We start from the raw sequence: 142,489 nt of genomic DNA on the forward strand, positions 1-142,489 counted from the left end.
ACAATACAGAGGAGGAAGACCAGACATAGAACACACACACACACACACACACACACACACACACACACACACACACACACACACACGATAATTACACAGTTCCAAAGTGAGGTAAGTGTTATGAATGGAAATCTCAGGAGGAGCAGTGAATAGTGCCTTGAGGGTGACTATTTAGAGGACATGGTCAGGAAAGACCCCTCAGAAGGAACTGTTTTAGCTGACACTTAAAAGATGAGAAGAGCTACCATCCTGGGGAAACCATCCCAGGCAGGGCGCACAGGGTACTGGGAGGTCCTGTGGTGGGAAAGAGCCCAGTGAGCTTGAGGAACAGAGAGGAGGCCAGGGGGCATGGGCAGAGGAGGGCACAGGAGCCCAGGAGGTAGGCAGGGGCTGGACAATGCAGAGCTGATGGGGCACACTCAGGACTTTGGATTGAACTCTAAGAGCAATGGGAAACAGAGGTTTCTAAGCAGAGAGGATACCAGACTAGATCTGTGTTCTCACAAGATCACTGTAGAAATGGTCACATAGCAGACCTTTGGGTCTTCAGGCCAGCCTCCTGAGTCTTCTTTCTGGGGTGAACTTGTCTTCTGAAGCTTGGAGAGGGAAGCTGGGGCAGCTGGGGAGAAGAGGGAGGGGAGGGAGTGGACTAGACCTCCCCACTTGCCACATACTCCAAGCCCCACTTTGGGGAGACCGAGCTCACAGCCAAGTGCAGATGGAATATCTTTCTTTTCCTTGCTTCCCAGCTGCAAATGTGGGTCAAATCCGATGGCCAGCAGTGGGGCGGGGCTGACCCTGGTTCACCGGAGCTGGTTAGACATGGACAGCTGTGCCCCTCTGCTCCTTCCTTCCCACTCCCCCTCCCCTGGGAAAAGAAGAGAACCCCAACATTCTATGGAGACTGTGGAAAGGCCTTCACAACAGGAAGCCTCTGGCTGACCTAGGGGCTGGAAGGGACACAGGCTGGGAGGAAGATGGCGGGAACTGAGAAGGCGGAGGTTCAGAAAAAGGGAGAGGGAAGGCCCCTGACAGGAAGCTGGGCTGGGGTGAGAAGGGGCTGAGAGCAGGAGGGTTCAGCATCCGGGAGGAAACAATACAACCACTTTTCTATATTTTTCTTGAATGTATGCCCATCTTCTTTCTAAAACAATTTGGGGAAAACATCGCTTATCGGGACTTCCCTGGTGGCGCAGCGGTTAAGAATCCGCCTGCCAATGCAGGGGACATGGGTTCGAGCCCTGGTCTGGGAAGATCCCACATGCCGTGGAGCAACTAAGCCCGTGCGCCACAACTACTGAGCCTGCACTCTAGAGCCCGCGAGCCACAACTACTGAAGCCTGCGCGTCTAGAGCCCGTGCTCTGCAACAAGAGAAGCCACCGCAATGAGAAGCCCGTGCGCACCAATAAAGACCCAATGCAGCCAAAAATAAATTAATTAATTTAAAATTTTTTAAAAAATTAAAACAACAATAACAAAACATCACTTATCACCCACCCCCAGACCAGTGCCATTAGCAAACTACTGGGGAAGGACCCCTCCCTGGGGACTGAGTCTGCCAGTGGAGAATCAGGCGAGGTAGTTGGAGGGAGAATTAGAACACTGTTTACATGCAATAAAATCTGAGATTTTTGTGGGCTAAATGTGTGTGAGGGCAGAGAGATTTATTTTAAATGGTTTTGGTGACACCTCTTTTTGGCCTGACGGGTGGGTGAGGCATGTAAGTTACCTGGTGGAAGTGCACTTGAATGGGGGAAAAGTGAGAACAGCAGGAAGGGACTTGGAAGACCTCTTCCTGTTCCTTCCCACCTGGCAGGCAGTAGGCATCTCACCTGACACCCAAGCATGGGACTCATTCTGAATCGCCCTGAGCACAGGCTGGGAGAGAGGCAAGAAGGCAGAGATTCGACCTCCGTGGGTAAATTTAAATGCTTTTATTAACAATCTTCTTACATTACAAGGATAATATGACAAAAGGAAAGTTTCTGCGTACATATTATGATAAACCAACATAGCTCTATTTGTATCCAGTGTTCTAGGTCCCGTCACACAGGTACTATAAAGCGTAGTCTGCAAAGTAATAACATCAAGAGTTGTTTTTTTTAAGAAAGAAAGTATTAACATATTAATATGTATGTGATAATAGACTCCTAGGTATTCCCCCCACCCCCACTGTGTTTTTCCTTTGTGATTGAAATGAAATGGTTCAGCAGCGTGGGGGGGTGGAGAGAAGGAGAGAGACGGGGCTGAAAAAGACGGAATCAGACTGCTGGCTCTTCCGGAGAGACTAAAGTGAAGACTGAGGGTGCCCCGAGGGCAGCCTGGCCCTTGTCTTTTTGTGAGCAGTATTGTAACCGGCTGTCCTCCTCTGGAGGGAGGGCCCGGCGCCCTTGATGCCCCATGGTATGCTCTCTCTCTGAGGTACAGTGCATTGTGGGATTGCTACCTGGGGATGCCCATCCCCTGGCCACGGGTCTGGTCCACCGCAGAGGGAGGAAGGCTCGGGCCGGGCCTGGTCTCTCTTGAGCCAGGCACTGGAGGGTGTTTGGAGGCCCGGTTGGCAGCTAGCTGTGGCTCAAGGAGACCCAGGTGGACGTGGAGGGGAGAAGAGGTGGGCACTGTCAGAACAGACCCTCCCCGGACTGTAGGTATGGGGATGTCTGCTGGGGACTGAGGTACGTTGGTAAGATGGGAGGGAAGAGTAGGACAGAGGTCAGGGGAGGCTCGGAGATGGGAGATAAGCGCCTATGAAGGCCGAAAGGCAGAGGCTGGTCTAGAGAACAGAGGATGCCACTGCCCTCCGTCTCCCATCATCTGTAGCCCCATCAGCCCCTACCTCCCTACCTCCCGGGGAAACGATCGAGAGAAACCTGGAAGTGAAACGGGTTTCTGATTCTGTCAGGGCTGCACAAGCCCTTCGTCATGCTGCCAGTGGCACCAGTGCCCCCTCAGGCCCCCAGACATCCCTGCCATCTAGGGGTGGGAGCAGGGACAAACTGAGGGAGGCGCCCTCCCCGGAGGAAGTGAATGAGCTTGGGGCATCCGGCTTAGCCTCTGCCTCGAGTCACAGAATCAGAACAGTGTACGTGAACTAAACCTGCCTGTTACGGTGTCGGTGGGGTGAGGGGTCGCTGGGCCTCCGTGCAAGAGAGGGAAGAGCGTTGACCTGAGTACAGCCAGCAGCAGCTGTGCAAAGTGGGCTGGGCCAAAGCCCTCCTTCTGAACTTGAGTTGCTACTGAATTTATGAGTGTGCGGATATGTCTCTCTCACCCTTCCCCGTTAGCTGATGCCCCCTGCCCTGGCCAGAAAGCCTCTGGATGGTGGGCAGCGCTGGCTGGCCATGCTGCCCTGGCAGACAGCGATGGAGTAGGTGAGGGAGGCCAGGACGGCTGTAGTTCAGAGGTTTGGCCTCTAGGGGCAGCAAAAAGCATCTAAAGGGGGAGCGGGTGGCATCTTTCCTGGACCTCTCTTGGTCCAATTTGCACCTTTCCTATGGCCACAAATGCTGCTTATTCCTGTGAGGGGGAGGGTATTTGGGGAAACTGTGCAGTGGTCCCTCCACCAGGGGTCAGAGACCACATCCTACTGCCAAGCAGCAGTGACCACCCAAGCGTAGGCTTGTGGGGGGCAGGGACTAAGGGGGCACTCCACGGGGAGCTCAGGGGCTGAGTATCTCCTTCCAACCTCAGACCAAGCCTGCGGGAAAGAAGAGAAAGTGCACGGAGAGGGTCAGGGCCCGGCTCCCCTCCTCTTCAACACTCCGGGTCTCGGAGGCCCCGTTCCCAGCAAACCCTGCCTGCTCAGCTTCCCCGGCCCCCCCGCAAAGGCTCTGCCTCCTCCCTCTTCTCAAGCGACAGGCTTTCCCGCTGCTCTCCCAGCTCTCTATAGACTCTATTTTTATATCTATTTAAACATAGAAATGTATAAATATATAGGATATTATTCATAGATATATAGACGGGATTTAATCTCTTACTCTGTGTGTATACGTACTGCATATGTCCATATATACAATATATATGCTGTAGCATTTGTATCATACACTGCACATACCCCTGCTTCCATGCGCTCTCCTAGGGAGACTGGATTGCATAGGTATTTCCAGGGCGATACCACTTGAAGGGATGGGGGGATGGGGAGAGCCAGACCGAAGAGGAGGGCCGTACCATTTTCCTCCCAAAAGGGCACTTTTCCTCCCTCTGGCTAACACACAAAGATCACCTCAAAGTCTTCTTAAAATATCACAGCTCCATCCACTCACCTAAAGCACCATGTCCACAGATAGTAGAGAGAGGCCTTCCTCCGAGCAGGAGGAAGGGCCCTGTGTATCTCTGGACATAATCTTCCCTCCTCGAAGTTGGAGGAGGGAGCCAGCCTAGAACCCATGACCCACGTTCCCCAGGAGGCCGGCATCTGCAATGGGACTGTCCCAAGCTCACCTGCCCTCTGAACATGCCTTTCTTGTCTAAGGAAGAGGCACTCCCCACCTTGGCTGTCCCAGGCTGGCCTGGCTGGGCCTGCTGCTTGAACGGGCGAGGGGATCCAGAACCTTCTACCCAAACTGGGTGTAGGGACCAAGACAGAACACAAATTCGACTTGGAAATCCACCCAGACCGGAAACCACAACCAGCTCTAGATACAGAATTCCTGTTCCTAGGGGGGTGGGAGAACAAACAAAGCGGGGAGGAATCTAGAAGTTCTCTTTCAACCCCCAAGCCACTTCCTGGGCCCCATGAGGCTCCAGGTGAACGGCTAAAACGATGCCCGCCCCACAGCCCAAGCTGGGCCACGTCTGATCCATTTCAGTCTCTCCACGATCATTTTCAGCACTCTACATGCTTTCGCCTGTTTTCTCCTTCTTGATAACACTTCTAAACAACTGGAAAATATTTAAACATCATCTTAAATAATTACAAGCTCCTTTCTCCAAATCAAAGCGTCAACATAAGCAAGTCAAGGAGAGGGGCCTCAGCAAGACAGCTCAGCATGGAAACGGGTAGCAGGGGCGGGCTGGAGACCTCCAGCTGCCCTAGATTCAGGGCCCAGCACCGAACGCGACCAGCCAGGGATCCAGGACGTCGAGCCTGGTCTCATCCTCCCGTGAGGATGAGGAAATGAGGGTCTGCCCAGCACCACAGGATGCTGCCCGCAGCCATGGAAGGAAAAAAAAAAAAAAAAAAAAAAAAAGCTGGTGTCGTGGATGCCCGGATTCTCACATTCAACCAGGCAGGCGAAACTCGGAAATTGGGACATGGCAAGAGTTACAGACAGGGCTGGGCTGTCCTCGGGTCTCACAGATAGGTACAAAATGGCAATGGGTCTTTTTTTTCCTCCACTGAGGAAAAGCAGACCATTTTAATCACAAGGGCTTCTGGCTCCCGAGCTCTGCGATGTCTCTTTGGCACAATTGGCCACGAACCTGATCTCACTTCCCGCCCCCTCCATGAACCGAAGAAAGTCACTGATCAGCCAACCCAATGAGGACAAGTTTCAATTCTAGAGACACAGACCTTTCATTCTAAGCCAATGGTCGTCACTCCTAAGCCAGGGGCTGAGTTTAAGGGCTCTGTCTCGTCCGAAGGGACGAGGATGCAAGGACCGCCTAGCCGCAGCTTTTTGTACTTATCAAAGGGAGGTTAGACTGCCCAAGCGTGCGGTTCCCTGGGCCAAACCCCGAGGGTCCCCACAGTCCAAGAGTCCTTCTCAAGGACGCAGAAGAGTGGAAACGCCAGGGATGGAAATCATGGGTAATTGCATGCAGCATTCACAGGATAGAAACACTGGAGCCTCCAAGGGGTAAAGACTCTGTGTCAATTGCAGTGGTGTGTCACCCAAATCGCTCCCTGTCCCAAGGCAAAGTGGCCTGCAGAGTGTCATGGGCAACTGGAGTTTTAGGGAGGCCTTCCCCAACTTCAGGACCTGCCAGAGAGCTCATCCCCTCTGGGGTCTGGAGTCTAGCTGGGCAGGTGATGGCGAGCAGCCTCGCGCTGCCAGCAGCTGCTCAGGCTTCTGGCCCAGAGGCAGGCGGCCAGCTCCTGCCCCTCTAAAAGGACAAGGTAGACACTGGCATTGGCCCAAAGGATTTTTTCCCCTCTGGATAAAAATTTGAGCTGATTTTGGCCACGGCCTCCTGAGAGGAAACAGTCGCAGCCCTGCTGCGGTACTCAGGCAGCCATGGGCGATTCTCTCCTCCTGGTTTCCAAATGAGTGGTCTAGGGGAGGACTCCCTATCTCCCGACATAGTGGGTGGGGAGGTGCAGAGGGGGGCAGGAGGAGGCGTAAGGCAACTGTTGGCTAGAAGAAAGGATCCTGACTACTGTTTCTGACCCCTACGGAGGCCCACCTTGCCAGCCATCTCTGCCCTCAACGCATCTCAGTCTGTGCGATGTTCAAAGGAAGCTCCCACAGACACGGTGGTTTGGGTGTGTGGTGGAGAGGAAGTTGGGGAGGGAAAGGTGGACCCTTGTGCTTTGCACTTGACCACAGTTACTGACTCTGATGGGAGGAGGCAGATGGGGAGAGAAGACATCGGCCTAAAGTGGAGAAGCGGATGAAGCTGGGAACTTCAAAGCACAAGGAAGGGCTCTGGGTCTTTCCTTGCAAGTTCCTGCTAACTCTCTCCTTGTTCAGAGGAGGGTGGGAAAGTACGTGCGACTGGGGAGGGGGGTGAGGGGTGAATGTCACCAGGCAGGGGTGCATTGATTTGTTGAAGAAGGCAGCATATGAGGCCTGGCAGTGGGACAGTCGGAGAAAACCAGTTGGTTTTTTGTTTTTTTAACATGCTACATCACTGTTGAAAACAAACAAAAAAGTTTCAAAAATAATATATAATATATATAATATATTTATATAATGAAAAGCTATCGACTAGCAGCAATGACTCTAAAGTTATCTTAGCACCAAGACCATGGGGTGGGGGGGAAGGGATCTGGAGGGGGTGAAGGTCTGGCAGGACAAGGAAGGAGGGGGTGACATGTTCAGTGTTGATGACAGTTCCACTCCGGTTCTCAACGGTGGCATGAGCCCTCGGAGACAAGATAAACCAAGAAGGAAGGAAGCCACCACAGTTTCCTAATGTCTGAGCCGAGCAGGTGGGGGACGCTGGAGCCATGCCTGTGGCCAGATCACACCGTCCTTTGCCCACCCTCTGCCAACTGAGAGGGATGGCTCCCGACAGACCACAGACAATGCAGCTCTTCCTCTCTCCCCCCAGTATAACCTGCACCCACGATGCAGGATCTCTGCATATCAGATATGCATACATCAGATGTGGAAACATGGACAGAAGTTTTTAACAGCTCACGCACATTTTTTAAAAAACTCCCTTGCGAGGTATACTGGTAATTAAATGAACAAAAGAGCATTGATCAAGACTCCTCTAGATTAAACCACTACTTGCCTCAGGGAGTAGGCGAGTGGCTATTTCTAAAGCTTATATCTCGGGGTGTGTGTGTGTGTGTGTGTGTGCGTGTGCGTGTGCGTGTGCGTGTGTGTGTGTAGGCTGATGCCTTGAGAGTCCTGTCTTACCTCTTGTGTATTCCTTTCTTTTAGGACGTCTCTACCCTGTTCAAAAAAGGAAGCGTTCGCCGGCATAGATGCATTACCTACTTTCCCACTACCTTCCTGCCAGGCTGCAGGGCTCGTCATCAGCCTTACTGCAAAAGGACCCAATCTCTAGAGACTCTCATCGGAGTTACGCATAACCCAGGGCACAACTTGCATTGACATCTCCTGCCACCGAACTCTAGCAGGCATTTCTTGATTATTAAAGGGAAAATAAAATACCCCCAAACACATGATATGATTATAAAGACAGAGTATAAATAATTCATGTAAATTGATTACATACTTTTCATTTTACTTGTTTTTAGCCAAAAATTGCTGCCCTACTGGGGTATAGACTTTTTGGCTCTTCATTCCCCCCATATTCCCTGGATCTGAATGGAATTATATTATGTTATCCCACACCAGGTCAAACAGGAAGGCAAGGTGCTCACGCCCCACCCCCACCCCGTCCCCGGGATTTCAAGCTCGGTGTAAGGCGATTTTGCCTTCAGTATAACAGGGAAAATGTTTAGGATCCAGGGGTCTGGAAGGAGGGATTCAACAGACAAGGGACAGGACAAGCGACACGGGTAGGGAGTGGTGGGTGTCACAGTCTGACCGACGCTTTTGTTTCGAGACAGTGAAGGAACGCTGGTCAGGAAATGAATGAAAATCTCTCAAGCTGAAGTTGGGTGGGAGAGGGAAAAGTCAAATACCCCGATCCAGATACACAGCCCACCCTCTCCCAAATGAGAGATCGGATTCAGCTGGACCAGCCGGTCAATGAAGAGGCCAAGAAACCCCCCTCATGAAACCAAACAAGAAAAAAAAAAAGGCAAGAACATACACCCAAACCCAAACCCCTCAACCCCCGAACGAGAACAGAAACAGAATGAGCTACCTAAGGTGATGACAGACCCGTCATTTTAGCTTATGCGGTTGGTTGACTGTGAGGTGGGAGCACGTGTGGCCCCAGCACATGCTTCTGTGAGTGAAAATGAGTTTCCACGTGTGTTGCAGCTGCCAAATTTTGTAGACGAGAGTCAGTTTCTGACATTATTCCTTTCCCAGTAGCTTCTGGTGGACGTGTCACCTTGGTTTTTAACATTTTTTCAGTGTGGGTTTATATATATATATATATATGTATATATATATATATAATATAATATATATTTATATAATGTATCAAAGCTTATGAGTATAGGTTAAAAAAATATTCAACAGCTTAGTGAACTCTGCGATCCGGCTCCCTAAATATCCGGGTAAAACTCTGACCCGTGGTCCACGGTCTGAAGCACTGGCTTCTGTTCCAGCGCAGACATCCTGCTGAGGACCTCGGCCGACAGTGTGTAACTGTTGCCAGACTTCTCCTCGAACCAGCTGTCCAGGGCTCGCTTGGCATCAAAGTTGGCGATCGGGGGGCCGTTGACAGCGATGGTCAACAGGTCGCTGAGCTGCTCCAGGGTCAGGCGGGAGCGGTGGTTTTTGCGGACTCGCTGCAGGGCGTTTCGGCCTTTCTCGCAGCAAGCGGTGGAGGTGGGGAGGACTTTGATGACCTGGATGATCTTGTTCAAGAGTGGAAACCTCTGCTTGTATTTGCAGATGTGGCCGATCAGGTCCTTGAAGCCGTTTTTGGTGTAGTAATCAGCCTTGAGTTCCCGCCACTCCATCAGCAGACTCCCCCGGGGGTCCAGCCCTTCCCTGCAGACATCCCGGGAAAAGGTGGGGATGGCCTCCAGGTGATCAAAGATCTGCACCATGTCCTCCTTGCCGTAGCTCATGAGCTCCTCGCTGTTCCTGGGCCAGGCGGCCAGGTCAAACACCTGGCAGGCCTTCACGAAGATCCGGCTGCGGGAATCGAACCGCTGAGCCAGGATCACTTGGGTCTTCTGGCAGATCTTCTCCCGGATGGACTGGAACTTGGCTTCGGCCACCCTGAGGTTCTTCACGGAGATCCCGTTGAAGCTCTCCCGGAAGTTCTCCTCGAACTCCTGCAGGTACTCCCCCGGAGAGTCGGCCAGCCGGCTGATCTCCTGGATGGCCTCCTCGAGCTTGTCGTCCACCTGGGACACCAGGAGGTACTCGCCCTGGAAGACGTAGGCCAGGCGCGACAGCACGGCGATCACGTCCAGGAGGAAGTAGACGAGCTTGATGGACTGGTAGTCCATGAGGAACTGCAGCAGGGCCAGCGCGATGGCCGAGGCGTCTGCCCTCTGGGTCTGGCTGCTGACATCCTTGAGGTGGGCCACCACCTCCAGGTAGTCCTTGATGAGGGCATTGAGGACGTTCTGCTCTCCGATGATCCACCTCACAGCCCGGATGTCCCCCAGGAACTCCGTCTCCTCGCAGAGGGTGGACGCCGTGGACCGCAGCTCGCACAGGAGGCGTGGCGAGTAACGGTAGAAGCTCAGCAGCTGCTTCAGGTTGTTCTCCAGCTCCTCCAGGCAGGGGAGCTCCTTCCCACTGATGGCATCCAGGATCTCCAGGTGGGGCCGGTGTACCATGAAGGGCAGGCACAGCAGCCAGGGCAGCGTCTTGCGTATCGTCATGAACATGCTGGCCCGCAGGCTGGCCGTGACGTTGGCCCCGTCTATGCCCAAGCCCACGGTGGGCTTCTCATCCTGCAGCCGAATGCCCAAGGCGGAGAAGGCCCGGTCAAGCGCCTGCAGATAGCTCTCTGTGCTGGAGAACCCCAGCTCCTGCAGGGACAGGAACTCCGTGGCCGGGGGCCCGTCGCTGCTGGTGTATTGGACGTAGACCGCCACCGTGTCAGCCAGCAGGTCGTCGCTCTGTCCGTCCAGGATGATGCTGAGGCAGGGGGACTGGCGGATGCGCTCCACCAGGTCTTCGCGCAGCGCCCGGGCGATGTGGTGGATGAGGATCTGACAGTCTCCCTCGTTCATGTACTGGTCCACCACCTTGAGCTCGCACTTCCGCAGCAGCTCGGCCAGGGGCCGGAAGTCCAGGTAGGGCCTGCCCTCCAGGGCCAGGTGGTAGGCGGTGTTGAAGAGCAGGGTCATGTTGCGACACATCTCCTCCGTCTTCTCGGGGTGCATGCGGAGCTTGTAGAGCTGCAGACACTTCTTGTGCAGGTTGCTCTGGCTGTGCAGCTTGATGGTGTGAATCTTGAACTGCTTGGAGCCGATGATGAAGGCCGAGGTGCGGGAGGACTGCACCGTGTACTGGCGGCAGACGTGACACCACATCTCGTTGAGGGTCGGGGAGTACCGCAGGAACCAGAATTTCTTCAGCCACTCCTGCTTGAAGCGCCGGATTCGGCGCCCGGTGGCCGACGACATCTTGGAGGGCTCATCGGTGGCCGTCATCATATCGTTGGAGACGGATTCGTCTGCCGAATCGACCTCCTGGTCGTCGTCCTCCATGATGGCAGGGCCGGAGACCATGCTCTCTGAGGCTGGAAGACAAATGGGAAAGAAACAGTTACACCTGCTGGAAAGAACACGGACATTTCCAAAATGAAGGAGATAGGGCCCAAAAGGTAGGTGTCGCATTCTGTGAAACAGGAGCCGATCCCTATGACAGACTGAATCCCAACCTGGAATTCATTTAGAAGCACTCCTGTCGTCCATGCATGTCTCACCCTCTCTGTGCATTAGCCCCGGGGGCCACCGCGCTCCAGGCTGCCTGCCCTCACCTTCCACGAGTAGGTGGTCAAGGAACTTAAATGTTCTGTATCAGCCGAACAGCACAACTAGGAGGGCAGAGCTGCTGGCGCAACAGAGCACGTCAGAGGTTCCATAGTGGTACACAGCAAGGACAGGACGTGGGACGCGTCCCACCACCAAGGCGGTCAGGGGAAGGCGCGCTGCCCTCAAATGAAGGGAGCTCGGGCCCCAAGTGATTTCGGGATCAGAATGCAGTGTAGTTAAGATGCGTGCTTTGAACATCTGAAACACCTCATTCTGAGATAGGGGGTGCGGTTAAAATAGGAAGTGCTAGGTAACTCTCTAACTCAGCTGCAGGTGCGTACTGAGAAAACCTCCTTGTGGTTGAGCATCCCTAAAAGATGCAGGCAGCCAACAGAAAGCAGCGAAGGCAACTAAATGCCCTGTATCGCCGTCGGTAAGGCCGGGGGCTCTCCCCCACGGGACGGCCTGCCTGAGACTGGGAGAGAGGAAGATTGGGTTTGGAAGTTGGGCTTTGGGGTAAGACACTGGAGAAAGGCAAGGGGTCAAGAACACAGCACACACCCCTCCTGCAGCAGAACTTCCTTTATTGACGAGGAGGATACAAGGGCAAGACCCAAAGCCCCACCCGAGCTGTAAGGCGGCCCGTCGGAGGCACCCGAGGGCGTGCACTGCGGCCGGCACCCATCTCCGAGCTCCACGCCCCAGGTCTCCCCAAAGGTGGCTCCCCTGGGGAGCGCCAGGCCCCCCTCCACACTGCCCACCACGTGCTCTTCCCTCTGACAACAGTCTCATCCACACCAACTTACCTGCGGGGTCTGAGAATTCGGGGAGCTCCAGTACCTGTGCTGGCAAGGTGGGGGGCTCAGGAAGCGTGCCAGACTTAAGCATGTCTAGTTCGGCCTGGAGTTCCCGGACCTTCTTCTTTAGGCGAATACAGTTAGGGCAAAAGGAGGTGGTGGGCAGCTCGTGAGGGTCGGATGCAAGGGAGGCCTCGGCGGGACTGTCGGCCTTGAACGACGAAGGCTCCTCCTCTTCATCCTCCAGTGGGCCTGCCTCCTTGGAAACCCCTTGGGGGATCTTCCAGTCTCCTTCTCCCTGGGTCCGGGTGACATTTTGCACGCCATGTGACACAGTCATTGCACACTGACTGTAGGCGTCGTTCTGGTACTTGGGGACCTTCCTGATGACCAGCGAGGTGCTCAGTGCCAGCTGGTGGGCTTCTACCTTTGCAGATTCCAGTGAGGCCTCCAACACATCCTTGAAAATGAGGTCGATTTTCTTCTTCTTGGCCTGGGGGTGCACGTCCCCCTCATCAAAGCCACGCTTGTAGGGACTTTTGCCCTGTCTCAACACAGGGAGCTGCAGGGGACCCCTCAGGTCTTCTGGGTTATCCAGAGCCTGCTCAGACTTCTCCCTCTGCAACTTCTTCTCTCCTAGGAAGGAAAACCAGGGTGTGAGGAAGTGGGGAAAAGCCCCAAAGAGGAGAAACCAACAGAAAACGAAGCGCTCCTCTCAGGAAGTCGCTTGACACATCCCTCTGGGTCTGGCCTAATGGAGCAGATGTGGCAAAAAGGGAGGTGGGTTACTCAATGGACCGCGGAGTCTAGAGTCAAAGGACCCGAAAAAGTGGGAAGAACTCTTTTTAAAGAGACTGTTTCCATGGAGCTTTATGTGTAGAAGCTCTATGTTTATAAGTTGAGCAAACGCTATAGGGGCAGGGAGTTGAAAGTTAAGGAACTGGCCATCCTGTCGTCCTAGAAGATGGTATCCCACGTGATTAGCCAGGTGGGTGGTACCATAGCTCAGCTAAGTGCATGTGGAGTCCCCACCCCTCCAGGCTGCTCCTCCAGTCCCAGCAATCGGAAGATGGCTGCTTTGACTTGGTAAAAGGTACACACGAAACACTGAGGCCCACTCCTCCCTCCTCCCTGACTCCTGGGAGACAGCCCTGTTAGGGCAAAGTCTGCCTTATAGCAACCGTCCTTTCTAATTCTCCCAGGAACCGGAAGCCTTGGATTATGTGAGGAAGCACGGCCTGAACCTCTGTGGCTCTCACGGATGACCGAGGCAGGAAGAAAAGGGAAGTCGGGCATACCAACAGCGGCTGTGAGCTCCAAGATGGCAGCCCCCCAGCACGATAGAGCACGACACGCCCACGCGGACCCAACACACGCTCAAACTACAGTAGCTGTGTGTCCTTACCTGACAATTCTAAGGACATTTCCTTTTCTATTTCTATCATGTAAATGACGTCAAAGACCTTGGTGAACACCCCAGCAAATGTTAGCCTGATTTTTCAAAATGGCCAACACAGTTGCATAAATTGCTATAGATGTATAGATGCTGCCTGGGGCGACAGATGCTAAGAGGGACCCTCAGAAGGTCCTGACAGCCGTCTATGGAGCTAGAACTCTCAAAGGCTTCCTAGATCAGGGGCGGGGCCCTGGGAGATGTGACTCTGACCAACGTCTTGACCTGAATATATGTTGTCATTAGGCTTCTGAGAGCTGCGTTTGCTCAAGGCCTCCGAGTGAAGGCCAAGGGCTCTCCATGTGCAATCCAGATGTCCCGTGCTGTGACCAAGCCTTGGCATCCCACAGCTGGCATAGGGTGATGGACCCTGGCCCGTGTATGACTCCAGGTTTCCCACAGGTCACAGCACAGAAGGGAGCAGCCTATTCAGGATGGTCCTTTTCTGTCCTCACACGAACACCTAAGGAACGACCTTATCTCCTGAAGGCTCCAAGGCTCTTGAGCTCAGGCAGCTCCCCGCAGCCTTGTTTCTATAACATCTGAGGGTGGAGGTGAAGAGAACTTTTCAAAGATGCAACTCGTTCGCCTTACAGATCAGACACTTGCCCATCAGAATCTCTGAAAGTGAAAGGCCACCCTTTCACTCTCTCATGGACCAATCAGGCAGCAAGTAGCTGAGGATCTCAGGAGGTCCAGGATACGCATCACCGGGGATTCCTCATGCATCTGTACTCAAGGACAAGGTTATTCAAATTTCCTAGGATGAGCAGGCGATTTCTTTGGGCTCAAGGCTCCCGGAAAAATCTATGGGTCAAAAAAAATCTTTAAGCATTATGAAGTTGATTCTAAAGCCTCCATAAAACATGAGGGAAACACCACAAAGAAAATCAATGACCCAAAGTAGACAAAAAACGTAAATTCTTTGAATACATGTATTAGATGCATCCTATCCTTAAAAGATAACCACAGAGGAATAATTTATACTCTTCAGGAAGCAGTTCTGGGCTCCAACCAATGTCTCTACTTAATAAGAGCTCATAAGTCATGCTCTGGACTTCACCAAGGCTCCAGCCTCCAATTCCAAAGAAGCCTCCTCCCACGTAAGACCTTGAGTGGTTGAGCGTGGGGAGCGCCCCCTACAGAGCAGAACTGGCACACAGATCTAAGCCACCACTAACCGTGTCAGAGCCTGCCGAAGCTACAGGCTACAGGGACACACGTCTAAAGGCCACCGAGCTCCACGGCTGCTTCCCAAGGGCTTTACGGCCAAGTCCACCCTCTGCTCTGGCCCTGCCCCATGGGTGGCTTCCAGTTTCCTTCGTGTTTCCTACTTCTCAGCCTGGCCAGGAATAGACACTCCTTCCTCCTGTATCTTCACACATCTTGGTTTATCTCATTTCAAGTCTGTCTGCCACGCTCCTTTGAACCACCCCTGAAAGCTGATGCCCTTCTCTGAGCGCTCCCCTTGGGTCTCAGGGCTCTCTGAGGATGAAGCAGCTTGAGGTGCTCTGGAGTAGACACGGGGAAGAAAGGACATTACAAATCCAGAAGAATTCAAGAAGATCATGGCCAAGGGATGGAAGCCATGTCCTCGGATATGACTTCTCTTGGTTTTCTCTTCTTCTGGTGATATGCTTCTTTTGGAGATTTCTTGGTGGTCTTCATTCACTTCTTCTTTTATCCATTCAACCAAGATTTACGGAGGATGTACTACGCATCAGACACTTTTTTACGTGGCATCTCCAGAAGTCAAGTGGAAACCACGGCAATCATGTCACAGACACATGCCTTCCCAAGTATAATCGGCATGTACGTGCCTAACACCCAGCTCCAAAGAAAACAAGAGATGAGGGTATCTATTGGGTCTCCTTTCACTGCTCATCCAATCACCAGATACCTTTTACCAAGTCAGGCAGCAGTTGTGCACTCAATGTCCACAATTCGCTTTGCTCTGTTTTGGTTTTGAAGACAGCTTACTTCCAATGGGTCACTCTTACCCCCTTTTCATCTCTTCCCCTCATGCTCTAAATGAAGCTTTACTTCCAATAAGTAGATTGGTCAGAAACATGATATGGTGGGGCTTGGGTATAGGCTTGGTTCCCGGGACCAGATGGACTCTGGGTCTTTGGATATGTGGTTTTAGTGTAAGGAAGGTCCTGCTGGAAAAAGGACCTTGGGCTCACCCGTTTGCCCTGGCATGGCTGAGGATGGAGTAAAGAGGTAAGAAAGGCCTAGGAGCTGGGGAGTATTTTAAACCACTTTCAAATGACTCAGTTAAATGGAGCCTGGATGGATACCCACCCACCAGGCCACCACCCACCTCCCTCCAATCTTCTTCTCCTAACAGAGATTGTTCTTTCACGGCATATCATTAGGACTGCCAGGAATGAGACCAGGAGGAAGCAGGGAAGAAACTAGTTTTGTCTGGGAGGCCTTCTAACACTGTAGGTTAGAGCTTAGACCCTGGACTCAGACAGATGTGGGTTGGGAACCTAGCTCTGCCCCTGCTCGCCATGGGATTCTGGGGGAGTCACTGTATTTATCTGATGCTCGGTTTCTACATTTGTAAGGTGGGGACAATAACCCACATGCTATCATTAGTATTAAAGTTCACAGCTGAGGGCTTACGATGGTCAAGACAGACGTTCTAATGTGTTACGTAGATGACCATCTAACTCTCACTGGGCACTTATCGGGCAGGTGCTACTAGAGCGATTACACGGGACACCATAGAAAACCTGCTTAGCACGTACTAAGTACTTAGCAAATGTCACCTATTATTGAGCCAGTGGCAGTTCACAACATCCTTCCATCAATTTGAGTCGGGGAAACAGAATCAATTTTGATTAAACTTATATGCTTGGCATTGGAGAATTGTCTCTCTCCCTGATCCTCTGAAACGTTTATTAAAGGGCTTCTGACCATGTCTGAGGGAGGGGACACACCGGGTGGCCACGAGCGGTGCAAGAGCGGCTGCTCCTACCTAGCCCATCAGTTCCCCTGAGTCCCTCTGGGTCTCCCCATTGCTGGTGTACTGTATTTCCCATCGGTTTTCCTAGGAAGCTCCTAGAGAAGCATTTCTGGCCTCCCCTGGGGCTTGGCAGTGGGCGTGGCCCTCCCTTGGGTGTGGGCACTCACCTCTGGCCAGGTTGCGGTGGATGGTCTCTTGGGACATGCTGTGCAGGCGCTTCATGTAGTCTTCGCTGTACCAGACCCGCAGCCGCTCCCCGGGCCGGATGTCCCGGCACGCCCGAAAGTAGATGCACTCGCTGTGCTGGAACGCCAGCAGGTTCTGCTCCCTCTCCTCCCGGGAGATGACCACGTACCTGGGGGCGAGGGGGACAGGTAAGAACGCGCGGGCCACTCTTCGGCGAGTGCCTGCCGGTACCAGGCGCGGTGCCGGGCAGGTGCCAGCGGCTAGCCGCCTATGAGCGTGCGGGTATCTGCAAAAGTCTACAGAGCGGCTTCCCTGCCGAGGAAAGGCACTCCAGCTGGAGCCAGTCCCTTGTCTCACTGTTCTGTGGACTTCAAGCAAGCCTTTGAACCTCTAAGAATCTCTGTTTTCTGGGACTGGAAATGACACCTGCCCTTCCTACCTCCTAGGTTCTGGTAAATACGAGGTTCAATACCAGATATACAGGTGATTGGAAAACCGTTCTTCCCTAACTTTTAACCGCAGGCATCCCCAGATACCCGCAGGCCTCTGATGGTGGTAAGGGCGAGATCCTTGAACTGTCCTCAGAATGTCACAAAGCCTATGTGAAAAGGGTGCCCACGAGATCAATTAACAAATGCTGAAGACCAAAATCTTTACAAATAGAGGGTCCAGTGGGGACAGGGGAGGTAGGGAAAGGCAAGGAGATGTGAGCAACCACAGGTTAATCCAGGTCATTTGAAGGTAAGGAAACTGAGGCTCAGAGAGGCTAAGTGACTTGCCTAAGGTCACACAGCTAATAAATGGGAGATTGAGCATTGAGGTCCATGTTTTTCTCACTAGAACTCACAGCTCCTATGTGGGCATGTAAAGCACCAACTCAGCAATGCCCAGATAACCTTTAAAGTTCTGTCAGACCCTCAGAATCTATGGACCTCACCCATCCTCCCTGAAATGACATTTCCCATATCCAACCTGCCACCTCACTCGCCTCCAAAAGGTGAGATGATGCAATATCTGTAGAGAGGTGGAGATGTACAGATCAAACAGGCAAGAGGAAATTATTTGGAGTTTTAGGGTTCTGTGGTATCCAAGTGCCTAGGAAATTTGTAGTCAAAAACAAACTTCTTTTCCTTATGCTATGATTTGTCTCAAAAGCCAGGGAAGAAATCAAAGTCTGTGCGACTGGCACAGCCCAAAGAACTGTACTTGGAGCAGTCCAAGGGAAACAATAATTCACAGAAATAAATCCAAATGGATAATGAACAAATGAAAGGATTCAGCATCACTAATAAGAAAAGAGGCACAAAGCAGCGCATTGTCTTGTTGGCACAGAGAACTTTTTTACATTGCAAGCTCTGTATTGGTAAAGGTGGCAAGACTAGGGTCTCCCATACTAAGGGTGGAGCATAAGCTGGCACGACACTTTGGGAAACGACTTGGCAACAGGGACTCGAACAAGTATTTGTTCATTCACGTTCACAGCAGCATTATTCACAATAGTCAAAGGTGGAAGCAACCCAAGTGTCAACTGATGGATGAATGGATAAATAAGATGTGGTAATATACACCCAATGGGATATTAGTCAGCCATAAATAGGAAGGAAACTCTGACCCACGCTACAACATGAATGATCCTTGACGACACATACCAAGTGAAATAAGCCAGTCATAAAACAACAAATACTACAGGATCCCACTTATATGAGTAGTCAAATTCACAGAGACAGAAAGTAGGATGGTGGTTGCCAGGGGATGGGGGAGGGGGGAATAGGGAGCTAGCGTTGAATGGGAACAGAGCTTCAGTTGGGGAAGATGGAAAGGGTTATGGGGAGGGATAATGGTCATGGTTGCCCAACAGTGTGAATGTACTGAATACCACTGAACTTTACACTTAAAAATGGTTAAAATGGTAAATTTTATTTCATTTGGGTTTTTCCACAATATTTGTAGAATTTAAAAAAGAACACCAGAACGTTAAGGTGTGGAACAAGAATGCAAAATGCATACCGCCACGCTGACTGTTCCACTGTTTATAATGCAGCAAAAGCTAGAACATCTAAACTTCTGATACTAGAGAAACAACTGAATAAACCATGGTATATTTGTACAAAGGAATGTTACTCATCTACAGAAAAATGTTTTCAAAGAATCTTTCATGACATGGAAAAATGGTCCTGATATAAGGCAGAGTGGGAACAACAGGACTCAAAGCTATTTATATTATGGTTCTAATCATGCTTTACAAACAAGCCTGGGTAAACTGCTTGAAGGAAACACACCACTGTTTTAACAGTGATTATCCATTATACGTGGTTCTACTTCTTTGTAATTTTCTGTACTTTCCAAGTCTTCCTCATAAGCAATTATTACTGTTACTCCCTCTCCCTCACCCCCTAAAAAAGGAAAAGACATACACCAACGCCAATTGCAGTACAGGGTGGCAGTGGTGACGGTGGTGGTGGCCAGCAGCATTGGGAATCTACATTTGTGGTACCCCAGGCATAGTGCCCCTCACATACAATCTCAACTCTCCAACGGCGGAAGTCTGCCTTTTCTTCATACGTGAGATTTCTTCTGAATGTGCAAACTATTTTCTAGTCCCCAGTTCAGCAAGAGTCTGGGAATTGACCTAGTGGTGAGCACAGCATGGAACTGAGTTAGATCCAAACTTTGCTATTCCCAGACACAGAAGGCAAACCATCACTCATGTTTTTTCTAACAAGAATCACTTAAATCATAGAGCACAAGGAAAGAAGAATACAGTCTTTTCTTTTTTCAGTCTCTAAACAGCTGTCAGGCTCTAAAAGCTAGAATTGTTTTCTCTGGCACTCAACTTAAAGAGAGAAAAGGTAGATGAGAAACACGTAACTATCAGGGATGTATTCCAAAGAGCAACTTGGTGAGGACGTCAGAAGGCTTAGAAAGATTCAAGTCAATCTCCCCTTCCAACTTCTGGTGTTTTCCTACCCAGCAAGAATCAATATTTAGGAATAGAGGTCCTCCTGTAGAGCACAGGGAACTATATTCAATATCCTGTGATAAACGGTAATGGAAAAGAATATGAAAAAGAATGTATATCTGTATAACTGAATCACTTTTGCTGTACAGCAGAAATGAACACAACACTATAAATCAACTAGACTTCAATAAAATTTTTAGAAATATTTAGGAAGAGAGCTCCAAATCTTTGTATGGATCACGAAGTATCTTCAAAGATCAAAACTGGTTCAGCATCCAGTTGTACTGGGTTGTTCTGCAAGTTGGCATTTGCAATAAGCTATATATGGGAACTCTCAGTGAATCGTAACAATCTGCTCTCCCTGAGAAGATGTTTACGCTACATCATTTTTGAGGTAAAGCTAAATGGAGCCAGCTACGTCCCAACCCCAATTACTTCTAGTCAGGCCTCCCCATTGTAAGTATTTTGCAGTAACACCCAATGGCTTGATCCACTCCAAGAATCCTGTTCCCACACAACAGTCCCTGTATGAGGAGGCCTGCCTGTCCCATTACACGGCTGCGGGTGAACAAGAGCCCTTCCCGGAACAGAAGGCTTCCAGGGAGTGAAAAATCTTTCTATTTGAAGTAGTTTCCAGGTCACTACTTCATTGGAGGGAAGGCACAGAGTATGTCAGAAGGGGGATGGAAGATGCATAGCACAGGCTGATCTGTAAATACTGGTGCTTATTTGATAGCTTTTCGAATCAGACCCTTTGAAGCAATCGAGGGGGTGGGCGGGGAGTGGCGGTGGAGGGGCGGCTCTGGACTGAAACTTTCACGATGATAATGGATTGTTTTTATTCCAAACTCTTTGCTGACTTTGGGTATTGGCTAGATAAGCACGAAGACAACACTTTTCAGACCTCATCCACTGTGTCTTATCCAGTGCACCATATTTTCTAGCTGGGCCAGGAAATGGCTATCAGTTCCAACTCAAGAGAGGAAAATAACCCAAGGGGCGTCCGTTTTGTTGGAAGGGATAGACAAAGGCCGGGCTCAGACACCCTCACTCAGTGGCTATGCCTCCGATGGAAAGGAAGCTGCCCCAGTCACTGAGGCAGAGATGAGGAAAGACTGACCAAGAAGAGGCTGGGCTCTGTATTTTCACATGCATTGAGGTCTCTGGGCTGGGAAGGTCTTTGGGTCATGCATCCACCCACTAGATGGTCACCCGGACTCTAACAGAACACCACGCAGCCAGTCCTTGGCATGGCTGGAGGCCTCAGACTCTTAGTGGCGGATGTCCCCATCTTAAGCTGAAATTGGCTGCCCATGCATTTCCATCCACCAGCTCCAGTTTCACCTTCCTGTTTGACGTGCTAGCCCCACTGAAGCCAAGAAAAAGAAACTGAAATCTTTTCCATCTGAAGTTGACAAGTCTCTTCATCTCTCTGTCCCCTTTGCTTTCAACTTGGCCCCTTTCCCTCCCCAGGACCAGAGGGAGAGGCCAGCCAGTCACTGCTTAGTACCCTGACCTTGGTGGGAAAGACCCTAGGCCCGGCTTCACAGAACCTCTGTATCTCCTGGAGATCGGAAAATCTTGATTTCCTTGACCATGCTTTTTGGTCAAGAATGGCAGAGGATGACCTGGATTCCGAGGTCTGGTTAAAGCAGCCTGGAATCTTCCAGAAAGCGGATGGATCCCTGGTCAGGACATGGGTATTTCCTGCCTGGGAGAACCTCTCCCTGTGACTGGAAGCAAGCCAGGGCAATGCACGGATCAGGGGGTCCCTTTCCTGCTGAGGAGACTCTCAAGGGGAGCCAGAGGAAGCCATTTCAATTACTTTGAGAAGCCTCAACTCTAGGTGGGCAGGGCCTTACCTGTGACAGTCAGATACCCAGATCAGTGGGGAGGTGACCAAAAAAAAAGTGAGTGCCTCAGGGTGGTCCCTGAAGTACCCTGGCAAGTGGACAGCCCCTGACCCTTCTGCAGTCTCCTGCCAGAAATGGTGGGGTTTTTCCCCAGGACCCCTGACATACCTTTAGGGAAAAAAAGGTAGAATTCATTGAGCGACATCTCACTTTCGATTTGCAGAGAAATTAAATATAGTGAAACGGTTTCATACGTGGATGCTTTGTCCACCTCGGCCCATCAGTTCCTTTCCTTTCCTTTCCTCTAAGGGTGCTGAACACAGGGCAGCTGAGAGCTGATGAGATCTGGGAAGCACCAGGGGCGCTTGAGTCTCCCTCAGCAACACACTTCTCCTCGGTCATCTAACCCCTGCTTCGGGGGCCTCGAGGTTTCCGCAGGAAGCGAAGAAAGAGAATATACACCAAAGAAAGATCCTGGAGACCGGGTGTGTTCCAAGTGTGAGATCAATTTCTTTTTATTGCCATCTTAACAAAAATACTTGGGAAGGCAATCTTTGATTCCAGCATCGGAGGGCAAGGCAATGCCAGGCAATAGTCAAGCCATCGGGCTGTCGGACAGGGGGAGCAGGAACCCCCAGAGAACCACAGGCTGGGAGAAGGAGCCCAGGACACAGGGACGTTGCAGTTGCCCTCCATTCTCCCGCCACGGGGCTAAGCTTGGGCTGGGGTGAGAAGCAGGACTCCAGGAATGGCGGCAGCAGGCCCTGGGCATAGCAGTCCTCCCAGCCCCCACCCAACTCTGGCTCTAGGGGGCAGGTGTGGCAGGATGGAGGGTTGGGATATGAGTCAGCCTCAGGCCAGGGAGCAAAGAGGACACACAGCTGAGCTGCACCCACGTCAGAGCTGAGCTTGCATCCGCCACTCCCCGCCTCCCGCCCTAACTCTAAGAACCGGGCTCTCTCCCCACACTCCAAACCCAAACACGAAGCTTCGAGATGTGTGTAGCTAATGCATACGCAGCCCAAGCAAGCAGAGGCAAGGCATGCTGGGACCTGGAACGGGACAGGAGCCCTGCTGGGCTTGGGAGGGGCCAGAAGAGGGGTCGCCTTCTGGATCCCGAGACCTAGGCCCTACTTCTCCCCAGCCACTGGCTGCCAGCCTTCGTGCCGGGGCGGGGTGGGGTGGACTCGCGCCCTGAACGCTGCTGTGGCCTCCCACTGAAACCCCGAAGAGCTGGGCAGGGGCAGGAGCAACCCCCCTCCCAAGTCCCACATCTGGTCTCTGACAGGGGAGCTGGAAAAGTCCACAGACCTGGCTTCCAGTCCTGGCCCCGCGACCGACTACTGTTTCATGTGTATGAAATGCAGATGACGATGGTAATAAAGTTGATCACAGTACCCGACGTGGCTGCCTCGCGCACTGTCCTGAGGACCCACTGAGATCACACGTCTGCGAGCGCAGGGAGAGACATACAGGGCTCTAAGAATGCCAGGCAGTCTCCCCTTCCTCCGACGCCACCCCCTCTTCTCCCGGCCCCACAAAAGGCAAGCACGGCAGCTGAGCACACGAGCGAGGGCAAGCGGAAGGCCAAGGCTGAGGCGCCACCCGCCGGGGCTCAGAGCCCTGGGGGAGGGGAGGACAGAGCCCTCCTGGAAGGGCTGAGCTCTGCTTGCCCATTCTCAGGCCTCACCCTCCTCGAAAGCAGCAGCCTCAGGGCCGGGGAGGCTGATGCGGCAGCCCTGAGGACGGAGAGCGGGATTCCATTCGGATGCCCCCCACTCTCGCTCCCCCTTTCCCTGCAAGGCCTGCTGCTGTGGGGTGCAGACCAGGAGGAGGCCGACCCTCAGGCCAAGCAAGCATCAGGCAGGCAGCTTCTCCTGCATCTTGAGCACCTGGCAAAGATGAGGGAGTAGGGCTGAGCCCAGGGCAGCCAACCTGTACGCAGTGAGGAGATGACAGTCCCCCCAACACCCTACAAGGGTCTTCGATCCTGGACACAAGAGACTGGCCCCTGTCTCAGGGCCAGACACCCCTCCTCCATCTCTCTTCCTCCCAGCGCAGACTGGCCGGCTTACAAACTGTGCTTCCTCTTCCGAGACCTGGTAGTCCGTGCGTGGGCCGGCGCTGGGGGCGCCTCTGGGGGCTCCGCTGGGGGAGCCTCGGCCCGGGGGGTGGAGCCTGCGGGCGCTGCCCCGTCAGGCCCCCGCTGAGATGCCTGGACCCCATCCCGGATCTCTGTCAGCGTCTGGCACATCTGGCTGACACGGCTGGTCAGCTCGGCCATGGCCTGGCCGATGGCCCGCATGCCACTTGCCATGTCCCGGTGCACGGTCACCAGCTCCTGGCAGAACTGCCGAAACACCTCAGTCTGCTGGGTGTGGGTGTGGAACAGCTGCCAGTCTAGGCCTGTGCTGGGTGGGCCGGTGTGTGGCCGAGGGGCCCTGCAGGTGGCCTGGGCCTGAGGCGAGGGCCGGGGCAGGGCCTCGGGCTTGCGGCCCACTGTCTCGGACTGGTCAGAGGAGGAAGAAGAGAGGAGCAGGGCGGGCCTGGCCAGGCAGGCCTCTTCCTCTGGCGACGGCTGCAGGGGCCCCCGGAGGGGCTGCCTCGAGGGCCCGGGCGTCTCCTCATCTTCATCATCTTGGGGGACAAAAAAACAAAGAAGGGCAATTGATTACAACTGCGAGAAAGAAGGCAGCCCTGGGCTCGGACGCACCCCCCAAAGTTACCTAGCCTCCCCCCACCCTGCTACCCCTCAGCCTCGTCCGGCACCTGCCCCCCCCCCCCAACCCGTAGAGAAGCACCTGCTCCCTAGATCCCTGAGGTGCTTGGGCCAGGCACGCCTGGGGAGACAGGTGAGCATGAACAGTGCCCAGGTCCCCAGGTCCCCTTCCTTGTACAGGAACAGCAACTTTCTAGTGGGACCCCAGCCCCAGGGATGGCACGTCGACCCAAGGGCTCACTTCCTCTCTCTGCGGCTCAGTTTCTGCAAAGCAAAGGTAACAACTGCTCTGCCTACCTCCCCGACCACTTGCCCACCTAGCAGGGTTGTTAAGACTACACAGGAGGACAGACAGAAAGGCACTCTGCGAAGCTCGAAGAGCGACACCTGCCAAAAGGTACTGTGATGCTCTTGGCCGCCCTGAGTTCCCGCCTCCATGCGGCCATTGCTGAGCTGCTTGGGGCCACCTTGTGGGCCTGCTGGAATCTGCAGCTTTAGGTCATAGAGGGGGAAGCTGACAGGCTGGAGAAGGAAGGGAAGGGATGGCTCTGGGACAGACAAGCCCAGATGATGCAGAGCAGATCTACCTGGGCGACCAGCCCTGCCGTCCTCTCAGCGCCCCAAGGCAGGCTACCCGAGCAGACACACCCCTTCTACCTGGAGCACCTGACGGCACACAGGGACCATCAGACAGACTGCTACAGGGAGGGGCCCAGCCCTGCACACGCGGGTCTCGGCGGCTCTCTCGTGAGCTGGTTCCCACAGCAAGAGCGAAAAGTATACAGGCTGACCCTCCTGACAGGCACACCTCCCTGCCTGTACCTGGGGGGCTGAATTCAGAACCACCCCAGGGGAGGTGACAGGAAGACAGACAGATTCCCGTTGCCCTGAGCCGCACGCCTCCGAAGGGTCCCGGCATCTCACTTGGGCCAGCACAGCAAGAGAGCCTAGTGCCTCATGACCCCCACTTGGCAGACACCCATTCTGGAAGGGCGGGGTTGAAAGAAGTGGGACGGGCTGCCGTGATGCTGCTCCCTCCCTTTCAGGGCCTCATTCTACCCAGCCCCTAGCCAAGTGCCGTAGCAGCTGGGAAAAGGAGGCCTGGACCAGCCTGCGGTGGAGGGGTCCTGGGCCCCCTACCCAGTTCAGGTCACATTTGGTAACCTCATTACCTGTGGTCTCGGGGAGACGGAAGGATGAGCAAGACAGAATTTAAGGAACAGACTCCACCAGATGCTAGCCTTCTCCCTTTTCTCATAATTAGGTAGCATCATCCTGAAACTCCCGGATACACTGATTCAGCGGGAGCTGGCAGACCCAGGGTCAAGTCCTCATTCTGAATCAGGCTCTGAGACCACCTCTGTGTCTGGAGCTTAACTACCTCATCTGGACAACATGGAAGCGGGACCGGATGGTCTCCTCCTTCTCTCCTAGCTCCCAATATCTGACTCCGAACGGCCACCTGTCAGGAGCCCCGGCCAGACAGGAAATTAGCAAGCTCCCTGCGGCAAGGGGCCTGGGGAGGGGAGGCTGGGTCTTTGTGAACCACCTTCCCGAGGGCTGGTGTTCCTGGAGCCCTGCTGCCCGACTGGTCTCTCACAAGCCAGACAGCCTCCAGCTGGGACCGCGGGCTGCGAGTGGGGGGCAGGTCTGTGCAGAAGCACAGCTGAAGGGGTGCAGCCCCAGCAGGGAAGGGCCTCGAGTGCTCCCCCTTCTGGTGAGCCCCGATAAGCACTACAGCCCCAAAGGACGCCCCGTGTAGGCCAGGAGATTCCACACCCCCCAACCCTTGGCATCCAAGTTCATCCTGAGACACAGGAAGCAGAGGGGAAAGAGGGAGACGCGTGCTGGGGAGCAGAGGGGTGGAGGGGGCCATGCAGAGGGGACCCAGAGCACAGAGAGGGGGTCCTAGTAAGAGCCCTGGGGCGGGGGTTTGTGGGGGGGGTTGGTGGGAAGAAAGAGGCAGAGTGCAGAGAGGAGAGAAGGCAGAGTGGCACCGCGGAGGGGAGTGTGGAAATAACACAGAAATAAAGACACTCGGAATACACAGACAGAAAGGACTGAGCTTTCGGGGCCTGGGACTTGGCTGGCTTCCTCTCGCGCCCCTCCCCCTCGCCTGCTACACGGGGCTTCCCTGGCTCCTCTCTGTTCCTGGAACGTGCCAAGCGCCTTCCTGATGCAGGGCCTCGGGGCCTCGTACATGCTGTTCTGCCTGCGAGGCCCTCCCCTCCCCTGCGCTGCGCCCCACGGCCCACGCGTACCGGCAGGCTTAACTCTTCCTCACCCTTGGTCTCAGTTCAACTGTCATTCCCGGGAGCCTTCCCCAGCCTCGGTGGATGGCCAGTCCACCGCTCCTGCGCTCAGACGGGCCGCTACATAATCTGCAGGGTCGAATGCAACACGAAAATGCGGGCGCCTCGTTCAGAAACTAGTCTGAGTTTCAGGAAGGCAACCGAGGAGCAGTCAGCCCAGCTCCGGCCTTGAGAGCGACGGGCCGCACACCCAAGTAGTCAGCCCTGCTCTCAGTACCTCCTGTATTTGTCCTTCATGCCTTCTTTCAAATTTCCTTGCGCAATTATTTAATTAAAGTGTGTTTATTCTCACGAGTTTAAGGAACGTCCCAAGAGCAGGGGCAGGGTAGGTTTGTTGTTTTTTTTTTGCGGTACGCGGGCCTCTCACTGCTGTGGCCTCTCCCGTTGCGGAGCACAGGCTCCAGACACGCAGGCCCAGCGGCCATGGCTCACGGGCCCAGCCGCTCTGCGGCATGTGGGATCTTCCCGGACCGGGGCACGAACCCGTGTCCCCTGCATCGGCAGGCGGACTCTCAACCACTGCGCCACCAGGGAAGCCCTAGGGTAGGTTTTATGCCCATCTCTGTCTTCCCAGCTCCCAGCGCAACTCCCGGCACGGTGTTCAGGAAATATTCTCGAATGAGTGAAGGGAAAGAGGTAGAGAGGACAGAAGTGGGGGAGGGAGGGAAGGACGGAAAGACTGGGCGAGGCAGAGGGACAGGAGAAAGAAGGCGGGTGCAGGGGACTCCGCCAGGAGTGGGTGGGGAACAGGCAGGGGCAGCCCGGGGAGGGGAGGCGGGCGGTACTCACAGCTGGTCGAAGGGCTGTCGGTACCATCCAGTTCCACCCTGGGGAAGCCGCGCCCGGACCGGGCTGTGAGCAGCGCTGACTCGATGGCCCTCTCGTGGGCAGTGAGCACGATGGCGGGGGCCCGGCCCCCGGCCCCTGGGCCCGACAGGGACTTCTGCATGAAGGCCAGCTTGTCCTTGGTCCTCCGTTTCATGTCATCCCATCTGTGCTTAATGTCCTTGACGGAGCGGGGGACCTGGCTGACGGAGGTGATTTTCCGAGCTATGCCTTCCCAAATCTTGTCCCTGTCGGCATGGGACAGCCGCATGGTCTCCCTCCCAAAGAGAACCGCTTCGTGGTGGGTCACCTCCGTGACCAGAATGTCCAGCTCCTCCTTGGAGAACTTGGGCTTCCTCTTACGCTCAGCCAGGGGCACCACGTTCCTTGGGTTGAATATCCCACAAAGCACAATTGGGTAAATGACCGTCAACGCGGAAGGCCTCCTCCTTCCTAATTGCCGGCCCCCAGCCGGGGAGCCAGGAGGCACCTGGGCGCCCTCGCCCGCTCACCACCACCACACCCTCTTCCTAGCGACAGGCCCCTTCCACTGCTCCTTGGAGGGCAGGAGGAGACGCGGCGTACTCGATGGGAGTGCTGGACGGAGCCGGACGCCTTCAGTTTCAGGCCCTGCCTCGCCTCTGACTAGCTGTGAGAGCCATGGCCGCTCAGCAGCCTCTCCTGGTCCCACTCACTCCATCCGGAACCCGAGTAACAACTGCACCAACCTAGGGGCTTGTTACTAAGGAGGCAAAAGCACAGCGATGTGAAAGAGCTTTAAAGCCCTGAACGGGAATAAAGGATCCTTATTGGGGTTAGGGTGAGGCCACTGCCTCTACAAAGCGATCTTTACCTAGCGCCATAGACCCCGGTGGCTTGGAGGAAGACCTTTACGCAGTGAGACTATTTACAGTGGGCTTCCATGGGGTGTGGCCTCGCTGGTGATGCCCATGATTAGGGCGTGGCCACAGAAAGCCTGTTCTGTCCTGCGGCTCTTCCCCTTCCCAGGCTCCCCAGCCCCCACCTCTGGGTGTGTACAGGCTCCCCTCCCACTGGAGCGCTGGCTGGCAGCAGCTCCTCTGGGGGCGGGCTGCTGTGCTTTTGGGCAGCTCATGGGTAGAATGTGAGGACCCCATGAGCACCCATCGGGAGACAGGTTCCACTTTGATGGAGACCAGGAATGACCTCGGCTTCCATCTGCACAGAGCAGCCAGGGGCCCCGGGCATGGGCACAGCACAGCCCTGACCCCTCTGGCCTGGCACCTACGTTGGCTCTGCAGCTCCGTATCTCCACAGTGTGGTTCTGTCCACTCTTTAACTCATGCCCAAGGTCCCAAAGGTCCATCCAAGAGAAGAACCTAGGCTATGGAGGGAGCCTGGTTCACTCCTCTGGCAGGTGCCGAAGCCACAGCAAGACGCAAGGGCACAGAGATCCTTCAGCCTTCACCTCCCCCCCAGCATATCACAGCCCAGGAGGCAGGAGAAGGAGTCCGAGACTCTGTCACCTGGCCAAGACAGTGGCAGGGCCCGGGGCTGGGGCCTGGGCCTTGCACTCAGACAGACTTTGGATGAGAGGCTGAGTCTCCTGTGCAAACCCCATTTCCCCCAGTACCACCTCCAAGACCTGCCAGGAAGGGCTTCCTAATCTCACCATGTGGGATCAGGAAATTCTTTGTTGGTGGGGGAGGGGGCATCCTGGACAATGCAGGATCTTCATCAGCATCCTTGGCTTCTGCTCGACAGAAACCAGAAGCATCTACCTGCAGAGGTGTGACAACCAAAAATGTCTCAAGGCGCTGCCAATGCCTCCCGGGGACAAGAGAGCCTGTGGCTGTTGGCCACTGATTTCATGAAGGCAGAGCACCCACGCTCATCACGCGGGCGCCCGTTCTCTGCCTGGCCTACCGCTTCGGGTTTGAGGAGGTTAACCAACTCCATTCGATCATCTGCGAGAGCCTACGCTGTGACAGTGCTAGTGAAAGTGTCTGAAAGCTAGGAGGAGCTGTACAAATGGAAGCCTTACCTGAAGGGGAAAGGAGGGTTCCCAGGATGAACTGGCTTCCCCCTCACTCCAACTACCACCAGAAGGCCATCTCCCTGGCAACAAACCATACACCCAAACCCAACCTACTCCTTGAATCTCCAATGAGACGAGGGCCCACCATCTGCGACAACCCTGGCGCCACCCTGGATCAGAATGGGTCTTAGAGCAGGAACAGGATAGACCCCAGGCCAGCAAGATAGCAGTAGCTGAAGCCACCCCACACAAGGCCCAGGAAGCCATGCTGTGCCTGGTCCCTTGTGTACAAGCAGAAGCAACACCGGCCTAGACGCTCAGAGATGTTCTGCTACTGACTGACTGCATGATCTTGAGTAAGACCCTGCCCTGCTCTGGGCCTCAGTGTAGCACTGTAGCATGGAGATCAGAACAGAGCAGTGGTTCTCAACACCAGCGGCGCATCGTAATCACTCTGGAGAGCTTTAAAAATGACCAATGTCCTGGGCTCAGCCCCAGCCTGATTAAGTCAGAATCGCTGGGTGCTAGATGTCCACTCAGTTCGTACAGATGATGAAACCCCTTCTTTGCGGTTACCGTAAAGCCCTGTCCCGGCCAAAGCTTCAGTGCAGAAAGGTCTGACCCAGACTTCACTCAAACACACTCTCCTTTGCTTGCCTAGAGCCACACCGGAGCTACAGGCCAGGGGTCTGGGCCATGCAGCCCATCTGACGACCTGCCCGACACCTGGCCCCCACTTCCCACTTCTGAGTCTTTGCTCACAATGTCCTCAAATGAAAGCCCAGCCCCTTTGAAGGCCCAGCTCAAAGGCCCTCCCCACCCCTGCTTTCATCTGAGCCCTCCCAGCGCATTGTCCATGCCTCCATCAAACAGCCTTATTAGAAAAAGCAATTTCCACGGCGGAAGGTGTGAGTCCTGGGAGGGCCAGGGGGGCAGGGCTGGGCCCACCCATCTAGGGCGCCCAGTACAGGCTCTGACTCGCCACAGGTGCTCAGGAATGGGTGGTGAGTTGCATGTGCTAAGCTGACCTGCACCCGGCGGTCGCGGAGAAGAAGAGAGCAGAGGTGCCCGTCCACCTTCTTGGAGCCACTTTCAGGGCATGGCTGACCTGATGCTGTGAAAGGGGGCTGGGGAGGGGGTGCCTGTCCCCACAGCACAAGGCTGGGGCCCGCCTGTCCCTCGGTGCCTCTGCTTCTGCACCTGTTAAATGACGATGAGGACAGTGGCCCCGACAAATAAGAGGGTGAATCCTTAAGTGCCCCGGACAGTGCAAACTGCAGGCCACACACCAGCGGGCCTCAGGTGGGAGCCCATGTGGGCAGTGGGGCGCCGGGGAAGGGGGCTGGAGAGCTTACCACGGCCTCCCCACCTCAAACCCATTTCTCCTCATTTGCTTGGCACGTCTCAGGGTTTAAATCCAGCAATCTCCCTCTTAGCGAGGCCCTAACTGCCCTCCCTCCAAGCACAATCTCCTCAACCTCCCAGCCCCCAGCCCCCAGCCCCACGGGGCACAGAACTGCACAAACACCGACAGTGGGCCTGATCCACGGCACGGTTCTGCCCCTGGGTCCAGCCCTCTGAGGCCTCCCTTCCCTCCCAACCCAGCTCCTAACCCCCGTCACAGCTCCTGAATCCCAGAGAGAGGCCACCAAGGAGACGATGAGGCAAGCCCGGCCTCCCACACTGCTGGCTGACCCCACCAGGCAGGGCCCCCCAGCACACCACACAGGCCAGCAGCACAGAACCCAGAGGAGTGCCCTCGGTCCCGAGCTCAGCTCGGCCGCCTCTGGGTGACCCTGGACCCGTCCCCTGCTCTCTCTGGCTGGCCGTGAAGGATCCTTCTGGCGCAAACCTCTGTCCCAAGCAATGGACAAAACCAGTCTAGCAATCGAAAACTGAGCTAGAGACTGTGCCCTTTTCTCTGGGGGGCTTTTAAACAATGGCTGAGGGCTGCACTGGGATGATTCCTGCACCCCTCCAGCCGGACTCTGCCTGTGAGAGGTGTCACAGTCCTGTGGCAAGGACACGCCTCCCCCCCCCCCCCCGCCCCCGACTTGGGAATGCTGTCAGGAGCCTGGGGCCTAGGGCTTCCAGAAACACTGACAAGGGTGTCCCAGTAAATGACTGGTCTGGCCACAGGCCTCCTCCAGAGCCCCCTGAGGGAAGCCTGTGGGAGCTGGAGGGTTGGTCCCCCAGAGCTAGACACGTCCCTGCAAAGAGCAGTCCCGGGGCCTTCAGGGACCTCTAGCACTGGAGACCCTAAAGGCCCAACATGCTCCCTTGGCAGAGTTCGGGCAAGGCTCCCGGGAAATCAGCAGACAGCAGGACTCACCTCATCCAGTTGGCTTTAGTCTCATCTGACCCATCAATGGACTTGTAGCGGTTGTTCTTGTCCACAATCTGGAAGACAGAGAGAGAGTCTAGAATGGGCATCCTCGAGGGTGCTCTCGTGTCTCTGGACTCCTCTCCAGACCAGGGCCCAAGGACACCACACAGAACCTTCCCGAGCTCTCCCACTGCTGCAGGACTGACCCCTGAGCTGGGGCAGGAATCCCATCTCCCTCCTCTATCTTGATGGAATACCCAGCAACATGGCCAACAAGCGGCATTTCCAATAGCATCACGTTGCACCGCCAGCTAAATTCAGTCCTTCCCCTCTCTCTATGGTTTCTGTGGGAGACAGAGGCTGGCACTGAGTGACTGGGCATATGTGATTTCAGAGGGCTTCTCCTCTCCCCAGTCTCCAAATGTTCAAGAGCCTCAGGGTTTGCAATGGGCCCCTTCATCTTCTATAAAATTGTCTTTATTTCATCATCACTTTCGAATCAGAGTTCAGCTGGATATGGAATTCTAGACAGATGAACTTTATTTTCTTCCAACAAATAAAGACTGCCAAAAAGGCTGCCATAGGCGCTTAAGCAACCTACTGTCAGTCTAGTGTTGTTCTTTCACGCATAATCTGTCTATAGTAAATTTTAAGACTTCCCCTGTATTCTTGATTTTCTGCAGTTTCACTATGTGGTTTTGAAATGGAGATTTACTTTTTAAAATTCTCCTCATTACTGGTCAAGCACATTACTTGATAAGGACTTATTTCAATTCTGGGAAATTCTGAGCTATTGTGCTTTTGAGTACAGCTTCTCAGTCATTTTCTCCAGTCTCTTCCAGCAGAATTTCTATTAAACAGATATGGTAGGAGCCCAATCTATTCTCCATGTCTTACAACTACCCTTTCATAATTTTCCCTCTTTATCTTTCTGGGTGATGCTCTCAGAAAATTTCTCAGAACTCTCTTCCAATTCACTCATTCTCTCTTTGACTTTGTCTGGTCCAGAGTTTATCTGTCTGCTGAGGTTTTTCCTTTCTTTCTGGCCTTCCTTTTTATTTTATTTTTTCCTTCCATTTTAAATGACTACTTTTAATGCAGTGAATATTTTTCATTCCCAGGATTTTCGATCGGTTCTTTTTCATACCCATTTTTTCTTATTCTGCCTCTTTTTTGTTTCATAATGTTGTGTTCCTTCTTCTTCTAACAGCTTTATTGAAGTATAATTAACATATAATATACCATTTGATAAATTTTGACAAATGTATATATCACAATCAAGATAACAAACATATCCATCACCCCTAAGAACTTCTTCAGGGCCCCTGTAATCCCTCCCTCCTGCTTCTCTCCACATCTCCCTTTCCCAGTCCACAGGCAAATAGTAAGCTACTTTCTGTCACCATAAATTACTTTGCAGTTTTCAAGACTTTACACAAGTAGAATCAAATGGAAGGCATGTCTGCCTTCCTTCACTCAGCACAATTATTTTGAGATTTGTTCCTACTGATGTGTGTATCAGAGTTTATTTCTCTGTATTGGTGAGTAGTATTCCACTGTTTTGATGTGCCACTATTTTTTTTTTTTTAATCTCCTTATTGATGGACATTTGGGTTGTATCTAGTTTTGGGCCATTACAAATAAAGCTGCTAAGAGACATCACTAATAAATCTTTGTATAGACACATATGCTTTAATTGCTCTTGGGCAAATAATTAGTAGTGGAATTGCTGGGACACATGGTAAGAATAGGTCTAACTTTTAAGAAACTGCTAAACTGTTTTCCAAAGTGGTTGCACCATTTTACATGCCCACCAGCTGTGTGCGGGATTTCCAGTTGACTCACATCCTTGCCAATACTTGGTATGAACAGGCTTTTTCATTTTAGCCATTTTGATAGGTATGAAGCAGTATCTCATTGTGGTTTTAATGTGCATTTCTCTGATGACTAATGATACTGAATATCTTTTTGTGCACTCATTTGTCAGCTGCATTGTCTTCTCTGGTGAAGGGTCTGTTCAAATCTTTGGCCCATTTTTTAAATAGTGGGGCTTTTTCTTATTGTTGAGTTTTGGGAGTTTTTAAAAAATATATTTTGGATACAAGTCCTTTATCAGGCATATGTCTTACAAATATTTTCTCCTAGTCTATGGCTTGTTTATTCACTCTTTTGGTGGTGTCCTTCTAAGAGCAGAGGCTTTAAATTCAAACAAACAAATAAAAACTCACTGTCTTTTTCTTCCTAATGGATGTTATCCTTACTTTATTTCTTTGAAGATCCTAAGGCTGTGAGTGTTAATTATCTGTTATCCCTTTCATCCACAGTAACAGAACCCCTGGATTATAACCGAATACCTGGCTACCTGTAATAACAGAATACATTTCTTGGCTTCTCCTCTGGCTAAGTTCTGGCCAATAGAATGTAGGTGGAAGTGTCATGTGTCATCTTCCTGAAAACTTCTTTAAAATACAGCTGATAGGGCTTCCCTGGTGGCGCAGTGGTTGAGAGTCTGCCTGCCAATGCAGGGGACACGGGTTCGAGCCCTGGTCTGGGAAGATCCCGCATGCTGCGGAGCGACTAGCCCCGTGAGCCACAATTACCGAGCCTGCGCGTCTGGAGCCTGTGCTCCGCAACAAGAGAGGCCGCGATAGTGAGAGGCCCGCGCACCGCGATGAGGAGTGGCCCCCACCTGCCGCAACTAGAGAAAGCCCTGGCACAGAAACGAAGAGCCAACACAGCCATAAATAAATAAATAAATAAATAAAATTTTTTTTAAAAAGGCAAAATTCCTTAAAAAAAAAAATACAGCTGATATATGCGCTTCTACTATCCTGCTGCCTGGAATGCAGATGTAATGGCTGGAGCTCTAGCTATCAACTTGGACTATGAGGCTATAATCCAAGCATTGAGACAGTGATTAGCTGGATCAAGCTTGGTTCCTGAGGACTTAATACAGGCTCAGAAGGTATTCATAGAAGAAAACTTAATTCCTGTTTTGCTTGAGCCACTGTTATTTTGAATCTCAGTGACTCACAGTCAAACCTACTCCTGATTCAGATCCTAGTTATTTTAAACTCATTTTCAGAATGTGCTACTATTTTTATTTTAATTAGAGTGAATTCATTTGTCATTGTTTTTGAAGGCTGTCTTTGTAACATTAGTGTTCTTCATTAGTTCTGGAGGTTTGGTCCAGAGGCTCATCTTGAGTAGGAGTTTGTCTGCCTACCTCTTGCTTTTTCTCATTTGAAGCAGTCAACCTGGCTCCCCTCTCCACCTCACCTGGGGCACTTCTATTTCATAGTACCCTACAGGAGCTAAAACTGATTGCACTAGACTAGAGCCCTACGGGCCTTTGTTTTCAGTTCTGTGATCACTTCATGTTTCTCTCCTTCTCTCTCTCTCTCATTTTTTTTCTTTTTCTTCTCTTTTTTTTTTGGCTGGGGCTCAAAGTGTGAACCCTCAGTCCATCTGAATTGCAAGCCCTCGTGCCCCCTCCACACACATCTTCTTTACCTATACTCTTTCTCTGGACATTCGCATCCATTTCCACACTCTCAATCTGTTCATTACTCACAGATTTTCATCTCAAGCCCCAGGTGTGAACATCTGATTTCCCATGTGACACGCCCCCTTGGATATCTCACTGGCTGCTCAAACTCACCTCAGGCTCCACCCCCAAGCCTGTTCCTCTCATTTTCCCCATCACAGTATTTGAAACCACCATCCACTCAGGTTTCAGAAAGAAAGTCATCCCTACCAAACCCCAGTGAATTGTAACACTTTAAATGAATGAACTGTACAGTATGTGAATTATATCTCCATAGAGCTGCTAAAAAAAAAGAAGGAAAGTCATCCTTCATGCCTCCCTCTTTTTTAAATTTTATTGAAGTATAGTTGATTTACAATGTTGTGTTAGTTTCTGCTGTACAGCAAAGTGATTCGGTTATACATACATATATTCTTTTTCATATTCTTTTCCATTATGGTTTATCACAGGAGACTGAATATAGTTCCCTGTAATATACAGTAGGACCTTGTTGTTTATCCATCCTACATATAATAGTCTGCCTCTGCTAATCCCAAACTCCCAGTCCTTCCCTCCCCCATCTCCCCTCCCCCTTGGCAACCACAAGTCTGTTCTCTACAGCTGTGAGTCTGTTTTTGTTTTGTAGGTATGTTCGTTTGTGTCGTTTTTTTAGATTCCACATATAAGTGATACCATATGGTATTTGTCTTTCTCTTTCTGACTTACTTTAGTATCATAATCTCCATCCATTTTGCTGCAAATAGCATTATTTCATTCTTTTTCATGGCTGAGTAATGTTCCACTGTGCACATGCACCACATCTTCTCTCTCCATTCATCTGTCGATGAACATTTATGCTGCTTCCATGTCTTGGCTATTGCAAACAGTGCTGCAGTGAACATAGGGGTCATGCCCCTCTCTCTTGATCCCCACATATCTAATCCCTCAGCAAGTCCTCCAAACCAAATTTCAAAACTGCTCCTGTCTCCACTGCTTCCTGCCATCATCAGCTCTCCTCCAGACAACTACAAGAGGTCCCTACTAACCTCCCTGATGCCATTCTTAACTCTCCACTGATTCTCCTCAAAGCAGCCGGAGGAATCTATTAATGTAAATTAGATCATGTCACCCACCAGCTCAAGAAGGCATACACTGTACTTACAATAAAATTCATACTTAGGTTCACTGCCTTGAAGGCTTGTACGACCTGGTCCCTGCCTACCTCCCAACTTCTCTCAGGCCTCTCTCTCCCCCTTTACTTTTCTGCAGCCACAATGCTGTAAGAGTGAGACTTCACGCTGCCTGCCACCTCTTTTCCCCACTCTTAAAAAAAATGATATTCATGAAATATCTCAAGCATTCAGAAATTATAAAGAGTAATGTAACTGACCACCTTGTACCCATCAGTGAGAGCCAAAAAAAATGACCACCAGCATTTCTGTCCCGGACCTCTGTCTCCTCTTGCTTCAGGAAGATACATAGATGCTGTTGAAGACCATCTCTGCCTCCAATTCATTCTCTTTCCCACCCTCCCTCCGTCCTGAAGCTGGAAGGGAACCTTCTCAATTTTACTATACAAGGATTTCTTCTAAAAACAACGTACAGAACCATTTTGCATGTTTGTACAGTTTACAGAAATGGCACCCAAGTGAAGGTATTATCACTTTGGCAACGTTTTCTAAGTTTCGCACGGCTGGTCCCTTCCTATCTTTTGGGTCTCGGCTTCTGTCACTTCCTCAGAAGAAGGTTTTCTTGACCTGAGCCTCAGGTAGGTTCTCCCCTTCCACACCCTGACCTCCACATGCCTCTCTCAGTATTATCTCTATAACACTGTCCTGTTGCTTCCTTTTAGAGACCCAATTGCAGGGTTTGTCTGCTTGCCAGTGTGGTAACTGACTGCCTTCTCTTTAGACCATAAGCTGGTGACGGCCAAGTGCATGGCTATCTGCTCATGACAGTGGCCTGGCCCCGGTTCCTACCACGGGGCACGGCACACGGTAGAATACTGGTTGAATGAATGAAGGATTGGATGAAGAGCCAAAGTATATACTGTTAATACTTGAGTATAAAGGAAACGAGTGGCGTGCTGGAGCTGGCTCGTACTGGCTAACGAGAGCTGACTGCGAAATTTTCCAGAATCTCATGAACCAGTTATGAAACACAGCCAGCATTAAAAATTAAATTACATAAACTTACAATTCAATACATTCTATTTTTACGAAGGTAATATATACCCAAAGCTTCCTAATGATTTTACTATATTTTACGATATCAGTGTTCTCGAGGGTACTGGCATCTACCGTATCCGCATGGTAGAGATACTATAGAATAACTGTCACGATATATCTCTTCCCAGCTACTCATTTCATGCCTTCATGTTGGCAGCTTGAAACCAGCCATGCTGGGAGCCTTGACATCAAGAAAACTGGCACATGTATCCTGCAGTACAACCATCAGCAGGCAGCAGGTTGCTAAATATTTGCTAGCACATCACACCATATGTTTGTATGTGCTTAGACAGTCTGCGAGATGCGTTTCAAACTCTCACCTCTGGTTACCTCTAGAGGGGAGGGCAGAGGGAAGGAGGATGAAGCTTTTGCTCTGTTTGTCTAGCTACAAGACTATACTGTCTCCGTGGCTTAAAACTCTCAGACAAAAAAGAGAAAACATGCAGCTCAGGCTTCCCCTCCCCTGGCAATCTCCCCAGATGACACCCCAGTCTACAGGGACCTTCCCCTGGAATCTCAGGGAACCCTGTACTTTATCATAATACTAACCACCCTTCATTATCATTTTCAGATTGCTCCTTTCTCTCTGCGGGGAAAAGAGAAGCATCTGTAGGTCCCGCAGCCAGTAGCAAGAGCACCTAGTGGGTAGTGAGAGTCGCGGAGCCCGAGGAATCGGCTAGAGCCTCAGCGTCACCACCGACGAGCTGAGTGGTCTTAGGCAAGTGACTTCCCTGGTCAGGCTTCAGTTTCCTCCCCTGTAAAAAGGGGTAAAAACCGACCTTGCGGCACTGCCATAATGACTGATTTGGAGGCGCTCCATAAGAGGTCGCTGTTAGCACCGTGATCGTAATGGTGATTATTAAAGGGACCAAATGTTCGTTCTGATTAATTCTGGGTGGTAGGGGTCAACAGTAGTTGTAATCAGACTTTTTGCAGCTTCAGCTGGGCCGAGAGGCCTGAGTGGGAGCCGTGAGGGACACAGGAGCTGCCTGAGGTCTCTGTTGCTGGCTTCAGATCCCCCTAAGATCTCCAGGTTTGCTGAGGGATGTTTCTTGGTTTATCGTCCCTGTCAGTCAGGATTTTCTCCAATCGAGCATTCATTCATTCAGCAAATATCACCAAGGGAGCAGCTACAGTGACAGGCTCTGGGGATAAAATGGTGATCTGGGAAGACAATGTCTTTGCTCTCACAAAACTCACAGTCCAGGGGATGCAGAAGAGAGGCCACTGTGCTGTCCCGTGGTCAGCAGTGTGGTGGGGAATTCTGTGGAACACGGGAGCGCAGAGCTGGAGCCCTGTACCTGGTGGTCAGTGGAGGACTTCTCGGAGGGCGTGGAACCTAAGCTGCCGTCTTGGAGAAGAAGAGGGCGAGGGGGTTCTAGGTGGAGGAGGCAGGGGCGCGCAGGATCACGGAGGGTATTCAGAGCACATCGCATGTTACTGATTAGCCCTGCCGTCCGAGTAGACAGCGGGCTGTGGGCCTCAAGTCCTGCGACTGAGATGGTCCACGAAGGCCCGGTCAGGGCCAGATGCTCGGGACCAAGCCCAAGAACACTGGTTTCCCAGCATCCTCCTTTGCCTCATCCTTCAAGGTCGATTCCTTGGCCTTCTGAACCCAGCACTTCCTGGACCAGCCCAGACTCTGAACACTGTGATGTGAGAAGGACTTTGATAACCTGGGCCTGACCAGAGAAGGACGACCTGCATGGTAAGAGGGTCCCTTAGACTGGAGAAGAAGAGGCTAGAGAAAGCAGAGCCGTCATCAAATGTGGGAAGGACCACAATGTGGGGGAGGGCAGGCAAAACCAGGACCACTTAGAGGACACAGGCCTGAACTCGGCGTGAGGAATATGCATGCAGAACGGTCCTAAGATACACGTTCTAACATGCAAAACCGTCCTGCAATGGAACAAGAAGCCTTGTGAGGTGGTGAGTTTCTTGTTACTGGAAGTATTTCAGCAGCAGCAGGATGACTCGTTGTCAGGGAAGCGGAAGAAAGAATTTCCCCACTGAGTGGAAGTCTGTCCTAAATGACGTATAAAATTCTGTCTAAGAATTTTATGATGCTATGTGGACAGATCCTCAGAAAATAATATAAAAAAACATAAGGTTTGGCTCCCTGGGTCAAGCATGGGTCCATGTGGACTAGAACACTATTTCTGACCATGGTAATAATTAACAGAGACATCAATAATAAAACGTCACCCGCTGCCATTGATGGAGCGATTTTACTGTGCCAAGTACTCTGATCTCATGAATTCTCACAACTCTATGGAGGTAGCTACAACTATTATCTCCATTTTACAGACTAGGAAACTGAGGTTCAGACCCAGTAGGCAACTTGCCTGAGGCCACAAAGGAAATGTGTGGGGCAGCTAGAGTTTAGGCTCTGCAGGTACAGCCCTTGCTCTTAAGCGCTCTGCAGAGTGATGGATGTCACCCCAGGCTCCCCCGAATGACCTCATCAGAATCAACCAGGATCGTGTCCTGGGGCCCTCTCCGGTGGACTTCCAGCTTTGCTGCTGGTTTGAGCAAATCATTATCTTTCGCATACTGATGCGAAGGTCGGCATTTTAACAGGGAGGAACATTCTGCTTTGCGGCAGAACGTCTGCCACAATCGAGGATTCACTGTTGGACTCCTCTCAATAACCAGGTGCTGGCAAGACTGGATTTTTAAAAACCTGATTTGCCTGCCACTTTCCAGGAACCCAACGAATCCATAAAACGTTCTGATTTTCAGCTCTGCAACTCCTCTTAGAGCAAAGCGGTTACAAAAACGATTTGTGAAGCCACTGACAGTTGCCAAAGCTCTTTCACATGTCTCAGATGCTCCTCCCAGAAGCCCAGGAGGCAGGCGGCATCACCTCAGTCCCTGGCCACTTCCCAGGCTGGCTAGCTGAAACGTAGAGAGATAAAGAGGCCGGCCTGAACTTGAACTTGAACGCTGGCTCCTGCTATGCCCAGAAACACGGAATGAATTAAATTGAAAGGGGGCCTCTGAGATTATTCAGGGCCTGGGTTCCTAACTTGGTGTCTATGGATGGACTTTGGCCAGGAGAATGGGGGGCAGTCCCTTAAAATGTGCATAGCATTTTATGAATATACATGAGTATAACCCCCTAGGTATACGAGTATATGAGTATAACCCCCTAGGTATATGAGTACATGAGCATATGCGTATAAACCCTTAGGTATATGGGTATATGAGCATATGCGTATAACCCCCTAGGTGACTCAAGAAGGCTCAAGAACCATGATCTAACCCAGCCCCACACCTCCCGCACCACCATTTAACCGATGATGGAATTAGTACAGTCAGCGCTAGGTATCTGCGGGTTCCACACCCACGGAGTCAACCAACCAAGGATCAAAACTATTTTTAAAACTTTTTTCCAGAAGTTCCAAAAAGCAAAATTTAAATTTGCCACACACCAGAAACTATTTACATAGCATTTACAATAATTTACATAGCATTTACATTGTATTAGGTATTATAAGTATTCTAGAGATGATTTAAAATACACAGGAGGATATGTGTAGGTCATATGCAAACACTGCACCATTTTAGAGAAGGGACTTGCGCACCCATGGATTTGGGTATCCATGGAGGCCCCTGGAACCAATCCCCGCCGATTCTGAGGAACAACTGTACGTACTTCCTTTCATTATTCTATTTATCAAATTTCAAAAAGGCCCTGGAGACCTGGTAAATGAGGCATGTTTACATACAATCCCAAATTCCACATCCAGGTTTTGCAACTGTAATTTCAGTCATCCCCCCCAGCCGGTCCTGAAACCCACGTGAAGCTGACTGGAGATAATACAGCTGCAGCGTGCCCATCACCGACTACACACCAGGCACGCGACAAGCATGAATAATAGCAACTCATGGGGTACGTTCCATTAGATTGTGCATCCCCATCTGATGGATAAGAGAACTAGAGCTCAGAGTAAACGGTGACCAGCCCCAAAACACGCTTCTTTCAAGTGGGAGGAATGCGAGTCCAGAGCCCCGTCACCAATGCAGACAGCTCTTCCTTTCCCAAGTCCCTCTGCTCTGTCTGGAAAAGGCACCCACAGAAACGACCACCCTCTACCCTGAACACACTCAGCCTCACTCTCCTTGGTAATAAATCTGGCTGTTGGTGAAACTGATGAGATGAGCCCTTGGACCAGGACTTGAGGAGCGGGGTCAGGAAACTGGCCTGAATCCTGTCTCTTCATTATGCCTGACATGAGGGTCTTGGGGCAAGGGTGGGGGAGATAGCCAGGAGAATGTGCCCATCTGGGAGGCAGCAAAAATGCAAATAAGAATGGGCATGCTGTCAGACAGAAATTAGCGAGCAACAAACTTTATACATCATGCTACAGACCTGAAAGGTCTTCCTGGTTAACAAGGCAGAGGGAGGTGGTGACAGAGGCAGAGGGAGGTGGTGACAGGACAGGTGTGAAACTCACCCCGTGGGGTTATTCAGAACACAACCTGCACACCCATCATGGGCAACTCTCCCTAATAACCAGTGCAATGGACAAGAGACAGAAAAAAGCAGAGAAAAACCCAAAGGCCCACAAGGAGATATCGCTTCACACCTACTAGGATGGTTAGAATCAAAAAGGCAGGTATCAGTAAATGTTGGAAATCAGAAGAGAGAAATCAGAGCCCTCATATACTGTCGGCGGGAATGTAAAACGGTCCAGTCACTCCGGAAACAGTCTGGCAGCTCCTCAAACAATTAAACATAGAGTTACCATATGACCCAACAGTTCCATTCTGAAGCACAGACACAAGAGATGGGAAAACATATGTCTACACAGAAACCTGTACACAAGTGTTTACAGTAGCATTATTCATAATAGCCAAAAGGTGGAGACAACCTAACTGTCCGTGCAAGAATGCACAGATAAACAAAACGTGGTATATCCACACAGTAGAATATTATTCGGCCATAAAAAGGAACGATACCTGTTACAACGCGGACACACACCTTGAAAACATTAAGCCACGTGAAAGAAGCTGGTCACAGAAGACCACACAGTGTATGATTGATTCTGTTCACATGAAAAGTCCAGAATAGGGAAATTGATAGAAACAAAGAGTAGAGTAGTGGATGCCTAGGGCTGGAAGGGAAAGAAGGGAAGAGGCGGGTAACAGCTAAAGGATGGAGTTACTTCCTGAGGTGATGAAAATGTACTGAAACTGACTGTGGTGATGCTGCACATATCTGGGAATACACTGAAGACCATTGAACGATACTTTAAATGGGTGAATCGTGTGGTACATGACTTCCATCTCAATAAAGCAGTTTAAAATACCTGCCAAACCTTCAGCAGCCATCAGACAAGGAAAAGGAAACGACCTTACGTCACTGGCTTGAAAAGCCTTCCCCAGAGAAAAGGGTGTGTCCGTGGCAGTGGGAAGACCGACAGACGTCACGTGGGCATCTAGACAGTCACATTCGGGGTTGGAGATTAGGAGCTCAAGCTTTGGTTCGGAGACCTGCTTCCACACTGCATGGCCTCAGACAAGTAACCTGGCCCTTTAAGCCCCAGTTTCCCAATCTGTAAAAGGGGGATGATAACACCTATCCCATAGAACGGTTGTGAGGATACAAGAATTAAGCCACACAAATCCTTCAGTGCCCAACGAACAACAGCAATTGTTGTTGCTATTATTATGATGCTTGCCCACCAACCCTAACTAGCATTTGCCGAGGACCCACCGGGGTTTAAGTGGTGCTGAATTTGGCTCTGAGGGTATAAATCAGACAAGACTTCTCCTGGAGGAATTTTCAAACACCAGGAAACCCCCAAACCCCTATTGTTAAAGCCAGAAAGTTCACTAGAGATGAGTGTTTCTCAAAGTCAGGTCTTTGGATATGTTCTCAAGATCCAAAAGTTCTAAGAATGTTTAATTCAATGTTTTCCTTAAAAAAAAAAAATCAATACATGGGAATCCCCATGAGATTTCTGCCCCACAAGAGTACTGTGCTTGTGGAAACTCCCTGGTGGTCCAGTGGTTAAAACTCCATGCTTCCACTGCAGGGGGCCTGGGTTAGATCCCTGATCTGGGAATGAAGATCCCGCAAGCCCTATCGCGCAGCCAAAAAAAAAATTAAAAAAGAGTATTGTGCTTGTGACTGAGTTGGCACCCGTGGTAGGTTGAATTCTTGGCGCAGCTCTCGCCCCTCCCTATCACCCTGGCCGTGTGACTCCGCACTAGACTCTGTCTTACAGGTGGCCCATACTTCTTCACTCCTTGACCTTGGGTTCAGCCACGTGACTTATTTGGCCAATGGGGTGTTAACACGCACGATGCGGACACGGGCTTGAAACGTGCTTGTGAGGGTGGGCTTGCCTCCGGGATGAGAAGAGCTTCCCCAGGGAGCCTCCGCCTCTTCAGTCTGGGCCCAGAACAGACACACTTGGAGCAGCCTTGGGCCTCGGTGAGCAGCCAAGCCCAACTAAATCAGCCCAACCGCAGGGAACCAGTGGACACACCAGAATCAATGAGGATCTGCAATCAGCCAGCAGATACCCGAGCAGGGCTAAATGATTGTTGTTCTATACGCCAGGGGTCAGCAAACCAGGGCCTGCAGGCTTAATCCAGCACCCCCCAATTGTTTTGTACAGCCCACCAGCTAAGAATGGTTTGTACATTTCTAAATGGTTGAAAATAAATCAGAAGAAGACTATTTCATCATGTGAAAATTACGCGGAATTCACATTTCGGTCTCCATAAACAAAGTCTTACTAGAACGCACACACCTCCGGCTGCTCTCACACTGCAATGGCAGGATTGAGTAGTGTGACAGACACGGTATGGGCCACAAAGCCTAAAATACTTACTATCTGGTCCCTTAACACAAAAAGTTTACAGAGCTCCATTCTATTCCACTGCTTGTCCCATCATAACAGCTGACTGTACAACACCAATTATGACTACTTGCCATGAGCCGATGAAAAAAGAACAGATACCAAGTTTAATATGGAAATGATGCATTCTGGCAAAGACTAAGACACATCGTGGCAGTTGCATTAATGAAAGATTTCCCAGTGTTTTAAACAGAGACAAACAAAGAAAAGTGTCACGTGGCACACAAAAGCACAGGCATGCCCAATGCGGAAGAAGCCGTGTCTAAGTAGTATTCACCCTATAAACAGCACGTTAGTTTCAGTAACACATTATCCAACACAGGACATTGATTTTGTTCATTTGAATTATGTTGGTTTGTATAGTTCTGTTCATTTTATATTTTTAAGTCTGTCTCGGGTTTATAGTTGTTTAAAAGCTATAAGAAATGTGTTTATCTAGTTTTTTATGTTTAAACCTCTTAAAGTAACTTTAGAATAAAATTAATGTAACACTGGGACCCCATAAAGAATAAAAGTCAGACACCTGACCAAAGTGCCCATGAAAAGATGCACAACATCACCAGTCATCAGGGAAATGCAATTAAAACCACAACGAGACACCAGTTCACACCTCTCAGAATGGCTTTCACCAAAAAGACAAGAAATAACAAGTGTTGACGAGGATGTGGGGAAAAGGGAACCCTTGAGCACTGTTTTGGGAATGTAAATTGGTGCAGCCAGTATGGAAACCAGTATGGAGGTTCCTTAAAAAATGAAAAACAGAACTGCCATATGATCCACTAATTCCACTTCTGGGTATTTCACCGATGGAAACTTAACACAAAAAGGTATCTACACCCCCATGTTCACTGCAGCATTATGTACAACAGCCAAGAAATGGAAACAACCTAAGTGCCCATCAACGGATGAACGGATAAAGAATATGTGGATAGATATACAAGGGAATATTTTTCAGCCATAAAAAGGAAGGAAATCCTGCCACGTGCAATGGCATGGATGGGCCTTGAAGGCATTGTGCTAAGACAAGTGAGATCAAGACAAATGCCGTATGATCGCACTTATATGTGGAATCTAAAACAACAAGCAAACAAACCCTGAACTCATAGATACAGAAAACGGGTGATTGCCAGAGGCGGGAGGTGGGGTGTTGTCAAAATGCAGGAAGGGTGGTCAAAATAAATTACTCCTGGGTATGTGATGTACAGCACGGTAACTATAGTAAAATATATACGTATATTTTAAAAAGCGGCCTCAATATAACAAAAGTGCGAAACACAACTGCAGTGCAAGTGCTGCGGAGACAAGGAATGTTGAAGGTCAAGTTAGAAGCCGGCTTATAGTGAAAATTCAGAAGAGTTCAGAATAGTTTTTCATGCTTTATTTTTGTTCCATATAATAGAGTTTGAGAATTAAAGACTCAGTTCCAGCCAAAACTAGTTCACTAGCATATTATATTTGGGGTTGGTGGGGGGATATCTTTGGTTTGGTTCATGATTCAGTAACCAAACTACCAGCATTTATAAAAGTTATACAAGCCAAGCCACTTAATGCTTCTGATATTAAGAGGAATCTTAGGGTTGAGGTACATATTTTTATTCCTGGAAAAGCTGATATTGAATCAATAGTGTTTTAAGATCCATAACATCTTAGAACATGAGAAAAGCAACTTTTTTCTAGCATCATCTTCCACTTTTCCTTCTAAGCACATCCTGTACCTCTGCTATACCCCATTACCATTCCACACCTCAACTTACACATGTGCCCCTGGGCCTTTGCACATGTTATGCCCACTGCTTGTGATTCCGTGTTCCCTCATTTCCTGACTCTGTTGGCCACTCACTTCAACACATCCCTCAAAACCTAGTTCAGGCTTAGAAGCAAGGACACCCCAGGAGCAATGCACACACCTAGTGCCCAGAGATTTGAATTCTAAATACCATTTCTCACTAAAGCAAATTAGAGCTCCTAAGAGAGATGGCTAGAACATCTTCTTTGGGACTTCCCTGGCAGTCCAGTGGTTAAGACTCTGAGCTTCCACTGCAGGAGGCACGGGTTTGATCTCTGGTCAGGGAACTAAAGAACCTGCATGCCACGTGCCATGGAAAAAAAAAAAAAAAAAAGAACTTCTTTGCACAGGAAGTAAGGAAATACTAAAAGAAGGACAAGAAGCCAGTCTGAACGGGTTCCTGTTGGCCACATCTAGGGCAATTTAAAGCTCAAAATGAATAATGACGGGAATGGACTAGAACACACTGAAGAAAAAAAAGAATCCTTGAGTCCATACTGATACTAAAAATAACTTTAAGGAATGGGGTGGGGGAGAAAGTTGAGCACTTTTTTTCCTAACAGAAGAATGTCAAGTCATAAGTGTAGAAGGAATGGTTACAAATCATTTTGAACCATGAAAAATAATTGATACAGGCAAGAATCATCAATAGTTGCTAAAAGCACTGGGTTAAAGAGAAGACAAACGGACGTCACGTGTTCCTGCTATCTGCAGTGCGAAAGACAAAACACCCTCTGTGCCAAAAAATCTATAATCTGAACCTATCATGAGGAAACAATCAGACAAATCTAAACTGTGGAACGTTCTACAAACAACTGTCCTGAACTCTTCCAAAGCAGCGATATCGTGAAAGAGAAAACACAATGCAGGGAAACTGTTCTAGAATAAAGGAGACTAATGAGACATGACAAGTAAATGCAATGTGTGATGCTTGAGCGGGTCCTGAATGGAGGGAAAACTACCAAGGCCGTTACGCAAGGCAATTGGGAAAATCTGAAGATGGATTGTAGTTGAGACAGTACTGTATCCATGGTTAAATTTCCTGAATATAATAATTATATTGTGATTATACAGGGCAGGGGTCAGCAGACTACTGCCGGCAGGTCAAATCCAGCTCCTCAACTATTTTTATACAGCCTGTGAGCTAAGTGTGGTTTTGCTTGTTGTTTTTTTAATAATTGAAAAAAATTTTTTTTCGTATAATTTCATTTGTTTGATTTTCAAAACTTGTGAAACTCGAATTTCATTTGAACTTACATGAAATTCACATGTCAGTGCTTACAAATAAAGTTTTATTGGAACCCAGCAACGCTCATTCATTCATGTGCTGTCTACGGCTGCTTTCATGGTACAAAGGCAGAGCTGGGTAGCGGTGACAGACACTGCATAGCCCGTGAAGCCTGATGTCTGGAACTACGTCTCAAACAGTTCAGAAAAACCAAACGAAAAAGAATGTGTGTGCGCGTGCGCGTGCGTGCACGTGCCTATAGGTAGATATATGGAGAGAGACTGAAGCAATTGTTATAAAATGTTAGCAGCGGGCGAATCTAGATGCAGGGTGTGTGGCTGTTGATCATACTATTCTCATACTTCTGTAGAGTTTGAAATTTTCAGAATAAAGAGTTAATAGAAATTAACAAATAAACATGAAACTCACTTGCTCAGACTCTCACACACACACAGAAGCCCAACCTGTTTCAAATGGGCCTTCTTTCCTTCCTGGACCAGCCCCTTGTTCTTCCCTTCTCTGAGCCCCACCCCACCCCCTGCTCCCGCTGACATCTTGCACTGTTGCAACTGTCTGCTCAACACTTCATCTATCCCAGCTACTCGGGATTTCTCAGACTCTGTTCTGGAGGGCGTCATGAGCTTTTGCACATCCAATTTCAAGTTTTAAAATAAATCTCCATTTTTACGATGGAAGCTGAAATGGAAAACACTGAAACCCCATTTCACGTCTGCTTCTCCCCAGAACAGTAGGAGCCTGGCAGGCAGAGAGGCTGGCTGACTGCGGGGGAACAATCCCACCACACAGTGTCCTCTCTATAAGGAGGCCTGGGAAATCTCCCATCCAGTCTCTACCCAGAAAAGGAGACCTCCTCGGGAGCTACCTGGGACTTCTCGAGTTATGGCCACAAAGTACTGGTAGCTAAGCAGGCTTGCCTTTTCCCAGTGGCTGCCGGACTGGGACCTTCTATAGCTAAAAGTGCACGCACAGGTCATTATGGTATGCATTTTTAGCCTCATTCCTGGCTCCATTTAGGGTCTCCACCCTTGTTTTTCTTTCTTCTCTCTCTCTCAGTTTTAATATGCTATCATGTTATATTTGATATATGCTGCTAGGCTGCCCTAAATCCCTTCTGGAACCAGACTGGGTCTCAGTGAAAAGCTGAAACAGAAACCCTGTGCTGGCCTCCTCTTTCTCTGCCTCTTACCAAACCATATGGCTGCCTGGCGCTCCCTAAGCATCTCATGCCTGCAGCATCGTCTCTGGCCTGCAGCGCCTGAGGGCAGCCTGGCAACCTTGGCAATGACTTATGGAGTCTGTGATTTCCAGTGAGATGAGTAAGCAGAGAAAGTGGAATTTCATTTCTAAACAGTCAGAAGTGAGAGCAAAACTCCTTCCAAGGAGGCCAGGCCATGAAGGAGAGATGCAAAGTGGAAATGGCCATTTGGTTCATCTAAACCCGGGCCCTGTCCCTGCAGCACACTGTACGCAGTGGGACCAGCTTTCCTCCAGGTTGAGGGGAGATGGAGAGGGACCTTGTACTGGGCAGGAAGGATGAGTGGAACAGAGTCGACCAAGGCCAGGATGTAGGCATAGGCCCGACAAGTAAGGCAGGTGGAGAGGACCAGGAGGCCGAATGGGAAGCTGGGCTCTGGAGGCACACTGCCCAGGTTTGAACCCCAGCTCAGCTACTCACTAGCCGTTTAGCTTTGTGCAGAATGACTCATCCTCTCCAGGCCTCAGTCTTCTCAGCTGTGCAATGGATAGAACAATACCTGCTTCACAGGGGCATCGCTAGGACCAAATGAGACCATCCTGTGAAGTGCTGAGTACAGACCCAGACACGTCGTAGGCGCTCAATAAACATTAACGGCTATGCTTATCCTTACAGCACCACCGTCGTTTCTGCTGGAGGGGACTCTATATACTGAGCTATGGAAGGAAATGTGTTGTGTTGGATGGAGGCCAGAGCTTTGGAAGGCAGGCAGAAGGTCAAGAACAGACAAGTATAGCTTTGGGACAGGATTTGACAGATGAATGCAGTTTATTTAGGATGTGGAGTTTCCGGATCCTGGTCCAAAGTCAGGGCCGTGGTTCAGCCCACCTTTCCCCCCCTCGCACCATTCAGCCAACCCATCGTCTGAGCAGGCAGAGCTGTTCCTCATTCCTGCTTTTCCCCAGCTGAGGCCGCAACTGAGGACAGACACACAGACACACACACAGGCTTCAACGCCTCTCACTTCTCTGCATCACAAAGGTCAAAGCCTCCACGTGGTCCTGCGACCTCCAGCCATATTGTCCCTGCACCCATGCGTATGCCGCAGCTCAGAGGCCCGTGGAAGGAACCTCCAAGGAAGCAACATTGCTGCCTCTGGCCCTGCCCCTGAACGACAGGCCACGAACAGATGGAGCTGGTCTATGATCACGCTGCAAACTCCAGAGCTTCCTATTATCCCTTTTCTCTGGACCCGGACCCATGCCAGGCCACGAACCTGGGGAAGCTATCTGCTTTAGAGACTCCAACCTTTCCCGGCTGGGCTGTCCCAAAGGGTAGACTCTGATGGGAAAGAAGGGGACCCTACTAGCCCTTCCCTGGGCATGACGCTAGATTTTTCTCCCCTGAGATTTTCCTGCAGGCTGAGAAGGCATCAGCCTCCTCTGCTGAACTCCTAGCCATCCTTCAAAACCCATCCCCAATTTGCCCAGCCAAAACCAACTCCCCTTCTGCCTACCCCTACAGCCTACTGCAGCACCACAATCACCAGTAAAACTCTGGGTCGGGAATAGGTCTCCTGCCTTCCCGTCTACCTCAGTCCCCGCTCCCTGTGGCTGAACCAAAGGCTCTGTAAAAACAGAGAGCAGGGCTTCCCTGGTGGCGCAGTGGTTGAGAGTCCGCCTGCCGATGCAGGGGACGAGGGTTCGTGCCCTGGTCCGGGAGGATCCCACATGCTGGGCCCGTGAGCCATGGCCGCTGAGCCTGCGTGTCCAGAGCCTGTGCTCCGCAACGGGAGAGGCCACGGCGGTGAGAGGCCCCCGTACCGCAAAAAAAAAAAACCCCAAAAAACAGAGAGCAAACTTCTTGTATTTGTGTTACCTCCAGAACTTCCTGCTCAGTGCCCAGTGCATGGGAGTTGCTCTGCCTCTGTGAGGACAGATTGAATTTGGACACATAACCACATTCACTGCTCCCCCTCCTTAGGCATGTCTCCCCATGATGGAACTCCTTAAAGCCCCAGGCATCACGGAGGGATGCTGTCTTTGAAGGAACCCAAGGTCTGCCAGGTACCAGCTACGGGAGTTGGGGCTGCTTGCTTGACCTCTTCAGTCCCGGGTTCCCTTATCTGAACGAGAAGGGCAGCCACCTCCACCTGTGGGACTGTTTTGAGGGAGAATGGGATATACACCTGGCATATAATAATTGCTCAATGAGCAGCCAGACTTTGAAAACAAGCCAATCACCCTTGCTGGCTCCCCCTCCTCACCTCCCACTCACATCTCGATCCACGGCAATGTGGCTTCCACCCGTGAAACTTCCCCTGCCGAGGACACCAAGACCTGTGAGCCAATAGGCTCTCGATCCTCAAGCTTCTCGCCCTCTGCAGCACTGACCCCACTGCTCAACCCTTCCCAGGGCTTCCGCTGCATATATTTATATGCTTGGTTTTCCCTCCATACGCAGGCATCTGCCCTCGGCTGCTGACCCACACACACCGACGTGCCTCGGGACAGCGCCACCTGGGCATCTCGAGGGCATCTCCATCTCTACCCATCCCAACCTGAACTCGCCTTCTCCTCAGTCTCAGGCTGCCACCTCTCTGCACATTTTAGCAGACGTCCCCCCAAACACAAGCCCACCGGATTAGTGCCCTACTACGGCTGTAACAAACGGCCACAAACACGGTGGCTGAAAACAACACAAATTTATTGTTTTCCTTTTCTGGAAGTAAGGAAGCCTAAAATCAAGGTGTTGGCAGGCCTGAGGTTTTTTCAGGTGGCTTGAGGGGAAGAATCTGCTTCCTGGCCTTTTGTAGACTCTGCAGGCCTTAGCTCCTTCTCCATCTTCAAGGCCAACAGCATAGGGTCTTCCAATCTTTTCTCTCTGACTCTAACTCTCCTGCCTCCCTCTCATAAAGATGCTTGTAACTGCAGTGGGCCCACCCCGATAAGCCGAGATAATTTCTCCGTCTCAAGGTCCTTAACTTGATCCCGTGTGCAAAGTTCCTTTTACCATGTAAGATAACACATTCACAAGTTCCAGGGATCTGGACATGGCCATCTTTGGAGAGCCATTGTTTGGCCTACTATAGTCACCTCCCTTCACCTGCTCCAAATCTCCAGGATATCCCTCCAGGGACAGACAAAATGTTGGCCCACCTCCTTTCTACAGCCAGTGTCTCCATGTGAACCTTCTTAGGTAATATAAAAGCTTACCCATCACGCCTTATCTCTACTGTATATTCAATCATTTCTTCAGCAGGACTCCCTCCACTGGGTTTTTTAAGGAAGTTAATGTCTCATTAACAAACTCCCTTGACCCCAGTCTTCCCTCAGCCATCACCCTTCCTGTCTCTCTCCTCCACGTATTTCTAATCAAACTTCTGAGAAGTGACTACACCAGTCACCTCCATTCTAATGAGGTTCCCATCTCATTACTCTTCTGCAGGATTTCCCAGCCCTGGTACTGTTGACAACTGAGGCCAGATCATTCTTTGTTGTAGGAGGTTGTCCTATGTATTATAAAAGGTTTAGCAGCATCCCTGGCCTCTTACTTCTAGATGCCAGTAGCATATCTCCATCTTAAGTTGTGATGGCAAAAAAAAAAAAAAACCATCCAGACATTTCCAACTACCCCAGAAAGGGGGCAGGGGGTATAAATTGCCCCAGGTTGACAACCACTGGCTTACGGTAACAGCTCTTGCTGAAGTCACCAGTGACTTCCCTGGCACTAAATCCAGTAAATGCTTTCGAGCCCTTCTCTTGCTTGGCTTCTCAGCAGAGCTGGACATTGCTGGACACTCTGGCCTTCCCACCCCAGGCCACTCTTGCTCTGGCTCCCCTGCAGGATCGAGCTCCCCTGCTGTACCGCTCACCGTTGAAGTTCCTCAAAGCTTAGTCCTTAGGCTGCTGCACCTCTCGCTCAGCCTGTTCTCCCTGGGGGCTGCCCTCCAGCCCTCTGGCCCCACGGATCACCTATGCACAGGTGACTCATGAAGTAACATCTCCAGTCGTCCTTTCCAAGCTCTGAACCCATATATATAAAGCTGCCTAGTTGATATCACTACTTGGATATCTTGGCATCACTCAACAAGATATCCAAGGCATCACTCCAAACTCAACAAGCCCCAAACCAAAATCAGGATCTTCCCCTCAACCCAGTCCCCTTCTGGCGTTCCCCATTTCTCACAGAAATTCACCATTCCTGACCTGTAGGGAGAGGAACGCTGCAGGAGTTGTTCATGACACTTCCCTCTCCCTTACTTGGGCCAATAGGTCTCTTCCCAAGTCAAATCTCTTTCATCTCTGAAGTAGTTCACAAACCAGTTCACTTGTCTCCATGTCTCTGCCCCACCCTAGCTCAACCCTCCACCGTCACCGACTTCAAGAACGAACACAGTCCTCCGACTGGGGTGCAGACGTCCATTCTTGACCAATGCCTCCACCCCATCAGTTCTCCAGCCTGCAGCCAAAGTCACCCTTTCAAAACATAAATGAGAGCTTTTCGCTGTTCTTAAAATGGAGAACGGAAGTCCCAGTCTGGCCCACTGGGCCCTACGTGACCCAGCCGCTGTCTCTTCCAGGCCCGTGTTTGCCGCACTCCAGGCACACTGACCGCCCAGTTGCTCAAACGTGCTCTCTTCTGCCACAGGACCTTTGCTCATGGTGCTCCATCCATCTTGATGCCCCTCACCAAGCATCACCCGGTGGGAATTCCCCTCCTTCAATCACAGCTCAACTGTTAGCAAGCCTTCCCCGACTCCTGGCCCCATCAAATCCCTTGGTTGAGCACTTTTCTCCTAGCCCCACTGTCTCTCCATTACCTTTCAGAGCCATAATGTTACATTTATTTTTATTTATTTATTTATTTATTTGTGCGGTACGCGGGCCTCTCACTGTTGTGGCCTCTCCCTTTGTGGAGCACAGGCTCCGGACGCGCAGGCTCAGCGGCCATGGCTCACGGGCCCAGCCGCTCCGCAGCACATGGGATCTTCCCGGACCGGGGCACGAACCCGCGTCCCCTGCATCTGCAGGTGGACCCTCAACCACTGCGCCACCAGGGAAGCCCCATAATGTTACATTTATTGATGCTTATCTTATTCTTTAATTTCTTCCATCTTCCCCACAGTAAATTCTATGAGGGCAGGATGATGTCTGATCTGGTCCACCATTGCGTCCCTAGAGCCAGCCCAGTGCTTGACACAAAGCAGACCTTCAAGAGGTGTTTATTTAAAGATAAATGAATCATCTTCCTACCCCCAGCCTGCCTCTCTCTACTGTCCCATGTCCCCCTATCTGTGGTCAAGTTTCGTGCCTGAAAGTCATCATTGATAATTTTCCAATCTGAAAATCCCTCTTCCTCACCTTCACATCCTGTCTATCAACGAATCTTGGGGATTCTCCCCCCTAAATCTCTCAAACGTGCCCACCTTTAGCACTTGAGTTTAAGCCACCATCTTTCCAGATGCGAACTCCCACTCCAGCCTTTCACCTAGAATCCCAATTCTCCATTCTGCAACCTACCACGTCACACCTCTGCTTGAAACGTTCCGATGGCTTCCCCTGACCCACAGGATGAAGGATGCACTTGTCACGGCCTATGAAACACAGCATGATCTGGCTCCCACCTCCCTCTCCTGCCAATTCTCGCCGCTCTGCCTCTCAGGCTCACTGCTGCTGCCCCACCGGACTTCTTAGGTTCCTCTCTCTCAGCTGTTCTGCCTACATGGAGCATTTTTCCATCCCCCTTCTACTAACGGCTACTCATTCTTCAAGTCTCAGACCAGAGGAAGTCTTGACCAAACCCCTCAAGTAGGCCAAGAACAACAATAATAGCTGACAGTCACTGCGTGCTTACTAAAGGCAAGCACGATTCTAAGAACTTTGCAGCATTAACTCATTTCATCTTCACCATCAGCTATGATTATCCTGGCACAGAGAGGTTCAATGACTCATCCAAGGTCACATTAGATAGTAATTAGCAAACCTGGCTGACATGATGAACTCAGGCTCCAGGCCCCAAATCCCAGAGCTCTGTGAACGCTGCCATCTCCCTGTGTACCCAGAGCGTCCTGTATTCCCCCTTCAGTAGCAATTTGTCACAAGCGCATGTATTTGTTCACTGCCTGTGCTCCCCACCAGACTGTCCACTCCCAGAAGGCAGGGGCCGTGCCTGTCTTGTTGGAAGCTTTCCCTCTAGCATCGGATATCACTGCTTTTTTAGCTGAACGTCATGCTATGCTCCAGGTCACCCACTCCAGAGGAGGGCTGGGGTAAACCCTTCATAAATGTCATAGAATGGCCCGCCAGACACACGCACGAGGATTCATGGAGAAATTGCCCCACCACTGATTCCGCTGACTACTGCCAGATGGGGCTCCTCCGCATGGCCCTTGGCTACCAAGGGTCACAGGGGCAAGGGGACAGCAAGATCCATCATCCACGTGTCCAGGAGTGATGGCAGAAAAGCTCTGGGCCAGGCTGGGCCAGCGTATGGCTCCCCCTGCTGGTTTCCTTCCATGTTCGTGGCACCCTTTTCCGAGGCACAGCCCAGGAGACACTCACCAGCCACGAGAAGAAGCCAGCTGATTTGTCCTGGGTGGAGATCTGCCCCTCATAGGGGCCGAAGATGTGGCCCTTGGGGATGACCTCATTTATGCAACGCACGTCATTCTCCCCACTGGCTTCCTTGACCACCTCCATGCCCTGGGGGATGGTGAGGGCCGCCCGGTCTGGGATGCCCACAGGCACCGGCGTGTCGGACACAAACACCGGGGGACCATGGTTCGGGCACTCATCCACAAAGTACTCCTGGCAGGACTCGCAGACTGGAGGGATGGAAAGAGGAAAGAGAGCCTCAGTTGGGAGGTAGGACCCCCATGGAGGTGGCTGAGGGGCTGATGGGAGGCCCACCCTGAGGACAGCGTGAGCCAGTGGAAAGTACACAGCCTGGGACTCGGGAGTCCCAGCCCTGGCTCCACCCCAGCCAGTCACAGGCCCCTGAGTCTTCAGTAGTGATAACTCACTCCCCTCCCTGGGGACTCAAAGGACACACCCACCAACATCAAGGAAGCCAGTTTGAAAAAATAGAAGAAAGATCATGACTGGAGTCAAATAGGTCTGGGTTTGAATTGCAGCTGTGCATCTGTGAGCTGTGGGACCTGACGCAGGTGGTACTTAACCCTCACCCAGTCTCAGTGTCCTCCCCTGGAAAATGGGACCAAATAATGGACACCTCAGTGGCTAACGGTGAGGATTAACTGAGGCCTGGACCTGTGTCTGGTACATAATAGGTGAGTGTCTATCTTCAGTATTCTCACTGCAAATTCCCTAAGCAGAGATGGGATGGAGGGGGAGTGGGGGGGCGGTGAAGGGCACGCAGAGTGGCCAAGAGTAGCCCCAAGCTCCACTTACACCAGAAGTCCACTTGCTGGAAGCTTTTGGGCATGATGAGGTCACGCTTCCCCTTCAGTTTCCTGGGCTCCACTTCCATGGCGGAGGGGTCTGGTCTCCTAGAGCTGGCCAGGACAGGGGCCAGTAGAGAAAGCACAAAGCGATCAGAGTGAGAGGCTGCTGGGCAGGGAAACTGAGGACGTGACCGGATGTGAGGCAGGTGGAGGAACCCCAGCCCACCTGCTTGTTCAGTGCAGTGGGTAGTGGAAAGGTAGGAGTCCTGAGACCTGGGTTCAGGCTTTCTTGGGCCACTACTTGGGTTTTTCTAGAGCCTGTGCTCACCCCTGGTCCTAGGAGTTGCCCAGAGCAGAGTATGGAAGATGAGTAAAGCATGGGATGTCTTCCCAGGGTCTCCCATCAACCCAGCCCAGCAATGCTCCCCCCCTTCTCCCTCGCCTGTCCCCACATTGGGGCCTCACCAGGGTTGGCCATACTCCTGGTCGCGGAGCGGTGAGCAGACCTCTGTCTTCACCACCGTCACCATCTCCCCCACGGCTGCCTTGGTCTGCGCCAAGCACTCCTTCATGTTCTCAGTCATTCTGTCCTGGGGACGCGAAGGCGGGACCACCACAGGAAGAGGATCAAAGAGACAGGGGAAGAGGGGTGAGTGGCAGAGAGGGCAAGCGGGGGTCTCCTGGAGTCTGGTTACCCTCCCTGCCATCCCCAGAGGAAGCGCTTGAGAACACAGACAACAAAAACAGCTGTAGCCCAGCCAAGAGGAAATGCCATTTCTATCCCGGGCTGGTCCTGGGGACGACTGGAGCCACCAGCCCCATGGGGTCAGGGGCCGGGAGTAGCTCAGGCCAGGAGGCAGGGCTGAGAAGCACAGCCTGTACCCCAAGACCAAAGGGCAAAGGGTACGAGGGACCCACAGGAGCCTCTGCACAAAACCCTGCAATGGGGAGCAGGGGAGGGATCGACTCAAGTCCAGCTGGGGCCAAAGGGGGCAGGCAGATGAAATGGGCCCCGAGCGCCTGGCTGCACAGCCCCTCACCCAGGGGCTTCCAGGGAATGCAGCCAGGCTCGCTTCGCCAGCTCAGAGCAGGTACAGGCGGGGCCTGGGGGTCCCCGTGTGGGCCGGCCCTGACTCCAAGCCCCACCCAGCTCTCTCTAGGGGAGTCTCCCTAGCCCGCAGCTTACCGCCCTCCTCCACCACCGCGCTGGGCTTCAGCCCCTCCCTTGGCACCCCAGGGTCCTCATGCCAAGCCCGGGGACACTCTTCTGGCCAGAACAGCGCTCAGCTCGGGCTGGGAGCGCGCTCGGCCCCCGGACTGGGCGAGCAGCGTGTGTGACTCACTACCCGGGGCCCCGCTGGCCACACCCCTGCTCCTCGGCTAATCAGCCCCCTGCTCCCCACCGGGGCCCCAAAGCCGCCGGCAGCGGGAGGGGTGTGGGGAAACGTGACGGCCTGCCCCCTTCTCCGAGCCGGCGGGGACTGGGGGCGCGCGGAGGGGGGCGGGGGAGGCCCGGGCCGGGCCGAGAAGCCCCGCCCCAGCCCCCCACCGCCCCCCCTGGGACCCCCCAGCTCCTGAAGCCCGCGGGTCATCCCGGCTGCGTGTCCGGCTGGGAAAGTGTGAGATCCCGAGATCCGGCCGGCACTGCGCACCGGCCGGGAGCAGGGGCGGCGCGGGGGGCCGGGGAGGGCGCGGGCTCGCTCTCTCCCTCTCACCAACCTTCCCGGCGGGGCGCTCCCTGCCCAGCCCGGCCCTGCCCAGCGCCCGCCCCCCGCCCGCCAGGCCCGGCATTCCTTGCGGGGGCATGTGGCTTCTTGCCGGCCCCGGGGGCACGCAGTTGGCTGGCGGCCGGGAGGGGGGCGCGCGGGGAGCGAAAGGAAGCGGGCGCCCGGGAGGGGGCCCCGCCTGGGAGGAATTCCAGCCCCTCCCGCGGGCCTCGGCCCCCACGCGGGCCGGGGGGCGCCTCGCGGGCGTCTGGTGAGGATGATAGCGCCGGGGAGGCTGGGCCCCGCGGCCCACCGCGCGCCCTCCCAGCCTCCGCAGCCCACTCGGCACGGCGGCAGCGCGGCCTGCGGCGCGGCCAGAGCGGCAGCGACACCCAAGTCGCCGGCCACGCACCGCAAGCCCGCCCCTTCCCCACCTGCGCGGCCTAGGGTGGGGACCGGCGTCTGCGAGGGGCCCCAAGGTTGGTGCTTGGCTGACCTCATAGCCCACGAAATGGCCCCCAAGCCACCCGTGAGGTGGGCAGGGGTTGGGAGTCAGCGAGGCAGGAACCTAGAGCTGGAAGACGTCCAGTGACTCGCCCAAGGTCACGCAGCCCGTTCCTGGCGAAGTCTGCACTGGAGCCTAGGGCCTCCTCTGAGTAAATGGGAAACAGCAGGACCCCGAAATGTAAGCGTTTTGTTTCAGGACTGGTTCACTTTCACGCCACACCCTCAGTCCAGTCTTCTTCTAGAAGTATCACCCGAATCACCCTGGGGTGGGTGCAGGACTCAGCCCATAGGTGCAGCTGCCAGGTGGGGGCAGGACCCAGTGGATTTATAAACAGTCACAACACCCCTGCCCTAAGGAGCACTTCTCAACCGCATGGACAACATTTACACGCAACACATCCTGAGGCAGCTGGTCTAGAGTTTAGGAGCCTTGCTCCTAGAGCCCACTGCTTGTGTTCAAATGCCAGCTATTGGCTCTGTGACCCTGGGCAGGTGTTAAGGACTGAATGTTTGTATGTGCCCCCTCAGAAAAAAAAAAAAAAAAAATCCATAATCCCTATGTTGGATGCCCTAACCCGCAGTGTGCCTGTATTTGGAGACAGGGCCTGCGAGGGGGTGATAAAGGTTAAATGAGGTCACAAGGATGGGGCCCTAATCTAATAAGGCTGGTGCCCTTAAAGAAGGGGAAGAGACACCAGAGCGCCCCCTCTCTCTCCACCAGGTGAGGACAGTAGGAAGGCAACAGTCTGCAAGCCAGGAAGAGAGGCTTCACCAGGAACCAAATTAGCCAGCACCTTGATCTTGGACTTCCCAGTCTCCTGAACTGTAAGAAATAAGTGTCTGGTGTGTAAGCCACCCAGTTTATGGCATTTTGTTATGACAGCCCGAGCTGACCTGGGCAGCAGGCTGTCTAACTTCTCTGTGCTTCCATTTCTTCATCGGGAAAATGTGTCAAATATTAGATTCTATCACAGACGTTGCTGTATTAAACAGACAGAGACGTGTTTGGAGGGAGCTAGGGAGCTAGGCACCGTCTCTATACATCCACTGAGTAAAGCTCATCAGGAAGATGGGTATGTGTGACATCATTAAGGAGTGGCTTTGAATTCTCTCCTTTGGATTGGATTTATTTTAAGTCAGTCATTTGCAGACTCTGCCACTATCATAGGAACTGACCGCTCGGGACCATTTTGCATTGAGCTCTCCTGTTCTAGCCCCTCTGCCCTCCCCCGGCTTCACCTGTATGCCATGCTCCACCCTGCCAGGGGGGCCTGTGAACTTGCTGTGTATTCCACCTGGAACACACCTGGAAAGCTCCTACCTATTCTTCAGCCCTCACTGCCCCCCCATCCATAATACCCTCTCTAGCCCCATGTCCCTTTCCTCATGACACTTGTCACTCTTAGAGCAGTCTTCTGTCAGTATGATTATTTGATGAATACCTGTTTCCCATAATAGATTAGAAGCTCCCCAAGGGCAGAGGGCAGGCCTTTTTGCTCACCACTGAATGGCCAGCGCTTGTAACAGTGAGTGCCTGACGTCAGGGCAGAACAAGTGAAAGGCAAGCCGTATGCTAGGGCATGAACTTTAAGGAGGCACCCATTCTCAGGGCCATGCGCTTGCAGGGCTGGCACCCGAGACTGAGTGCCTCCTTCAATTGTGCACCCCTAGGTGCCTTGCTTGCCTTACCCGGGTCTCAGCCTTGCCTATCACATAGCATATTCTCAATAAATGTTTGCCAAGTTAATTCATGACCCAGTGACCCGTCATAACTCACTGTCTCCCACCAATATGTTCTTCTGGCCCCTTTGAGTATCTCAACTCTGTAAGAGACCTCAGAGGGGGAGATAGGGTGGGTGGGTTATTGTTTTGAACCCTCTTCATGGGGTACTTTCTCGTGACCTCTGCCAGGCAAGGTGGGGGAGGCTGGCATCGAGAGGCAGTGAGGGACAGTGAGAGTGTGATGGGATTAGTGTAAAGTATAAGCTGTGCAACCATGGGCATATGACTTCAACTCTCTAGGCCTTAGTGTCTTCCTTGGTAAAATGGAAATAATCAAAATTGGCCCAGAGAAATCACTGAGACAAAGGCTGGGTCAAGGTCTTGGAAAGAGCCAAGTGCTAAGGGTTTGTAAGGGATATTAATCCCTTACTGGCTCTAAACTGGCTGCCAGAGGCAAGGGGGTGAGCAGGAAGAGAAAGGAGAGGGGGGATGGAGGGAAGAGAGACCGGGGGGAAGGAAAGGAGGGAGAAGTAGGCAATAGTATGGGAATAAAGGCTGGAGGGGAAGAGGGAGAGGAGAGAAAATCGGAGAAAAAAGGTGGAAAGGGAGAGGGAGACTCAGTGAGACAAAGGGAAGAGGCACACAGACATTTTTCTAAGTCTTAAATGGTCCTGGGGAAAACATCCCCTTATAAAAAAAAAGCATTCATTTGAATCTCAAAGTAGAGATGTCTGTGGGCCACGTACTTTCATGTCTTATTTTTCATTTACATCCCACCTTCATCCCATTAAAAAAATTGTGACGATTTATAACATAAACTCATACTCAGCAGGACAGTTGAACAACCAGAGACCTCATGGAGAGGAGTGATGCCAATTATACACAGAATCTGTGGTAAGATGTTTAGTGATCTAGCTTTCCATTCAGTTCTGAGCCTCCTGGCAGCTAAGGCAAAAAGGGAAACACGATGGGTTACAAAGTACTCATTATTTGATACCTATTTATTGACTGGCTGCACAATTAAGTTCTTTTCATTCTTGGAGGGGTCCAGCTGCCTGGAGAACCAGAATCAACTCTCACTTACATAACTGGTGTGTATTACAACTCCTTTCTGTGTCTGTAGTGAAGGCCATGGGGGCAGGGAGGGAGAAGATGGGATGTGGCAGGACTGAATGAACTTCCATTTGGGAAGAGAGGAAGAACACGGGCTTGTGTCCTTCATTAGGTCCAGCTCAGTGGGCACGGTAAGGCCCCAGCCAGGTGAAGCTCCGGCAGCTGTTTCCGCAGACTGCTCTGGCCCTGCTTGCCCAGAGAGGGGCTTAGGGGAGGGCGGGGTGGGGGTGGGGGTCAGCAGGCCTCGTAGAGGACTCCAAGCTGCTGGCAATGCTCCCTCTCAGCTGGCTCCTCTGAGTCTGCACCCGCAGAGATTAGGCATGCTGCAAACCCAGCAATGAGATGCAGACCCAAGAGGAGGGGGCAGAACGCGGCTCAGGAGCCTGCAGCTCTGTTTTCACTCTTGGCAGGTTGCCAGGGTCCTGGAATGCCCGGCAGCCAGTGTGGCCAGAGGACCAGGGGCCTGTACCCACTTGGGTACCCTAGAGGCTAGCGCCAGGAGAACCTGGCAGGCCTGCTCTTGTACCCCCACAGCATTCTGTGTTGTCTCCCCGATGACAAAGGGACACGCAGTGAGGGGGCTGGCCCGAGTTACACAGTGACCTGGGCTGGGTATCCCAAGCCTTGGCTCTCAGTCCTGACTGTGCCATAAACTTTTATTTATTTACTTATTCATGGCTGCGTTGGGTCTTCGTTGCTGCGTGCAGGCTTTTCTCTAGTTGCAGCGAGCGGGGGCTACTCTTCCTTGCGGTGTGCGGGCTTCTCATGGCGGTGGCCTCTCCCCCGTTGCGGATCACGGGCTCTAGGCGCACGGACTTCAGCAGCTATGGGTCCCGGGCTCTAGAGCGCAGGCTCAGTAGTTGTGGCTCACGGGCTTGGTTGTTCGGCCGCATGTGGGATCTTCCCGGACCAGGGCTCGAACCCGTGTCCCCTGCATTGGCAGGCAGATTCTTAACCACTGCGCCACCAGGAAAGGCCCTGTGCCATAAACTTTTTAGGTGATCCTGAGCAAGCTCCTGCCTGGCCCTGAGCCTCAGTTTCCCCTTCCTGAAAAATGAAAGTTCCAACGTGGTTCTTAACAGTAAACCATGGGGATAATTGGGGGAAAGCATGGAATTATTACAGGGAGTTGTTGGATTTATATGTCCAGCAAGCTCTGCCTATGGAAAGAACAGATTATATGCCTTGAACTCATGCATAAGACAGACTTGCAAATGTGTGTAGATACTTCTGCAATGAACTAAAGGTAAATTTATTTAACAGTGTTATTGATTCATAGAAGCCCTACGGCACCATGTGTTTTGTTAACCAACTGATACCAGCACAGCCACTCAATAAGCTGTGTAACCTTGAGAAAATTCACTATCTGCTCCACCTCGGTTTCCTCATCTGTCCAATGGGACAGATATCAGATCCTGCCTCCTAGGGCTGCTTTACAGAGCACAGTGCCTGGCATATAATAGGTACTCTATAGATATTAGTTCTTCTTATCGTCCATTTTATTTATTATTTTAAACGTGTAGCACACATCAGGTGAGCCTGTTGGTGAAATTTTTTTGACATTAGAAGAGGGCCTTGGGCTCCCCTGGTGGCTCAGTGGTTAAGAATCCGCCTGCCAGTGCAGGGGACACGGGTTCGAGCCCTGGTCCGGGAAGATCCCACATGCCACGGAGCAACTAAGCCCGTGCGCCACAACTACTGAGCCTGCGCTCTAGAGCCCTCCAGCCACAACTACTGAGCCCACGTGCCACAACTACTGAAGCCCGCGCACCTAGAGCCTGTGGTCCACAACAAGAGAAGCCACCGCAGTGAGCAGCCTACGCACCACAACGAAGAGTAACCCCCGCTCGCCACAACTAGCGAAAGCCCGCGCGCAGCAACGAAGACCCAACGCAGCCCAAAATAAATAAATTTATAAAAAATAATAATAATAAAAGAGGGCCTTCACGAGTAGTCAATACCCTTAATAGAGAAACACTTTTAATAAATCTATACTATAAAGATGCTTATCCCAATGGAAAAATAAAATGGAAAAGAACGTGAAAAAGCAATCTACAAAAGAAAAGAGACAAATGGCCAATCTGCTTTATGGAAAATCACAAAACGCTAATACTCAAATAAATATAAGTTAAAACAAATAAATATCATTTCTCCTCTATGAAACTGGCAAAGATTAAAAATCTTGATACTAGTCAGAGTTGGCAAGTGTGTGGGGGAAATACCCTACATACCCTACTAGTTAGAATAGAAATCGGTGTAATCTTTCTGCAGGGCAATTTGGCAATGCATATGAAAAGTCTTAAAATGAGCAAAACCTTTGTAGGAGCAGTCCCAAATCTAGGAATTTATCCTAAGGACATAATTAAGTTGTGTGCAAAGATTTACCCACAAGGCTTTCCTCTGCAACACTATTTTTAGTAGCAAAAAACAGGAAACAACTTAAACCTCAAAAACAGGGGAGAAGTTAATACATAACACACAATGAAATATTACACAGCAATTAACAGTGCTTTAGAAGAATATTTATTGACACGGAAACAGGCTCAACATACTGTTAAAGAAAAACTTAAAGTTATGAAGTGAAAGAAGCCAATCTGAAAAGGCTACATCCTGTGCGATTCCAACTCTATGACGTTCTGGAAAAGGCAAAACTATGGAGAGAGTAAAAAGATCAGTAGTTGCCAGGGGTAAGAGGGTGGGAAGGGTGAATGCGCAGAGCACAGAGGATTTTTAGGGCAGTGAAACTACTCTGTATGATACTATAATGGCGGATACACGTCATTATACATTTGTCCAAACCCTCAGAATGTAAAACACCAGTGAGCCTTAATGTAAGCTGTGGCCTTGGGATGATAATGATGTCAGTGTAGGTTCAGCATTTGGAACAAATGTACCTGCCTCTGGTTTTAACTGTATAACCAACAGCTGAATGCCTGCTGGGGTGGCCACCGGACTGGCCACATAGCTGAGGACTGATGGGTCCAAGCATACCTCCGGCTCTTGGAGTCTGGGCTAGTCCTCAGACTAATGCTGCTGTCCATAGTGGGGAGGTTCTGGAGGTGGGGGCCAGGAAGCATAGGGAAACCCTCTAGTTTCTGCTCGATTTTCCTGTGAACGTAAAACTGCTCTAAAAAATAAAGTCTAGGGACTTCCCTGGTGGTGCAGTGATTGGGAATCTGCCTGCCAATGCAGGGGACACGGGTTCGAGCCCTGGTCCGGGAAGATCCCACATACCGCAGAACAACTAAGCCTGTGCACCACAACTACTGAGCCTGAGCTCTAGAGCCTGCGAGTCACAACTACTGAGGCCGCGTGCCACAACTACTGAAGCCTGTGCACCTAGAGCCCGTGCTCTGCAAGAAGAGAAGCCACCGTAATAAGCCCGCACACCACAATGAAGCGAGCCCCCGCTTGCTGCAAATAGAGAGAGAGCCTGCATGCGGCAACGAAGACCAAACGCAGCCAAAAAGCAAATAAATAAATTTATTTATTTTAAAAAATAATAATAAAGTCTATTTTTTAAACGAGAGTTGCAAAGATAGATACAAAATAATTCCATATAAAATGTATATTTAGCTATATGGATTTGCACACACAGATCTGGGAGGATACGTATTGGGATATCACTAGTGGTTAGTTGCGGGGCTTACGTTAAAGAGAGTTTCTGCTTTCTTTTTGCTAAAGAGAAAAATAAGTCGCTTAAAAAATTTCTAAAGGAACTCTTCATACTCATTTAGTTGAGAAATCGCCAGAGAAGATAATAACTAAGGTTCTTCCATCTTTACCCACCTGTCATTAGACACTGAGATCGAACCAATTATTTGGGAGGAAGGAGGATCCAAAGAATGAACACCAGGCATATTGTCCCTTGATGCACATTGGATGGATGAAGGAATCAATCAGTCGACCAACTGAGCGATAAGGGCCCCAATATTTCAGCCATGAAACAACTCTGTTTTAATCTTTTATGATTCCCATTTGAAAGACATACTGCATGTATTGTATGATAATTCATTCATTTTCCTAGTTTTTCTAATACACACAGGTTATGTGATAACTAGGGTGAACACATGGGTTCTCTGCTGTCATTCTAAGCAAAAGCAAAGAAATCTGGCACATTCATTCACGTGTCCTGCTGGTTACAGGGAGCCGTGCGATTTTCATTACACTTCTCTATGTTCAAAACATAGCTCGGCGGATAGAATACTATGCAGAATTGAGACGACCACAACTGCATGCTGTAGTATAGATGAGTCATAATACCGAGAAAAGAAACGAGACCCCAAAGAGTACATGCCGTATGGTTTAATTTATAGAGTTAAAAATAGGCAAAACTGTGGTGGTTACAGGTGTTACTGGTTATCCTTGCAAAGAATTATTATAGAAATGGGCAGGAAAGGGGGTTCTAGGGTGCTAGCCATGCTCTGTTTCTGGATCTGGGTACTGGCCCCTTGGGTGTGTTAAGTTTGTGAAAATATATTGAGCCATGCTCTTATAATATGTGCATTTTTTATATGTATGTTAATAATAACAAAGAAAAAAATCTGCAGGGGCCCTCAGGGCAAGGAACTCCCGTGGCGGGACCTCCAACCCCATCCAGCCCTTGATTTTGCAGCTGGGGGAACTGCGGTCCAGCCAGGTGAGGCTCCTGCCCCAGTCATGGCGGATCTGGTTTCAGGCCTTTACCTGCGTGGCAGTTTCCACTGAGCATCGGTGGTACAGCTGGCTGAGGCCTGCAGAACACACTCTCCCAAGGTGGTTCCTCCTGCAGAACCTTTTAGAGGTAATATGTTTACTCCATGATGGTAAGACTTTGATAAGGACTTGGGAGAAACAGTGTAAAGGTTCGCGAGTCAAATGGAGAAGCTGGCGAAGGACGCCACCTTCTTTCATGAGTTTGCTTCTTACAGCGGATGCTGCTAGTGGCTTACCGGGATCCCATTCCGCCTTTCCTCCCACTAATGGAATTGGACTCTGTTCAGATGCTACACCTTCCTCACCGGACCTACTGCCCTACCTTCGCGGCGGGGGGGTGGGGGGGTGGGGGGGAAGCACGCAGCCTTTGTTGCAAATGGCCGCCACGTCCTGTGGAACCTACTGCCCTACCCTCGCGGCGGGGGGGAAGCACGCAGCCTTTGCTGCAAATGGCCGCCACGTCCTGTGGAAGACCCCAGCAGGAATCAGGCTTAGGATGACCTGGCATGGCAGAGCAGCGGAAAGGTGTGGTATAGTCATAAATATATCTGGTCTTTGTCCCCAGCTCCTGGAACAGAGCTCCTAAAGCCCTTGGCATTTCCCAATAGGAGTGTCTTCTGTTATTCACAAGGAGCCCCTTGCTGTCACACCTGAGTTGATGCTAATGAAGTGACTTAGGATGGGGCCCCTTGATAGACCTAAGATGGGGCTGATCACCAGAAAGACCAAGAGATTAGAGTTAGAACTTTCAGTCCCATCCACTGACTTGGGGGTGGGGGTAAAGACTGAACTCTATGAAAATTCTTAAGATTCAGAGAGCTTCGTGGTTGGTGAACACGTCCGGGTGCTGGGAGAGTAGCGCGCCTGGAAAGGGCATGGAAGCTCCACGCCCCTCTCCCCATACCTTGCCCTATGCATCTCTTCCATCTGGCTGTTCCTGAGTTGTATCCTTTATAATAAACCAAAAATAGTAAGTAAAGCACTTTCCTGAGTTCTGTGAATTGTTCTAGGGAGTTATAGAACCCGGGGAGGGAGACATGGAAACCCCTGATTTATGCTGGTCAGAAGTATGGGTGGCCCAGGACTTGCAAGTGGTGTTTGAAGTGGGAACCATCTTGAGGGAGTGGGCCGCCAGCCTGTGGGATCTGTGCTCATTCTGGGTAGTTAGTTTCAGTTGGTGTCGAAGTATCAGAGCGTGGTTTGTTCGGTACTGGAAAACACACCAGAGACGGGGACTTTAAATGACATGGTTAAGGCATTAAATCAACGGGTCCTGATATCTGTCCTACTTCTGCACTTCCTGTTACTTCTTTTTACTCAAGCCTGACTAGGACAGGGTCTCTGTTACATGCAGCCCCAGCCATCCTCACTGGTACCCTACCCTGCCCAAGGTGCAGGCTCCACCTACCCGCAGGTCCGCTGGGGCTGGGATCGGAACTCTGGCTGTGCCTCTGTAAAGCATCCTCCCCGATGGTGCCTTGGACTACAAAGGGGCAAAGGGAGCGGCTGCAGCATTACACCCCCAGCCACCCCTCTCCCCTAAGCCCAAGATCTGACCTGCAGCTATAACCCGAGCTCTCTCTCTCATGCACTGCTGGTGGGAGTGTAAACCTGGTACCTCTAGGGAGAGCAGTTTGGCACTGGGAACCTTTCAAAATGCACATAATCTTTGATCCTGCAATTCCACTTCTAGGAGTTTCTCCGAGACACACGTGTAAGGGTATTCATTGCAGCACTGTCTGGAAGCGCAAGGAACAACCAGCGTGTCCATCTGGAGGTTGGTTAAATAACTGATAGCATAACCATACAACAGGCAGCTGTTTCAAAGAAGGAACTGACGGAACAAACTCCATCCCCTGCTTCCACTCTGCCCCTACTGTCCATTCTCCACCCCACAGCCAGGGTGAACCCATTACAACCTAGGTCAGATCAGATGGCCCCCAGCTCAAAACCCTCCTCAGAGCCCCACCTCACGCAGAGCAAAGAGCAAAGCTCTTCAGCGGCGTGCCAGCCGGACCCAGTCTGCCCTCACGCCCTCTGGAACTCATCTCCTCCTACTCCCCTTTCACGCCCACCACAGCCCCAGAGGCTGCCTTGCACAGCCTGCAACAAGACACGCTTCGTCTTGAGCCTTTGCACTGGCTGTTCCCTCTGCCTGGAATGCTCTTCCCCCAGGGACCCACAGGGCTCACTCCTTCACGCCCTTCAGCCCTTTGCTGAATATCACATTCTCTGGCCACCTATATAAAATTGCAGCCCCCTTACGCTTTCTACCCCTCCTTCCTTACTTCATTTTCCTCCAGAGCACTAGTCACTGTCAAATACATGCAGTACTTATTTATATTCCTGGCTGGCTGTCTCCCCGACAAGAATGTAAAGTCCAGGAAGGCAGAGATATTTATCTGTTTTGTTCATTGCTGTATCCTCTGCCACTAGAAGAATGCCTGGTGCAAAGTGAAGCACACAATACACACATGTTGAATGGATTACATAATTCGTGGTGAAAACAAAATCTTGGTAAAGAAGACTTTGTATAATTTGAGAGGCAGCAGAAAATGGCGGTCTGAGACCAGGCTGACTACGTTCAACCCCCAACTGCGTCGACCACTGTGTGCTGTCGGGGGAGTTCCTTAACCTCTCTGTACCTGGAGATATTCATAGCACCTACGTGGTAAGGCTGTTATGAGGATTAAATGAGTTAGTATTTGTTATCTACCTAGAATGGTGTCTGACACAAGCTGAGTAGGCTATATAAATGGGTGTTACATAAAATAAACATACCCCGTTTTAATAAAATTAGAAGGACATACACATGCATACGTGCTCATGTGTGCACAGAATAGCTCTAGGCTACGACAGCTGCTGTTCCTGGGATTGCCAGCTGAGGGAGGAAAGTTCTCACTGAATTTTACACCAGATCCATGCGTTTCTAATTTAAAAAATAGATTAGCAATGCCTAGGAGTTGTCAATTGTTGAGGCTGGGTGATAGGTACCTGGAAGTTTATTATACTCTTCTATCTTTTTTGTAGAGTAAAAAAGTTTTAGAGTACGTATCAGTATTAATAGTCTAAAAAAGAAGTCCCAGGCTACCCTGCCACCTCCCCTCCCAGCATGCCAGCGAGTGGAACAGAAGAGAAGACTGCATCTGCTGATGGAGGGAGGGTGGGCAGGGGTGGGGGTCGGGGCTCCTTCCAGCCACCTGCTGTCCCCACGGAGAGGGACCCTGAAGTCCAAACAAATTCCCTGAGTCCCACCCGGCTCCAGGATTCCAAGCACCAAGTCATCCACACAAGGCTGTGGGAGAAGGGCTGTGCTGGGAGCGCTGGGTCAGGCTGCAAGTGGCGTAGGGTCTCTGGGCTGAGCTACCAGGGGCTCAGGGAGGCCACGCCTGCAGACGCCAAAGCGGGAGGAAGGGAAGGTCTTGATGGAAAACGGCCTGGACGTGTACATTCATTGAAGGACAATCAGAGACGGCCTGCATTGATTGCTTGCAGGCAGTCTGGTCTGTTGGGAGACCAGACTTGTCCTCTGGTGTCCCCCGCTCCTTACCCCTGTGATGCTAAGGCAGAGGGCACGCAGTCTTTAAGCAATCTGCCCCCAAGTCACACCTGCAAGTGTGTGACTTTAAGCAATCTGCCTCTTAAGGGGCAGGGCTGGGGAAGGTGTGCTCTTGCATCTTACTGCCTCCTACAGGCTGTTAGAGCTGAAGGACGCACCCAGGCCCCTCCTCTCTAGACGAGGAAACGGGAGGCCCAGAGGCAGTGACTTGCACAAGGCCTCCCAGAGGAAGACTCTGGGAGATACAAACCCACCGCCCTCCAGCCTGTGCTCGCAGCCCCTCTCCCGCCCCGCTCTCCCTGCCCCTCTCCACAGCGCTCTTAGCGTCCTCGCCTCTACAGTCCTTCCGACCCACCCACCCACGGAGCTGGAGCCTCTATTTAGCCAGGTGGGACCCTGGTGAAACACCACGTGGTGTTTTGGCCACAAGGAAAGGGGTCCTACTGTCCGTACCATGACTCCCGGAGGGAAAGGCCTGTGCAGGGAGGGGCTGCAGGGCCCTCGGGGGGCCCCGTGGGCCTGGTGCCAGCCTTCACCTCTCCTGCAGTCTCCTTCAGCTCCCTCCCCTCCTTGTTCCATCCGGCCCTGCCATTCTCACTGGCTGTTTTTTCGCCCAGTCCTGCCCAGAATCTCAGAATGAAAAGAAAGCTCAAAAGTCACCTAAATCTTTGCTTCTTCTGGCGTGGTCCACAGACCAGCAATAGGGCCATCACACGGCACTTGTTAGAAATGCAGAGTCCCGAGCTCCACCCCAGACCCCCTGAATCAGAGCGTGCCTTAAAACAGGAGATTCCCGCAGTGATTTGTACGCAGAGTTGAGTTTGAGAAGCGCTAGTCTAAACTGCAAGAGGCTGGAAGCCGCGGTGACTATCATCACTGAGCGCGCTTGAACACCTCCAACAGGGAACCAGGCGGCCAGGCCACCATCCCATGTTCGGACAAGTAAGGGGTGTGTGTGTGTGAGTGTGTGTGAGAGAGAGAGAGAGAGAGAGAGATGGAAGGGGTGGTCCGCCATGGGTCCTGAGCGTCCCCTGCTGAGTTTATCAGACTGCAAGCCCTCACCATCCTCTGACCTCTGACTGTGAGCCATTTCTGTAGCTAGTCACATAGGTAACTAAGTAGGTCACGGTGACCACAGCATGAATGCTACCATACAACTGCTCGCTCCCCGGGGAAGGGGAACCAGCTTCTTCACCGCTTGCTACAAAAGGTGCCGAGCCCTCTGCCCTGAGCTCTTCCAGTGCAGTGTAAGAGCTCTGGGTCCATCGTGTCACCATCTGGGTCCATCGTGTCACCCGATGGGACTTGGAGGCACAGTAACTGGGGCTACCGTGCGCTTGATCCTGCCGTCTCCCTCCTGTGCTGGGGGTAAGAAGCTGTCCTGCTGATCCGTGGAGTCTTGGCCACATGTGGCATCCACGCCAGATTAGGGTTCTTTCCTACTATGTGTGTGTGTGGAGGTGTGTCTGTCTGTGTGTGGGTACCAGGAGTGGCCATTTAGGAAGCATTAATTATCTTCCCACGTACTCATGGAAAGGCTCACACACGTGGGTTTATACGAGGACCTCGATTTGAGGGGAGTCAAAGGGAACCCGGTCCTTCTTGAGCACCTGCTTTGCGCCAGGTCTTGGCCAGGTGCTCCACTTTTTTATTATCTCACTTAATCCTCTTCGCAAACCTGCAGGGTGGAGTCTATCCCCGTTTTATATTTGAGGAAACTGAAGCTCTACCAGCGGCTCAATCCTGAAACAGTAACAAGCATAAATGATCTGGACACAGGCAATAAGGAAGTAAACAAACAATGAGATGATTTCGGAGGATACCTGTGAATGCGAGGCGCTGTGATCACTAATTATTATAATGATTGTGTGTCAAGCTGGACCGAACAAAGAGTGTCCTGGGGCTTCTCCGGCTGGGCTGACAAGCTCCGCCCGGAGGAGACACTGCGGGACCGTGACACTCTGTAGGTGGGTGCTGGGGCGGGTGGGGGGTGAACCTGGCAAGGACCAAGGACAGAAGACCTTCATCCTGGTCCTGGAGGAAAAAGGGGCGCAGATGTGGCTGATGCCAGGCTCTGTGCCCGGTGTTCTACACGTACCGTGGAGGATACTCATTTATTCGCTCTTGGCTTTTCCATGCTATGGAGTGCCAGGTACTGTCCTAGGTGCTGGGAACCTGGGGTGAACTAGGTCCCTGATCTCGTGAGGCTTGCAGCCTGGGGAGAATGTCTGTAGGTTTCTCCACTAGCATCCATTACCCGTTCTGGCACCAAGCCCCCTGGTGTCCTTGGGGAGACCCCTTTTCAAAATGCTTCACTCTGACTGGATGGCCCAAAGGCCAACCCACCAGGGCTTATAGCTGTCCATCCTAGTGAATGGTGTAGGGAAGGGTAAAGGGCCCAGTTAATCATGAGCTGCAGTTTGGGGGTTTTGGAGGAATCTGCTGGGAAGAGGAACTCTGAAAAACTAGAATGTAAGTACGGATCTGCTGGCTGGCAGCCACGGTGCCACCACACACGGCAGCCTGCCTGTGAGTGGAGCCAGTACAGAATAAAGCAGGGTAGGATAGACAGGCCGAGTCCCGGCGACACTCTGTGAGCCCTGGATCCAACTGTGCCTGAAGCCGTAGATGCTCCTGGACTTCTCACTTTGCGGAGCCCGTAAATTCCACTTTTGCCTAATCCTGTTAGACTTGAAATTCTGTCTGATTGTATTTAGTCCTTTCAACAATCTACTGAGTACACTTTTACTTTACTTGTTTTTCAGACAGAAAACGGAGGCTCAGAGAGGTTAAGTGGCTTGGATAAGGATGCACTGTAACTGTCTGGAGACTCTCCAAGTCAAAGCCCATGCCCTTTCCACTACCCCAAGGTGGCAGTGTAGAGGAAGATAAGCTGCAGTTGAGCGTGAGGTAGGGTCTTCCATGTCAGGGAGTGAAGGGACCTCCTAGGAGAGGTGGCCCCTGGGGGATGATTAGAACAAGACTTGCTCTAATCAGAGACAGGTCTGTAGAGAGGCAGCAGAGGAAAGGATCCACAGCTTACAAGCTAGTGGCTGGTGTTTTTTTTCCAGTTTTTATTTTGGCTTTAGTTGCCAACTTTAAAGAAACATAAGATTTCGTGTAAAAACATGGATGTTCAGCTTTTCTGGAGAACCAGAAGTACTAGCAACGCTAGGTAGGCGGTCTCACGTGGCAATAATTTGCCAGAGTTGGGTGACGGTGGCCAAATGGGCAAAGCACTTACTTTCCAGATCTCCGGCCAGCCCGTGTCATTCAGGGACGTCCCCTGCCTGGGCTGGGCTGCTGAGTGTGTGGCCTGCATGGCAGAGACCAGAGTGCTGTGCAGACGCTGTCCTCTGAGAACCCAGCCTCAGGTGAGAGGAGGGCGCTGGGGAGGGACCACGGTGGGCCCCCCGCCTCTGTCCGCTCTGGCTGCTCCCAAGTCCCCAGGGCCCAGAACGGTCCCTGGTAGGGGCTCAATGCACCCTTGGTGGAGGGAAGAAGAAAATGAGAGTGTGAGCTGGGAGCTTCCAGGACCACCTCACAGCGACCTTACAAACCAACTCCAAGCGGCACCTTGGCGTAGAAGTCAGGAGCAACGTGGGCTCTGGCGTGGGCACAAATGGCGGCTCCACCACATACAGCTGTCATCTGCGGAAGTTATTTTCACCTTCTGGGCCTTCAGTTACCCCTCCATAAAATGGAGATGATAATAATCAGAGGGTTGTCGTGAGCAAAATGGTAAGCAGTCAGTAAGTAACTGACTTCTTCCATGATTCGCTGACCTGAGATAAATGCCTTCCCCTCTCTGAGCCTCAGTTTACCCGAGGCGGTTAGATTTGATTTTCGGCTTGAACTTACCAGCTCTGGTATTCCGTGACTATGAAAATTCAGCATTCCTGCAAACTCCCAGAGCTGGGCCACAAAGAAGCACCCTAGCGGGTCCCAGGGGTCTCTCTGCTAAACCGCTCCCCCACTGAGGTCAGAACACACCTGAATGTCCATCATGGTATCACGGTATAACCATTTGATTCCAAATTCATTTAGACTTAGCCAAGTTCAGCCCCAGGACCTGCTGTGGCTCATTTATTCCAAATCATAACCCAAAGGCACAGGGACACAGCCGCAAGGAGCCGGCCCTCGGGGGCCCTTTCAGGGACCCCAGGGTGTCCTGTGCTTGCTTCTGAGCCCGCAAGCAGGGCTCTCGGCACAGGCGTTTCACTGCGGCTGGCGCCCGGTCATCCAGTTGGCAGAGCCGTTTCCATTTCTCTCACACGCCCCCGGATGGGAAATGATTCATGAAAACCAAGAAGGTAAAATTAGCCCAGAGGCTGCCGAGTAATTTATACAGCCAACAGCCCCAGGAGGGAGGGAAGGCCCCCGCTGCCAGCTCAGTGTGGCCTCCTGGGGGCTGGCGGACACCAGCCTGGCCATCAGGAGCCTCTGCCTCTGGGGTCTTCTATTTCTGGACTCAGCCTCCAGGGCTGTTGGCGAGGCTTCCGGAGCTTTCTCCGATCCCTTCCACCCCCTCAACAGATCTGCTCGTGACATTAGGGACCTGCTGAGTGTCAGCGGGCGGCTGCGGAGACGCGCATGCGTTTCACCCTCACCTCAGCCTTGGGGGGAAAGTTTCACCTCCTGTCTCACAGGTGAGGACACTGAGGCTCAGAGAGGCCAGGCGAGTGGCCAAAGGTGTGTGGCAAAGCTCACATTCAAACCCAGATCGCATGGACCCCAGAATCAGTGCTTCCCCCCATGCGGGGTGCTGTCTGCCGAGCCCCAGTTTCTCAGGTTGGGGCGAGGGAATGGACCTGGTGGGGTTCCCTGGCAAGCCCCACCTCATCCTGCCCTGTGCTTCTCAGTCTCAGGACTATTTAGGACGAGGACCTGGTCCTTGACTCCAAGCCCAGGTGTCCCAACTGGCAAGGTGGAGAGTCCCCAGTATCCTAGTATCTTCAAAAGGGGTTGAGAAAATGCCAGGCTGGGCCCTGAGCCATGAATCACACCCCTACCCCTAAAAGGGAAGGACAGAACAGCAGGTGTCGGTGAGCCCCATGGTCCCACTTCATGGGGCCAGACACCAAGGCCCAGAGAGGGGTAGGAACTTACTCAAGGCCACACAGGAGATCTATGGCAGAGGATGGGATGGACCTGCATCTCCTGTGTCCCACTGCAGAGAGCCTCCTGTCAGAGCTGTTCACAAAGTGAGCAAATCTGAATGGGGTTCCCAGCATGCAGGGGCAGCTGAGGCGGGAGTCACCTGAGACCTCCAGGGGCCCTTGATCTGGTTCTTCCCCAGGCATCTGCCCCCAGTTTTGGAACCCACAGTGAGGAACCAGAGAGGGCCCCTCAGAAGGCGGTAGGTGAGACTCCACGCCTGTGGGAACCTGGGTGAGTCACCTCGCCTCCCTGAGCCTGGATGAAAGACGGGCACGGGGAACAGACAAGAAAAATGTGTGTGTGAACCACCTAGCAGGCTGTGAGCATCCCACAGGAATGCAGGGGTCCCACACGAGCACCGTCACGGCGCTCACCCTCTGCCCCCCGGCCCCCGGCTTTGCCCAGAGGAAGCCCAAGGCCAGCCACGGGTGACACCCCACAGCCACCCATGCAGAGGGAACTTGCCTCTGTCCCCGGGGCTGGGCAGCTGCACGCCAGTGAGACAGCTCAGAGCCACACCCCACTCCCAGGGCGGTTCAGAGCAGCTCAGAGGCACCGTCTCCCCAGAGTGACCGCAGCTGCCGTGGGCCAGCCCTGAGCACAACACTTTCAAACATCACCGCACTGGACCCTTCCCATCAACGCTGGAGAAAAGGTGGCTGGGTCCTCCCTTTACTGACACTCAGAGAGGCTGAGTCGCTCGTCCAAAGCCTCACATCCGTTCATGCAATTATTCACTCGACAGGTGTACGCCGAGGCCCACCGTGCGCCACGCACGGCGCCAGGATGAGACAGGCATGTGTAGCCCTCCTGGCCATGAGAGGCCTTGTGGTGTTCACGGGCAACCTCGAGCCACTCTGCTGGGATTCCAGTCCCAGCTTCACCCCCATATGTCCTTGAGAAGTCACCTCTCCGCACCTCAGCTTCCTCAGTAAATGGAGGATAAGAATGGTGTCTACCTCATGAGGTTATTCTGAAGATTAAGTGAAATATTATGGGTCAAGACCTAGAATAGCACCCGGCACTTAGTAAGCACTCAATAAACATGAACAGTTACTGTTGAGCCAGGACGCAAGCCCACCTCCCTCTGACACCAGCAGCCATGCTCTTAACTCAAGGCTAGGCCGGCTCAATGTCCGAGGTGTGACCCAGCAACATGACTGGTGAGGGGCTACAGTAAGAATCAGAAGGTGGGTTCAAGTTTCCCCTCTGCCAGCCACCAGCTCAGAGCAGCCCCTGGGCCTTTCTGAGCCTTGCTTCCCCCAGTCTTGGCCTGCAGGGTGGGCAGGAGAAGAAAGCAGCTTGGGGCCAAGAATAAAACGTACCCCATGATGGCTGCCCTCCTGCCTCCCTGGGCAAGTACCCAGAGTCCCCAGGGTTGCTGCTGCACACCACAGGACAGGCCCAGAGAGCGAGCCTTCTCCCCAGCAGGGCACGTGGCCTCAGCTGAAACAGCCGCACTGTCCCCTGCCACCTCTGGCTACTGAGAGGGTTTGTGGCTGGTGCCGGGGAAGGGCTGGGCCCCGGGCCACCGACGGTGCTTCTCACCTCTCAGGAAATAATCCCAAGCCTCTGTGCTCATTGACCACACATGCCACAGACCAGAGGGCAAGAGGTCAAGAAGGGCTGCCCTGCTGGGCACCTTCCGCCAAGATCTCACGTTGGGTGGCCTCGTGAAAAAGAACCGAACAAGGAGCCAGACGGCCTGGGTACATTCCCAACCCTGCCAGCGGCTGTGTGGCTTTGGGAAAGTCACTTGACGTCTCTGGGCCTCTGATTCCACATGTGTGAAATGGCCTTGACCAGGCTGCCTAGTTCAGAGGGTGGCTGTGCAGAGCTGGTTAGTTGGTGGCATAAAGGTGGTTTTGAACCTGAAAGGGGGTCGGGGGGATGGAGGTGTGAGAAAAAAGCAAAGGGGCCATCCTTTCCAGCACTAAATATACAGTCACCTGCAGAGATTTGCCCCATGGGCTGAAAGGTAAACCCAGGCCTGGACCGGCCAGTGTGGCCCAGAGGGGCCCCGGGGCTCTCAGGGGAGAGCTTGGCCCCAAGCTGCTTTCTTCTCCTGCCCACCCTGCAGGCCAAGGGAGATCAAATCCCCGGCCACAACAGGCCCCATTGAGAGTCGGTAAATCTGCCCGAGGTGTGGGGTTATGTTACCAGGTTCCTGGCCACCACCACTAAGCAAAGGGTCAGGCTGACCTCCTTCCCTCCCAGTAGGCCCTGATCCAGAACCTACAGGACCAAGCCAGGCAGAAATCGGATCACCCACTGCATTCCCAGGCAGCAGCCTCCTCTGGGAAATCAGTGGACAGTGGGATGAAGCTGTCGCAAAGACCGGAGCCATCCCAGGCTGCCCACGGGAACACAGGCCCTCTGCCCACCAAGGTGGGCCTGGACCTAACGCAGACAAGAGACCCCAGGATAATAATATTATTATGATTTTGTGAGCATTTTGCACCTTATACACGTTAGTTTACTTGGTCCTCACAGAAGCACCATGGTATGCACGCTATTGTCAGCTCTATTTTACAAAGGACGAAACTAGGCACCGAGAGGTTAAGTCAATTTCCCAGAAACACCAGGATTTGAACCAAGGCATCTGGATTCCAAAGTTCACTTATCACAACAGCCACCTGAGAGAGGAGTCATTCAAAAACACACCTTTTGAGTAACGGTAGAAAAACCCAAGTGTGAAAGAGAAAAGACTCCAGGGGCCACGGCCATTGTTTCCAGCTCTCTGGGGACTGGCAGAGGGCACAGGAGCAGATTTTCTCTCTGGCTAAAGAAGGGATTCAGGAATAGTGGGAGACCCACAGGGAGACATTTGGTTCTGTGCAAAGCCTCAGGGGACAGATTTTTAGATACTGCACAATAATTTGTTAAAAATGCAACTGGCAGGCTTCCCTGGTGGCACAGTGGTTGAGAGTCCGCCTGCCGATGCAGGGGACGCGGGTTCGTGCCCCAGTCTGGGAAGATCCCACATGCCGCAGAGCAGCTGGGCCCGTGAGCCATGGCCGCTGAGCCTGCGCGTCCGGAGCCTGTGCTCCGCAACGGGAGAGGCCACAACAGTGAGAGGCCCGCGTACGGCAAAAAACAAAAACAAAAAAAAATGCAACTGGCTCCTATAACCCAGCAGTAGCTGCTACAGATATGACCAAAGAGGCACAAGAATAAAATCAGAATCAACCTAAATGTCCAGCAGTAAGAGAATGGATAAATAAATGACGATCCTCGCCATTGATATACTACTGTATATTAGTTTAAAAAAAAAAGAAGAAAAACAATATGGTAAGTTCACTGTGTAAAACTATGACTAGATTTCCTAGATCCAATGTTAAGTGAGAAAAGCAATTTGAGGAATGAAACCATTTGTCTAAACACACACATGCATGCACACACACACGCACATGCTATAATGGTACATATTCCTATAGGTTCTGTGTGCAGTGCATAGACAAAGATCTAGATGGATATATAGCAAAGTAATAACAGTGATGATTAACCTTGCAGAGGAGGCTGGAATGCTACGGTTATCAAGGAGACTATATTTCGCTTTTTAAATATTATTTGATTTTTTAATAGCAAAAATGTATCCGTATATCCCTAATATAATGAAAACGTAGTAAAACAACATAAAAAAGACTCAACGAGCTGTCTTGGAAACAGTGAGCTACTGGTCCCTGGAAGCGAGCAAGCCTGTGCATTGGGGTGGAGGGATTTACCACAAGGATAGGTGGGTCCAGTCCTTCTGGGCCTCACAGCCTCATCAGGGGAGTAGAGCAAAGCCCTTACTGTCCCCGCATCATGAGTGCCTTTAAGGAAGCACAGAGAACCAGATCTTGGAGGAGGGAGAGGCCAGGAGTTGTGGACGCTCACTGCGACACAGTCAGAGGCACACAGGCCAGCTACCAAGTCCACCTCCAGCTGTCCAGCTCCACCCCTCCCCTTCTCCCAATAACACCCAGCCCTGGCCCCTCTGTCCCAGCAGCCCCCAGCCCTTGGCCAGCATGTCTGGCGTCAGCCTCAGACTCCCAGGGCAGGGGCCATGTCTTTGGGAAGACCTCACATTTGGGGACAAGAGTTCAGGAAGGAAGGGGGAAGTGGATGTGAAATGCTTACAGGGCTGAGCGCCCCTGACTGTGACACTGAGCCCAGGCAACAGCCCAGGTCACAAGAGGAGCCCTAGTCCCCAACAGGCTGATCCCTAGCGCCAGCCAGACCCCTAGCCCTAGTCAGGCACGATAACAAGCCAGGAGCAGTGAAGCTCTTACCTTCAAGACAGCTACAGCGTCAAGAAAAGAGTCAGGCGATACAGCTCTGAGTCCCAGCTCGGCCCCTGACTTCCTACAAGACCTTCACAGTCACTGAACCTGTGGAGCCTCAACTCCCTCATCCGCAAAATGGGCTCACAGTATCCACCTCCCAAGCCTGCTGTGCACATGAAGTATCATCCGTGCAGCCCCTCTGTGAACCATACGGACCCCCACAAAGCACACGGCCTCATCCGTGCCGCGGACAGAAAAGGACGTGGCAGCACCTCATCGCCAAAGGCAGCCACGCTTGCTGCAAGACAGCAGTGAGTCCAAAAGGGCAGGGGAGCCTTTCTTGGCTACCGTCCTGGGCTGAGGGCCAGGGTGCTTGCGGGGAGGGCAGGGAGCCACCGACAGGTGCCAGGGAGGAGTCTGGTTTCTACCTGAAACTGGGGGAAGGGGCTCCTGGGAGCCAGGCCAGCGAGTCCTCGCCTCACCGCTAGCCCAGGGAGCCGGGGCAGGGGCGGGCGACAGACCCACAATGGGAATCAAGGGCAGGAAGAGCAAAGCTCCGTCACTGCCAGAAGGGGCGAGCAAAGGGCCGGCCTTGGAGGATTCCACCTGGGAGGCAACGCAGTACGGGCCACGCAGAACTGGCTCGGGGTCCTGGGAGGAGAGGGGCTGCTGAGAGGCAAGAAGGTGCCACCTGGCACTCACAGTGAAAAGTACCAGCTCTGGGGGAGGGTGGGGCAGCAGGACGAAGCCTGAGGTGGTGCAGCTGCCCCAGAGCTGTCCCCTCCTGCCTCAGGGAGACCCAGGGCTGTGGCAATACTGAGTCCAGCGTGGGCCCAGCCCGCGGCACAGAGGGCCAGGGAGGTCTGAGGACAGAAGCCTCCAAGCATGACCAAGGCCACTGTCAAAACCAAAGCACCAAACGTAAAAGAGAGAGCTAGTGGGAAGCAGCCGCATCGCACAGGGAGATCAGCTCTGTGCTCTGTGACCGCCTGGAGGGGCGGGATAGGGAGGGTGGGAGGGAGGGAGACACGAGGGAGGGGATATGGGGACATATGTGTATGTACAACTGATTCACTTTGTTATAAAGCAGAAACTGACACAGCATTGTAAAGCAATTATACTCTAATAAACATGTTAAAAAAATATATGTATATATATATATATAGTTGGATTAGTATCTACAAAAAAAAAACCCCAAAGCACCCCAATGACTCCTGCGAACGCCTCCCCAGCCCCATCGGGCAGGATCCCAGGCAGCTGGACTCCCCGCTGAACGGCAGCCAGCCCGCGGGAGCTGCAGGGAGGGAGCCAGAGGCTGGGCCACCTTGAACAGGGCCCCAGGGAGGAGGGCGTGGGTGGGGCTGGTGGGAGGGGCGCTCCGCACAGCTCCCTCCTAGGCAGGCCACCACGCTCTCTGTGGACCTGTGGCCACACGCAGGCCCAGGTGCACGTTGGTCTGTTCCCAGGGGCCCCGGGAGAGGGCAGGTGGCCTCCTCTCGGAACAGGAGTCTGGGCCGGAGCTCAGGACCATAGCAGCAACTCCGCTGCCCCGACACTGTGCCGTCTGCTGCCGCCAGCTGGCCAGGTGGGGACATCAACTCTCCCTCGTCACCTCAACAAGTGTTCACCCCCTCAGGTCTCAAAGGCAGGCCTCAGCTCAGCTCTGGCCCATCAGAGTGTTCATGCAGGAAGCCACTTCAGGCTGCCATCCACTGCTCACCTCCTAAACGGACCCAAGCCATCACACACCAGGCTCCTGGCACCTGGCGAACCCCCAAACTCAGCTGCAGACCTCAGGCCTCGCTCCTCTGGCCCACACTGACTCCTAGGGGGTGGCTGCCACAGCCCCTGTGAGTTCGCAGCGCTGGGAGCTTAGGGCAGTGGGGACAAGACGGTTCAGCCATGGCCACCCAACCACCAGATGCCACCCCACTGGCCAGGACAGCCTGGGAAGGCCCGCTGCTCACGCCAGAGAACAGCCTGCCTGTCCAGCCACGGCTGACTCCCAGGGCAGCCAGGGACCAGCAGAGCTATGGGGTCTGCTTACTAGTAACCTACCCCACTGGGTACCAAGAAGCAGCCTTCCTCAAGGGTGAAGACCAAAAGGAAACTCCACCTGACGGCCCCGTCAGTCCATTAAAGCACCTACTCAGCGTGACCTTACCTCCCACCTGAGTCTTTAGGTCTCAACTCCTTAGCCTGGCCTTCAGGGCCTTCGTGGGCTGGCCCTAACCTGCCTCTCCAGCGCCATTCAGCCACCTCTTGTCCAAACACCCTGCTCACCTGCCGTTCCCTAAACCCTGGGATCCTCACGTTGCCTGCCTTTGCACACACTGTTCCCAGTGCTGACAATGTCCTTCCCTCTTCCTCCACCTGGCAAACTCTTACTCCTCCTTCAAGGTCCAGCTTGACATCACTTCTGGGAAGCCTACCCATGCTCTCCCTCCCCTACTGCCAAGGCGGAATACTTGCTCCCTTCCCCACCCTGTCTCTGAGCAGCAGGGCACTTCCTACCTTCAACCACAGTTAGGATCTGGGCCAGAGCTGCTCAAACTATTTATGGTAAAGAAACTTTTTTTTTTTTAAGTTTTCCAATCTGCTGCCCACTGATGCTTTTGTAAATTACAATAAAAAATGGCGTGGCAGTGTCAAGTTGCAATATGAGTTTCTCAACACTTACTCTAATGCCTGTACCTGTCTCACTGCAGACCAGTAACACAGAGCTCATGGACGGGCGGTAGTCTGCAGACCACCCTCTCCATGGCACTGGCAGGGCTCTGGGCTCCCGGTGCAGGACCCATCAAATTATGTCTATGTTCGGACCCCCAGAGCCCAAAGGGGTGCTCCATGAACATCTACTGTCTCAAATATTGCATGGCAAGGTCCCAGCAACCCTGTAACAGGTGCATTACCTGTGCTAGGCATCCCCATTTCTCAGGTGAGCACGTAGAAACACACAGAGGGTGACGGGCCTGATGTCACAGCTGGCCCACACTGGATCTACCCAAAAAAGAATTCAGAGTAATGACAGTAAAGATGATCCAAGATCTCAGAAAAAAAATGGGGGGACAGATCTAGAAGATACAAGAAATGTCTAACAAAGACCTAGAAGAACTGAAGAACAAACAGAGATGAACAACACAATAACTGAAATGAAACCTACACTAGAAGGAATCAATAGCAGAATGACTGAGGGCGAAGAACCAATAAGTGAGCTGGAAGACAGAATGGTGGAATTCACTGCCATGCAACAGAATAAAGCTGGCCCACACTGTACCCTCTCTGTACTGCTCAGCATCACAGGGGCAGACTTTCGGAACCTGCACGCCCTCCAGTCCACCATCCCACCCCCAGCACAGGCTCCTGACAGCATTTCCCACTGCAGTAACAGTGAGCCCCATGCAGTGGTGAAGAGCTCAGCCTCCGGAATCAGACCAGACCTGGGTTCACATCCTGGCTCAGCCTTTCACAGCTGTGTGGCCTTGGGTACGTCACTTCACTTCTCTGGGCCTCCATCTTTCCTCTGTAAACTGAGGCTAATAGCACGAGTCAGGCAGCACCCTGCTTCAGGCAGAGCCCACACACACCTATAAGCGCCATTCAGGTCTGGCTGTTACTGACGTGTATGAAAGACCTGGGATTACCCAGCCTGAAACTCTTGACCCGGGTCTTCCCTTTCTGCTCACCCTCCCTGAAAGACCCAACGTCTTCTCTTGGGAGTAAATTCTTCCTGGCTGCTGAGTTTGCTGATCTCCTTTGGTGATCTCACCGCCCTGCCACCCCCCCAGGCTAAGGGGCTTCTCCCTTCTCACCCTGCCCCCCTCCCTGGGACACCTTAGCCTCTGATCCTCTTCACCTCCTCTCCAAATACCAGCCCCCTCTGGAACAGCTGGTCTGAGGAGGGGCCCTGCACCATCCCGGGAAATGCCCCCTGTTGGGTTGGGTTAGAGCAGTGAAGAGCCAGGCTGTGAGGTGGGGTCGGGCCCCAGCCTGCAACTCCACCCTCACCCACCCAGAGCCCACCTGCCCTGTACCTTGGGCCACGACAACGCTGAGTCCACCCCGGCTGGGTCCCGGTCGGCTGTCCCTACAAGAGGCTCACTCCCTGCTGGGGCTGAGGGTCCGGTGGGCTGCTCTCCACGCCCCTCAGCCATCCTGGAGCCTCTCAAGCTGGCTATCTCCAACCCCTGGGCATCGGGCAGCAGGATCCCTTCCTGGTCCTCAGCAATTTTCCTTGGGGAAAGTACAAGATAGTGGGAGAAGCCACTCTGGGAAAGCTGACATCGTGGGCGTGGTTCCATATTTACTTGCTCAGTGACGTCCACTGCAGCCCAGCCCGAGACAAGTTGATATCCTGCCTGCTGATCTCTCTCGCCCCCAGCCCTGCCCAGGAGAAGGAGCCCACTGGTCACCAGCCCCTCCTACCCCGAGCTCCTTCCTGCACATCACCCAGGGTTGCTGCCTCTGTCCCCTCAGGACGGGGTGAGCTCCTGCCGCTACAGGTATTCAAGCAGTGGCCGGGCAGCCTGTCCTTTTGGAGGGCTGGGCACGAAGACTAGGCCAACGCTCTCAGAGGTCCCCATCCTGCTCTAATTCCAGGAAGTGGAGGCCTGGGGTGCGGAGGAAGAAGTGCTAGATGTGGGGTTAGAATTTTAGCTCGGTCACTCCCTAAATTGTATGACCTCCAGCAAGTCACTTCCCATCTCTGACCTCAGTTTTTTCAGCTATAAAATGGGGGTCATGAGAGCTGTTCTGCCTGCCTCAGAGACTAATGATAAAGGATTTGGGAGGAGTTTGAAGTCAAGAAGAGAGTCCTGGGTTGCCCTTATGGATCAGGTGGGGTGGGGAAGAAATAGGGGTGGAAGGGAAAGCCCTAGAAGGCACTGAAGGCTCCAGAAGCCCAGGTTCGCCTCACTTTGCAAACAGGGTCCTCACCCTCAGCACCCACCCCTGATCTGAGGCTGATGCTGGGGTGCAGGGTGGCCAGCAGCCCTCTGTCCTTCTCCACCTCTGCTCTCACAGCCCAGAGTCAGTTCACAGGAGGCTCTTCGTTTGTCCGGATGCACCAGCAAGACCTGATCCATGAGGTCCCTGGGTGGGGAGAGGGTCCTGGGTGGGGAGAGGGTCCTGGGTGGGGAGGTCCCTGGGTGGGGAGAGGGTCCTGGGTGGGGAGAGGGTCCTGAAGCCGGCTGTGTAAACCAAGAGCTTATAAATCAAATCCTGGTTTGAAAGCACCCAGGGGCCCTGCTGGGAATTGTTACGTAACACAAGGAGGCAACCCCTAAAGCCTGCTTTGTCGATGTGGGCTTCTCCAGGTGATTGGAAAGCTTAGATTATGACTGTGGGATCTGAAGCTAGTCACGTATCCTCTCTGAACCCAAGTTTCCTCAACCAGACATGGATGTAGAAGAGACCTCACGGGGCCAACGTCAAGTGCCCTGACGCTCAATACGTGTTCCTCTTAACACGTGGTCCTGAAAACAGGGAGGAAAAAGTTTTCTTCCACAGAAGGTAATGCAGGGCTGACATTACCGTCTCCACGTACAGAAAGGGAGACTGAGGCCCAAGCACGGTTGGCCTTGAACACAAGCCTGTGGGGGTGGGTAAGTGTCTGAAGGTGCGTTCCAGTCACCTTCAAGTAGAGACCCCCCATGACTCATCCACTCTCTCACATTCAGGCACTGCTGTCCCCAGAAAGGGGCACAAGGTTATTTCCGTGCCCTAGGGCATGCCTCCCCTGTGGTCATGACCTCACACACGAGGAGGTGGCCCCAGAGCCGTCCCCACGCCACACTGGTGCTCGGGTGCTGCTTCCTCAGGAGCCTCTGCGAGGCCAGCACCATTATCACTCCTGCTGTGCAGACGCGGAGACAGGCAACCCCCAGACAGGCAGCCTCTTACCCACATCTCCCAGCTGCCAGGCGCAGGGGCAGGAATGAACCTGAGGCCACACCCGCCTCAAGGGCAGAGCGCTGTCCCCGCCCACACGCTCCCTCTCAGTGGCCCCCACCTAGAGGCCAGCCCAAGGCACTTTGCTGCGTCTTCTCTGGGGGTGCCATGGCTACTCAGAAATGAAGGCAGACGCACTCTAGGAAGCCTGCAGCCCCCAGAACTGTGCCCCAAACCATCTGCACTGAGCCTCAGTGTGGAGGACCAAGTCCTCACCTCTTTCCTCCACCTTCGCTTTTGGAATGGCCATCACCAAGCCCATGCTCATCCTCTCCTACCTTGACTACTGTAACAGCCTCCTAATCGGCCTCCCTGCCTCCAGCCTCACACCCAAACTGCTGCTGCTGCTGATTTCTGGGACCTAAACCTGCTCTCCGTGTCAGCTTTCTCGTCATAAAACCCTCTGCGGTTCCCAGAGGCCCCACAGACAGAGTGAAAACGCCTCAGCATAGCAGTCATAACCTTTCACAGTCTGGCTGGGATAGAGCATCGGGGTTAGGTGGGAGGGCTCAGGAGCCAGAAGACCTGGGCAAGTTACTCCACCTCTCTGAGCTTTGGTTTCCCAAAGGGAAATAATAGTGTCAGTAGAATGGGGAAATAATAGTACCAATATCAGGGTACTGCTGGGAAGATGAAATAGAAAATGTGTTCTGAAGCACTTTGCACATAGTAAGTGCTTAATTCATTCATTCATTCCACAAATGTGAGGCCTTACTATGTGCTCTGCACTGTTCATGCAGCACTGAACAAAGCTGACAAAACTCCCCGCTCTCCGGGAGCTCACAGCATAATTAAAGGAGGCAGCCAAAGACGACATATTGATAAATAAGTAAAACACAGGGCATGTTACATGTGCTATGCACTAAGGAGAAGAAAAAGCAGGCAAGCAGAGGAGGATAAGGGGGCAGGGGTTGCCATTTTAAATAAGAAAGTGCCCACAAGAAGGCGACATTTGAGCAAATCCTGATGGAGAGGAGGGAGCCTGCCATGGAGATAATGGGTAAGAGTGTTCTAGCAGCAGGAACAACCACTGCAAAGGTCCTGAGGCAGGATCAGGACTGGTGTGTTAGTCATATTACTATTATCATCACTGTTATTCTCTTTCTAGCCTCATCTCCCTCCACCTCCTCCCTTACCCACACTCTCCAGCCAAATGAACCACCCAAGCCTCTCCAAGCCATTCCGTGTGCTCATGCCTTTGTACAAACTTCGTCCCACGCTGGAACGCCTCTCCCCTTTCTTTCCAACTCCTACTCATCCTTCAAAACCCAGCTAAAAGGCCTCCTCCTCAGGGATGCTTTCCTTGACTTAGAGTCGATGGCTGTCTCCCTTGCATCCTTCTGCTATAAACTGTGACTGCCTGGTTAACTGCCCACCTCCTCCCACTGGTCTGTGAGTTCTGGAGGGGCAAGGACTGGGTTCCACACTGCACCCCTAAGCCCAGCACAGTGCCTCGCTGTGTGCACTGACCACCTGATGAATGAAGGAAGAATTGAAGGATGCCCCAGGCCTTCCCTCTTAAAGAGCCTTAGCCCCAGCGACACCGCCACGCGTGTGACTGCCCCTGTGAACACTGGCCTTTCCAACGCAGATACAAATCTGCAATAGGAAACAGGCTTTTTAAAAATAACAGCACATTTTTCTTTTTTCTTCATTGTTTTTTTTTTCTTTCTGCACGGCTTATTTTTCCGGCGCAGCCCCGGGACCAGCTGCAGGGAAGTCCCTCCCAGGCCCCACTCTAAGAACATGGAGCTCTGGGGCCTCTAAGGACTCCCGGGCCAGAACAGGGGTGGAAAGGCACCAGATGCCCTGGCACCGACCACCAGGCACCTCTGAGCCAGGAACCCCTTTTCCCAAACCTCAATGTTAGGTGGATGTTACCTCCTGGAAACTTTATAATGCCATGTGACACTTCCAAAGGGGCTTCTCCTTGGTGGGTCTGGGGTTCCCTGCCCTCACTCCAAGAGGGCATCCCGAGGGAGATGGCATCAGACTGCCAGCGTTCCAATCCTGGCCACACTGCTGTGTAACCATGGCTCCCTTCCATCACCTCTTGGGGCCTCAGTTTCCCCATCTGTGAAATGGAAATAATAATACCTACCTTGTTTTCTGTGTAGGGTATGTGACATGCTTAGGACCACACCTGGCACACAAGAAGCCCTCAGTAGGGCTTCCCTGGTGGCGCAGTGGTTGGGGGTCCGCCTGCCGATGCGGGGGGCGCGGGTTCGTGCCCCGGTCTGGGGGGATCCCGTATGCCGTGGGGCGGCTGGGCCCGTGGGCCGTGGCCGCCGGGCTTGCGCGTCTGGAGCCTGTGCTCCGCCCGTGGCAGTGAGAGGCCCGCATACCGCGAAAAAAAAAAAAAAAAGAAGCCCTCAGTAAATATTAGCCGCCTTCATCATCATTCTCTTCATCTTCATCAGCCCTGGATCTCCTACTGTGTGGTCCCTTCACTGAATCATATACTCCACAGATCAGAGACCTCAAGGATCTGTTAAATCTCACCCTCTTGGCCTTTCTGGAATTTTCCCTCGTACACTCTAGAAACATGGTCCTTCTAGGGCATGGACACCTGTAAGTATGGGGAGCTTAGGATCTGAACTCTACGGGCCAGTTTTCCTCCCACGCCTCCTTGCAGCTGGACCGACCTGCCCATACTCCAAGGAAGCAGCGTTTATTAATCCTGTCCTTAGCCCCCAGCACATTGTGAGCCCCCAGCCAATGCTCGGGGATTTATCAGAAGGCATTCCGTGAGCAGCTCTCACGCACAGACACTGGAGGTGCAGCGACACACACACACCAACCCAGGCCCTGCCCTCGCAGAGCTTACGGTCTGATGAAAGAGTGAGACTGCAAGCAATCATTACAACAATAAATGTAAAACTGCTACTAAGACGAGTGCTACAAATACGAGGTACATGGGGCCATGAAAGGCCGTAATAGGGAGTTCAACCTAATCTGGGAGGGCTTCCCTGAAGAGGTGATGCTAAAGCTAAAAGATGAGGAGGAGGCCTACGAGAGGAGTGGAACGCATGGTCAGGGCACAGGGGCAACATGAGGATAGCACCACGTTAGGCTAAACATGGTAAACAGGGGGAGGCAAGATGGTGTCCCCATAGCATCTAGAGGGCAACTTAAGGATTTCTGTCTTTCTCCTAAATACAGTGGGAGTCCCTGAAGGTTTTTCAGGCAGAGGTTGATAGACTCAGATTTATTTGTCAGAAAAGCTCACCCTGGCTGCTGAGGATGAGCTTTTCCTGTGTGTGTATACTTGTCTCTGCCTGGAATGCTCCCCTACTCTCTGTATCAGTCAGGACAGGCTAGGTTATGCTGCAGTAACAAACAACCCCCAAATCTAAGTGGTTTGAAACAACAAAGGCTTAATTATCACTCATGCTGCATGTCCATCATGGGGTACTAAGGGACTCCACTCAGGGAGCAACACGGGGACCCAGGCTAGCAGAAGCAGCCACCACCCCACCTTCTGCCAGTTTCCACACCACAGGAAAAGAGCACTCATGAGGGTCTCACACCAGCAACTAGATGCTTTGGCCCAGAAGTGGCATGTGTCACCATAGTTCACAACTCACTGGCCAGTCACACAGCCCCACCCAACACAAGGGGACCTAGATCCAATCCTACATGTGCTTGGATGAACTGGAAATATTTAGGGGGTAGCATTAAGGACCACCAGACACTCTCCCACTCCATCTTGCCCTTCCCCAGCCTTAACTCATTCATTAGATCACAAGTGTTTCAGTATTCCAGAAGAGGGACCAGCATGTGCAGGCGAGAATACGGAGTACAGAGAGATCTAGAGTAGGTGGGAGATGAGGCCAAGGAAAGGGTAGGGGCCAGATTACTCAGAGGCTTCTAGGTTATGGTAACAATTTGGTTCTTTATCCCAAAAGCACTGGGAAGACTTCTCAGTGCTTTACACAAAAATGGGGAGCTTGCTGTGATCTTCTTTGGAACAGATCACCCTTACTGCCATCCAAAGACTGGCGTGGAGGGGAGGTCACAGGTGGACAGTTGGGAGGCTAGTGCTGTTGTCCTGGGGATAGACAGTGGTGGCTTGACCAAGACACTGGGGAAGAGAAGACGGAGAGGAGTGTACGGATTCAATTTATAGGTTAAAGTTACCTAGATCTGGAGACATAGTGGATTGCGGTGAGGGAACGGAGACACAAAGGTTTCTGCCTTAAGGACTAGCAGAATGGTGGTAGCCGTGGCCAAGACGAGAGCCCTGTAGGAGGTTTAGGGAGGAAGATGATGGGACAGCCTTGGAATCCGTGTGTTGGTCATAACTGTGAGATGGTCAAGAGAACAGACCGAGGAGTTAGTTGAATAAACAGGAATGACTCCTGACTCCTCATTCAGTGGTCTCTACTTCCTTCATACTTGCCAATAACTTAGAACCAGGGAAACCTCGCCTCCCCTCCCCCACCCAATTTAAGTCCAGGTGAGGAAAGATTCAGATGATTGTAGTCTTAACTTGACACCAAGGAGAACAAATTTATGAAACACATCAATCCAAAGGGTCTGGAGGACAGAACTGTAACTCAGGTCAGAGTAGTATATAAGTGATGGTTGTGATGGCTGATCAGGGCTCCTGGGACCAGTGAGGGGAGCCCCTCCTCTTTGAATATGTCACTAGGGAAGGGAGAGTAGACCCTGCCCCAGCTGCTCCTTGGAGGCCCCGTCAGTTTGGGACTGAATGGACCGAGGTGGGGCTTGTTGGGCAATCCTGATATTCCCAAGAGAGTGCTCTGCAATAATCCCAGGCAGAGAGAACAACACTTCTTACATCATGTGTGGCCCCCGGGCTAGGCATTTTCTCTGTGCTATCTCATATAATCTCACAGCTGACTGGCCAGGCAGGCTATGTTAGCCCCACTTTAGGGATGGAGAAGCAAGGCCCAGAGAGGTCAAAAGTAACCGTGCCAAGTCCAAAGTCGCATATTAGTATGAAGGGGAGGAAGGACTCCAATGGAGAAGCCCCTTTTCATTAAACTAAAGCAACAGCCCTGGGCTCTATTCCCAGACACGTGCCCACACAGAAATCTGCTTGCCCACCTCTCGGAGCGTTGGTGGGTGAAAATCATGCCCCGCTCCCCCTGGAAGGAAACACAGCCTGTTACTTTTGCCCCATGGACCTCACAACCCTAACCCCTTCCTTCCTCTCAAGGGGAAATGTGGGCAAAGCCAGCTTGGGTGCCAGAGGCATCATGCTCCATGGAAAATTCTTTTGCTCCAGCACAGATAAAACCCCCATTTTATAGGGTTTCCAGGCATGGAGAGCAATCTCTCATTATTGCCTCCTGTCCCCACGGACAAAGAACTGGGTGTGTTTCCTTCAACCACTCTAAATTATATACCACAGCCTTTCTCCACATGAAGCAAACGTCTAAGAAGAGAGGTTTAACATTCTTCTCCCCGAAGTCCCAGCCCACCCCTGGGATCTTAAGCCCCTATCGCCCAACCCCATACAAGACACAAGCAACTTTTCCGCCAGCACTGCTCAGCGCTCGAGACATTTGTGTTCTCCTTGCAGTCACTTGCCTAGGGCGTGCTGGCCTTGACCGGAGAAAGGTCATCGGCCGCTAAGTGCCTGCAGAGCAGAGCACCTTGGGGATTGCGAGTGGGGGATGGAGGCTACACTCCGGACATTTCCCTAAGAGTCTACACCGCAACTAAGATGGAAAATGTATTAAAGAAACAGCCCCCGGCGCGGCCACGTTTAGCGGGAAATCGTGCGGCGCGTGGGAAGAGGCCCCACTGCACCCCGGCAGGACCCGTGCCCCCCAAATCGGCCCCCGGGCGCCGAGCCCAAAGTGCCCCCGAGAACTAGGCCAGCAGCGGCGGCGAGCCCTCCAGCCTTCGCCGCCCCGCCCCGCCCGTGTCACCGCGTTCTCATTCCGAAAGCTCGGCCCGGGAGGCCGCTCCCATTGGTCGGCGGCCACGTCCGTCAGCGGGCGGCACGTCGGCGCAGAGAAAAGGCTACATTGTAACAAGGCGAGCGAGCTAGGAGCTAGCGGGGAGGAAGGAGGCGGAGGGGCGGCCCCCGAATCCCACGGCGGCGGCGGCGGCGGCGGCGGCGGCGGCGGCGGCGGCGGCGGCGGCGGCACCTACCTGCCGAGGGTTAACCCACCTCGGGGCCGGGGCGAGGCGCCCCCCCGGTCCGCGCCCGCGCCGCCCGGGCCCCCCGCACTGCTCGCGATGACTCCCCCGGCCGCCCGCCACCCCCGAGGCCGCTCGCAGCCCCTGCACCGGCGGCCCCCGCGCGCGTTGGCAAACTGCCGAGCGCTTTCCGAAGCCATTTTCAATGGCCACATTGGCTACCGGGGCTGACTCACCTTCCCGGGAATGCTGCGGCAGCCGCGGGGCCCGGGCGGCGCGGGCGGCCCGGCGGGCGGCTCGGCGGAGGCGGCGCGGCCCGGGCTGGCGGCCCCCGCGGCGGGAGCGGCCGCGCTGCGGGCGCGCTGGTCCCCGACGAGGCAAAGTTTCAGCGCCAGCCTCGGCGCGGCGGCGGCGGCGACTCGCTGCTGCTCTCCTCCCCTGCTTTGACCACCATCTTATTAGTACAGGAAATGACATGGAAAACGGAAGAAAGCGGCGTTTGGGGCAGACGCGGACCCCCCAATTCAGGGGCCGGAGCCGGGACTCACCAGCCGCGTCCCAACCCGGCCCCGGAGAAAACTCCCGGGGCCCCCTCGGCCCCCGCCCCGCGCCCTGCCCGGAGGGGGGAACCTGGCTTCTCGAACCCAAAAGGAGAGGGCGACTTTTATAAACCAGCCCGCGGAGAAATCTAGGAAAAAAAATAATAAATGAAAAATGAAAAGGTTAAAAGAACTTTCGAGCTGGGACACTTTTTTTTTTTGGTCGGAATTAAAAGTTCTAGAATTTTAAAAAGTCATTCCTTGGGGGGTGCTCCCTGGCTCCCCGATCCTATTGCTGCCCCTTTTGAACCAGTCTGGGGAATAAATGCGTTGATATTTTTAACCCTTTCTTGGCTTCGCCGCCCGCAGCTGGCCCCCTGCTGATCCAGTTTAACCCTTTGAATGCCCAGCTGTTTGGAGATTCAAACTAAAGTTGTAAAACAGGGGCATCCCGCTGAAAGCTGAGGGAAAGGGTCTTTGTGGGGGGGGGGGGGGGGAGTTCGTTTAAAATGTTATTTACGTGGGGCTGCGGATTTAAAGTCGCGAACCGAGCGTGTTCTTCAAATCGAAATTTATCACCGGGATTGAGATTCTGAGAACCCGACGGGCTGGTCCCCGGCTGCCTTGGAAAAGATGTTTAAACTGCGCTCGCCTGCTCGGTTCCTCAGTTTCTCCATCTGTGAAATGGGATTTAACATCACAGAGTAACAAGGTAGCAAGGAAAAGATGGGGCAGAATTTTCATAAAGACAAAGTGTTTAAAGGCTTGAAAGTCTTTCTCCTGCGCTTAGAAAACCGACGGGTTAGGATGGAGCAGAGGACACCGCGGGATGGCGTAACCGAGACAACCATTCCCCAAATAACCGTTTTATTCTGGTGGTGTTGTCTGCGAGTGGCCGAAGTGCGAGATGTCTCCTGTCAGGGGAGGCTGCGCTGCTCTGGCTCTAAAACCGGGGCGTAACCTCCAGTAGAAATTATCCCCAGGACCGCGGTGGGGCGCCCCCCAGACATCCGTGGAAGCCCTGAAAGGCCTGGCACAGGAGGCCTCCGGTGGGGACCTCCCTGTGATGACCTCCTCTCGGGGATGGAGTTCCCTGTCAATTTCTTGGCCGGCAGGGAGCCTCGACCCCAGATGGCGTCCATGGTCAGACCCCAGGACGTGCTCCCGGAGTTTGGATGTTGGGGCTTGTGGGGGGAAGCACTTCATGCACCACTTCGTTTGTTTCCCTTGACTTTGGCATCACAAACACAGCTTCTTGGAATCCCCCATCTCTTACTTGCTGTGTGATCCTGAGTAAGTAACGGAGTCTCAGTTTCCTTATCTGCAAAGTGGGGCACACCAGTAACCCACGCTGCTGGCTCTGCGTGAGGAGCCGTGAGAGTACTTCAGGAGCGTAGCACCAGATTGCTCACAGTAGATGCTCAAGTAATGGTAATTAACACCATAATTATATGACTCAATACTACTATCAAAGTTTCCTAGTGTCTGTCTGTTCCATGCCAGGCAGAGTATTGGGTACTGGGGAGTACCAAGATTAGTTAGATCTGGTCCTTCCAGGAGGTCTTGTTCTGGCCAGGAGATGAAGGAACTCATGGCTAACTCAAATTGATTCAATAATTAATGCACACCCGACTGTGCTAAGCTTTATACTGGAGGCCAGGTGCTTGGGCAGGGAGGGGAAAGGACACTGAGGAGGGAGCCATTTGTTCCTTTTGAGGAGTAGGATTCACCAAGGAAATGATGTCAGAGGTGGGCCCTAAGAGGGGGTTTGCAATTTCCACCAGTGCTAGGATGGCATTCCAGGAAGGCAAACGGCACTGGCAAAGACATGGAGGTCTCAAAGTGGCCAGGGTGTGTGACATGTGGCCAGGTGTGAATGGAATAGAGAGTGGGTGGGGCAGAGGAACCAGAGGTGAGGCCAGAAAGCCAAGTGGATAAAGAGAGAACATGGTCACAGCCTCCAAAATGCAAAAAGATCTTTAAGAGTAGGAGGTGGTGAGTGAGGCAAAGAGGGAATTTTTCCATGTGGTGCTGGTTTTCTATTTAAATCTCCCCATCCATTTGGCCTGGTCTAGCTTCTCTTTGCCAGGGACAATCGGCCTTCAGGCAGCAACTCTGGAGTGGGGCTGGTCCTCAGGCATTGCAGGCCGGGAATCTTCTGGCGTCACACTTGGGGAGCACAGAGACACTGCATGGTTCAGAGACCCAGGTCTGAGGTCCAGCCTGCCACTCCATGCCGTGAAACCTGGGGCACGTGACTCTGCCTGTCTGGGCTCCAGCTTCTTCCTGTGTGACACAAAGAGTTTGGACCAGGGGTCCTACATTCTGCCCTCAAGAAGCTGCCCTGTAACCACATAATCAAGACCAGAGCGCAGGAAGGAATCTGGAACAAGGCTGGGAGGGTTGCTGGGAGCCCAAGGCAGCCAAGGGCTGGCACAGGTGCTCTGGGTCAGTGGGCAGCAACTGGCCCCAGGGCCTGAAGGTAATCACCATAGACAAGTGGTCTGGACAAGGCAGGTCTTGTGAGGCTGTGCCTCAGCTGCCCTCTGTGGGCTGAGTTGGGCCTGAAACACAGAAGTAGGGATGGGAGTGGGAGCTCCACACAAATTCTCTGAGAGCAAGTTGGTTGCGGGGAGGGGTGGTACAAAGGGGATTGAAGTGAATAGAGCACATGACACACACTTTCAGGGACCTTACCATTTGACTCTCTCAGTAATCCAAGGCAGACCTCATCATCATTATTTTTACAGACAGGGAAACCATGCTCAGAGAGATTAAGAAACTTGCCCGAGGCCACACAGCTAGTTAGAGGTAGGATAAGGTTCAAATCTACATCTGCCTGACTCCATCGTTCAATGCCTTCCACTCTTGGTGGTTTCTGGTTTATCGTCCTTCTCCATAATGCAACTTTTCAGCCTAAAGGTTTGTAAAATATATCTCCCTGGTTTCTCCCTTGGGCATATCACACAATAGAAGCTGACCAGAACTTTGTGATGTGAGGTCAGGTACTTCATGACCTGCCCTACACAACATGTGTCAACAATCCCAGTCACTTGCAGGTCCCTGGGAGGATATTTAGATGCTCTAGGTGAATGAAGGTCAGCTCTTTGGAAGGAAAAGTCAACCTGAGGCCTTTCTCACCTACTAATAATAATGACACCCAGGTAAAACATACATACAACGAGCTGCAAGTTAAATGCCCCCCAGATCACTTCCACATTTGCTGTAAAACAAGGACAAGTGTTTATTGCATCAATTAATGACCCTTCCAAAGGCCTTGAGGGAGAAATTTCATTCAGGATTTAGTGCCTGGAAAAAACAAACTAAAAACCAACTGCATTTCCCCCAAGGAACTGGCAAGCATCTCCCTTGCTAATAAGAAGAGCTCCGTAACTGATCAGGTTTCCCTTTTTACACAGGCTGCCAGGAAGCTCAGAGCCAAATTCTACCCCCATTCCCAACAACTTTGGCAGTTGCTTCCTCCTCATTCCTCCTTTCCCACTTCTAATCCTACTGACTCAGCTTTGTTTTCTCTGCCATTTATTAAAGATGCCCCCCCTTTTTAATGGCAAGAAATAAATATTTAAAATAAATCCACATTTGGAAGAGTTGCTGAAGGGAGCTGGATTCCATGGGCCTTGTGTTAAGCCAGGCACCGTTCTGTTCTGGTCTTGTCCACTCGCCCAACAGCTGAGGGATTCCTCTCTTGGAAGGAAGGAGGGACTGGCTTAAGACCAAGGGATTCCTCACTCAGCTGCTGACGACGGCTAAGATCAAATGCCCTGCATCAGATCATCATGGCTATTTTTTGGTTCTACTGACAAATAGCGTGCCTCTCTCCTGGCAACTCCCCAGGAAGCATAGACCACTATCCCCTACCCATCCCCCCCCAAGATATCCCCCATTTGTCCCTCCTGTTGAGGTTTGGCAGGGAACAGCCTCCTCTTTTCTAAAGAAGCCACTGCCACTTATGGGCTGCTTACCACGTGCCCAGCAAGGTGAGGTGATTAGGATGGAGGTTGGGAGTAAAGGAGCAACTTCAGAACCTAGGACAGGGAAGGCCTCTCTGAGGAGATGGCATTTCATGGGAGTCTTGATCAATGGAAAGGAGTCACCCTCTCCTACAGTGGAGTAGTCGAGTCCCCTCAGCAGGGGACACAGCCCATGCAAAGGCCCTGAAGCAGGAGCTAGCCAGGCTTGTTGTATGGGGTGGCCCATGGCCAGTGTGCAGAGTATAGTATGGAAGGGAGACAGGGAAGGAGACGAGAAGGAGAAGGAGAAGGGGTTGAATCTTGGCCATGTTTTTCCTTGGTTTGGTTTTATTTGAACATCAGTGGAAGCCACTGATGATTTATAGCTGGGGAGACTCAGGGCCTGACTTATGTTTCAACACAATCACCTTGGCTGCCACGTGGCTACTAACATTGACCTAGTGGCAGGTAAGTGGGTAGGTATGTTCACAAACCATCTTATTTAACTATCACACCCCCCCACCCCCCACCCCATTATGAGGTTGATGTGGACTTGTCTTTTTTCTGGCTGCCCAGCAACTGACTTCCCTTCCAGTGACTGGAGAAATTCCCACCTTCCAAGCCTTGGGGAGAAGCAGCGTGTGCCCTCCCCCATCCCCACTAGAGAATCTGAAAACCTCATAAATTCCCTTTCCCAGTGCTATAGACTGAATGTTTGTGTCCGCCCCTGCACCGCCCCCCCCCCCAAATTCATGGGTTGAAACCTAATCCCCAGCATGATAACATTTGGATGAGGACTTAGGGAGGTGTAATGGTCATGAAAGTGGGGCCCTCATGAATGAGATTAGTGCCCTTACCAAAGAGACTCCAGAGAGCTCACTCAACCCTCCCACCATAGAAGGACACAGAGAGAAGACAGCTGTCCATGAACCAGAGAATTGGTTACCTCCAGACACAATCTGCTGGCATCTTGATCTTGGACTTCCAGCCTCCAGAACCATGAGAAATAATTTTCTGTTTTTTATAAGCTGCCAGTCGGTGGTACTCTGTTATATAGTAGCTCAAAGGTAAGGCACAGATACATGATGGAGACTCAGCCCATTGGATGAGTTCCCCCACCTTTGAGTTGGAAGCTAGTGACACGTAGAGGCATGAACCATGGACAGTCCTTTCTGGTGAGAGTAGGGGTGCAGTACAGTCAGTTCTCAGGGGCAGGAGTGCCTGTAGCTGCGTCCAGCAGAGCTGCAGGGCTTGTGGTGCAAGCTATAGTACCTGCTGGGCAGTATCGGGCAGTGTCCTCACTGCACTGGTTCTGTGGTGTGGTCTTGGCCATGGCTCTGCTCCTGCGCACCCCACACTTGCTTCTCCAACCTTCCAGAGGGTCATGAGCTACCTGAACTCCTTTCACTATGTTCCTCTTCTGCTTAAATCAATGTACGAGTTATCAATTGCTATATAACAAATGACCCCAAAACTTAGCAGCTAAAGACAATAAACATCTATTCTCTCCCAGTTTCTGAGAATCAAGAATCCTGGGAGCAGCTTACCTGGGTGGTTCTGCATCAGAATCTCTCATGAGGTTACAGTCAAGCTGTCAGCTGGGGCTACAGTCATCTGAAGGCTTGCCAGGGGCTGGTGAATCCACTTCCAAACTCCCTCACATGTCGGACAACCAATGATCCATTTGCCTGGGACTGAGGGGGGATTCCCAGGATATGGGAATTTCAGCTTTGAAGCCAGGTTGGCTCCAGGCAAACCAGGGTGGGTTGGTCACCCTATTCCTGTGGTTGTTGGAAAGAGGGCTTAGATCTTGAAGTGGGCACGTCAGCAGGACTGTTCGTGATATGGCAGCTGGTCTCCCGTGGAGTGAATGATCAGAGAGAGAGACAGAGAGAGACAGAGAGAGGAGAAGAAAACCATAGTCTTTTATAACCTAATCTCAGAGTGGCATACTATCCCTTCTGCCACATTCTACTGGCTACACAGACCAACCCTGGTACAGTGTTGGGGGGACTACACAAGGGTGTGAATACCAGGAGGAAGGCTTGTTGGGGGTCACCTTGGAGGCTAATGACCAGAATCATCAGAGCAATTTCTATTGCTTTGCAACATTTACGACCTAAGAAATGATGTAACTTGTAGACAATCACAAAGCTATTCTCCACAATTCTTAACCATATATATAGCCAGGACAGTAGACCAAAGACACCCCCAGCTCTCAGGTGAGTGCCAACTGTAGAGCTTGCCTTGCAAACTTCTCTGCATCCTAGACAGGGCCTTCCTTGGTAGACTGGTAAAATCAAAGTTGGAAACATTGGTCTGAGTGCTAGTTGTTGGAGCTCTGCTTCCAAACATGAGAGTCTGGGCAACTCCCTCCATTTCAGGGGACCTCAGTTAGCCCCAGATCTCTGCTCTACGTCTCATTCTCGTTATCTGTAAATTGGGTTGGGAATGTTGGATTCAATCAGCATTCAACGCGTTGTTCTTTTCTTCTTGTGCGTTAGCGATTGGAAAGGAGGGAGGGATGAAGATTGAGGCGTTACAGAGGCTGTTTTCAACTTCCAGGAAACTCTAGGATAAGACCCCTGAATGCCATACATTCCTAAACCTGCAGGACCTCATGCAGATAGGGGAGCAGGTTCAGGGATGTGGGGTGGAACCGCATTAAAACACATTTCAGCTCCAGGGAAAAAGAGAACTGCCTAAGAAATGGAGCCCTCCCCCGCCAGCCGACAACAAAAGGGGCTGTAGCTGCAAATGGTGAGCTTGCTTTAGTGGAGGTCTGTAAGCCAGGGGGGTGGGGCGGAGGGGGGTTTTCGAGATAATTTATGCCCAGATCAGATGTTAGCTTTGGTGAGCTCCGAAGTCCCTACCACAGGGGAGTATTCTTGATTCTAGGAAGGGTGTGGCCATGTTGTTAGGTGGTGGGCACTGTCTTGAAGATGGAGCTCTGGGCCAGGAATCAAGAGATGTGGGTTCTGGTGCTCCCCCTACTATTTGGTCTCTGGGGGACTCCAGTCAGGTCCTACCTCGGCTCAGAGCCTCAGTCTCGCAACCTGTAAAATGAGGGACCAATTTCCACATGCTGGTTCATGGAACCACCTCTGTCAGAGAACTTTTCCCTGGTCCTCGAGAAGATGAAAACCATAAAGTAATAGAGATTGTTTTTATAAAGCTAAATCCATTCAACGTGAAGGATTATCTTTTAGTCAGAGTGTTGATGTGGTCTCTCTTATTTTGGTGTTTAAATGTTCTTCTATGAATGGATGTTAATAGCATATGTGAAAGTTGGAGGTAACTTTTTTTTTTTTTTTGCGGTACGCGGGCCTCTCACTGTTGTGGCCTCTCTCATTGCGGAGCACAGGCTCCGGATGCGCAGGCTCAGCAGCCATGGCTCACGGGCCCAGCCACTCTGCGGCATATGGAATCTTCCCGGACCAGGCCACGAACCTGCATCCCCTGCATCGGCAGGCGGACTCTCAACCACTGCGCCACCAGGGAAGCCCAAGTTGGAGGTAATTTTGTGGGGGATTTTTCCCCAGTGACCTTACTGGGCAAAATAAAGAGTTGACAAACGTATAATAGTTCCCTCAATTATTTTGGAATGGATATTAGTGCATGAAATTAAGAAATATGGGAATCAATAGACTAGATGATTCCAAACAACCTCCAACATTGTTTCCCCCTCTTTCCCTCCCTTCTTTCATCAACTCACCCATCTGTCCACCCAATCCTAAAACATTTATTGAAGGCCTCTCACATACCAGAAAGAGCCACTGCCCACATGGAGCTAAGAGGGTCCCTGGGGAGACCAACATAAAGACATGTAAACAAATGGACATCTGTAGTTCATATTTTTCTATCATAAAAATACTGAAGTAGACACCCTTAGATGTATATTTTGTGTGCTTCTCTCCTTATTCCTTTGGAATAAGTTCCAGAAGTTTCAGGGTCAAAATGTATGCCCAGCTTCACATCCTGAAATGTTTTGCCAAATCGCCCTCCAGAAAGGTTGTACCAATATCAGTTCTCATTGGCTTTGTGTGAGCCTGTTTGTTTCTCTAAACCCTTACGCTGAACATCATCCATCTGCTCGATCTTCCGTAATTTGATGTGCAAGTGAGCTATCTCATTGCTGTTTCAGATCAATATTTAAACTGATATTGTTAGCAACATCAGCATAGTTTCATGTGTTTATTAATCTTTGTGCTTCTTTTGTGAATTGCTTATCACATCCTTTGTCCACTTTAAATTTGGGATCTTGTATCTTTTTATTGACTCATAAATGTAGTTTACATATGAAGGTTAACAAGTCTTTGAAATCTATAACACAATTTATTTTCTCAATTCATAAATTTTTCATAAATCTATTTATGATTTTTTTTGCTATATGGAAATTTAAATATTTTGTTTTTCCTTTATGGTTTTGTGGGCAGAGTTAGAAAGACCCTCTCCTTCAGATAATTATAAAAACATGCTCTTAGATTCTTTTTTTGTTTAATATTTTGAAAAAAATATTTGATCCACCTGGAATTTATTTTGGTGCAGAGTGTAACATAGGGATCTAACTTTATTTTTTTCCTTAGTGAATAGCTAGTTGTCCTAACACCAATTATTGTATAATTCACCCATTTCTCATTGTTTTGCAGTGCTATCTGTATCCCGTGTTAAATTTCCATATCATACACATGCCTACTTCTTGTCTCTCTATTATGTATCATTGATCATTTGTCTATTTGCACAGTACCAAACTGTTCAGGTTACTATAGCTTTACAGTATATTTTAAAGTTAGACAGGGCACAGCCCCCACTTTGCCTTATCTTTTTAATTTAATTAACTTGTTCTAATTCCTAGAGGCAGAAATTTTAACTCTTAGATGGTATTTGCCTTCATATTCCAAATTGTATGTTTACATTGCTAGCTCCTGATTAATCAGTTTTAGACGTTATGCATTGATTTTTCTGACGTGGAAGATGAGCCTTCCATTCACTTACACTCCCTCTTCCCTGATGCCCCACGCACCACTACCACCTTGGGCTCAACCTGGTCACATCTCAGTGTTGGCGTGTGTCCCTACAGTGTGTTCATTGTAATGACCATGTGAATGTTGCGAATTGCTAAGCCAAAGACACACTGTAATTAAATTACCTTGATTACAGCTTTTTGGTTTTCCTAGGGTTCATAATAGACATCTTTTTTCATTTGCTAAGTTTTTTTTAACATCTAAGATTTTACTCCAACACTATAGAATGCCTTTCACTACAATTTTTGACATCCTCAGAACTTTCAAATGATCTATCAGAAGTATTTTTTCCTTACAGACTTTTTTTCTTGTATAGTGGACGAGAAATCTTTCTGAAAAGAGTCAGATAGGCTATAGGCTTTGTAACTCCCTGGAGTCTCTGTCACATATTCTTGTTTTTTTTGTTTTGTTTTTTCTCCAACACTTTTTTCAGCATGTTTTGAGATTCATTCATGCTGTCGTTTAAACCAGCAGTTAGTCCATTTTTAGTATTGAGTAGCATTTCCTTTCATTGATATACCACAATTTTTTATTGTACTTTCTGGGAGATTTCCATGACCTTATCTTTCAATATTTAGACCTTTTTCTTAAAAAATTTCAGCTCTCAGGGCTTTGCTGGTGGCTCAGTGGTTGGGAATCTGCCTGCCAATTCAGGGGACATGGGTTTGAGCCCTGGTCTGGGAAGATCCCACATGCCGCGGGGCAACTGGGCCTGTGCGCCACAACTACTGAGCCTGCGCAATAGAGCCCTCAAGACACAACTACTGAGCCCATGTGCCACAACTACTGAAGCCTGAGTGCCTAGAGCCTGTGCTCCACAATGGGAGAGGCCACCGCAGTGAGAGGCCTGAGCACCACAGCGAGGAGTGGCCCCTGCTCACCACATCTGGAGAGAGCCCGCACGCAGCAACGAAGACCCAATGCAGTCGAAAATAAATTAATTAAAAAAAAATAATTTCAGCTCTCATAGTTTAAATTTCCATCAACAAACAAGATTTCTTGTTCTTTGTTTTTCTTATAGCTTCTTTTATTTTTAATGGATACAATGTTTTCACTTCTCTAGGAATATCTTCTTCCCCCTTATTCTGTGTATTATCTGCTTCCTTCAATTTCTGTGTCCCCTGCATCAGCAGGCGGACTCTCAACCACTGCACCACCAGGGAAGCCTGATGTCTACTCCTTTTGATCATCATATCTGAGATTCACCCATATTGTTAGAATACAGAAGTTTGCCACTTTCATTGCTGTGTAGTGTTCCCTTGTAGGAATATACCAGTGATCTATTTTACTGCTGATGGACATTTAACTTTTGTCCAATTCATGGCTATTTTGAGCAAAGTTGCTATAAACATTTTTGTACATTTTTTGATGGACATGTGTATATTAATATCTCTTGGGTAGTTACCTAGGATTCAAATTGCTTGATGATGGGGTAGGTGTATGTTTAACTTTATACAAAATTTTCAAAGAGTTCTCCAAAGTAATCGTATCAATTTACTTTCCCCCAAACAATATACTGTATGAGAGAGTCCCAGGTGTTCCACATAACTGCCTACACTTACTATTGTCAAGCTTTATTTTTATTCATTTTAGAGGATGTATAGTAGTGTCTCATTGTGGTTTTAATTGGCTTTTTCCTGATGAATAATGATGTTGAGCACCTTTCATGTGTTTATTGGCCATTTGGATATTCTCGCTTGTGAAGTGCTTAAGTTTTGTGCCCAATGTTTAACTGGGGTTTTGGACTTTGTTTTATTTATTTTTCAGATATATGTGTTGTGAATATCTTCTCCCAATACGTGGTAACTTGCTTTTTCACTCTCCTGATGTCTTTTTATGAACAGAAGTTCTTAATTTTAATGAAGTCTCTTTTATGGTTCATGTTTTTTGAGTTCTGTTTAAGAATTTGTTTGCCTACCCCAAGGTCATAAAGATATTCCTCTATGTTTTCATCTAAGAGCCTTATTGTTCTGTCTTCCACATTTAGATCCATTATCCATTTCAAATTAATTTTGCATGGTATGAGGTACGGATCAAGCTTCATTTTTACCCATAGGGATAGCCAAATGATGTAAGAACATTACAACATTTATTTTAAAGGAATCCTTTACCCCCTGAAATGCAGTGACCCATTGTCAAATATCAACTGACCATATAAATGTTGGTCTATTGCTGACTCTATCCTACTTCCTTCTTCTATTTGTTTATTGTGTCAAACAAAACCATATAACCTTCTTAATCATTGTAGCTTTAAATTTTAAGCATTAATATCTAGTGGTGTGAATCCTCCAGTTTTGTTCTTCTTCAAGACCATTTCGGCTATTCTAGTTTCTCTGCATTCCTATGTATATTTTAGAAGGAAATTTTCAATTTCCTTCTGGGATTTTTATTGAAATGGCACTGAATCTATAAATCAGGAGAGATATTGGTATTTGGAGAGAAACAGTATGAGTCTTCCAATCAATAAATATGGAATGTCAATTCATTTTTATGTCTTATTTAATTTCTCTCAACAATGATTTCAGTGTAGATGTCTTGCAATTTTTCATTGTTTTTGTTCTTAAGCATATGATTTTCTAAAATAAATTTATTTACTTATTCATTTTTGGCTGCACTGGGTCTTCATTGTTGTGCACAGGCTTTCTCTAGTTGGAGTGAACGGGGGCCACTCTTCATTGCAGTGCATGGGCCTCTCATTGAGGTGGGCTTCCTTGTTGTGGGAGGCATGTGGGCTTCAGTAGTTGTGACACATGGGCTCCGCAGTTGTGGCTCATGGGCTCTAGAGCGCAGGCTCAGTAGCTGTGGTGCACGGGCCCAGCTGCTCCGTAGCATGTAGGATCCTCCTGGACCAGGGCTTGAACCTGTGTCCCCTGCACTGGCAGGCAGATTCTTAACCACTGTGCCAAGTCCCAAGCATTTGATTTTTAAAATCCACTTGTTAATGGTGGGTTTTGAAGTTCTATTTCCATTTTTTAAAATATTATGTAGAGATATAATTAATTTATGAAAAGTCACCTTGTTTAAACAACTTTTCCAAATTTGCTTATTAATTCTAATAGGTTGTTCATAGATCCTTTTGAATTTTTGACATACACCATCCTATGTCATATGTGAAAAATGGTAGTTTTACTTTTCCAATCTTATACCTTTTAATTCTTTTTCTTACCTTATTTCACTGGCTAGGATCTTCAGTACAATGCTGAATAGAAGTAGTGATAGTAGTCTTTCTTGTCTTGTTCCTAATACCAGGGGAAAGCATTCACCATTTCACCATTAAAAGATGTTAGCTGAGTGTTTTTCTACATACTAGTTTAGAGTAAGGAAGTTCCTTTCTATTTCTATTTTTCTGGTAGCTTATTATGAACAAGTATTGAATTTTGTCAAATAATATTTCTGTATCTATTGTGATGATTACATAATTTTCCTTTTTAATTCTGATAATGTGGTAAATTGCACTGAAAGAATGTTAAGGTAACTTTGCATTCTTGGAATAAACACCACTCGGTCATGATATAGTTCCCTTTTATATGTCACTAGATTTAATTTGCAAATATTTTACTTAGGGTTTTTACATTTATATTTAAGAGAGATACTGACCTGTGATTTTCTTTTTCTTTCTTGTAATATACAAATCTTCCCCAACTTACAATGGGGTTACAGCTCAATAAAGCCACCATAAGTTGAAAATATCATAAGTTGAAAATGCATTTAATACACTTAACCTACTGAACAGCGTAGCTTAGCCTCGCCTGCTTTAGATGTGCTCAGAACACTTACATTAGCTTACGGTTGGGCAAAATCATCTAATACAAAGCCTATTTTAGAATAAAGTGTTGAGTATCTCATGTAATCTATTGAATACTGTACTGAACGTGAAAAACAGAATGGTTGTCTGGTACAGAATGGTTTTATGTACATCAGTTGTTTACCCTCGTTATCACGTGGCTGACTGGGAGCTGTGGCTGCCACTGCCCAGCATTACAAGAGTGCATAGTACCATATATCACTAGCCCAGGCAAAGATCAAAATTCAAAATACAGTTTCTATGAATTCGTACTGCTTTTGCACCATCATAAAGTAAAAAAACAAATCATAAGGCGAACCATCGTAAGTCAGGGACTCTATATATAATAAAATGTTAGTCTTCGTTATCACAGTTATGTCAGCTTTATAAAACAAGCTTGGAAGTGTTTTCTCTTTCTCAATTTTCTGAAAGAATTTATATAATATTGGCATCGTTTCTCCCTTAAATATTTGGAAGAATTCACCGGGGAAGATATCTGGTCCCAGAGGTTTCTTTCCAGAAAGATTTTTAATTAAAAATTCCATTTTAAAAACATGAATATCAGACTACAATATTTTTTACTTTTTCTTGCATGGTAAGTAATGTTTTCCTTCTTGCACTAGCTAGAACTATCAGTACAATGTAGAACAGAAGTGTCAGGAGTTGCTCTTGTTTTACTGCTGATTTTGGAGGAAAAACCTCTAGTTGTTCATTAGTATGAAATTAGCTAAAGGTTTTCCATCTACCTATGTATCTATTTGTCTATCTAAATATCATCTATCTCTATCTACCTGGATCTAGATCTCCTTTACCAGATGGAGTAAGTGCCCACCTATTGCTAATTTGATGAAATTTTTTTTTACCATGAATGGGTGTTGAATTCTACCAAATTCTGTTAACAGAATAAACAATTAACAGGTGAGTTACACTGATTGCTTCTGAAATGTTAAAACAAACTCACATTACTGAGAAGAACCTCAACTGCTCATCATGTATCATCATTTTTATATGTTGCTGAATTACATCTGCTATATTTTTACTTTTTAATAGATTTTATATTTTGAGGTTTAGACTTACAGAAAAATTGAGAAGACAGTACACAGTGTTCTTGTGTATGCCTCACCCAATTTCCCATATTATTTATTAGCATCTTATGTTACTGTGATAAATTTGTTACGGTTAGTGAGCCAGTATTAACAGTTTATTTCTCACTAAAGTCTATAGTTACTCAGAGTTTAGTTGGTCATCTTTTCCTAGTTTCATCAGGTGGAAATTTAAGCCATCGAAATTGAATTGTTCTTCTTTTCTAATATGAACAGTTAATGGCATAAATTTCTTTCTAAGCACTGCTTTAGCTATATCCCACACATTTTGAGATGTATTTTTATTATTCAGTCTAAGATATTTTCTATTTTTTTCTATAATTTCTTCTTTGACCAATGAATTATTTAAAATTGTGTTATTTAATTTCCAATTATTTGGGGATTTTTTTAGATATCTTATTGTTGCTAATATCCAATTTAATTCCATTGTTGACAGAGAACACACTTTGTAAGATTTCAATCTTTCGAAATTTTTTGAGGTTTTTTTTAACGGTCTACTATATGGTCTCTCTTGGTGTGTGTTCTAAATGCCCTTGCAAAGAACACGTATTTTTTTTTTTTGTAGTTGTTTGGTGTAGTATTCTATAAATGACAATTAGATCAAAGTACTTTATAATCTTATTCATATTTTTTATATCTTAACTGAGTTTTGGTCTGTTTGATTTCTGAGAAAGGAGTGTAGCATCTTCAAACCTGATCACAGGTTTTGCTATTTCTCCCTTTAGTCTTGTCAGCCTTTTTTTTTTTTTTAATTGAAGCTGTGTAACTAGGAATATGCATGTCTATAATTCAGTGCTTTTAACAAAAGCACTGATACGTTCTTTATCTCAGCTGATATTGCTTGTTTTAAAATATATTTGACCTGATTTAATATTACTGCTTCCAGCTTTCCAATGCTTGCATGGTTTATCTTTTCCCACCCTTTTACTTTCAACCTAATTGTATCTCTATATTGAAAAATTGCCTCTTATATGTAGCATATAGTTGCTTCCGCTCTTTTAGCCAGTCTGATAAGCTCTGCTTTTTAACTGGAGTATTTAATCCATCTGCATTTAACATAATTATTGATATAGTTGAATGGAGATTTATCCGTTTTGCTATTTATTTCCCATTTGTCCCATGCATCTTTTGCTCCTGTTTCTCCTTTCCTGTCTTCTTTTGAGTTAAATATTTAAAAAATAATCTTTTGGGACTTCCCTGGTGGCACAGTGGTTGAGAATCTGCCTGCTAATGCAGGGGACACGGGTTCGAGTCCTGGTCTGGGAGGATCCCACATGCCGCGGAGCAACTAGGCCCACAACTACTGAGCCTGCGCGTCTGGAGCCTGTGCTCCACAACAAGAGAGGCCGCGATAGTGAGAGGCCCGCGCACCGCGATGAAGAGTGGCCCCCGCTAGCCGCAACTAGAGAAAGTCCTCGCGCAGAAACGAAGACCCAACACAGCCAAAAATAAATAAGTAAATTTAAAATGCACAGTATTCCAAATCATTGTATAAAAATTAAAAAATAATAACCTTTTAATTTCTCTATTGACCTTTTAGCTAAGCATCTTTGCATTATTTTGTAGTATGTGCTCTAGGGATTTCAACATGCAGCCTTAGGTTATCAGCAGTACTGTAACACATCAAGGTACGAACTTTGTAACAATTTCCTGGTTGTGTTGCTTTTATCACATCTATTACAACTATGTATTACAAACTCCATAATACAGTGTTATGACTTTTGCCTCAATTTTATGCCTTTTAAATAAATTAAGAGAATAAAATATGTTTTTTCTTTAATAAATACTTACATGTTTACCATTTGGGGAGTTCGTTCCTTCCTGTAAATCTAAGTTTCCTTCGGGTGTAATTTCCCTTCAGCCTGAAGAACTTCTTTTCGTATTTCTAGTAGAGCAAGAAGCTCTGCTGGCAGTGAATTCTCCCAGTTTTTAGTTATTTGAAATATCTATTTCCCGCGTTTAAAGAATACTTTTTTCTGGATATACAATTCTGGATTCATTATTTTTTCACTCTTTAGTGAAATCATTTTTAAAATAGTTTTTTTTTAAATACTTTGTTCAGAGTATATAATTATTACCCGAAGGAAGGTTTAATTCAAGGAAAACCATTTCACCGTTACTGGATATAGAGCCAAACCACACTATTTTAATTGCTGCATTTTTGTAATGCATTTTGATAACTGTCATGCAGGTTTCCCTTTGTTTCAATATTTTATTGAGCACTGATGATTTGTTCCTCCAGGTAAACTTTAGACTTACTTCGTTGTACTTCAGAAAAAAAAAAAAAAGCCCCATGGGACGTTGACTGGAATTTCATTACGTTTATAGATTTATACGGGTGATTATTGGTATCTATAATATTGATACTTTCTTCCTGTAATGATATGTGCCTCCACTGGTTCAGGTCATACTTTCTGTTGCTCACTACAAAACTACATTTTGTAGTTTTCTTCATCTAGATCCTACCCACATTTTGTAAAATTCATCACAAAGTATTTAAGTATCGATATTTGGCAATTAAAAGAAACGTTTTTATAAGAACTGGCACATAATCTTTGTTTTCTTTTTTTTACAAGCACTATAAGTTGGATTTACCATATTTACTTGCTCATGGCTGCATGAGTTGGGATCCAGCCATGAAAACAGAAACCATGCTCGTTTGTGACAATGAGAAATACAGAGAGAATTGGTTAATCAGGTCCTGGAAGACAGAGCAGAAACTCTGAGGAAATACAGAGCTGGTAACTTGGGGAAACATCTACCTGCCTCGGGGTAGGGGAGGAGGGGAAGAGACTTTTTGGAGGAGGTGTCTCACAGGACTGGGACTCAGACCTCTTTGGAGGGGATGCTGCCCGGCCAGTGCTGGCATTTCCAGAGCTCCAAGGAGGGTCTCTGCACAGCTGGCGCTGAGACTTCTGGGGAGAGGGTGCTGGCTGGCTGCTGACGGCACCTCATACAGCTGGGTCTCTAATCCCTAAGGAAGCGGGTTTCTCCCCCCTTTGTTTCTCCCTTGCGAACAAAGATTTCCAAATCAGCAGTGTTCAGAGTCGTGGGGACAAGAAGCAGAAATTCTGCAAGTGGTTATTAGGTATAATAGTGAGAAAAGCCACTTCCCCTCCGTGTTTCCTGGCCCAGTTACCGTGGACAGGGGTGGGGAAATACCTCATACCGACTGCTGAGTGAAAGCGCATCAGATCCTCAAGCATTTAGGATACTCTCTCTCAAGTAGCACTAACCGAGTCTTCTGAAGGCCCTTCCTCTCTCCAATTAGGCTCCCAGCTTTTGGATGATGGAGTGTATGGTGAGACTAGTGACTTCCCGGGGCCCAAGTCCATGGTCGCTCTTTTGCATGTATCTTAGAAGCAATGTTAGGTGGAAAATCATGACGGCAAATAGGCATTCTGTCTGTCCAGAGATGGCAGAAATATTGTAGGCAAGTAAATATCCGGAATATTGACTTAACAAAAACAGATAATTACGCCGGGCAACAGAGAGAAAGTACGTGTGCGTGCGTGCGTGCGTGCGTGCGTGTGTGTTTGAGAGAGGGGAGAACTTGGGGTAGATTATAAGAAAGATAAATCTTCATCTTCCATCATAGTAAGTCAAAGATGATGTCTAAAATTAGGAAATCAGGAACTAGAACGATAAGCAGGTTATTTAGAAATCTGTAGATTAGCAGAAGAAACACCGAAAGCATTTGAAGTGGTTGCACCTGGGGAGTGGATGAGACGAGAGGAGACCGCTGGGTTTTGTTGAGTCAGAGAACCATTTGACATTTTTAAAAGGTGAGGTATTACTTTGATTAAAATTAGAGTTATGTAAATAGAAAAAGGGATCGGACTCAGGTTTGAGTCTGGAGGGTTGTCACTTCCAAGATTCCTGCTGCCCGAAGAGCATAATGGTTTCCGTGCTAATCAGAAAACGGCGCCTCTTCCTTGGAGCACCTTGCCCTCTGCTGGAAAACTGAAGTAATACCTCTGCAAACCAGCCAGCGACTCGGACGTGAAGGTGCCCGCTGGGTTATGCGGTGCGCTGGTTAGGAAGTGCTATCGTGCACACCGCCCATCTGGGACACTTTGACCGGGCCTTTGTCTACAAGCCGGTGAGATCGTTGTGCCTGGGCGGCCAGAGCAGCGTGGCATGTCCTCCGTCTGGGTGCTGTCACCCACAGTTCAGGGAAGAGCCCCTTGGCAGTATCAGCCTGCCAGATGTTTGGGGTCGGGTGGCACCTCGAGCCTGGGGGCTTTTTCCAAATTGGCCTCATCTACAATGTGTAGAAATTCCTCAAAATCCAGAGTGTGCACCTCTTTTCCTTGTTCGAATCCTCCTGTAACCCTCGCTGCACACCCCCCCCCCCCCCCCCCCCCCCCCCCCCGCCACACACACAGTTGCACGTTTTCCCGGTGATTCCAATCCGGGATGGACTGTGAGCAGGGGACACCAGTACCTACATCTTACTCAGGCCTGTGCTTTTCTAGCTCCAACGCTTAGCCTCCACTTCTTGGCTCTGGTCTCAGAGGCGCTCATCTTTCCTGCGGGAGAAGCTGCCCCTAGAAAGGGGGACAGGAAAGTTTTCATGCAAACCTCAGCCTTGCCAAGATTGTATGCCCTGCCCTCCAGGGATGTTTGCAGGCAAAGGGCATAAACCAGAGCAGTCATGGAGAGGTTCAGACAAGGGCCACTTCGGGTCACTGAGTTTTCCTGTTCTAGAATCCTGACACGCGGACAGCCAGTTACCACGCCTGGGCTGAGAACACGCTCACCTGCCCACCTCCCAGTGCTTGCAGCTGAGAGGTGGCTTCAGGCAGGCCTGGGCACTGGAGCAGGGAGATGCCATCCTTGGACAGGGCTTAGAGAGTAGTGTGGAATCGACTCAGAAAGGGAAGCAACTTTATGAGACCAGTAGCCCACCCGGCCCCATCTAGTGCCTGGATCCCCCTACTCTTCCCTACCAGAGGGTCCTTAGCTCACTCTCTGTTGAGGCAGGCCCTGCTGTCTCTGGAAGGATCTGACTCAGAAAGTACTGCCTTCTCCCATCCTTCATCTGCCTCACTCCATCTCCCATGTCTCGGTCTTGGTTCTGGCCCACGTTCCCTCCTCTCCATGAAGGTCTCCAAGTATTTGAGGAGACGGAGAAGGTCCCCCCAGAGTGGTCTCCTCTCTCAGAATGTTGACTAATTAGGACTCTTTCGGCAGCAAGTGATGAGGCTCAGCTCATACTAGCTTAGGTAAAACAAGAGGAATTTATGGGCACCACCTGGGATGGCCAAGATGCCGCTGGGTCCAGGAGGGCGAACGCTCTGTCTCTGGGCTTCCCCTTTCCCGGCCATACTGCTTTTACTCCCAGGCAGGGTGGGAACCAGGTCCCTGGCACTGCCCAGACTCTGTCCTACCCGAAGCAGAAAGAGACAGTCTCTCCTGATAGGGCCATAGGGCAGTGGTCAGGGTTAACTACGGTTTCAGAGAGACCGAAATTAGAGGTGGCTCAAAAAGTGTGTCTGTGGGCTTCCCTGGTGGCGCAGTGGTTGAGAGTCCGCCTGCCGATGCAGGGGACACAGGTTCGTGCCCCAGTCTGGGAAGATCCCACATGCCGCGGAGCGGCTGGGCCCGTGAGCCATGGCCGCTGGGCCTGCGCGTCCAGAGCCTGTGCTCCGCAATGGGAGACGCCGCAACAGTGAGGCCCGTGTACCGCAAAAAAAAAAAAAAAAAAAAAAAAAAAAAAAGTGTGTCTGTGCACAGGTCAGAGGCGAAAAATTAGAGATCTAGTCTACCTGAGGGGTGGAGGCCAACCTTTCCAAATTTCCAGCCTTGAGTGCCCAGAGGTCCATGGCAGTGAACCCGGGTATCTATGAGGTCACAGGATGAGCCCGCCATCTTCCTGGAGAGTCAATTTTCTTCAGTGGAGGTAATTTAAAGCACTATTTTTAGATGTACACAAAAACGGAAACATCGTGGAGCAGAATGCACAATCTGTAATTTTGAAACAAAACCCAAGACTTTGAAGAAATTTCACACTTGTGTCAGCTGCTTTGGGCTGGCCGCCTGGGCTACCGGGTCAACTTGTTCATTCTTGCATGATCAGGCCTGCCGGGGGGAGTTGAGAAAGTGCTGGAGGAGAGGTCCTAGGACGCACAGTCTCAGAGGCACTGGCCCTGGGTCTCCACACAGCTGCAGGGCTAGCCTGAGAGGAGACGGGCTCAAGGACTTCACAGACAGCCGCCCTGGTGGGCCCTGGCTGTGCACTACCCCACGCTCCTGCCCCGCACCTGCTCAGCCCCCTGGATGTGCGGGAGCCAAAGCCCAGGCAGAGTGAGGGATCCTCGGGGCCCCAGCAGGACATGCCAGTGGAGAAGTGCAAGAAACAGTACCGACTCCTGACAGCTTTGCATGGGGCTTGGGAACATGGGCAGGGTGACCCCTGAAACATTTAACCCTAGAAGCTCAAGGGATCAATCAATCAGAACAGACTCCAGCCTTATGCCTGAGCAGGGTCCTGGACCAGGGTCACCCCTCAAGGTGCTGGATCATGGGGGGATTTGGGGATCCCAGGGGAGAGGCCAGGGCAACTGGGGCAGTGGGGAGCCCTCAGGGGGCACTGGGACAGCAGCTCTATATCAACTGGTAGGGACATGTTTTGATGTCCTAACAACCTGGACAGCTGTCCTGGCTGCAAACGAGCCTTGTCTGGTCCAGCAAGATTAAGACTCAAATCCAGCCCATGTTTACTGAGCATCTGTTATGTGCCACAGACTGTGCTGGGAGCCTTCGTGTGTATTACCTAGTTTCATGTTGATGAGAGCACACAAATCCACAACACATATTAAGATTATAGAGGATTAATATGAAAACAGAAGAGAAGTCAGTCAGGGAACCTGACAGGTAGAATCCCATCCTCACCCCCCCAGGTCCCCCACTCAGCAAGGGGCTGGATATTTTCTCAAAGGCAGATGGTGTGGCAGCCAAGCCACCTGTTCCTGGCTTCTCCTTTGCCCTTCTCTGTTCTGGCTCATCAGTTCTCCGAATTTAGTTTTCTTTAGAATCACTCCACACGGTTGTACCTGCAAAACCATGTGTGTACATGTTGGGGGGAAATTAAGGGGCTTTCAAGGGTGGTTCTGTCTGTACTCGATTTTCGCCTTACCAATTTAGAACTTTGCCCTAAAATTGCCTATGGCTCTATGACTAGAATTATCCCCATTTTGCAGATGAGAAAGTGAAGCTTGGAGATGTCATCCATCCAAGGTGACACAGATGATGGAGACCAGTGTCAAGCCAGGGGTGTCTGACCCCATGACCTTGTGCCTAGCCATCTCAGTATTGCCTGGTCTTTGAGTTCCATCATTTGCTGAGATATTCAGACAAACCTGGCGGCCCCGGCGCAGACCTGCTAGAGCACTGCATCTCTAACCTGGTGCTTGTGTGTACGTATCACTGCTCAGCTGAGGTTCCCAGGCCCCCTAACCCCAGGTGGGTGCCCATGGCAGACTACGTTCTGCCAGCTGCACTTACCTAAACGACAAGCCCAGGTATAGCCGCCAATCAGCCACACGCAGCGACTCTGCTTTCCTGCTTTGAGACAGAGACTGTTCTGGCTTTTGCTTTTAACTGACCTGAACCATTTCTCCTCCTGGAACCGCACTCCCAGAGTACGCACTCTGTTCTGGACAGGCTTCCCTGTTTGCAGTCATCCACTCAGAGTTCCCTCTCACGTTCTCCTCCGCAGGATCAGCAGGCAGCCCAGCGCTGAGCTGCCTTGTTTCTGGCAGTTCAGTGTTGCGTATTGGAAAGAACAAGCCGGCGGTTCTTCTCTAAAAGCGCTGGCTTTGGTTGAGGTGGCGTGGCAGATGGACTTCCTAAGTACGGCCACAGCAATATCTCCCATCCACGTGTTCTTCCAGTGTGACCCTGACACCACTGCCATCAAGTGGCGAGGCCTCTGACCAGGGCAGACCTTGGTGACTGCTTCAACTAGTAGAAGATGGGAGAAGATGCTGTGTGACTTCCAGGGCTAGATCTGAATGATGCCGTGCACTTCTGCCTCCATCTCTCGGGATGCTTATTCTTGGAATCCAGCTACCGTGTTGTGGGGAAGCCCAATTTAACACATGCAGAAAGACCTCAAAGTTCTAGCCAACAGCCAGTGTTGGCCACCAAATCTGTGAGTGAAGACGCCTCTGATGATTCCCACCTCTGCCTTCAAGTCTTGCAGCCGAGGCCTCAGGCACCATAGAGCAGAGCCCACTGTCTCCGCTGTGCCCTGTCCAAATGTCTAACCTGCAGAATTCATGATCATACTTAGCTGGCTGTCTGATGCACCCAGTTTGGGGTTGGTCTGTAACATAGCAATACTAACTAAATCAGGTGGATAGTGAAAGAAGCAACAAAGAAAAGAATTAATTTGCCCCAGGCTGCTAAGGGGTAAGAGGAGGCAGGACAGAGGAGCTGGAAGCCAATCCCTGCACCCTGGGGCACCCCAAGAGATGCCAAGGCCTCCGAGGGGAATGACTTCATGGTAGACTGAGAGAGGATGGACCCCAAGCTGGGGCTGCCAACCTGGGTAGAAACTCCTGAGCCTGGGTAGCCCAGGAGCATGGGACCTCCTCCCTCCATGGACCAGGTGCACTTGGGCCTGTGATAACCCCCAGAGGCCCTGTCCCCATTTGGGGGGCTGCAGAAACCTCTGTTCTTCGTGATCCAAGGTGGGGGACATTCAATCATGGGTAAGCCCAGGAGGAGGAGGAACTCAGAAGAAACTTTGGAAGGAAACTTGAAATGGGTGATTTCTTGCACACCTGAGTTTGTGTAGTAAAAGCCTGCCCAGGGCCATGGGCTCTGTTTTGTCCAAAGGAAGTTATGTTAGAATGTTCTGCCCCAAACCAACCTGACCTCATGGTCTGTGATGCTTGACCCTGACCCAAAAAGAGACCTTTGCCCTGTTTACTCCGTAGCCTTGGGGCTTAGCGACAGGCACTCAGAGATGCTGCCCACCAGAGCGGAGGGCTTTTTAAAATTTATTTATTTTTATTTATTTATTATTTTTGGCTGCATTGAGTCTTTTCTCTAGTTGCGTTGCTTCGTGCGGGCTTTCTCTAGTTGCAGCGAGTGGAGGCTGCTCTTCGTTGCGGTGCGCGGGCTTCTCATTGCCATGGCTTCTTTTGTTGCAGAGCACAGGCTCTAGAGCACGGGGGCTTCAGTAGATGTGGCGCGTGAGCTCAGTAGTTGTGGCTCGCGGGGTCTGGAGCGCAGGCTCAGTAGTTGTGGCGCACAGGCTTAGTTGCTCCGTGGCATGTGAGATCTTCCCGGACCAGGGCTTGAACCCGTGTCCACTGCATTGGCAGGTGGATTCTTAACCACCGCACCACCATGGAAGCCGGAGCGGAGGGCTACTGAGGAGAGCCACCAGCTCCCCCAGGCTCCCTTCACGCAGAGGCTGGCACAGCACTGAGGGAGAGGGAGGCAGGACCAGACACTGACGTCTTGTCCTGGCAGTTCTTACCATGGCCACCAGATGGCAGGCCAGGGCCACAAGGGACTTCTGGGACTGGCCATCCTAGGGGTGACCCGGGACTGGGAAGCCCAGTTTCCTCCAGGGGCTCTGGTGTCACCATGGCTGGGAGGAGGGGCAGCAGGATCAACTGCAGCTGTGGAGGCCAAGGCTGTTACCCTGATCTGAATTAACCAAAGGGCTATCCCGTGTTCCAGGGCGCCGCCCCCAGCCATCCTTTTGGCCGCATACATCATCCCATTTAATCTGCAGCACTGAGGTTTCTGGACTGGCCTTAGGACTCCACACTCCCAGGCCTTCGCTCCACTTTCCTGGGCTGCTTTAATGCCACGGCTTATCTTGGGGCTGAGGTCTAAGGTGGGAGCTGGGTAGGGTCTGTAGCATCTAAGCCTCAAAGTTTCTTCATTTGCAAAATGGGGAGGCTCTTGCCCACCTGCAAGGTCAGTGGGAGGACCGGAGTGTCTCCACCCACACAGTGTCACTCAGCTCTCACGGTAACCCCAAGCTGCAGGAACAGCCCATACTCTCATCCCCATTTTACAGAGGAGGAAACTGATCCCCATGGATGAGAAGCAACTCGCCTCCCATCACTCAGCAGAGCCCGGGTTTCGACCCAGATCTGCCCTGGATCTCTCCCCTACCCCACACTCCCATGCTGCCCTCCTCCCCCGTCCCCTCAGTGGACTGCTTGGTTCTTTCTCTTCTGCTCTGTTGAGAGGGACATCTCTGGTGCCCTGTGACCCAGAAGATCCAGGTCTTCTGGGAACCTGCAGTCAACACCTTAACCTGGTGCTTTGCTGGGCATAGTGGCCCTTGGGCCTGCCCAGAAAACTATGATGACCCGGGTCCTGTGCAGCCCAAGCTGGCTTGAGGGCCCAGTAGAAAAAGTCTAGGAAATGGAATTAGACAATCTGGAGCACTTTTTCACCAAGCCTCCATTTTTCAGCTATAGGATGTAAGTCAACGTACAGGATTGTTGTAAAACTGGAAGGATAGCTATATTTGAAAGCGCTTGGTGACAACAGCAGTAACTCTCACTGCATCCTTACTGTGTGCCCGACTCCAAGCTAAGCCCCTTTCCTACATGATCTCACCTAGTCCTCACCAAAATCCTGTGAGGTTGATATTATTGTTTATATTGTATTTTTATTGAAATACAACTCATATAAAGGGCACAGCCTTGCGTGTACAGCTCTATGACTTTTTACAACTGTGTAACAACCACCATTATAGAGATCATTTCTAGCACCCTTGAAGGCCCCTTCAAGCCCCTCAGTCAATGCATCACCAAAGGTAACACTATAAAGTTGGGGGGTTTTATACCCATTTTATAGATGAGTAAACAGGGAGGGTCTGTGTATAGCTGCTATGGGTTGGGACCAAGATTAGTCAGCCTCTCACCAACGTGCATGGTGATCCATATGGGCTACAAAGCAGTTACTTCTTCTTTCTCTTCTCACCCCTTCTCTCCGTTTTCTCCTCTTCCTCTGACTCAAACGTTTCCTCTTCCACCACTTCCCCCCACAGCCTCTTCTTAAGGGCCACCTGTTGTCATTTCACAGATTTACCACCAGATGGAGCCAAAGGACCAACTGCAGAATCAAGGCTGGCCTCTAAGGGCCTGGAGGCGTTGGGCCTGGCCAGTCAGGGTTTTGGGGCAGGGGTGGGGAGCAGGGCCCTGCCCAGCAGACATAGCGGAGATGACCCTAACCCAGGCCCCAGTCCATTGACACCCAGACAGACAAGAGGATAGAAATGCAGGCTGGGGCTCAGACAGAGATGAACGCTGGGCTGGGAGTGAAGAAACCAAGGTTGTAGTGTTACCCCTGTCATACACTCTGAGTCACCTGCCTGCCTTGACCTCAGGGGGTGGTCTTTTCCTTCTACAAGGTAAACTCTTGTTTTTTTGTATTTGTTATTCCCTGCACCTGGCATGCTCTCCCCTCCACATTCTGCTCATCCAATCAGCCGGCCTAAGAAGTCTAGCTGAATTACCGCTACCCCCAGGAAGGCTTCCCTGACTGCATCGTCATTGAATTGGTTATCTTGGCTGTCCCCTGTGCAATGGCTCAGTGACAGGGAGACTTACCGCAAAGCTCTTGGTGGTCTTCTATCCCTCTTCCTGGGAGTGGCTGGATTGTGGAGGACAGGTGATGTGCCTGGGTCCCTGCTGGGGTGCTTTGCCTGTGCCAGACAAGGGGGAATGCTGAGAGGCTGAGCTTGTGTCTTCCCTCATCTGTGTCCTGCTAGCATCTGCCATCTCCTGTCCCTGGAAAGTCAACCTCGCAGAAGGCAGGTGAGGAAGAGCCCCCAGGGCTCATTACTCACACAATGGCCCAGGTCACCCAGCACCTTGGCAACAAGACCTTGGCTCTGCCCTGCCTTGAGCCCCCAGCTAGGGCTCCCCAGAAGGCCTTACAGGATCCTCCCAGATCTAAAAACCCGGCTTCACTACACGCTCCTCCCCTACCTGGAAGCTCCTCTCCAGTTCCTTCCTCGAATGGAGCAGACTCAGTAGGGACTTCTCTCCCCCAGCAAGAATCTGTGGGGCAGTGGAGAAAGGGACCTGGAGAGGCTGCCTTCCCAGGCTGAAGTCATGTGGGGCCCCACCCAAGCCCTAGCGAATGCCCGCTTGTACCCCTGCTGGAAGACACTAGAGCTGTTGAGAACCCAGCATTTGGAGTCAGACAGTCTCGGGTTCAAAGTCCTTCTCTATCATTTATCATGTGCATGACCTTGGCCAAATTCTTAAACTTCGGAAGTATCTTAATCTGAGAAATGGGAATACGAACAGTTCCTACCTCACGCAGGTGTGCACATTCAGTGAGGGAACACGCGCAAAACTCACAGCGCAGGCCTGGCACTGTGAGTATTGGATTAAAGGTGGTTCTGTCACGGTTGTAAGTTGCGGGGGGAACTCAGTCTCAGTGAGAGGGCTTGGTCCATACAGAGATGGACTGCCTGCTGGAAGGTGGATGCTGATTGGCTGATGGGTATGCAAATTAATATGACGTCACCAAACACAGACCTATGGAGGAGAGGGCTGCTGCTCAGGGCCATCTCACCAGCCAATCGGCAGCAGCATGTGTTGAGCACCTGCGGTGGGGGGGGCGGGGCGGGGAGTTGGGGGTTGGGGGTGTGGTCTGTCTTGGAAGGGGAGGGAGAAAAGGGGAGGCAGACAGGGGTGGGGGCGGGCACTGATTGAGAGCTCTGGGCTACCAGTCTGGAGACCTGCGCTCCAAGCCGGAGCGCAAAGATGAAGAGCTGTTTGGGCAGACTGTGAAAAGACAGGCACGAGTTTCTTCCTCTGTGACATGGGCATGGCCTCTCTGCCTATTTCCCTCATGGAATGGGTGTGAGGACCAGGTAAGCTCATGGATAGGATAGGGTTCTGAAAGGTACCCTGAACATGCAAGGCACAAAATTCAGTCCCCTGGATCCTAGGAGCAAGTGGCCAATCTGCACAGCTAAGGGTTTGCTCCTTTAATCACTCAAACTTTCAAATTTCATTTTCGCCTTTGGATGAAAATGTTTTTACATATGTAATCTATTTCCTTACGTTATTAAATAGAGTATCCTTTAATGTAAGTTGTATTGTTGCTTTTGAAATCTACCAAATGATGCCACTTTATTGTGCTTTTTAGAAAAAGTTTTGGTCTCTTAATGTTGGCTATCATTCTTCCCTGCTCTCAGTGTACCTGCCTCTTAACAGTTCTTCTCCCATCCTGGAGAACTTTCTCCTTCTAATCTGCTGTGGATTTGGGAATCAGAGCCTTAACTCTGTTGGAATTGTATGTAAAGTAAGAGTAAGTGGGCCCTGAGCAAGAAGGACTTGTGAGCAAAGCGCATGAGCTTGAAGGTGAGCTGTCTTCAGCAGCTGCTTCCTCACTCCTGGTCTTGGTTATGAACCAGGAGACGTGGGGCCAGAGCCTGTGGTCTTAATCATGAATCGTCCTCCTCAAGGGCTCTTGTGGTCATACCATCCACTCCATTGCCCCACCGCAGTCCCCCCTTGCAGAACAACTGGTGTTCTGCAGCAGCTCCCTGGCTGGACATCCCACCTTCCAGTGGTCCCCGTCCGGTCCACCCCCCCCCCCCCCCGCCCACCCCCGCGTGCACTGCCAGCCATTTTCCAGAGGACAAATCTGATCATCTGCCTTCAATACTGGAAACCTTTTGCTGTCTCCACAGAGTTTCGGAATAAAGCCCAACTCCCTAGTTTAGTACATTGCTCTCCAGGGTCCCACCTTTGGGGACCCCTCTAACCTCTTCTTCCAACACCTCCCTGCTCCCGCCCTCTTTGCTGTAGCCACAGGAACCAATATGGGATGCTATGTTTCTGTGGCTTCACATGGGCTATTCTCTCTTCTGCTTCCTCACTTCCCCTCAACTAGGAAAATTCAGCCCAGCTGTCACCTCCTCCAGGAATTCTCCACCGCCTCCTTCTAGGCTCATCCAAATGCTTCCCTGCTACTACCTTACAGACTGTGGTAGTGGTTTAAGTCGCAGATTCTAGAGCCTGACCACCTGGGTGCAAATCCCAGCTCTGCCTCTTCATCGCCATGTGACCTTGGGCAAGTCCCCTGACCTGTTTCTCCACCTGTACAATGGAACTGAGAACACTAGTTAGCTCATTTACATCATCATGTGTCATAGGGCCCTGCCTGGCACATCATTAGTGCGGCTGTTTGCAAGCATTTTGTTTATCTGTCCTGTAATCGCTGGTTTCCAGTCTCCCCCACTAGCCCCAAGCTTTTCAAGGGCAAGTACCATCTTTATTCATCTGCAGTCTTCCTCCTCGGTATCTGGTGCAGAACCAGGCACACAGCAGCTGCTCAGTAACAGCCAAATGCATGAATGGAAGTCAAGTGCAACATTGGCTGGGAGGGTCCTTTTGCAGCACAAGTGAACGCCCAGCACTGTGTGAATGGGTTTTCCCCGATGTAAGTCTTCTCCTTGCAACCAGATGGTAGGCTCCCAGGGATGTGGGAGCAAAAGTGTCCCTTCCACTGGCCATGGTGCCAGTCATTGTGCCTGGCACACTGAGGCCTGGGTGGGTACCCGGAAGGCAGATCTGGGGTACTGTCCATGGTGCTGAAGAGAACTGCCAAGTGACTAATTCCTCTGTCTGAGGTGGATGTTGAGAAGTGCAGGGATTTGCTTCAGGGAAGCCAGGAATGGATTTTTCATTCCCAGATCTCAGCCAGCACATTTTACTCTGACATTTCCCTGGCACCTTTGCAAATGACGTGATGTTGCCTGTGTAGCTCTTTCCCCTGCTTTCAGGATTCCTTGGAGAACTGTCATATCCGCCCCTTCCCCATCCCCTGCCACCACCGCAGGCACCTCCAAAATTGGATGTATCACCCAGATACCTGGACTAATAAAGAGACTGGAACACAAGCTGTGGCCCCACTTGCCAGCCAGCCAGCTCCGTACTTTCTGCAAACTGCTTGTCTCATCTACAGGTGGTCCCAAGCCCTGGCAACCTCCTGACAGTCCTGTCCTCAGCAGCAGACAAAGCAGGTAAACACTGGTCAAAAAATGGGGGTGAAAATAAATTCAAATCTCGTGCACACAGTGGAGTAAAATATTACAAACTTTTGGACAGACGCCCGAGTAAGAATCCCACCACCCTTGTGGGACCTTGTGTGATTTCTCTCGTCTGTGAGCCTCAGTTTCCTCAGCTGTTAAATGGAAATAATAATACCTTCCTCAAGGGTTATTGTGAGGACAAAATTAGACAATACAGGTAAAAGGGCTGACAGTTGTCCCTGGCACATAATAAATGCTCACTAACTAATAGCTATTATCTCTCAGACTTTCCTTTGGTAAAGAAGCTTTAGAATTTCAGAGCTGGAGTGGATTCTAGTCCAACCTATTCAGTTTACATATAAGGAAACTGAGGCTCAGCTAGGTGAAGGGAGTTGTTTAAGACCACATAGTCAGGAAGGGGGAGGACTCAGGATAGAGGGTGGTCTTTAAATTGGTGAGCTGTTGATGTGTTATAACACCAGGATGCCGTAATCAGAGGTATGGGGGTTGCCCACAGGATGGAGGTCAGGTGTTTTTATTTAGATGCAGGAAATCTCCTTGATTTAAACCTTAAAACCAAATGCCCTTGCCCCACCTTCATCCCATTTACCCCTCAAGCACACTGCCAGATTGGTATCATCGTTATCCCCACTTTCCAGATGAGAAAACTGAGGCTTGGAGGGCAGAGGAGACCGGAGCAAGGCCACAGAGCTGCTTCCCTGCCAGGGTTGGCCATGAAGATCAGACAGGAGTTCCTGAAGCGGGCCTGGCAGAGAATGTGCTTTTTTCCCTCCTGAAGGAACCAGTCCTCACATTTCAGAGTGGGAAGAAGCATCTCTGGAATCCAGTGCCTCTGTGATGCTGCAGGCTTAGAGCACAGTCTCCTCGGAAGATGACGGAAAAGATGCTGAAAATCAAAGCCAGTGAAGTGGCTGCCTGGGAGGTGACAGGGAGCTGCTTAGCAAGCGGGGTGAGAGGATGGGGCACATGGGAGGCAGTAGGGACATCTGAGGATGCCATTTGGTCCCAGAGCATATGTCCAGGCCTGGCCAGAATCATGAAAACCCACTGGGCTCCATCCAGGGAACCTGGGCTCAAATCCCAGCCCTAGTGCTTAGAGATCTGGGACCTGAGATTGAGTCACCATCATCTGAGGACCTCAGTTTCCAGGTTTGAAAAATGGGAATAACAAGTCCTACCTGAGAGTGTTAAGACAAGTGAATGAGATGACTCACATGAAGCATGAGCACAGTGCCTGGCACATCGTAGGTTCTCAGTAAATGCCAATTCCCTCCTCGTCCTTCCAGCATGACCTGTATTTATTCCTTGAGTACTTATTGAGCACTTACTGTATGCCAGGTCCTATTCCAAGTCCTGGTGATATAGCAGTTAACATGGCAGGTACTTTCTCTCATGAGTTTATATTTTGCTGGAGAAAGTCAGAAAAAAGAAGCAGATAATGAACAAGAAAATTTTAGATGTCAGTAAGTGCTATAAAATCTTTAAACTTTGTTGTGCTAGGGAGTGAAAGGTGGCAATATAAGGTAGGGGAATTGGGCTGGACCTTTCTGAGGAGATGACAATGAGCAGGGGCTTGAATAAAGATCTGGAGGGAAGAGCATTCCAGACAGAGGGAACAGCACGTGCAAAGGTCCTGAGGTGGATGCAAGCTTGGTGCCCTAGAAAGGAAGCCAGCGCGGCTGGGGTGTAGGCAGTAAGAGAGGGGGGTCACAGGAGATGAGGTGGGAGGGGTGGCAGGGCCTGATTAGGTAAGGCTCGTGAGCTCTGGGGAAGCACTTACTTGTTTTACCTTCTCCAGTCTTGATGGACCTTCAGCTCTTGGTGACTTTTCTATTTTCCAGAGTCTCCTATTACTCTGTAAAGTCGGTTCACTAGGCAGGGCCTTTAACCCCAGCAGTGAACCTTAAAATGACAGAACAGGGTGGGTCCTTGCAGATGCTCTATAAGTCCAAAACTCTCATTGTTCAAAGAGATCAACTGAGACCCAGAGGCAGAAAGTGACTTGCCCAAGGTCGTATCACAAGTTAGAGACTCTATCAATTAGGATTATGTATATCTGTGACAGAAAGGCCCCCAAATCAATGGCTTAAATAAGTTTATCTCTCTGTCCAGTAAACTAAGAGAGGTAAGCATACAGGGTTGGTGTGGTACAGCAGCTCCACGATCATCGGGGACCCAGGTACCTGCTAATTTGCTCTGCCGTCCTCAACATACAACTTTCACCTCATGACCCAAAATGGCTGCCCCATCTACAGTCATAATGTCTGCATTCCAGAGCAGAAAAGCAGAGGGTTGAAAAAGAACATGCCCTTCCCAAAAAGGATGTGGCCCAGGTGTTGCACTTATATTATGGCCAGAACTTAGTCATGCGGCCAAAGCTAACTGCAAAGCAGCCTGAGAACTGTGGTCTTTACTCAGGACAGCCATGTGCCCAGCCCAAAATTAGGGGTGGTAATTCATCAGGACGAAGGGGAGAACAGATAATGAGGGACAGCTGGTCATCTCTGCCACAATGACAAAGACTGAAACACACATGTCCTGACGCCCTCGTGCTCTCTGCACTACTCCTCCCCTGCCTGCCCCCTCCCCCATTATGAGCAAATAGCAGCCCAATGTAGGGGACCCCCTGGGGAGAGGGACCTGGAGGATGTAGAGGGGAGGGGAGGGGCACCAAGAGAGAGGAGCCATGACAGAGGGAGGCCCAGCTGCTGGGCCCTCCCCCACTAGGCAGGCAGCTGGCCCTGCGGCCCAGGATGGGGAGACGTTGCTGTCACCTCCTTTGGGGGAGGCGGCTGATGACACAGCTCCTGACAGCTCCCCATTGTTCCCAGTGGACGACATGGTAAGTTGATAGGATCCCACTGGGGCAGCAGGTGGAGGGGAGGGGGTCGTTAGGCAGCTGGTAAGGCCAGCCTGCCCAGCCCCACACCCAGGGTCCCCCAGCCCTCCCCCTTGCCTGGGTTGGTGGCTGGACTGGGTGGCCTAGGGGCCTTGCCTGAGACTCTTCTCGGGACGCTGAGCACCGAGTGCCTTCTGCTCAGTTTCCTCCCCTCCCTCCCTCCCCCCTCCTCCCCCCTTCTTCCCTGCTCTCTCCCTCCCCCCTCCTCCCTCCCCTTCCTCCCTGCTCTCTCCCTCCCCCCTCCTCCCCCTTCTTCCCTGCTCTCTCCCTCCTGCCTCCTCCCCCCTTCTTCCCTGCTCTCTCCCTCCCCCCTCCTCCCCCCTTCTTCACCCCTCCTCCCCCCCTTCTTCCCTGCTCTCTCCCTCCCCCCTCCTCCTTCCCTTTCTTCCCTGCTCTCTCCCTGCCCCCCTCCTCTCTCTGTCATTTACTCCTCTTCCCCAGCGTCTTTTCTTCCTCCCCTTCATTCCTCTCTCCCTCCCTTCCTCCCACATTTTCTTTCTTCCTGCCTTTTTTCTTTCTTCCTCGTCAGGACTCCTCCCCTCTCCTGGCCTCCTGGCCTTCCCCACCTTCGCACTGCCCACACCCTGCTCTCCAAGGGTTCTCCTTGCCACTGGGCACAGGACGGGATCAGAGGACACTGAAGAGCAGCCTGGGTGGAAGGTCACATCCGCTCTGGGCTCTCCGGGAGCCTCCAGTTTCCTGTCCAGCATCAGGGGTCAGGAGAGAGAGTGGTGACCTTCCACAGATGGGAACAAGGGACTCAAGTTCACTGAGCTCCAACTACATGCTAGCCACTTGCACAGCACTTTATCCTCACCACAGTCCATTCAGACTGGTTACTGTTATTCCCATTTTATAGATGAGAAAACTGAGGCTCACCAAGGCAGAGTTGTTAGAAGCCAGACAGTAAACTTCTGGGAGCCAGAATATGGTGGATCAGAGCCTTGCTGTTGGTCCCCTGCCAGTCCCAGCCCTGGTCCAACTCTCAGTCCCCACACCTGTTTGGCAGCCCAGTCCCTCAGCCTTCATAGAGGTTGAAAGACAAGGAGAGGAACACAGTAGGTGCTCAGTGAGGAGGGTCCAGGTCTTTGTAGCCAGCCTCTTGGCTGTCAGGGCTGCTCAGCCTCAAACTCTTTAAATAGCCTCCCCCATCTCACCCCCAACAATCATCCCATCATATACACAGAACCACACCCACACACATGAAACATCCAGAACAAATATGACCTCCCACTCAGGCTGCCTGTGTAGGTTGGAGGGCTTTTACATATTGGTAGTGATAGTGATGGAGGTGGTGATGGTGGTGGTGATGGTGGTGGTGACAGAGGTGGTGATGGAAATGGTGACGATAGTGGTGATGGTGGTGGTGATGGAGGTGGTGACGATAGTGGTGATGGTGGTGATGGAGGTGGTGATGATAGTGGTGATGGAGGTGGTGATGGTGGTGTTGGAGGTGGTGATGATAGTGGTGATGGAGGTGGTGATGGTGGTGGTGATGGAGGTCGTGATGGTGGTGATGGAGGTGGTGATGATAGTGGTGATGGAAATGGTGATGATAGTGGTGATGGTGGTGATGGAGGTGGTGATGATAGTGGTGATGGAGGTGGTGATGGTGGTGGTGATGGAGGTGGTGATGGTGGTGATGGAGGTGGTGATGATAGTGATGATGGAGGTGGTGATGGTGGTGATGGAGGTGGTGATGATGGTGATGGAGGTGGTGATGGAGGTGGTGATGGAGGTGGTGATGATAGTGGTGATGGAGGTGGTGATGGTGGTGGTGATGGAGGTGGTGATGGTGGTGATGGAGGTGGTGATGATAGTGATGATGGAGGTGGTGATGGTGGTGATGGAGGTGGTGATGATAGTGGTGATGATGGTGATGGAGGTGGTGATGATAGTGGTGATGGTGGTGATGGAGGTGGTGATGATAGTGGTGATGGAGGTGGTGATGATAGTGGTGATGGTGGTGATGGAGGTGGTGATGATAGTGATGATGGAGGTGGTGATGGTGGTGATGGAGATGGTGATGGAGGTGGTGATGGTGGTGATGGAGGTGGTGATGGTGGTGATGGAGGTGGTGATGATAGTGATGATGGAGGTGGTGATGGTGGTGATGGAGATGGTGATGGAGGTGGTGATGGTGGTGATGGAGGTGGTGATGGTGGTGATGGAGGTGGTGATGATAGTGATGATGGAGGTGGTGATGGTGGTGATGGAGATGGTGATGGAGGTGGTGATGGTGGTGATGGAGGTGATGATGGTGGTGATGGTGGTGGTGATGGAGGTGGAGGTGGTGATGATGGTGGTGTTGGTGATGGTGGTTCTTGTGATCGCGATGGTGATAAACATCTTGTTTAGCCATACATAAATATATAATATACATATACCTACATACTACAAAGAAAAGCAAGGATATGATTAACACTAATTAATGAGAAACTGTGCTGACAAATGGATGACATTTCCAAAGAACCGTAAGCTGTGCTGAGCATAAGACATGATCGGGCCACTCTGCAAGCCCACGAGTGACATGGCACCCTCCTCTACACGGCCTTTCGGAGCTAGTGCAGCGCCCTCACCAGGACAACCCCAGCCCTGCTTTCACCCTCCGGCCTCCTAGATCAAGGTGATCACATGCCGAGTTTTGGAGAGTACTTAGTCCAGACTGGACCTGCTTCCGCAGCCCTCCTTTGGGATCATCCAGTGCGAGCCCAGACCACGAAGGGGCTTTTCCAAACCCCCCTCACCAAGAAACCCCAGAGCTCTCCCTGGGCTGTGTTCCCTTGCAGCTACGGGCTTAAGAAACCTAACATTTTCCTACCACAAGTGTGTTCCTGAGTCTGGCTGGTTGGCTTCAAGAGCACAGCATTCAGCCCAGTGGTAACTGGGGCAAACGGGGTCGGGGGGTGCGGTGAGCAGAGGGGCAGGGCACACGGGGAGCTCAGAAGGCACTGGCAGTGTTTCTTAGGTTAGTGGTGAATATTAGGACTCCATTTGTTTGTTTATTATTTTATAAGTAAACGTATCATTCTTTTTTTTTTTTTTGCGGTACGCGGGCCTCTCACTGTTGTGGCCTCTCCCGTTGCGGAGCACAGGCTCCGGACGCGCAGGCTCAGCGGCCATGGCTCACGGGCCCAGCAGCTCCGCGGCACGTGGGATCCCCCCGGACCGGGGCACGAACCCGTGTCCCCTGCATCGGCGGGCGGACTCTCAACCACTGCGCCACCAGGGAAGCCCCATATTATTGTTTAAAACATGCAATATGTTAGCCCTAGCACGCGCCTGCCCAGCGCCCTGGAGTGCACCCTGGGCTCCCCTCCCCTCCGCAGGCGCTGAGGGTGACGCGGGCACCAGAGCACAAGGACCCGAGTGGAGCGGAGAGTAGTGGGGATGGGTGCCGCAGAGGCGGTGGGAACATAATATTCTTTTAAAAAATGCATATGTTATATAAATTATCCTACATGTATATAATGTTTCACAATAAAAAGTACAAATAAAAAAGTTAATATAACAAGAAAACAGAAGTCATATCCCTGCTGAAGGCCCAGGGAATAAATAGACTTATTCAAGGTACCACTTGGCTTGAGACCAGCAGAACATCCTCAAGGCTGGCTCTTAGGGCCTGGGGGCAAGACCCCCCTGGACGGAGGGAGTCTGGGCAAGCGAACTGCCCCCTCCCCATTCAGGACCCTGCCCACCCACTCGCATCCCTGACCCCAGCCCTGGTGCCACCTCCCTTGGGGAGAAGAAATATTTGAGTGTTTGTTTAGAGACCTGATGTCCTTAAACTGCTGGGGTTTTTTTCTGTCTTCCTTCATTCCTTCCTTCCTTCCTACCTTCCTTCCTTCTTTCTTTCTTTCTTTCTTTCTTTCTTTCTTTCTTTCTTTCTTCCTTCCTTCCTTCCTTCCTTCCTTCCTTCCTTCCTTCCTTCCTTCCTTTCTTTCTTTCTTTCTTTCTTTCTTTCTTTCTTTCTTTCTTTCTCTCTTTCCTTCTTTCTTTCTTTCTCTCTCTCTCTCTCTCTCTCTCTCTCTCCCCCTCCCTCCCTCTCTCTCTCTCTCTCTCTCTCTCTGTCTCTGTCTCTCTCTCTCTCTTTCTTTCTTTTCTTTCCTTCCTTCCTTCCTTTCTTCAGCCACAGGGCAAGATGGAGAGGAGGTGGGGGGAGGATGGCAGGGCCAGAACAGGAGGAGGCAGTTCCTGAACATCCTTGGGATCCCCCCTTCTCCTACTTAGGAAGGAAGAGACAAGGCACAGAAAGGATGGGAGGAGCACGTGGGGCGCGCGTGAGGATCCGGCATTCCCCCAGCAAGGCAGTGACATCATGGGCATTCCAAAGCGTCTGCTTTGATCTCCATTAAATCTTTTCCTGCCCCTGGGCCTTGGTACCTGCTGTTCCTTCTGCCTGGACCATCCTTTCTTTGGCGCTTCTAATGGCAAGCACCTTTTCCTTCTTCAGGTCTAAAAATGACCTTCTGAACACAGCTTCCCCTACCCATGGCCGTCTGTAGGAGGTACCACCTATCGCACGCACCTGGTCCTGGGTTACCACACTACCCTGAGTGAGTGGAGGGTGCCGACTGCAGGCTGCATGGGCATAGGTCTCCTTTTGACAGGCATCTGCTGTGTTTTTACACAGCGATTTCTTTCCTGTTTTCTGTTGACTTTTGCAGCTACAGCTGAAAATCCATTGGTACTTTTACGATTGTATTTACCTAAGCTATTTGAAGCAGTCGTTTACGTAGCATGTGAACTATACTCCTCTCGGTAGGTTAATCAGAGCTATTGTGAGCACTTTGAGAATGAACAGTTCCTGAAAGGGATCCAAGCCAGAAAATATATTATTTAACCAGAAGAACACACGCTGGCATTCCGGTTATTTTTCTTCAGTGAAGCTTGATATTATTTTAACAAGCATAAGCTTTAATTACTGAACTTTTAAACTTTTGGGCTAGAAATATGAAGTGAAGTCATTTTTAGATAAAATGGAAATAGAGCAATTTCAGCTTGGTCAATGAGAAACTTCAAATTTGGGGGTAAGAGGTGAATTCTGTTTTCGTTTTCTTGATTTTTCATTGCCAAGAAAAACAGTACAAGATTTCCTGCTTTTTAATTTCCCAGATGATTTATAGCACAACGTTATTTACAGGAAAACATCGGAAGAAAATAATCTCTTTGCATCAACAGAAGGAATTTCGAGAGAGGTTATTCAGTTAATAGTCTTTGTGAATCCCCGGTCAGGTGTCTCCCTGCTTGGAATTTTTTGGGGGGGGGGTCCCCTGTTCTTAGGACAGAGACCAAAGTCCTCCAGAGCCCACAGCCCGAAGAGACCTGGCTCTTGTCTTTCTTCTTTGCTCATCTGCCACCCCAGTGCTCTGTGCTTCAGTCTAATTGGCCTTCTCTAGTTTCCCAAACAAAATCTGCCCTGCACTCTCTTCCTCCTGGCCCCTTAGACACGCCGTTCCCTCTGCCAGGCTCATTTACCCTTCCTACCCTCTACTCATCAGTCTTCCCTTGCACAGCTTGGATGTCACTTCGTCCTGGAAGCCTTCCCTGATACTCCTGAATGCGTGAGGGATGCATGCCCCTTCTCTTTGCTTGGATAGCTTCCCACGTATTCTCCATCACAACGCTTATCCTGCTGTGTCACCTTGGCAATTTCTCTGTCTGCCTCCTTCGCTAGACTCTAAGCTCTGTGACGGCAGGCACCATGTTTATTTGTTCACTACTGGATGCCTAGGGTCTGCCGTTGACGTTTGACGCATAGGAGGTGCTTAGTGTCAGGTGAATAAATGACTACACGGCCAGAATTTGATTGATGTCCACCAAATGCTGGGATCACGTCACTTATAGTTTAAAATTAATTGTTCTTAAATGGTTTCCTCTTAGTCATTAATTTGATCATTCACTCCATCCACTCAATTATCTATATATCCAACCATCCATCCATCCATCCATCCGTCCATCCATCCATTCATCCATCCATCTATTTCTGTAGCTAGGCAGAAACTATGAGGTTGAAATTGTAGTAAATTTTAGGGAAGGAAAAAAAATCAGGATCTCTGATGGGAACATCAGAATATAGGTCAGACTCAGCAAGTCAGAAACTAAGCAGGGAGTGAAAGACACAGCAGAGAAATGGATCACCCCGAAGAAGCTAAGCAATTCAAGCCTCACACACATATGGTGACCCAATAAATGTTGACTCTCTCCTCCCCTCCCTTCTTCCCTCCCTCCCTCCTTCCCTCCTTCCTTCCTTCATTAAACTTTCACGGAGACCTCTCTCTGGGCCAGGCCCAGTCCTGAGGACTGTTGAATCAGACCCAGATTTCAGCCTTGGTGATGCTCTGACTTCCCAGTGCAGGCTGCAAAAAATGATACAGAATTACAAACTGGCCTGTGCCCTGAGAGAGGCCCAGATAATGTTTCCTGAGGAGGGAAGGCTGCGTGGAGGAGGGGTCATTTAAACTGGATCTTGATGGAGGGGTAGGATTTGGATAGGTGAGAGCAAAGGAAGAGCATTCTAGAAGGAAGCCATCAGATGAGCAGAGACACAAAGGTGGGATAAATCTGGGCAGGTCTAGGGAATCTAGCAGGTTGGTGGGAAGGCAGTGGGAAGAGGAGAAGCAGGGAGAAGGTTAGGGAGGGCGCTTAGGACCACAGCCCCAGCCTCGGAGGCCAGCTGAGGAACTCATTCATCTAACAAGTTTGTTTGTTTTATGTTTATTTTAGCATTTACATTGCCACTTTAGGGCCTGGAGCCTCTTCCCTGGTGGACCTGGCCTGGCCTTGTCCATCCTCCCCTCGCCTGCAGGCAGCAGAATCTCTGTAAAGGAGCATGTCATGGTGCCCTTCCCCTGCCTATAGCCCATCATGGCTCCCTAGTGCCCTGAGCACAAATTCTAAGCTTCTTGTCCTGGACTACAAGCACCGGCCCCCCCCCTCCCCCCGCCAGCCATCTCCTCACTCCTCCCAGGCCTCATGGGGTTTTGTATACTTCCTTGAATGTCCCTGTGTTTTCCTCCGTTTGAGACAGTCGCCAGCCCCTACTGACCACTGGGGGCAGATATGAATTCCTTGGGTACCCTTGCCCCACTTCCCAGGCTGAGTCAAGGGCCCCTCCCTGCCTGACCACACATGTTGCTGCCTGTTTGTTTATCCAGCTCCCCCACTGACCTGTGAGCTCCTTGGAAGAGAGACTATTTGCGGTGCTTTTTTTCTGGCCGCACCAGGGGGCATGAAGGATCTTAGTTCCCTGACCAGGGATGGAACCCGAGCCCCCTGCAGTGGAAGCAAGGAGTCTCAACCACTGGACCGCCAGGGGAGCCCCTGTGGTGCTCATTCTATCACCATTCCAACCCCAGCTCAGAAGTGCCTCGGGTGGAGCAGGCGCTGGTTTCCTGGGGATGGAAGGGCAGGAGTGAGAAGGCCTTAGATGGGCCTCCGCCTCCCCCCTCCCAGCTCCCTGCATCCCCACAGGCTGGAGGGGCAGCTGCCACCACCTCCAGAAGGTGTGAAGTGGGACAGTTGCACTTGGGAGGAGGCCCTGGGAGGTCTGGCAGCTCCAAGGCTGCCTCCAGGTGGGAGGAAGGCTCCTGCGGGGCTGGAGGATGAGGCAGCGATGCCCAGCAGCAGCGTGAATCCAAGCCCCCCACCCCTCACCCCACCCCCCCATCCCCACCCCCACCCCCCCATCCCCCGGGTCTGGCCTCCCTCGAGGTCTGGCCAAGAAGGACCTTCGGACTCAGCCTTCATTTTGCCCTTTTTCCCTTTTTCTCTGTTTATCTTTCCAGCTAGACCCGCCTGGGGCTATTTTTGCTTCCTTGTCGGCTGCCTGAGCAGCCTTGTGGCTTTAATTGGCCCATTTTCTGCGTGCTGGAAAGACGGTTCCCCCATGGTCCTGCTGCCCGCCCCCATCCCCCCATGGGGCCTGAGAGTAAAAGCTAGGAATGAGGCTAATTATGGAGAGAAAGGCAGACAGAGACAGACAGCTCAGGAAAAGGGACAGAGAGAGACCGGGGCAGTGGGGGGCATCAGCAATACAGAAGAGTGGGTGGGAGCCTGGAGAAATAAAGATAGACGTAAAACATTGAGGCAAGGCAGAGAGAAACACAGAAAGACAAAGAGACATACAGAAACGGATTTATATTCATACTAAGCAACAAGAACAAGACAGAGATGGCCAGCTACGTTGAGGAGGAGGGTGGCAGCTGGGCGAGGTGGGGCGGGGCACGGAGGGCTCCAGCAGCGTCCTGCTTCTCTGGGCCTAATTGCGACACAGGGATGATGGATGACAGATTTGTGCTATCTGCAGGGGACGCTTGGCAAGGAAGTCAAAGTGTTTTGTAAATGGTAAGGTCCTTACAAATGGGGAGAGGGAGGGGATCGTTACTCTGAGGCGGGGGCTTTACAAGTGTCCATCTTCGTGCCTCTCGCATTTCATGTGAGTTAGGGTCGGGCAGGCAGTGCTGGCCACACTGATTTGTTGTTTGTTCCTATAGCAAACATTAGCTGATCATCTACGGCCAGTTTCCAGCCTCCTTTCTGGGCTCCGAAGGTACAAGGTGACTGGGGCGGGGCAGGTCTGCTGTCCTGCTCGAGGTGGGGCTGCGTTAGGTGATGAGTGGATGTTTATAAAGTTTGTTGAAAACATTGTAATAAGGAGGGGCTGATACTGACGGCTTCACTACCTCCTGGTACTTGCTGTAGCCGAGGGGTGTCCAGAGGGGGCACTCCCTTCCTCCCCCTGGGTGCAGGCAGGGACAGCTTCCTGGAAAAGGCAACCTCGGAGACGGCTTTGAAGCCTTTCCCAAGTGACGAGGGCAGGGAAGGAGTTCCAGATAGAGGGATCAGCCTATGCAAAGCGCAGAGATGTGGATGTAAGGGGAGGAGGGCACCCAGGCAATGGAGTGTGAGGGTGCAGGTCAGGGTGATGAGTCTGGGAAGGTAGGTGGGGCTGGATCGTGGGGGCATCGAATGCCAGGCAAGGACTTGGGGGCAAATTGGTGGTGAGGTCCAGCAAAAGGACTGCATGGTCAAATCCTGGTCTTTTCAGAGAAATCCCACCGACACAAGCTGGGATAGGAACAGGGGGGTCTTGGGCTGGAAGGGGGTGAGGCGGCTGGGGCAAAGGCCCCGGGGAGAGAAGGAGGGTCTGGATGGGGAAGGAGGGTCTGGATGGGGGGCAGTTCTGCGCTGGGCAGCTGGCTGACGGTATTCGGCCTCTTGTGCCAGCACAGCTGTCTCTCCCTGGCCTGTCCCATGACCCCAGGGCCACAGAAACCTAGAGCGGGGCTTCGTGGCAGCTTTGAGACCGGCTAATCCATGACTCTCAAACTCAGGTGACTTCAGAGGCCGTGGAAGGTAGCTGGAGTGAGACAGGAGACGGCGCGGCTGGGCCACACTGGGGTACGCGTTGGAGTTGCAATTTTTGGAAAACAAGATGTTGGCCGGAAGAAATGGCTGGTTGAACTGGTCGCTCAGGCACCCCTAATTTTCGACCTCTGACTTCACCCTTCCCCGACGTTTCACAAAGGGGGAAACTGAGGCCCAGAGTGGGCGAGAGACTTGTCCAAGTGTGAGCTCCTTGCACTCACCGTCCAGCTGGATGAATACCCCCATTTACAGGGGAGGAAACTGAGTCTCAGAGAGGTGAAGTGGCTTACCTGAGATCACCCAGCTCTGGGGGAGGGGGAGGGCAGAGGGCGCTGGCCACGTCCTCAGGCAACGTTCATTTCAGGAAAATGACTCAGCCCCTTCTGCCAGCACAGACTGAGGGAAGGAGAAACCTCAGAGGCGCAGGGAGCTAACTGCTAATCGCCTGAGGATAAAGAATTGGTGGTGGAAGGGGGGAGGTCAGCTAACGAGAGGGCGGCAGTGGTGGACACATCATGGTAAGAACCGTAGGAAGTGACAGTGGGGTCGGGGGGAGAGAATGAGGATCCCCAAGGCGGGGGGTTCCAGCTGCTAGACACAGCTGACCGACTGAGGCCTACAGCCACCAATCAGCGGCCGGGCAGGGGGCCCGGGCCAGGGCTGGGGGCAGCTCAGCCTCAAAGGCCCAAATCACCCCAGCCTGGGGCCTGCTGGGCTGCTAATTATTCGAGGCAGAAACCCTGCCAAGCTGGACTTTAGAAAATAATCATCACAACCAATAATAATGCCCCCTGCCTGCCCTGAGCTTTTAACTTGTTCAGCTACGAGCAAGCAGCCTCGTCTCATTGGGAGAGAATGGGCAGAGGGCTTTGCTGCAGGCCCTAAGAGCAGGAAAGAGTCCAACAGAGGCCAGTTTTCCCTCCTCAAGGCTCAGGTTTCCTCAACTGTAAGATGGAGATGTTGGTCTCTGCCTCTGCCTCTGTTTACCTTTTCAGCCTCAGCTTTAACCTCAGACCTCCCCAATCGCTCTCACTCCATCCCCAAACACACACACTCCTCATTACAATCCAGACCCACAGAACTGTTGATCGACTCCTCTGAGGTCTCTGCCTTTGTTCTGCATCAAATGCCAACCTGCTCCAGAATCAGGTCATCACAGTGAACTCCTCTTCATCCTACAAAGTCCAGTGCCACCTTCTCTGTGAAGCCCTCCCTGATTCTCTTTCAACAGAGTTATTCACTCTCTCTGAGGTCCCACTGTTCTGTGTACATTATAGTGAGAGATTATACTTATATCTTTGTCCATCTCTTTCTCCTCCAGCCTGGAACTTCTTTGAAGCGAGGAAGACTCAAAGGTAAGTAAGGTAAGTAAGGTAAGACTCAAAGGTAAGTAAGACTCAAGGATAAGGTAAGACCTTACTTACCTCTGGACTCCCAAAGCCCAGAACAAGTCTAGCACACAGTGAGTACTCGACTAATAGTTCCTGAATCGAATGATCACACCAGCTCACGTTTGGCACCTTTTGTGTCTGCTTCCTCCACTAGACTGGGAGGCTCCTGGAGGCAGGTCTGAGCCCTATTCATCTTTGTATGTAGTACCTGGCACAGAGCAGGTTCTCAATAAGGGTTGGCAGGTGAAAAGCAAGATCTATGGGAAAAGAAAGACAAAGAAACAAATCCTTAGATGGAAGAGAAGTAATATAAGCACATCATTCAGAGTGTGTGTCCTCGAGGGGGTGGCGTGTCTGCATGTTCATGAGTATATGTCTGCCTATGTGTGTGTGGGTATTATTTGTGGGATTATGTGTGCAAGGATGTAGGTGTTGTTTGCTGTGTGTGCGTGTGTATTCTTGTTTGTGTGGTGTATGGGTATTATTGTATTACTGTGTGTAAGTGTTCTTTGTCTAGAGTCTATGGGTAAGTCTGTGTGTGTATAACTGTATATGTGTCTGTAGTTTGTGTGGAAGTGTGTGCTTTGTATGTGTGTATGTAGATGTGGTGTTGCATCAGAGTTTGGAAGATGAAGTAGAAGGGAGAAGAATAGACAGAACTTGTGATTGTCACACGCCAAGTACAAAGAGCAAGAACACATGGCTCTTCCCAGCAGAGAGCCACATGCCCTGTAAGGCCCATCCCCAGGGTCTACACCGTTCGTTCATTCCTTCACTCACTGATGCTGACTCTGCTGGGCCCTCTGCTGGTTGCTCAGGATCTGACAAGTCTCCTCCCTCTAGGAGCGCCCAGTTTCCTGGGGAAAGGTATGCAATAAACAGTCACAGCAGGGGGCAGTCAGCACCACGACAGAGGGACGCAGGGGATGTGGGAGCGCCAGGGAGGGGCCCTAATGCAGTTGGGGGGCCAGAGCAGGCTTCCCAGAGGAGGCGCCATCCCACTGAGCCCCGGGACAATCGTCTTGCCTGGGATGGCTTTCCTGGGCAGCCAAAGTCAGCTGTGGACCTCTGCCTGGGGCTGCCTGCCCGGAGGACCCCTCCTCTCCTCCAGATGCCAGCTCAGCCTGGTTTGCTGCGATCCCCGTCTTTGCTGCTTCCCTGCCGCCCTCCCTCTGTCCACCCTCCCAGCAAGGCCCTGCAGAGAAGAGGACTATTCTAACTAGGGAAGAGTGAGAAGAAAACCAGCGATGAGAAAATGGAGAAGGCTCCGGGCACATCCTTCCACAGGGGCCCCGGCCACGTGCCCCTCGGCCTCCGAGCACCGGTGGACATGGACTTGAACGTGCCCAGACTATCTGTCAGCCTGGCGCTTCCTGGAGGGCAGAGGAACATTTTTCATAGTCTCCTCCTCACCCCACACACAGGCCCGGGGTGACAGGAAGTTCAAACCCCTGTGGTTAGACTGACCTGCAAATTCTACAGCCAAGTGTGGACAAAAATCCCCAAACTGGTTGACAAAGGAAGCTGGTCAGCAGACCAGACTCTGGGAGAGAAAAGATCAGGTTCTTGTGACTAAGGTGATTTTAAATCCTTATTCATAGGCAGGCCTAGAATTCATTTTCACTTTTCCATTTAAGAAAAAAGCTTGAGAGGATGAGATGACAAACAGGCCAGAATTCTGAAGGCTGCAGTTCCATTTGGTGCCTCCGTCTCTTACTGAGCCCCTATTATGCACCAGGATCCATGCCGCACACGCAGAGCCTGGAAGCTGTGGCCCAGGGCAAGTTACGGGACTAGGATGTGACTCAGGCCCCCCCCCGGGGCTGCAGAGCAAGGGCAGCTTCTGTTCGGTTGGAGGAGAATCTGGAAGAGCTTCACGGAGGAGGTGATATTTGAGATGCGCTCTGAAGAAGGAAAGATGTTTTCAAGGAAGAGATCAGCCTGTGCAAAGGCCCAGAGGTGGGAATGGCGGGTATTTTTAAAAAAATAGTCAGCAGCACCCTGTGACTTTGAACTCAAATGCTGGTGAATCCAGGGAGGCATGGAATGGTGCAGTGAACTCAAATGTGAGGCCCTAGTGCCAGTCCCGGGCTCCAATCCTCCATGACGTGCTGTGTGGCCTTGTTCCGTTCACCTCCTGTCGGTGCGAGCTTTTATGGGTGACAGACCGCAGACAGGAAATGTGGCTGCAAAGACTATGAGTGCGATCTCTGACGTCCTTGCCGTGCCCAAGGGCAGATTGCTGACGTGCGTCGAGTTTGAGGAAGCACAGTGTGGTGGGTAAGGGCGCGGGCTCCAGGACCAGACTACGTAGGATTCAATCCCAGCTCTGCTACACACACTCACTGAATCCTGGGGCAAGGTCCCTAACCTTCCTGTGCCTCCGTTTCCTCATCTGTAAAGTGGGGATAGTAAGGAAACCTACTTCACATTGGTGCTGTGGGGGACTGAGCGAGCTAATAGATGTCAAATGCTGAGGACAGTGCCAGGCACACACTGCACAAGGCTGTGATTGCCTCCTCTCAGCCCGCACACACCCCTGTGTTCCTGCAGACTGTACGCAAGGCGGCCACTGTCCATCAGTTGTGGCTTTACCTGATTTGACCCAATCAGTCTCCTCACTGTTGGTGGGAAAAGTGAGTCCAGGTGAGGAGAAGTCCCTGCCCGGGGTCTCTGTGATTAAAGCTGGAGTTCACGGTTTCCCGAACCCGAGACCAGAGCTTGTTGCCTTGCCGTGAGTTATGGGGATGTGTTTACAGAAAAAATCCCGTAAGTGCTCAAGATGAACACTCTGGAAGCTTAGTCTCCCGTCTAGGAAGCAGCTAGCTGATCTCCAGGCCCTCCCAGCTCTGCCAGCTGTGACCATCACCCGCAGGGCTGGCCCAGAGGAGCAGCCCTGGGGGTGAGGGACGGCCGGTTCCCCCTCCTCTCCTGCATGGTCGCCCCTGCCCATCTGAGGGCAGCTCAGATCTCTGCTTGCTCTCCTGGCCCTTTTCTTTGGTCCCTTCTAGGAATCTCCATCTCCAGCCCCAGCCTGGGGTCTGGGGCCTCTCTGGGAAGAGTGTGTGTCCCCTTAGCTGGCCCTTGAGGGGACGGGCCAGGCACCCTGCTCAGGCCCTGGATGGGCTCACGCCAGCGGCCAGCAGCAGCCTTCAGAGACACTCTGGGACCAGGTGACCTGAGTGTGAGTGGCCGCAGGCAAGAGGACGGGGCCTCCAAGCTTTGCAAGCAGAACTTCTTCTAGATAAGCACGGGGCTTCCACCCTTTCGGGACAAAACCCAAGGAAGCGCTTCCAGGGTGGGGTTCAAAGACCAGGCACCAGAATGACCCGCCTGACGGGGGTAAAGGAGCCTCATTGACGATGCAAATCCCTGGGCCTTACCCAAGACCTACTAGATGAGACTCTGGGGGCTGGAGCCCAGGAAACTGCCTGCGAGCCAGGTCCCCACGTGATCCTGCACACCCAGGTGGGGGAACCGCGGGCTCAAGGGACAGCAGAGGTGGGGAACCCGTAGTGCTGGGAATCCTTAGTACCGTCCGCGCCCAGTCACCATGTGACCTGAGGGACGCCAGGCAGTCCGTTTGTCCTGATGAGCAAGCCTGAGCCTGAGCCTTCTCTCCTTTTTTCCCCAGCTGCCCACACTGCTCACACGTTCCCCGCAGTTTCTAAATTCAAAATGGGGCAGTTTTAGCTGTGTATCAACTCCCTTCCCCTGGGCAGCGTGCCTCAGGAGTCTGCCCGCTGGGGAGGGGTCTGCGCTCCCATTCTTCTGGGGCTTTCAGGCAGGGGACAAGGATGGCACCCAAGGGCCCTGCTGTAGGTCAGAGCTGGGTGTGGGGCGTTTCCTGGCCTAGAGCATCCTCTGACTTTCTGGACACAGCTAGGCCTCCTCGCCCCTTCCTTCTAGAAGTCCCAGGCTTTTCCACCCGCCCCCTTGGCAGCCTGGGACCCATGAGGCTCACCTGTGGAGGGACGGCCAGGCTGGGCCCTGGAGCTGGCGCTGGATGGGGGTGGGGAACCTGACACCCACTCCGGCCCCTGCAGATGGTCTGATGCCTCATCCACTCGGCAAGCGTTCCTCGAACACCTGCTGAGTGTAGCTTGCTGTGCTGGGTGCTAGAGGGATGTGAGTGGGGGAAGGGAGATCATTTGGGGGCGTAGAAAGAAATAGAAGACTGGGGGAGTGCAGAAGCCCACACACGGGTTTAGAACAATCGCTAAGCAGCACGCCAGGCAGAGTGAGACGTGCTCATCTGAATCCAATCTGCACACGGTTGCTCAGCCGGCCCCAGGCTAACTGTCTCAGGAGTGTGGCGTGTGCGCCGGGGTGGAGGGGGCAGGAGAGAGACAGCGACAAACAGGACTTGAGTTCTCGACCTGAGGCCACCAGGGACTTGCTGTGTGGCCTTGGATAAGTCGATTTCCCTCTCAAGTCGGTCCTCCTCCCCTCCCCCATATGGGCTCTCCCCCATAGATACTACCTGGAAAATGGCAGACTTAAACCAAATTTGCCTGACCCTGGGCAAGGGACGTGGCTCCTTGGTCACCCGCGTAGACTGTCAGCTGGAGGTCTGACACCATCCCCACAGGTAATATAGGATAATTGTTAGGGATCGTGTGATTTGGGTTCATAGACTTCCATGGAAAGCCAGCTGCATCACTTCCATGTCAATGTCCCTATCTATAGAATGGGCAGATCTTAGGCACCACTGGTAGGAGGATTGAATGAGATAATCCTGGCCAGGGGAGGGGTTGCCCGGATGGGCACTCAAGAAGGGGGCAGGGGATGTGTAGTTCATAAACTAAGCACTGGCTTTCTCCTTTGCTTTTATTCATTATTGTTAATCACAATATTTACTTTTTGGGGGGTTGCAAAGAGTACAAGGGCAGAGAGAGACTTACTGCTGTGAAAGACTGCATGAAGTAAGAGGTTAAGGAATCTCAGAATGAAAGGGCCCAGTGCAGCGCCCGGAAGGTGGGAAGCTCCTGTGGCTTTCAGAAGACATGGCTTTTCCCCAGTTCCTCTCCTTAACATCTTCCACTGACTCTTTTCTCACCTTTCCCCTCCTCGGCCATATCTGCTCCCTGAAGACAGTTGGAGCCCTCCATTCTGTCCAGTAACTAGCTGAGCCTCTCCCCTCAGCAATTTGGTCCTGGTCTAAGCCTGGTCCCTCCCCTAACTGAGTAGCATGTAGCTTAGGAGCTATGTGTGCAGTGTTTGTAAGTGGAGACCCATGTTCCATTCTGGTTTGCTATTCACTGGCTGTGTGATCTGGGCCAAATTACCTAGCATCTCTGTGCTTCAGCTTCCTCCTCCATCAAAAGGACTAATGAAATGACACCACAGCGCTCTTGTAAAGATGAAATGAGCAAGTACATGTAGAACAGCGCTTACTAAATGCTCGATCAACATGTTGGCTGTTCTTCAGGTTAAAGCCTCGCAGGCTATTGGATGCCTTCTGTTTCCCTAACTTTAACGGAGCTGTCTCCCTGCCAGTCGTGCTGGAAATCGGAGGAGTGAGTAAGGAGATGACTCCATGTGAGCACGTGGTCAAATAGAAGTTTCCCTGGAAAGGCAGGAGGTGAGGCATCCAGGGAGAGCCTGTCTGGATGTCTTCAGCTGTTGTGGGCCTGCAAGTTGCCACGGAATGAGCTGCTGACGCTTGCTGAGCAGTTTTCGGTGTATAAGGACCTGGGGCTGCAGGGGCATGTCTGGTGAGCCTGTTGGGGGCTGGGTTCCACCGAGAAGTTTCCTTCAAAGGAACAGGGCTTGAGCAAGGAATAGCAGCTCGAGTTGGACTCTAGCCAGGAGAGAGGAAGAGCAGAAGCTGTCTGATGGCTGGAGGAAACTGATCTGAGCTGTGGAGTGTTAAAATTCTTCCCCCTCCTCCCCCTTCCCTCTCCTCTCCCCACCCCTCTCAGAAAAATGATTTTATCATGATCAAGCAGAAGAGAAAATTCAATCCAATAGTATTTTACGTAAATATCTTTAAGAGTTGTGACATCCTAAGAGTGCAAAAGAAAGAAGATTCCATCCACTTCAAAAATCTTGATTTAAAAGTGTAAACACATGAAGACATAATCAAATGTAAGCATGTAATCAACCTCCCGTAGGCGTGCGCAGATGAATTAAGGAGTGTGTATATTACCAGAATCCAGAGCTTGGGCCAGGGAGTGGGGAGACAAGCCCTTGGTTTTTGTTTTTTTTTTAAGCCCACGACAGGGAACCTGGAAACAGGGTTCAGGGAGGCCTCTAGGGCAACAGCAAGAACTTAACCAGTATCCCAAGAGAAATTTCCTACCCTAAGCAACCTCAATTAGCCAGCTCATAACTTCCCCCTTTGGGGAACGCAGCCCCAGTTAACTGGGATAATGGTTTTCTTTCGTGGCTGTACATCTTTGAACTCCAGAAGGATATGAGGTTACATTTAGACGGGCTTATGGGAATCAGAACCATAGTATTTTATTTTTGTGTTATATGCTTACTTGTAATGCTAAGATAATTTGGCCTATTAAAGCGAGACTCTAATCATCGTAATTTAAAAATATAATTGAGTAGTTAACTTCAATGTGTGAGTTTAAGTTAAAATCTTACGAAGCTTATGCTCAGAAATAGAGTATTTAAGAGAATTTTAGGTTCACCACACATACACATTTAATTGACTAGATGTAAAAGAATTAGTTGAGTACCCAGGGAGATTTTGTTAAAAACAGGCAAATGAATTAAAAAAGAAATCTAACAGATGACTCTAAGAATTCTTTTGAGATAGACCATACACTCAGAAAAGTCCTCAGATCACAAGGTGAGCCTGAACCAGGTCAAGAAATCTAACATTGCTGGAACCCCAGAAGCACCCCTCTCCCCACAATCCCACGTCTCCTCCAGTCACTCCCCCTCCAAGGGAAACCACTCACTCAAAACATTTATAAATACGCTATGAATTGTTTGAGGCATGTCTAATTAATTACTTACAGTTACAAACAGGACCAAGTATCCTTCAAAGGCTTCTTAGAAGCGGTTGCTGAAATCTGCTCAGTATAAACAGAGAAAGATTTGTAAGCAGATTTAAAAGCTTAAGAGAGAGCTAGGGTTAAGAACTTGGCAGTTTACATTTTTAATTATTTATTTATGTATTGGCTGCGTTGGGTCTTCGTTGCTGCATGCGGGCTTTCTCTAGTTGTGGCAAACAGGGGCTACTCTTTGTTGCAGTGCGCGGGCTTCTCATTGCGGTGGCTTCTCTTGTTGCGGAGCACAGGCTCTAGGCGCACGGGCTTCAGTAGTTGTGGCACTCAGGCTCAGCAGTTGTGGCTTGCGGGCTCTAAAGCGCGGGCTCGGTAGCTGTGGCGCACGGGCTTAGTTGCTCCACAGCATGTGGGATCTTCCCGGACCAGGGCTCGAACCCGTGTCCCCTGCATTGGCAGGCAGATTCCTAACCACTGCACCACCAGAGAAGTCCCTTGGCAGTTTAATAAATGGAACTGTAGATATTTAAACTCAAAGTAAACTTCTCAGTAGTCTTTTCTGGGCACAGTCACCACTTGTGAAATCACCACAAAAAGTAAATGAACATGTGTCAAGTCTGGTTCAGAGTCATAGTCCAAAGTGTTGAAGGAATCTTCTTTAAATTACACATCATGCCTCTGTACTTTCCTTAGGGGAAGAGCGCATCCCCAGTTCCGGGGGCTTGCCTCCAAAGCCATGTCTTTGTAGCTCTCACTCTTCTTTAAATGGCATTAGCCTATGATTTACTTCAAAATGCTTCAGATAGACAATGTGACATATCTTTTTTGTTACTTTTAATCTAGACTCAAGGATAGTCAGCTAACGCAAATAGGAGTACATACTCCCAGCATGAGTGGTTCGTATTTGAAAGATCAACCAGAAGTCCACAATTCGTAGGATCAACTACAAGCATTTCAGTTGTCTTTATCTCCAATCAGCACCGGAGGTGTTGTTCATTTGCATAATGGGTGTAGAGTGACTTTTCATTGGTGAATGCAGTGTGTCAGCCATGTGTTGATTGGCTGGGGATACAATCCAGGCACTGGCGCTCTTGTAGAGCAAGGTCTTAGAATCCAGCCGGTCCTAAAGGTTCAGAATGTCCATCTGCTCTTGTGCATGACCTGCCTCTAGAATCTCAGCTGAACTCTGCACTAATACTGTTGCATCTGCCTTGGGTAAATCGTTCATACAAGAAACATCTAACAGGACGAGACCTGGGGCTTTATGGAGTTCCAGAGCAGAAGTTTTGTGGCCCACTTGGTGATATATGATATGTGCTTGCTAATAAATGTGTGTGTGTATGTGTGTGTGTGTGTGTGTGTGGCCAAATTCGGTGTGAGACTTGCTTTCATTGTAACTTACCTCCTGGTAGCCAGGTTGTGGAGGAGAAGAACGTGAGCCCTGTCCTCCCTCTGCCTGACAGAGGTTATTGATGTTTACTGCAGTGAGTCCAATATTTGTGAATGACCCAACTGGTTTAGTGGAGAAGCCCAGCGGTGAGCCATAGGTGGATGGGTCGGGGCGGGAGGCCGTGGAGCAAGTTGGGAGACATATCTTTGGGTGAGGATGTTCCTGATCCTCCCACTCCCTGGCTGTCATCTGCTCCAGCTCTGGATTGGGGTGTTTGGGGCTCAGCTCCCTCAGACTCTGTGAAAACCTGCCCA

At 51.0% G+C, this 142,489-nt stretch overlaps 2 protein-coding genes and 1 long non-coding RNA gene across 6 annotated transcripts; 1 reads left to right on the plus strand and 2 right to left on the minus strand.

Annotated features, from left to right (window-relative positions):
- Positions 1 to 8,788: 8,788 nt before the first annotated feature.
- Positions 8,789 to 91,433, minus strand: PRDM11 (PR/SET domain 11). Of its 3 annotated transcripts, none has more exons than XM_079928878.1 (8): positions 90,916 to 91,433; positions 56,349 to 56,473; positions 55,891 to 55,994; positions 55,042 to 55,304; positions 31,626 to 31,693; positions 16,590 to 16,777; positions 12,005 to 12,631; positions 8,789 to 10,963 (listed from the first exon to the last, which is right to left on the minus strand). In XM_079928878.1, exons 2-8 carry the CDS (start codon positions 56,465 to 56,467, stop codon positions 8,799 to 8,801), a joined length of 3,534 nt encoding a protein of 1,177 aa, XP_079785004.1. In that variant the 5' UTR covers positions 56,468 to 56,473; positions 90,916 to 91,433; the 3' UTR covers positions 8,789 to 8,798. The 3 variants fall into 3 exon arrangements, with proteins under 3 accessions (XP_079785004.1, XP_079785005.1, XP_079785006.1); XM_079928879.1 differs by lacking the exon at positions 90,916 to 91,433 and adding an exon at positions 57,070 to 57,205; XM_079928880.1 differs by lacking the exons at positions 8,789 to 10,963; positions 12,005 to 12,631; positions 16,590 to 16,777 and adding exons at positions 21,923 to 24,057; positions 27,241 to 27,662.
- LOC307190069 (uncharacterized protein) lies at positions 57,128 to 59,787 on the plus strand (the record flags this gene model as incomplete). Its single annotated transcript, XM_079928881.1, has 2 exons — positions 57,128 to 58,274; positions 58,818 to 59,787. The coding sequence occupies one exon, from the start codon at positions 57,128 to 57,130 to the stop codon at positions 58,034 to 58,036; it is 909 nt and encodes a 302-aa protein (XP_079785007.1). The 3' UTR covers positions 58,037 to 58,274; positions 58,818 to 59,787.
- A 20,589-nt stretch (positions 91,434 to 112,022) lies between the features above and the next one.
- LOC307190029 lies at positions 112,023 to 117,624 on the minus strand. 2 transcript variants are annotated; one of them, XR_013829353.1, is made up of 3 exons: positions 117,407 to 117,624; positions 116,695 to 116,789; positions 112,023 to 112,158 (listed from the first exon to the last, which is right to left on the minus strand). It is a non-coding gene; the product is annotated as an uncharacterized lncRNA (long non-coding RNA). The 2 variants fall into 2 exon arrangements; XR_013829354.1 differs by lacking the exon at positions 112,023 to 112,158 and adding an exon at positions 115,519 to 116,150.
- Positions 117,625 to 142,489: the final 24,865 nt, after the last annotated feature.

This window comes from Stenella coeruleoalba (assembly GCF_951394435.1).
Source record: "Stenella coeruleoalba genome assembly, chromosome: 8".
In the NCBI taxonomy this organism is placed as follows: domain Eukaryota; kingdom Metazoa; phylum Chordata; class Mammalia; order Artiodactyla; family Delphinidae; genus Stenella; species Stenella coeruleoalba.

Excerpts from the sequence above, each read along its gene's own strand:
- PRDM11 (XM_079928878.1), bottom strand. The coding sequence starts at position 56,467 with ATGACTGAGAACATGAAGGAGTGCTTGGCGCAGACCAAGGCAGCCGTG. Across the intron at positions 55,995-56,348 it reads CAGGAGTATGGCCAACCCTG|CTCTAGGAGACCAGACCCCT; the intron begins GTGAGGCCCCAA and ends TGTCCTGGCCAG. Across the intron at positions 55,305-55,890 it reads CCAGCAAGTGGACTTCTGGT|TCTGCGAGTCCTGCCAGGAG; the intron begins GTAAGTGGAGCT and ends CCATCCCTCCAG.